This window comes from Harpia harpyja, chromosome 18 (genome assembly GCF_026419915.1).
Source record: "Harpia harpyja isolate bHarHar1 chromosome 18, bHarHar1 primary haplotype, whole genome shotgun sequence".
In the NCBI taxonomy this organism is placed as follows: domain Eukaryota; kingdom Metazoa; phylum Chordata; class Aves; order Accipitriformes; family Accipitridae; genus Harpia; species Harpia harpyja.
In genome coordinates, this window is record NC_068957.1 from 24017935 (window position 1) to 24162113 (window position 144179).

Below are 144179 nucleotides of genomic sequence, written 5' to 3' on the forward strand. Positions count from 1 at the left end.
TTCAAATTTTGGGGATACATAGCACAATACACAATAGTTTCTATTATAGCTTTTAACAACCTGCAGAATTGCTCTTTGCTTTCCCCTCCTCTGGGCAGATCGTATATCGTGCTCTGTTTAACTCCAAGTTGCACGTGAAGAAATTTCACGTGTACAGAGGCACTCAGGCCTCCCCCTGTCCTTGAGCCTTCACGGAAAGGATGTATGAGTTGGAATTTTCAACTACATATTATGGAGTTTATTGCCAGTGGAGTATGCATAGATCAATATTGAATATAGCTGTAAACATACGTCCTTCAGACATATGCTAGACGCCCTTTGTTGCATGCAGCCTGGCCGGCAGCTCACTGAAATACCAGCTTACAGCAGCCCAGCAATAATAATAACATCATCTTTCTGGTTGCCCCAGCCCAGGGTTTATTAAAGCAGATGGTCAGGGGTGAGATTTTGCACTTCTGAGCCATAAAGTTCTGCCTGCTATTTGATTTTTAGGGTGAAATATTTAGGGGAGGAGAGGGTCTTTCCCCAGCATTTCATGGAGCTTTGACATTACTGGCATTTATTAGCAGTTGGTGTTTTCTGTTTGTTGGAGGAAAAAGCCAGCTGGGGTGCTATGTGTAGATCTTTTTGCTTTGCTAATAGAGACAGCTCATGGATAACCAGCGTGTGAGGTCAGGTGGGGCCACTGGTATTGTTCTGTTAATTAGCATCTTCCAAGAAAATTATCAGAAGCCTGAACTTTCCCATTTAATAAACTACAATTAAATAATGCCAAATCTTTGGGAGAAGGGTTCTCCCGACCCAAAAAAGGTCTTTATATTGCCTCTAAGTTGAGGGTTACAAATACCTTCCATGTAAAACTGAGGGGGGGAAATTGTGGTCGGTTATTAAAATTTTTAAGGTTAAACTGCTGTGTATGGGATTTTTTTTATGTTGCTGTATGATCTCTTGTTCAGTTTAAGATTGCTTTAGATTGGACAGGGAGTGTTTGTAGGGGTCTGAGGGCTGTCAGTGCTGTGAATGTTTTTCTTGTTATGGAGAAAAGGCTTTATCCATTGCTTATCATGTGCTAGAAGGGCTGTGCATGAGAAATAATTGCCAGGGAATAAAACTGCTGGCAGTTCTCATTTAATCCACTTCCATGGCACATACTTCAAGTGCCATACAAGTCTAAACAAGACTTAAAATAAAACAGGGATTTGTTTCCTTCTGTGTGAATTTCCCAGTTTGAGATGTCTTGTCAGGCAGGCAGAAATAATTATTACTGGGAGAAGATGGGAATTCTTCCCTCAAAGATACTCATTCATTCATTCACCAGGAGAACAATTAATGACAACTCACTAATGGCTGCAACATTTTATTTTCTATTTCCAGTGGCATGTGCAGACCCAGGCTTCCGAGTGCCTGGGTACTCCCTGCCTGGCCCCAATTACTTTGGCAGGGAGGCACGGTATGCTGCAGGGACCGGCGCTTCCCCCGGCAAGCCGATTCCCAGCCAAGAATAGGTTTGAGCTTTTGGCATTGAAGTAATGCATATGAGTAGCACTGGGTAGTAGAAATCGCTGATTGTTTCCAGCAAAGGAATGGCAGTTGTCTTTTAACTATGTAATTAATTACTGCAGATTTGGGGGAGGAGGGGGGAGAGTATTTGGGTTTCAGGGCTGAGTATGGGAGACTTCCTAATCGAGCAAACTTTTCCCTGCGAGATAAAACCAAGATGAAACGTGCAAGGAAACAGAAGGATCTTAAAAACAAATCTTCAAGAAAATAAAAATAAAAAGTAAATTGCTTTCTGGCTAGCTTCCTCGTTGAGGCTTTTACCCTGAGCCTGTGGGTAGAACTTTGGTTGTTAGATGGTCAGTCTCCCAGTATTTAGCAGCGTTGACTATGCTTTTCTACCGCCTTCTGTCACTGCTTATACGGGTTTTTGGAGTCCCTTTACGCACAAGATGTTTGGTCGAGCAAAGGGCAGGGAGGCTCTCTGAGGTGGGGTGAAATGGGGGTCCGCAACTGTATGTGTCATGTATATGCAAAAAAAAAAAAAAAAAACCAACAACAAAACCCAAAACATGTGCTGTATCTAGTACTTTAATACAGGGTACCAGTCTATAACCTGTTGTGGGGAGAGACCAATGTCCCTTCGTCCGATTTACTGACCCGGTGGCCCAAAGAAGCTGCAGACCTGGGTTTGGGAACAGCCACTTGGTCAGCCTGGAGCCTTGTCTCCTGGGCATCCACCAACCCCATCCCCAGGGAAAGGGGGATTAAGGAACGTAACTCTGAGCCGGCTCCTACACCGCTGGGGTGGTGCGGCACTGAGAAACCCGGTGACTCGGTCGGCGACAGCCCCAAATGTGTCCAAACCTGCCTGATCACTGGGTTGTTGCAAAAGTGGCTAAGAATCGTGTCCAAGCTGTTTAAAATAAATCCTGTTGGATAAGTTCAGTAGCTTAATAACAAAGAGATGTCAATGGAGGCCCGGAGCTTAAGTCTTTCACATCCGTTGAAAATGTTACTTTTAATGCATTACCTCTTCAGACTTGAAAGGAGGAAAAACCCAGTGCTAGCTAATAATGAAGTGATTAACTGTAATAATATGCTGCGCATTTGGAAGTGAGCCGTATAGGTGTAGACTAAGGAGGAAAGAATTTATACATTAATACGTATAGAAAAGTGTATTTTATGATTTAATTACAGTTCTAAAAACAGCAACTCGGAGAAGGAACATAATGCCCTGATGTTTGCGTTACTCTTGCACAAGGAAACATCCGAAGTTGGCCTGTAACCTACATTAATTAATGGCTTTTTTGTAGTTTATTTGTTTCTGTGCTGCCTTTTCAGTTATGCTGCTACGGCTGATCTTGGGAAGTGGAGGAGAGAGCCTGAGTTCAGGAAGGAATCGCTCCTCATCCAAAAAGTGCTGCCGTAGCAGAAACAGCCTTTGATCCCAGAGAGATGGTTGTGAGATTTAGGACTCGCAATGTTCCCATTGCTGAATATGTAATTTAGGTCACTGAACTATGTTTTGGTGGAAGATACTTATCTATTCCACTTCTTGCTGATGTCATGTGCTGGGAAATCAGATGTCAGAGTGCAAAAATACATGAGAGGCCAAACTTAAAATGGCATAAAATATAAATGGCTGGGTGACTGACTGCTTGCAGTTTGCGACAGCGGTTGTAGGGGATGAAGGTCACATCACTTCTGTACTTCATTGTCCTGCTCTATCCAAATTCTGATAAAAATAATAAAAAAAACCCACCAGGTTAGCTCTGCCTTTGATTTCTAGTCTCTATATGTGCAGAAGGTGAGTGGAGGACCCAGAGGAAATATTGTCTCGTACTTGCTACAGAGAACTCATCTCTCTGTTGTAACACCTCTGTTCAATTTAGAGAAGCTGAGAGGGTGTTAAATTCAGGTGTTTTCCCTGTGTCTCCAACAGATGCCCACTACCAGCAAGAAAGGTTAATTCAACCCAGAATATTCCTCCTAAAGAGAAGGGACTTTCAGATGCGTGATAGTGGGACTTTGCCAAGAAAGCGATGGAAGAGCCTAATATTGCTCAGGAGCCTTTTTACATAAATCGGGTTTCTCTAACCCTCAGGCTAACTGTGGATACCTTATTCTGGAATGAGTTAGTTAAATCATGCCATCATTTAACACAGTCATTGCCTGTTGGCAAGTGCTCGGCAGTGTGGGGAGGTGGATTTGGGCTGTAAGTGAGCTCTCCTGTCCCAAGCTTTGCTGTGTACACTGGGTCAGCTACAGAGAAATTGGAGGTTGACTGACTTGCTAGAAAAGTCTGCTTGAACTATTTTTTTTTTTTTTTTCCCCTCCTCTGGAATCTGCTAAGTTTTTACTTGGGGAAAATTGTTAACAGGGAACAAACTTGTGGGAAGATATGTAAGTGCTTATCTTAGTTGCAAAAGTACTCAGAAGTTAAACTGATAACAACAATGCAAATTCAAATAAGTAATAAAAAAAAAAAAACAAACCCCAAACCTCACCTTTGGGTAACAAAAGGAAAATATGCCTCCTAGATAATTCACCAGGCAGTGATTGGAAAACAGCAAGAGAAAAATAGGTTTTTTTCCTGATTCTCTCATGATACAAAAAAAATGCAAGCAGTTTTCCTCTTCCTTCTACAGAACTTCAACAAATAGTGATCAGTGATGCAGCTGTGAGAAATAACTACTTTTGCTAGCTAGTATTAGAAAATCCCTAATTTATAGCAGCAGCCAATGCCAAGATAGCAATCTGGATTTTGCAAATCAATCTTTGGGTTTGTAGCTGCTGAGATCTGAAGTATCAGAACTACTAAGTTCACATTTTCTGCTTTTTTTTTTTTATCAGATTCCAACCTAACTGTATCTATAAAAGCAACCAGGTTTCTAACACTGTGGCTTTGGATGACATGGAGCAATATAATTCAGTATACCTACAAATCAATAATAGTTCACCTTTTCAGTAAAAATCTGGAGATCTTAAAAAGTTAGGAGCAGGATTTGCCTTTCTTGTAATCTCCTGTTCCATTCCTCAAAGATTTATATACTGTGAGAATGTTTGTATAAATAATATATATATAAGCATTGTATACAAATGCACATATTTATTATTATTTGAATGTACTTATTTGTACTTCTTAATTGTTAATTAATCTGGCAAAAGCTCACAAAGCTAATGATGTATATTGTGTTAAATTGCACACTAAATCAAAGACACCGCCCTAGAATTTACTGTGAGATGTTAATTGCTGAGGTTATTGTCAAGTAGAAGGTATATGCAGCTTGGCATAATTTGTCATTTATAACAACTCTTCTCTTACTAAAAGTTACAGGATTTACAGATGAGTTGATCCAGATCACCTTTGTACAGCAGTTAATTATTAGCTCCTGCGCTACCAGCTTTCACTTTAAAATTACCTTCTTGCTCATTCAGCCTTGCTTTTAAAAACAGTTTAAGCTTTATGGAATATATTTGCCACCGAGGCTGCTGCATTTATCTTAGGCATTGGTGACTCTTAAACTCTACGCTAAACGCTTTCAACATACCTCAGAGTGAAGCTGTCGCTCTGAATTTCTCTCTCTCAAGAATTGATTAAAGTGATAATTCTTTAGCAGTTGTGGCATAAATACTGCTGGTAATCTCCCTAATGGACAAAAGGCACAAATAACCACTGATTTCAAATAAATTTGCAGTTTCCCTTTTCTTCATTAGCTTGCCATTCTGAAATAAAAAATCATGTCCAAAATAATTAGGAACTGTCAGGAAGATTTCCCATATCTGCAAGAACGCTGCAGAATTCAAACAGCAATTCAAAATGTTCCTGTGACTCTTCAAACACACTTCTGGCTGCATACAGCCTTTCTACATAAACACCGGTACAGGGCATGGAAAATAAACATTTGAGATTATTCACCCCCCCCCCCCCCCCAAAAAAAAAATCTTTAAGCTCCTATTCAATGAGACTAGGGTATAATTTTCCTGCTGGGGTGGGAGAAGGTGGGGAGGGAGAGCAGGCACATCCAAAGATTTTCTGTTTAGCACTGCAACTATGTTTTTAAGATGAATATATATCTGGTGTCTTGCAAAGAAAATGTATTTTGGAATACCTTCTCTCTCAATGATTTTTTTGTTATTTTTCCCAGATTATAGTAACTTTTTGTTTGTCAGTGGTTAGCAACTTTAACAAGTAAGATATATTGAGACATAATTCAAAATGACAGGAAAGGAGTAACCAATATATGGTACACAAATGACTCCCTGTTAACATGTCACGTATTACATCCTTTATTAAAACCAGCCTCGGCTCCGTGTCAGCAAACAGCGCTTACAACCATCACCCCAGCTCGGCTTTGTGATGGATTGTCTTAAAGCTTACTGGTATATGGAGTAAAATACTAGCATCAATATAAAAATACAATATTGTTTATATTATTTTTTTCTTTATATAGTCTTTGCAGGGATTTACATTCAAACAGTCTTTTTAATCACAGCTCATAATTTTAAATAGGCTTCCCAAGGCAGCCTGGATTCCAAACCTTGGAGGTATTTCAGCATCCATCTTCCGCACAATCAATTAATTTGCGGGTTAGGGCATACCTGACAAACTGCTGTCTGTCTGTCTGCCTCAGGTCTGCAACTTCCTTGCGTTCCTCCATCTACCCTAAGTTTTCATACAGCTTCCCCTGTACCTGGGATAGTAACTTTTAAAATAACATTTTGTTTTTCTTTATTATGACATTTATTACCCAACTTTTCATTCTTTAAAAAAAAAAAAAAAAATTGAAGCTGTGCATAAATCCTGAATTGATATATAAAGGATTCAAAATTCCCACATGCTCTGCTCAGTTTTACCCTCTGTACCCGACTTTGTTTTCCTTTGTGCTGAAACTGGAAAATCCTGACTCTTTATTCCGGTCTCAGTGCAACAGATGTCTCTGAGTCCCGTCCTTGGCGAATTTTTCTGAAGCAGCCAGTGAGTAGACACACTGTTACTGCTCAATAAGGGAGGACCAAGAAATGCATGGTTTTTCAAACGCTGCGTATATATTTCTGGTACCTGCATGTTTACACACAGATGCCAGGCATTGTTTTAAAACTGGCTGCTAGTATAAACGAGTCTATGTGCTATTATTTATTGATTACGATAATGCCCCTTATGCATCACGAAAGCTTTCATCAGAAAATAGGTTTTGTCGGGCATAATCTTTTCAAATATCCCATGCTCGAAGAAACCCGCGAGGGGTCTGTGAGCGCAAGGAAGAGGATGGGAGGGGAAGAGCAGAGCCGGAGCCGCAGCCCGGCTGCGGGTACGGATGCTGGCAGTGCCCGCGAGGGAAGCCCACCCCTGGGTATAGCGTTGGCAGTTTTCCATCACACGGCAGTACCGGCACACTGAAAAAAATGCCACGTTCTCTTGGTGAGAAAGGTGATGGTATGTTTATCACACGGTGAAGAAATAAATGGTAACCATTACAAAGGTGTATAATTCAGCAATTACAGTTATTTGTTTTTTTCTGACACCCCCTGCAAACAGTTATTGCTTCAGTCAAACATAATTTGATTATCTTCTTTTTTTCCTTTTTCCTGGTACTGTATATTAACAGGGCAAATAAAAGGGAAAATAGTGCAGTCCCTTGTAATAAAGAAAACAGCAGCAAACTATTAATGCTCTTTGAAAAGAGTAGTTTTAACAAAGTAAGCAAGAATCATTTTCTTTGGTTGAGTGTTGATTCCCTAGTGTGCTCTCAGTAAGTAATTAGAATGGCCCAGTGAATGTCAGCATCAGCTTGTTTATTCTCATTATTTTATCATTTTAAAAACCCTCTAGGTGATGAGACATGCAGTATAGAACATAATTACCATTATTAGCATACTAATTGGACACAAAAATAGGCCAACTACAAGGTAGCCAACTGAATAATTTCACATTAATCAAACACCATAGTGAATAAGCCTATTGTTAAATTGACAGCTACAATAATTGGCAATATTTCGCTGCGAAATATAAGAAATTCCTTGTAATATCTCTGCAATGTTATATAATTTAGTAATTTCCCATATTTCCAGCCTTAACTTTGTACACCTAGTTCAAGTTCAAGAAAACATCATGATAAGATTATTAGCCTATTATCAAGTGGACGAAGTATATAAAGACCTGCTTGTTAGCATTCAGGAATAGATCTGCACGATAAGAAAACAAAAAGGCTACCAATTCAGTTACTTGTTGCTTCAACATAGAATATGTACAAAGGTTCATGATAAGATTTCTTTTTTAACTGTATATTAAAGTCCACCTAGCACCTTCAAGAAGCACAAGGAAATGGTAAAGAAATTTAAAAAAGCAGGCACTAAAATACAAAAAAACCCAGTGGGAACTGCAGCTTTCATCCTCCAGGATAATTTTCTGGCTGAGGCTGGTTGGCTTTTAGTCGTGCATTTGTCTGGTGCCGTCCCCGTCTTGTTTAACAGCGAGTTAGAAAGTTGCAAAGCCACAGCCAGAAGTGAGAATTCATGAAATGCTCAGTTAATAGCAGGCAGGAAGGGAAAACTGGCCCTAGCTGTGTTTGGCTTTGAAAACCTTGGGGGAAATAGGACAGGAAAGGAGCGAGTGGAAAGGCGAGGAGAGACAAAGGTGGGGAAGGTGTAAGTGGGGGAAACGAGGGTTGCGGCAGAGGGAAGGAGACCGATAAGGAGAACAGAACCAGATGGTGAAACAAGAGGAGCAGAGCTAGGAGAAGACGAGAAGAAAGAAAAACAGTGAGGAAGAAAGAAAATAGTCATCAAGAAAAGGGAGGAAGAGAAGGTAAGGTGAGAGTCGGGGAAGGGAGAGCAGATTTGGAAGAACAATATTCTTCTTTTAAGAATTCAAAGGCGAGGGGGAACAAGTATCTCGCTGAAAGAAACGTTTCCTTCCCACTCCCTGGGCTTTTGGAGATGTGGAGACTGGGAAGAAAGGCAGAAAGGACTCGCTTTTAAGTTTCTGTTTATTTCAATAAGGAAAATGTTTTTGAAAAATTAATGTAAAAACTATATTTCATAAGGTTGCTCACATGGGCGTTGGGTGCTCATTAAGGATGGGGCACACGGCAACAGTACCGGTGCTGAGCCCCCCAAAGATTTTTGGATGGCTTCTTCAGAAGCACGTTGATGAAAGCCAAAACCATGTGGGTAAACTTGACTGATGGCACATAACTTTAAGTGAATGAAAGGAAAGGAGGGTCAGAAAGGGAAATAAAATGTCGGCATAGCTTTTACAAAGTGCCTGTTTTCGCAGAACCAGACCCGGCACCCACCGCGGTCGCTGCGAGCCTTTGTATCGGCACCAGGTCTGGCCTTTCTTGCAGCATTTGGAGAAGGGAGCCTGCACTGAGCACAGGCCAGCCAACTGCCTGAAATACCATTATTTCAGTTAAATAACTGATTTATTTCAATTTCAGTTGAGAAAGAGGCAAGTTTGGTCACTGAGAGGTTCTGGTAAGGGTGGCTCTTGAGATTCTCTGCTGATTTAATTAAAGGCAGAAGAAGCTTTCTGTAGGAAGTGGCCTCTAAGTTTATGCTGAAATTCAGCTGCCTTATTTTGAATGAAGCTGTAGGGAAAAAAAGCACTGCCTTACAAGCAATAACAACATATTTTTTTTCCAGTTGTTCTTCGCTTATTAATCTGATAATGGCTAATGCTCTGCTAACAATTGGGGATGCCTGTTAATATATCACAATCCCAGTTTATTGATCACCTGTTTTATTTCCCTTTGTAAAGCCAGTCTCTTCAGTAGCGAGCCCACGGTAAAAAAAATACATAAGACTACTTTAGATATCTCTTGGTACAGAGAGGAACCGCCATGGGAAATGTCAGAGGGTACTAAAGTCAGCTAATATATGCAGTATGTGCTCAAACTTTTGTTTTAAGCATGAGTGTGCAAGATACGGCTTTGATTTACTCGCTGAACTTGAGAAACATATCTCTGGGTGCTCATTGCTGGGAAGTCTCTTTCCTTTAGGTAACTCCATATCTATAAATGACCGTAATACCTGGGTCAGGGGGTCTTGAAAGATCTCTTAAAAAGTGATATAATCCACCTTTTATAGAGGAAAACTTACAGCAGGAAAAAGGAAGTGTCCCGTGCCAGGTTTACAGCAGAGTTAAGGATAACAGCCAAGGCCATATTTTTGCTAATACATTAGGATGGCTCCAAAACGTGCCAACCCCGTAGCTTGGAATAAAGAAAACGACAAAACTGAAAATATCCTTGACAAGATGTCTCTCTTAACACATTACGAGGCTGTCCAAACTGCGAAAAAAATCCTCAGCAGTTCCTCTCCTTCTGTCACAGAGTCTGTGCTTTGGTAGTTGAAGTTGCAGGGCTCTGCCGAAATGCTGCACATTAGATTATATGTGAGTAACAGCTCGTGGACAGCATGTTTAACGTACATTGTGTCTCACCTGATCCTTTATATGCTAGCCACCGAGGGCACCGCAAAATCCCCCAAAACACCCTGGTTAACACACCAGCTAGGTCTGGGCAGGGTGTTTGCCATAGGCACACACATCCATCGTATGTCGTTAACTGTATCTGTTACAAAGACATTGCAAATCTGATGTTTTCTCATCCATTAAATACACCTGAATGATTAATGAAAGCAATCCCCTACCACCTACCCCCCAAAAAACCCCAAACCAAACCCATAGCTGAAAGCAAAAGGAAAGAAGGATATTGTGCACATTCAGGCACAATAAACATAAAGAAAAACACTGCGAAGGATAGTTGTTGAATACATTTGAATAACAAATACATTTGAGGAAATCCCAGTCTGCTTGGGGACAGAGAAAAGGAAAATAAATTCATCACATTATTCACTGGAAATTATTTGTTCAGCTCTGCTCCTTAATGTGTCAGCTAAAGATGATTTCTAAGAGTGAAGATTTTCTTTTCTTGCTCAAAATGACTCAAAAAGAAATGAATATTCCAGCCACCAAGTGAGGTTAATATATGAGTTTCATAGCCATTTACTCAACACTGCTGTTCCCTGCAGAGTAATGGCACTGAGATGCATTCTGGGATTGCCAGGGGTGAAACCATAGTAGATGTTCTTGAATAATTTAGCAATGTATGAAAGCTTATTTCATCATCATCAACACAGTAATACCTTGCACCAATGGAGTGCTTTACGTTTCTGGTCTCCAAAGCTGTACAAGTATTCTCATTCCCATTTTTCAGTTGGGAAAACTTGAGAACAGAGACAAAAATCATTTTCCAAAGGGGTGAAGGCTGTGGCAGACCCAGCATAAAGATTCAGGTCCCTAGGAAGAGGCATCCATAACATCTGAGTTGAAATCTGTGTGGGTGAAGACGCTGCAGTTTAGACCTGTTTATGCTTAGTGAAAGAAGAGAAATAGATCTAAACAAAAATATTTTTTCTCTTCCCTTCCTTTTCTGGTAAAGTAAGAATTACATTTCTGGAGTAAATGAAAGTTAAATACATTGCTAGTACCTGTGCACTGGTTATCCTAAAGTGGCAGAGCAGATTCGCATCCAATTCTTGCAATGACAGGAGGCTGCACCCGCGTTACAGACTGATTATTACCATTAGGCTAAAGGAGCAGAGGAGCTCTCATGCCTCTCTTTGGGCTGTTTACACATGCATGTAGTTGGTAACTTTTTTTTGTGTTTAAAGAGTCTAACAGCTCATCAATCTTATTCTTCCCTGAATGTAGATTGGTCTTTAATGAGATCAATGAATAGTGCTGGTACTTCGCTGGCCAAAATTGTAAATGTGCTGTTGCATTTCCTATTTACCCTGTAGCACAGGGATTTCGGCACGTTACTGCTAATGTGTTTTGCATTCTATCGCTCTCTTACAAAATTTATGGCCAGAGCGAGACTGCAGGAACAGTATGGGCAGTCAGAGCTAGATTGTATTCTCTGTACTACACTCAGATTTTTTTTTTTTAATATATGGTTTTGAAATACTTGAAGGAAGGGAAAGGGAAATGCAGAGCAAAGAGGGAGCTGGGAATAGGAAACAATTTCAGATTAGTTTCATAAAAACAAAACTTTGGTTGCCGAGCTATATCAGACATGGAAAAAATAAATGTGGCTTAAAACAGCTTAAGAAAAGTGATCTTAACAGTGAGATGCAATGGAAGTACCTTTAGTTAGCCCAGATAAAAGGCAGGAGGAGAGAGTAGGCTGTTGGGCAGGGAAATTAGCAGTGGAACACCGTGCATTGTTAATTATAGCTCTGGAGTAGCCTGAAATGACTAGTGCTCTTCCAGCCTGGTCCCTTCTCTTCACTGTCCTTGTTAGCACTGTGTTTGGTCCTGTTCCAGCTGTGCATTAACCTCTATAACTAAGACCCTACATACTGTAGGTTTTGTTTCTCTAATGTGGCTCCTACGGCGAGAGCCATATGTATACCCCAGAGGTCTGACCTGGCAGGTTTTTCTCTTTGTGCACGGTGATGCAGGCTGATGCTGAAGAAGATATGTATCTGGTACTTTGACTGTAAAGTGGCGAGTTCTGTATTTTATTTTCTTTTTTGGAGCTTTCAGCCATGACCTTTCATCCTGAAGAAGGTCCCAAGGAAGTTGTATGTCCCACAGAGACCGACCTAGAAACTCTCACTGTGCCAGGGAAAGGAGTCGTTACTGGGCATCCTTTACATGTAAATCTTTTTTTTGGTGCATGGTGGTTCAAAGCCAGATAAAAGCTATAGTCCAAGGCCCTGACCTGACTCTGTATTTTATGGGAAATCAGCGGAGAGAGTTGAGGTAAGCTTGATAGGCTTCTCATGGCCCATTCTGGCCAAGTTGCATGCTGAATCAAATTTCCTACTGACTGACAGTTTCACCCCTGCGTGTGTACAGGCGTGATGATCAGAAAGAGTAGAAAATGTAGCAGATTTAATTCAAACAGATGAGTTGAACTCTTCAGAGGGTATCTGAAAGGTATGAAGCAAGTGGTGGATAAGAGCCCAAAAACCCTGAAGGAAGCAGAAGTTGTATGTGTGGCAAAATCTTAGAAAGATGAGAGATGTCCAACAGATGAGCAACAGGAATTGCACATCTCCAAGACTAGGTGGAGACCTTGCATGCAGAAGAATAGGTCGGTGCTGCTTGTGTCACCATGGGATGTTCTCCTGAGCTTGCCCTCGGGGTGAGCAGTTCATCACCGTGTAGCTCTGGTATTTCCCAGCTCTGTGCCATTTCTAAACATCATTAGCCTTGCTGTTATTGTACTATTCCCAGTGACGCTGCCTGGGCAATAGTACCTGACAGGTGGTAGTAGTAAGGCTAGATAGGCTGTTTGAATAACTTGGTGAAATGATTTCTGGAGCTCCTGCCTCCCAGATGAAATGCAGCATGGCTATTCAGGAACCCTGCAAATATATGGGTGGCAAGCATGGTATTGCTAAGCCATGGCACGTTGTGTCTATTAAATCTGAAAAATGGGAGGGCTCTCTCTTTGGAAGGCAGGCAAATACTTAGGGGGTGTTGAACAATCCGTCAAATCAACCACATAAAAATTAACTTGGGAAATTTGAGAGAATGTTATTGTATGTGTTTTCTGTCAGAAAAAAGTGATAATGTTCTGAAAAGGACAAAAATGTGGAGAAAAAATGACTCTGCACCTCCTGAAACCTGGACTGATTAAAGTTAAATGCAGCCATGAAAATCGAAGAGCTCGTTGAAATCCTTCAACGCTGCTCAATGGTGCTAAGCCTATATAAAGCCAATAGAGAAGATTTTCTGAGAAATCCCTTAGTACGACGGACCCCTCAGTAGCAAAGAGCAGGCTGGTATCTGTTCATCTCTTGGCTTTGGTGAAGAGTGGGTGGCTTGGATGTAAAGGACAAAGTACAGAGCTGGGGCATAAAAAGAGCTTCTGCATCCTCCTGCTTACTAGAAGTGGTACGATGGCAAGTGGAGGTTATGTGTCGGAAGACCCCATTTACGGAAACTTCGACTTCTTCCCTTACACCAGGGCCAAAGTGTGGCCGAAGCTCAGTATTTCCTTTGCTGGATGCAAATTTGCCAGGTCAGCAAAGTCGTCCTCCAGACAATGTCATTTCATGAGTCGAGTGGAATAATGTAGATCGTGATAGCAGAGAGAAGGCAGATAAAAACATGAACAGCTTTTTTGGGGAGGTGGCCCAAATTCTGTTCTTTTTTTACTGTGACATAAATATGCAATAAATCCCTTTGGACCAAAGGTTTCCTCAGAGTTCATACTAACCTTAATCGATTGTAGTATTTAGCCTTCATGCGCTGAATAATATTGTTTTCCATGCGCTGCTTCCATGTTAGACCTATGTTATATCTTATGCTCTTAACTGAGCTCCTTCTGCAAAGAGGACATTTTCTCTCCACTGCTTTGTCCAGCATTTAAGTGTACATCTTCCCTTTAATTCTGCACACTTTTTTTTAACAGTCTGTCTTTCCATCCTTAAGTATCACTGAGTTGCCAGATAAAACAGTTATTGTTCCTATTACTAGAAGATGGTAATGGATTTATGTAAAACTCAGACAGTGCCATTGTTCTTGAAGTCCATTTTATTGTAATGAAGTTCAGCTCTTAATATTCCATGATCTTCAATGTCCTTTACAAGTAACTTTTTATAAATTAATCTATAATAATCTAATTCAAGTCAGTTAAAGTGGATAACTATACTCCAATTACGATATTGGGAAGAGTTTTTACATAATGGGGGCTTTTATATAGATGGTTAACACTAATACTGTAGTTTACAACATACTGTATGAATCACTAATTAAATGCCTAAGTAGCAATAATGGAAGTGGAACTATCAATACAGAGAAGATATCAATGATGTAAGGCATTAATAAAACTTTATGGTACCATTTAATCTTTTTTTATAGGTACTCCATTATGTCAGTGAAAAGAAAAGGCAGAAAAACAAGAAAGTGAGAAAGAGTGGAACTTAAAGGGACCAGGAAATGGAAATGAAAATGTACTTTCCCTTGTATCTTCCCCACAAAATGGGCGAGAGAGAAAAGTAACACGAAAACTGCCCAGTAGAAATAAATTTATCGCATTTCTATAAAGATGGTTGTCCACTGCAGCTGAGTGGTTTAAATGCTGCTTAAATAACCTATATTCTATGACAGAAATGAAGGGCGGCATAAATAGTATCTTCAAAAGAGGAATACGATTTTAGTAACGCACTGACCGAAAAGGAACAGCTAAACTGTTGTTTTCTTGCTATTGGCCAGCAGAGATGACTAGCAGGGTAAATATATAAACATTTGTATTGGAAGGAAAAACCATTAACGAAGGTATTTTATTTTTAAGCCAAAACACAAGCTTGGCTCTCGGTGCTGCCCAAGGACTGTTCGAGGCGGCCGGGCTGCTCTCCTGACAGGACATCTCCTCTGTGTTCCTTGGACGCCGTCCAGCATCCCCTGCAGGAAAGCAAGCTGCCCATTTGCATATCAAAGCAGAGGAATAAGCCAACCCCAGTAGACCTCTAAAGGGAAGTGAGAGTATATGGGAATTTTTAGTTTTAACAACTCTCAATAAAAAAAAAAAAATGACCACCTCCATTCCTTTCCTGCAACAGTCGCTTCAAATGCTTTTGCAACACATTTGAGCAGAAACAATTATTTAACCCTTCAAATCCCCTTGCAGAGTGTTTCGGTCCTGGCTGTGTTTTGGCAAATAAAAGGATGAGATTTCTTTTCTGAAAAATGCACTTGATATCAGTTCTACACAGTATTGTAAAAATTATTGCACTGAGACCTCCTACACACCTTGACGTGTATTAGAAGTGTGCAGTAGTCGGGCTAGTGGTTTCATCCTCGCTGTTGTTGAGATGACATGTTTATTTAGCACAAGATTTCTAGCCTCATGCCTTTCTGTGCCTTGTAGGAGGTATTTGACATCATCTGCATGGGATATTGTTGCTGAGGTTTGACTCTGAACTCCACCTTTCCTGCATGTCCATCGCTGGGCAAACCGGAGCCGACAACCTGACTCACAGCTTCTAATAAAAATAAATCTTTCTGTATTATTTTAAAACTATGACTTCAATATAGGTAGATGAAGAGGCTATGAAAATTCTTTGCCAATATCAGTGAAGATTAGATCCGAGAAATAACGTGTCTCTGTGATAAGAAATTCATTACTCCCCTTGCCCATCAAACGCGGCTGTTGGCAACCCTCTGCCTCGAGTACACGGGAACCGAGGACATCAATAATCCTGTAAATTTGTAAGTGAAACCAAACCTTTGTGCAGACTCCCCCTTCCTCCCGTGTATTGCTTCATTTCACAGCCACCACATCTGCTCTCTTCGAATACCTTTGAAGACCTGCCGGAGTTTAACTTAACTGTTAAGTTTCTGGTGTTTGAAGCTAACCCTACTTCCACTGAATGGGGTTTGATGTATTTTTGTTGAATGACATATTTAGCTGAAACGTGTGAATAAATACAGCTCTGTCTCTCCGTACCACCAGACAAATCCTAGGCGTGCCATTAATAATACGATCAAACCTAAACAGTAATTAAAAGGTAAGGTACCTACAATAGGATGTAGGGTTTCCCATAAGTACAGCTTTGCCCTGCGTCATCACGTGAGCAGAGCTCAACTGTGGTCGCCTGCTTTTCTTCTGATGTTGTTCTGATTTATGATTTATCAGCAGTTACTCTAGAGCAACCATTATCTACTGGCTGCCACTAACAATCAATCATGGAATAAACTTCTTATCAGAGAAATAAACATCATTCAAATGCTTTAGAGTGACCAGAGGTTTTCCCGGACTTAGAGGAGGCTACGATTGTCTTGCTTGTTCTGGAGTTCAGTGAAAGAAGTTCTGCCACCAAGCTTCAAGTCCTTCAACCTTCTCCAGTCTTTCAATAGCTCTTATTTTTTCAGAGGTTTCTTGGTAGAATGTAGAGGAAAAAGGAGAAAAGATCAATGAAGGTTTGCTGCAATTTAATAGTTTTAGCCATAGAGTCCTCTCACTTCTGATGTTCTTGTCCCTCATGACAGCTGAGCCCTGTATTGTGTAACGTGCCATAAACCTGGGACCCCATCGTAGCTTGTTTCAGAAATCTAGAAATAGCACTAATGGACAATAAAAAAAAAAATCAATGAGAAGCATGGAGGCTCAGCCGTGTCAGCAGGAATGGCTGGAGACCCTGAGCTGAGCGTAGGGACCGCAGCAGGACCTGGCCCCGCTTTCCTCTGCACAAATCTCTGTAAATAAAATCATGGCATGCAGCTACGCTGAGGAAAGACAACAGGCTTACACTTAAGCAAACTGAAGCTGTGACCTAACTTTTATCTACAATTTTTACATGAATCTCTTTTTTGGTATTGTGAGGGGATGGACTATCATTCTTCTTTCTGGGAAGGTCTGCAGGCTTTATACAGGGTGAAAGTTTCGGTAGGAATCGGGTTCATCTGGGTCAAACTTTTTTGCCTTTTTTTTTTTTTTTTTAAATTTTAAAGGATGTTTGGATATACGTTGAGACTTTCAATGCTGCTTGTTATGCTGCATCCCTGTTTCTTTCGAACACACCTACACCTTCAGTGTCACCTCCATTTAGTTTATTGTGCAATAAGATGTCATGTTTAATTTTATTTATGGGCTTAATATTCAAGTTTTTCACAAGTAATTTTTCCCATACGGGCCTTTAGAAATATGTTAGAAAAATCATTATGTACTGCTGTTAGGAGTAATGCATTAATAAGCAGATTAGCGTCCCGCTGATGGGCAAAAATCTGCTTTTAGCACCACGTGAAGGCACTTGGTCCAAAATGAGCCACGAACCAAAGAGTTTACAGGTTATGGATGACTGGAGCATTATAATGTTGTGTGCACTATCAAGTGCAATGCTCCCTCCTGTTTTAAAATTAAAATATCTTAAATGTGCATCATTGAGTCTCTCCCTGCCTCTGTTAATAGGCTTTTCAGCCTGGTTTCTCTCCCCAGAGAAGTTCCGTGCTCTTTGGGAGACTTGCTCGACTTGGCCAGAGCCGGGGAGGTGCCTCTGTGCTCAAAAGACTCCTTGACTTCAGCTGCTGGGTCGAAGCAGGAGCCTTCTGGGTTTGGAGTGATCCCTTTGCACAAGCATGAATGCATGAAGCTTGCCTGATACTGTATTTTTTTGTATAATTCATTAAGAAGCAAATCTGGTACTAGCACCTAATGTGATGACAAAAAATTGGTTTTCTGTGCTGGTCCCTTCGCTGGCAGCCCATGATATCTCTGTTGGCTGGTAGAGTTGGTGCTGTCCTTGAAGGGTTGCCGCTAAACTTCTCTCATTGCTTGTTTGTGGCTGTGCGTGTAGAAATCACCCCTTTTGCAGCACTTTAGGCCCTTCTTAAATGAAACCTGTTGCAAGTTTGAGACTGGGATTGACAGGGTAAGGGGAACAGCTGTGATGTTCCTCTAAAGCTAAATGTTGCCGGTTTTGCATAATCTGCAAAAATATGTTGTCAGGACGAGAGATCCAGCTGGCGCTCTGCCACCTTCCCCCTCCGCAGTGTGTGCTGCGGGAGCGGGCGTATCATCTGGAGAGCGGAAGGTTTATCTCTGACACCGAGGTGTCAACTTAATATAGAAAAAGAAAAAAAAAATATATACAGTAACTTGCAATTCTTCTTGCACCACGGCCGCTAAAAACAAAACAAAAGGAGATGCAGTTTCCAGTTCTGCGATGCTGCAGGGTTAGACGTAGCCGCGATGGGAATAGAGGGGCTGCACGCTCGCTGCGTGCTGCGGTGTTAGCATATGCACACCACAATCTTCTTAATACCCATGGTAAATCCCGCTGTCTGCTACAAGCTCTGTTTTGAATGTTAGGCTTGTTTGCCTTCTGTTTTTTAAGCTTATAAACACTTTGGGGCTGAAATTCCCACAGAAGGTAACAAGAGCTACGTTAACCCTCTGCAATGGTCTATTTAAATGAGATTATCTTGGGCAAGTGGGGCAAAAGGACCGAGCGAGCAGGCTGGCCGCTGAGGAGTGGGTCAGGTTTGGGACCGCGGTTACTCCAGATTGGCATTTCCAGCAGCACAGCTGCATTGAATTCGGTGGGGATTTATGGCAAGCATATGAGTAGAAGATAACAACAATTTTGAGTGATTGATAGGTTGATGTTGCTCATCTGCTTAGATCCAAGGGTCAAGAACTGTTGTTTACACCTGAGCTCTTATTTTAAGCATGCTGGTGCTACTACTTGTGGAGGCTGACAGAGGGTTTGATGTGAGTTTTCCAGGATTACGTTTACTAGCATCCATATATAAGGTTTTGTGATGTTATAAAATGCTGTTACGCTCTGAGAAAATAAAATTCTGATGGAGGCTGCAACTAAGCAGGTGGTTTGGTGTGGCTCTTTGTTCCTGGTGTTGTACCAGAACACTTCTGGCTTTGGTGGAATGAATAAGGAATCAAAAAAACTCACTTTGAAACCCCTGTCACAGTTTTTTAAACAGTGTATGTGAAGGTAGCAGTTGGTTATTAGTTTTAATTAGCATAAAAAGAAAGATGATGCCAATATCTGCACCTAATTTACATCTTAGACCAAAATGCTATTGGTTCCAAAAGATGTTAGGCAGAAAAAAAACTGAGAACAGGATGAGAGAGTAGATGTGCTGATCCAGCCAGCGTGTAAAGGAGGCAGGTTTGACTTTTGTGGTGAGATTCATGGAGAGTAGTGAATATAAACCCTGTAGCAAGGATTCCGAGGTGGTTAAGCTCAAGAAAAAGATTGATCTAGAACTTGTTTTACTGTTGCTAATCTCTATTAATAATGAAAATTCCTGAAATGGGGTAAGTTTGATGGGTGGTGGGTAGAAGCTGTGATTTTCTCTTACGTATGCGTGTGTGCAGATGCTAGGTCTATGGCTTGAAAAAGAGGAGGAGGACAGGTGTAACGGGCTCTTTCCTAAGACGTGGCAAAAAAATGACTTCCCCTGGTCTGTGGGCCCCTCGGCGAGGTGTTCCCGGCTCTGCGTCTTCCCGATCCACGCCGGCGGGCACGTCCCGGCAGACGAGGCTGGGCTGCGCTTCCCCACGCGCGCGCCTGCGAGAGCAGTGCTCCCGAGTCTCGCAGCGGTGCGCGGAGAAAAGGTGCTAAGTGCTAAAATACCATGAGGCTATATAAATACCAAAGGTGGGTTCCACTTTATCTTATCTAAAATAATAGCAAATCCCTTCTCTTATTTATAACCCTTTATATATAGAATGTGCACATATAAATCCTGGAGTCTAGCAAGGAGGCTGCTTAGAGATTGCTTGCCCTGTGTTGTGAGCAGACTAATAGTCAAACCTTCCCCAAATTTGTGCATTCTTCTTCTGGTGATTCTTGAAGTCTGTTTTATTTGCTACTGAAATATATACTTAATCTGATGGAAACCTGCATGGCCTTTTTTTTTTTTCATCTCACTGATTTCCCTCCTTTGGGTTGTTTATCCTTCAAATGTGTATTAAAGGGATGAGGAAAATATTTACTGAGCTGTTAAAGAATGGGCCATAATCAGGGAAAAAGTAAATTCACCATCCTTCTTTGGCAAGTACATTTCAGTATATCTCCTAATAAATCACCTATATGAAATGAAGGTGTGAATAACACCTGCTTATGTACTACAGGATGATAAGAAAGTAATACAGCCAGAAGTGGGGTTTGGAAGGACTGGGCTTTTAGTTGTGTAGGTTAGGTTTGCAGGGTGATGCTTTAACAAGGTATTTTCTCTCCAGGGGTTTTAGCTTGCAATTATTATATTGTTACACAATTATATATTCTCAATAGATTATATTATTGTAATATTATCATAATTAACTTGCAATTAGTATATTATTACACCCAGTGTAATAATGCAACCAATGATTGATTAATAGACTGTTTTTAAATCCAAGAGCAAATGAGGCTACCAGAGTTTGAGAGAGAAGCAAGTGCCTGAGTTATGTTGGAGGGCAGACACCACCCTTAGTGAAGAGAAAGAAAGTAAAAGAAATAAAGCAAGGTCTTCAGAAACACTGCAGCTCTAAATCCATGCCAATGCCATGATACAGAAAACAATTTAGAGGTCTGACTTTATGTAGCTTTCGGCCAAAATTTTAAGCTCAGGTGTCTCATGTTTCAAGCAGTAAGATTGTGTGGTTTTTTGTTTCAGTGAGAAATTTAATTACATGCCTATGCTGAGCAATTTCTGTTAGGATTAGCAATTTCTGTTCTGCCTGCTCTACAGTCTCTGAATGTGATGATGATGATTCTCATTTGCAAATAATTTCAGCATTTCTTCCTATCTGCAAGGCTGAGAAGGATGGATCAAAACAAAATGTGCTTTCAAACAGATGCATGCAAAACAATTGGCTTATAAACAAAATGACTCAGAAAATACAGTTCTTTAAAAAATTCTTATTTCTACACTTTGCTAAATCTTTATTAGAAGATGATAATGTAACATTTTAAATGTGAAATCCAATGGTATCTTAAAACACTTGTAGAATACCCCCCAATGCTTTAGTATAATGGTCTGAAACAAAAGATTTTAAAAACATCCTTCGTCATCTCCAAGTAAAATGGTACTTTTTCTTTTTTTTATTGATTCCTCTGCCCACCAACTAAATTGCCCGCAGAGTTGTTATTATTTTAAATAATGAAGGATTGAAATGTTAGAGGAAGAAAAGGCTACATCCGCTATTGTTCCTTCCAACGTACCAAGCTTGGTTAAGTAACTTGAGCTTTTTCATTTATTTAATATATCTCAGATTGGTATCTACTCAAGTCATAACAGCTTACCCCTGCCAACAGGCAAGCTCTGTAGAATTTACTACAGTAAAATGCAGGCATGCTTCACGTAGCCTTAATTTGTTTTGAGATCCCATCTTTTATCTATGGAAACCTGCTCTCTCAGCAGGATGAACTTCTCTGTGAGAAAGTAAATTGGTTGTAACGTGGCGTGGGTCCCAGCATGCAACGCTTATTACAGCTCTCCCTTCTGATGCTTCGCAGGAATGGGTGGAAGAAAGAGTTAAATCAGCCTTCAGCATCTCGCATAATTATTCCTGGCCAATTGTCTCCAACTGGAAACTCACAATTTGTTACCACTTAGTTGGTTTCAGTGAATGAAGAGGATTCATTGCTTTTTGCGGGCGTTCAGATCTTTTGTTCACAGTTTCGAGAAAATTGCAATCTCTTTTCTTGCTACTGTTCCAGCTTTAGCCATGCTTGGTTAAGTCAACGCTCAGGTTTCGCTGGATTCACATGTGCTAATCTGATAGTGTGCAGGGATTTTTTTTCTCTTCACTGATTTTTTTTCTCGAGTGTTTTAGTTCCCAAACAGACACTAGCAGAGAATTTATTTTTACAGTCTTAATATTGTTATGGTGACTCCACTTTCTAAAAGTTCCCTGTCTTTATGGGCTGGCCGTTCATCTGAATCATATGTTAATGTTTTCTGAGCTTCATAAGAGACTAAATAAATAAAAAATAAACCACTGGTATAGGCATAGGGTAATAAAATTGATGGAGCGACATTATATGAACCAGTATCCGTGTGCTTGTTTATAGGTTAGTTAACTTTTTTGAGTGGTGTCAGTAGCTCCTATGGGATAAGCACAGCTTGTGTCTTCATGGAAAAGATCCCAGAAAATTTAGTAACTGAAGGGTTATTTTTTAATAAAAAGTGAATGAGTTGTAGTATGCTGATTCTGATTAACCAACTGTGACAGATGGTAATTCTTCTCTTTAAATGTGACTTAGAGAAATTAAATTCAAGGTGATTTAAGAACTCTTTAAGAATTGCCGAAGCCAACTTAAAGAAAAAACAAAAAGCAGAGCAGAACACCTTGAAGTTTGCTTTGTTTGTGCTTGCGGAGGCATCTCTGAAGACGGGGAGCCAGCTTCGTTCCCAAGTAGTCAGAGGGACCTTTCCACTCAAGTGTAGTTTCCAGGGTCTTTTTTAGCGTGCTATAGTATCAGCCCAAGAAATTTGTCTGACGGTGCAACCTTCTTTTAACCTGAAGAATAGTAATTTATTATTATCTCAGGAAATCATGCTACTTAAGATAAATGTTTTGGAGCCAGAGGAGTGAATTATTACACATTTTCTAGGAGATTCGTTAGCTGAGTTCTGCAAAACTTGTGCCGTATGTCTTTTGAAAGCCTATTTGTGGGGCTCGGATCAATACAGGAGGGCTGAGACCTTCCCATTGTAATTCTCAAAGCATCGATTTGTATTTGAGATTTAAAGGGATCTCAATTTACCAAGGCAAAACCAGCTGTGTTCATTTGGTTTCATACTAACAATCTATGAATAGTGATAGATTCTTCTTCCTCAAATTGAATCATCATAAAGTATGAATACATTATCTCAAAACTGGACTCAATGTCACTCTAAAGATATCTGAATCTTACTGTACTGCCCAATTAGATTGCTTAAAACGGGGTGTGAAATCGCAAACTGAGCAAAGTTGGCATTTCTTTTTATGGTAGGTATATGCTTGCATGATTTATGCATGAAATCAAATCGTAAACCTTTAGGGGATTTTTGCTAATCGTGTTTCTAGAAATAGCACACAAAGACAAATAATGGGCTTCACAATCCTGATTTTTAAAGTCATAAGAAAGCAACTTGTAAGAGGTTTGGGAGTTATCTGAACCTAGTTGGTAGGACAGCATTTTGCCAATTGTCGCTAACAGATCAAATACAAGCTCGTACCTGGGCAGGAGCGCTGCTTGTGGCAATACCGAGCCTTGATATCAAGTCTTGTATGAAGGGATGCATCCTGGAAGGAGCAGAGCAGTGCTTCCCTGTGCTGGAGCAGAAAGAGTTTGAATTCTTGCATGTATTCCTATCCCAGTCATTTAGCTGATATGGACGTGAAGAAGAAAGTGAGCCAACTGCAATGGTGTGATGTTCAAAATTGTAAAGGTTTCCCAGCTTTCCAGGGTGACTCTTTTCAGCTATTACTCTTTATGTAGCTGAGCTATTCTAGTACAAACATAAATCTCTTTATTTATAAAACATAGTGTTTCAGCGATTTTGTGTTATCTTGGTGTCAGTGGTTTCAATATGATCTCTTGAAATTGCTTTTGTCAGCTGTGGAGTAACTGTGAGTTGGAAATACATATTTATTTATGTGTATACCTTTATATTTTGCGCTACACATGCGTACGCGCACATATATATTTATACCATATACTGTTTTCAATCAAGTTTTAGTCCAATTCTTGCCCTGATTCTATCTATTAAAAAATTATGCACTATGCAAAATTATCCATGGCACAGGGTAATTTTTGGCCTCATTGCTAGTTATGGAGTTTGAAGCACAGGTTGCTTCGCTTGGACACAACTGATGTGTTCGTTTTGCCTTTTCTGGTTGGATGAGTTTACTCCTCTAGAGAGGTTTCTAGCGTGCATGTTCACAGGTATTAGTTGAAAATATTAATTTTCTGCAGGCATTCTCTAATATGCACATACACTGCTGGTTGTTTAAACAATCCTGTCACTAAAGGCAGTCTTATGGGAAAGGAAGTTCTCTCTGTTTTCTGATAGTAACTTTTTTTCTTGTAAGACTCGTGCACGTGCAGTCTTCCAGAGTAATCCCAAACTGCCTTTTTTTTTGGACGTACTTGCCTACGATGCCCAAGGGTTAGACCTGAGAGCTGTGACCCTTCTGATTCTGCATTCATAAAAAAGATTTAAGAGTTTGAACAAATTGAAGCAACTTTGTTAAAAATACGAAGAAATATTCCCAGGTTGTTTGCAGGTGTTATATATAAGGCTGCTGTTTGTTAGCAGTAATGTTTTGTGGTTTGGATAGTCCATGGTACCCAGGAATCTGAGAGTCCCTGGCAGATATTGATTCAGTCTCGTTGTGTCTCAAGGTAAAAGGTAAACATTATCGTGCTTAATATTAAAATGGGCAAGTCAAGTCACGGCACACGTAGGTGTTGTGTCCAGCACTGCCTAAAGCTGAGGTGTGACATACACCCCTAGCTGGAGAACAAGCGCTGGACCACCGATGCCTCCTCTCCCTGCTGCACCCATATGAGTGGGTCTGCAGCAGCTCCTGCTCCGCAGGTGCTGATGGAGATGGGACACGGACCCCCAAGCACCCATCCTCATCCTGGTGCCCTGAGCACCGGCATGACCCATCCTGTTCCTCCAGCTTCTACCTTTTTCCTCCACCTATCTGCAAGGGTCATCCTGCAGCAAGGAAGCCCGGTCCTGGAGTTGGGAGCATCCTCTCTTTGTCCAGCCACGGGCAATCCACTTGAAGAAGCATGCTCTGATCGACTGCGTGGTTCAGGGTGGCATCCTGTAACCTAGTAACAGCAAAGCTGGGTGCCTTTCATTATTTTTAATGCTTGCAGAATGATTTATTAATATGTATTTTATAAATGTATTCTAACATCTAGTGTGCATCAGAGAAGAGTATTACAACTGTTATCAGGCAAATCAAACAGACAGTGCTGAGCGTGTTTAAAGTAGTACAGCACGATGTAATGGTTGCATTAATGGCAAGCGATAGCATTTGTAGTCTGAGACTTAAATATATGATGATTTCCATGAAATCATTGTATTCTGCATTTTGAGGGTTTTAGGAAGAAATTACAGACTTAAATTAACACTTGGTCATTATTCTTCTATCATGTGGTCTTATGACTTCATGAGGATTAGTGAGATGGTGGTTATATATCTGTATTCACGTGTGCCAATTCAACATTATGGGTATTTACTCCGATTACCCTGCGGGAGAAAATACTTTACGTTATCACAAAATGGTCTTAAGTGGGAAGACTTTGTAACAAAGCCCAGTAGTGCTAATCTGATGAGATGTTGTGATGTGTTAATATGTTCAATAATCAATATTTAATAAGAATTATGGAAATAGCTCTTCTTCATTAAGGGTATTTAGTGATTGTATTTGATTTTGATAATGGTTTGCTAAGCATGTTGGATTACTTGTTTTCTCTTCTGCACTGAATTCAGTTTCCAGGGGAGAGTGAAACCCCCTCAAATCTCGATGAAAAGTTCTTCAAATTAAATCAACAGTCTTCTCTCTGCACTGCATTAGCTCTGATAGGTTTATACAGTTTTTTAAAAATCTTTTTTTTCCATTTTTTGCACTTTTTTTATTTGCTGTAGAGAAAAGATGTTTTAAGTCATGTTTCCCACCTTTAGCGTGGCATTTATTGGTGGTGAGTGACTGAGATGGCTGTTTAACAAAGTTCAGCTTTATTTGTCTTCTACCTGCAAAGCACCTGATAAGTGCTACTGAGAGACGGAAAAGTTCATTCTCTCTAGCAAGGTTACTCTTCTTGATGAGCATTAAAAGATAGCTTTAAGCCATTCACAATTATGACCTTGACTAGGAAAATGTAAGTTAATAAGGCTTCAACAAATTATGGTCTTTTTGGTCGATTTGCCTAGTGAACTGTTAATTGTAAAACTGAAAGACATTATGTTCAGCTTTCTCTATCACATCTTTTGTGTTTTAACAGTGACACTTCATTGAGTGCAATTAACAAAGCCTAGGAGATTTATTAACACACTTCTTCATGGCCAATGATCCATTCCACTTAAGACATAACACTGTAAAATGCACATTATCTCCTTTTGGCACTTACAATAATGCTTCATGAACTAGGAAGGCATATGTTAAAGCAGATAAAATAGCATTATTAGCTGACAAATCTTACAATTTATTAGACAGTTAATTTATCAGCTTAAAAGACACTTAAAACAGCTGTGCATTTAATGTCTTTTTAATGTATCCAGTAAAACTTGCATAATTGCCTGTAGTGCAATTTATTTTTAGCTATGTTGCAAAATGTCTGCATTTACTGTTTACATCTTCTTTAATTTTTCCTGCAAGGCTCATCACATCTAGGCACAAGCCCTAACAACGAGGGCAGATAATCAGATAAAAAGACTTCTTGTACAAATGGCTGCCCATGAATGAACTATTGAAAAGTACACGCTGAGCTGGACCAAAGAGTTTTTGCATTTTATCTCCACCCCAAGGGCAAGAGGGAGAAAAAAAACCAGGGGTGCCTGGTAGGCAGCGTGGTCATGGACTGCCAAGCACGGCACATCAGAGACTGAGGATGTCTGCCTTTACTGGCATTAGCATTTGGAGCCCATTCGGAGCCACATGTCTGGGGTGTAAACTAACAAGGCTCCAAGACTGCATTAACAGAGGTGTTTCATTTTATAATTAAGGTAACTGCTCCCTGCAGATCAATTGTAGCAGACCTAAGTACTCTCTGTGAAGAAAGTGTTGGAGAGGATACACATTTAATGACTCCGATGCATAAATTGGCTGTGTTTGTTTATTGCTCTCTAATTTAATGGAACCTTTTGTTAAATCTTTCTGGCTTTTTTTTTTTAAGATACTGCTAGTAATGATTTCTGTGGGAACAAAGGGTGTTGCTTATTAAAATAAAAAGTCAAACATTGCCGTTTCCATTAATTAAAAGTCAGATTAGCTTAATCTTTTTATAAATATTGGATATAATCTATTTACAGAGTGAAATCAGATCTGCAGATGCTGGCACGTGGAGTAGAAGTGCAGTGCTCCTTGCTTTGCAGAAATCCAGTAAGGGTGGCAGAGGTTAGACCTGTGCCTGCAGCTGGGCTCCTGAAACAAAGCAGGAGGGAGGTTTACAAAATGTGAGGAGTACAGGGATATAGGTAACTTCTCTGCAGTAATAGATGACTCCTGCAAAAGGGAAAAAAAAAAAGCTTTTTCTGGAGAGTTTCCAGATTCAGGAGTCTGAAAGTAGCCAGGTCTCCAAATGCCCAGAGACTGAAAATGCATAGAATCCATCAGTGTGGGCTGTGCACAAAAGAAAAAGTAAATAAAAGGAACATAACACTGCTTTGGGAAGGGGTGAAAGAAAAGAGGTCAGATTTTCATCATGCAGGGCAGTCTTAATGGTACAAGAATCAGAGAATCTAAGGCTCAATCCTCCTAAAATCCTTTCATCATGTCAGGATGACCTTTGTTGTTCCTTCTAGATGTAGTTATCCATTCAGAATTACTGCATTCGATACGAGTTTACAGAAGTATTGAGTATCTTCAGTGGCAGCATTATAATCCTAGTTAGCCTGTAAATTACTATCAAAAACTTTTCCCATAAATGACTTGCATAGTAGCCTGGCAATATGATAAATTGTCCAAATGAGTGGATGGGAGAAAAATGGATGAATTATTGAAGTCAAGACTAACAGAGGCATGTGGATACCTATATTCATTACAAGAAAATCTTTTGTATTACATTTAATTAAACCTAAACATGTAATAGTGCATTATTCATGCAGAGATAGTCATCTAATGAGAGCTGCTTCACTGTTTGATTAGTGCAGCATTGTTGACTATTTTATTGCTGTACAGTAAATTGTTGGAGAGTGGTCTTTTTCCCAATTACAGCTGAACTCTGACTACGTCAGGTTTCTGGTGAGGAGTAACCTGGTTGGCAGCTGATAATTCTGAAGTTACAGATCTTTTTATGAGAGATTTTAAAGGCTACCACTGCAGAAATAAGGTGCTCTTAAAATTCTCCCTCATCTCTGCTTTCTAGCAGGACATCATCCTCCGGTTCATGTTCTCCCAATTTGTCATTAAAAATTTAATTTCCATTTATTTAAAGGTAAAATATATTGGGCAGGAAACTACCAGAAACATCTGTTCTTATTTAGGCTAGCACCAAAGTAGAGCAATGCTGTAGCTGAAGAACAGCTTCAGATTTAAAGTAGTATCTTCTTATGAAGAGTCAAATCTAACCTTTGAAACCTTGCTTAGGCATAATCCACCTTGTTACAGTGATAACTTCACTAGCCTGTAAAATAATTATCTCGTTTTGTGAGCAGCTTAAATATAAGCTCATCTGTAACCACAAACACTTGAGAACCTTTTCATATTCTGTGTTAGAAAGCTTTCGGACGTGGAAAGAGGACGATTCATTGCAAAATGATGGGTTGAAAGTACAGTTTTTCTCATCTGGACTGTTTTCTGTTATTTAATAAACAGTAATTTTATAAAAAGATAAAAGTTCCAAAACCGGGAATCTAAAGTAGTAATTTTTAATCACTAAAGAAGTTAATTTTTTGTCAAAACTTTGAGACCCCTTCTCTCCAAACCTGGTGGGTCCTTAGGAAGATGGTTTATAAGTAAGTCTGGCTGTGGGGTCTAACTCCCCAAGTCCCCAACACAGAGCATATGGCTTGAGGAGTAACCTCTCCTCAATGGCTTGTTTCTATCTCACGAACTATGAACATGTGTGGGAAAAGCATGTGTTGGCTCAAATTTAGACTTTTCTACAGACCTGTGCAGCCCCTGTCATTTGAGAGGTAAAACGTCAACGTAATTTGTAGAAAGCTCATCTTGACATCAGAGCACGGAAAAACTTGATATGTGCTTCTGACCAGTAGGGCAATTGAAGGAGGTGAGGAGCTGGAGGCAACGGGCCTTTCCCCTGTTCTGTAATTCCACCAGATTACTCTTTCTTGTCTTTCCTACGTGGGACCATGCAACTTGGAGAGTTTCAGGAAAAAATAATAATAATCTGGAAATAGGTTAATAGTTCCTCCCTGGGGTTATTGGTATATTTAAACGACTAAAACTTTAGTTCCTTTTTACGTGGGGCAGTTCACTGACATAAGCTAATTAAAGACCTTGTGTCAGAGCCTGAAAATAGTTGGTTTCACTGTCTTCTAATAATGTTTCATTTGAGATTACTTATTAGAAAAATATTGTTTAATTTCAAGGCTATTATGTCACACCTTCCTGTCTTATTAGGTGGGATTCGTCTCCCCTGTTGTGTGAAATACCTCTCCCTGGCAGTGTTCTCTTAGCAGTAATCTTCATAAAAGTCTATTTTTAAAAACCCACATTTGAGCAGACATTGCTAGTTTTATAAGAAACCGGTCTGGTGGTGTGGGGAGTGGTCTGAGGGAAGCAGGGGTGTGTGTGAATCCCTGTCGGTGCTGGAGTCTTTTGGGGAAAACATCACTGAGGACCGGTGATGCTCTGAGCCCACCGCGTGGGATTCTCCAGAGCGTTAGTTACTCGTACGGCTCTGCTTGCACTAAAGACCTGAGGAAAGAAAAAGAAGCAGCTCTTCCCATGGGTTTCACAGGGAGCAATTAGAAAACCATATCTAGTGAGCCTCCCTTACAAAATCACTTCAAGCATGTTATACAGAAGAGCATATATCTCGTTCCATCTTCTAAAATAGTAAATAAACTTCCATCCTTTTTTCTACTTGTTTGTGAATAACCTGCCCTCATAGAAGATGAACCTGTAGTTACAACTAGTTTTGGATCATGTTGTTTTTCCCCCCGAGCATCAGAAACCAGATGTTTTCAGTGAAAAGGAAATTAATGGCCTAAGTAATGAATATATTGAAGCACTGTAGCCAGAGTCCATCTGCTGCTTTAGGCGCTGCTATTAAGGACTCAGGATCAGACCCTCTTTTAATTTTTGGAGTGTATTTGATATATATTTTGTAAACGTGAATGAAAGAAAGATTAGCCTACTCTGTGGGTAGCTGTTAACTTCCATCTTTAACAGGAGCAAGGAATGACCTAGAGGGCATTGCACCAGCTGGGAATAGCCGGAGAAGCCGTAAGGACCCCAGCCCTCTGCAGCAGCTCCTCGGTGTCCTGACCCATCCCTCCAGCCGAGGGGGGACCCACGGCAGGTCCCTCACCAGACCACGTCTGCCAGCCCGTGTTCCAGCAGCGTCCGCCCAGGGAACGCTGCGAGCCCTCAAACTTTATTGCCAAGAATGTTCGTTTTGTTATGACCCAACAGGAAGCTGTAATGACCGTTTCAGAGCATCCCGACAATAATATTTTATATAAAAAGCTGTGTGGGCAGACACCTAGGGAGGGAGAGGCACTGTAGTAGAAAATGACCACAAAGTCTTAATATGCTTTCCTGGAAGCTTTTTCTTTTAAGATTTTATTATTATTATTATTACTACTACTACTACTATACCTGGAATTTCCCACAGAAAGGAAGGATCTTTCCAAAGTTCAAAGATGGTGATGCCTTGACAAGTAAAGGTCTTTGCACCCGGTCTTGTATTCTGGCAGCTTGAGTGCTTCACTGAAGACTGGTTCTTTCAGATGTACTACATCCATGACTTGATTCAATCACTCTGATTTCAAGTCCAGTGAAAATTCGCACTTTAAACCTTGGAATTCACCTCTTTACTGTTCCTCTTCTGTCCTTGCTTTTACAGCATGCCCAAATCCTTGCCACTGACATAGCCAGTCCAGTAGATATATTGGGAAAAGGCTTTTGTTCAGGATCATTGTAGTCTTTGGTAAGGAAGGATTTGCCCATCCTTTCTGAATCATCCACCTGCAGAATTTCTATGCCTCTTCTCCCCAGTGATTTCCTTCATTTAAGGTTCTTAATGGAGGTCTTTCTCGTTTCATCCCCTTATGCTATTTCATTGATGGCCTAATGTTTTACCATGGTAAACAGTATCAAAGCGTGGGAAAAAATACTACATTGAAGGATGAGGTTTGGACCAAGAAAAATATCCATGTGAGAAAATCTCCTAAGAAAAATACTCATTTGAAAATGCAGCCTCTGTAGCAGAATATTTTTAGCATTAGTTTTTTGTATAAATTATTTAATCTGTATATACTGAGTTGTAAAGGTACTTATATTTAGAAATATTAAGTTTGCAGCCTGTACTCTCTGGGCTCAGGACTGGATACCAATGCACACACAGTATACTGGGGATTTTGGGCCATTTAATTATGGCTATCCCCAACTTTCTTTGAGACAATGAGGAAGACTGTTTTGGGAGGTAAATAAAACCCTGTTTTTTACAATTAAAAATATTCCTGATCCAGTTATTTGCATCCAATGACTGATGGATTTGCATTTTGCATTCTTTTTCAGCACATGCATGCGACAGACAAAATAACTTGTTATATTCTATAGTGTCATTAATTTTCCCATCATAATGAAATATCACGTCAAACTTGATGTCAATGACACACAAAACTTTGGACCATCCAGCCCTATACTGCTGGAGTCCAAAATATCTACATAATGACTTAAAAGCCCTTCCAAGTTGCAGTACTGCAACTAAGTATAGGTCAGACCAGTCAGAAGTTCGACTTTCTGCCATTCTGCAACAAACCTAGAAATGGACCTTTATTTGCTGAAAGTTTGTGATATCTTCACACAGATGCAATATTAAAGGAACAGCAGGATCAAGGATAAAAATAATTTTTTGTTCATTTTAATCCTGTGAGTTAAAGATTGTTGCTTATAGAGATCGGCAAAAATAAATACTTTTAGTGGGCTGGGAGAGAAATCTGTAAAACACACGCAGGTATAAATGTAAATTGAGAATTTTAATGTATATACTGTTTATTTATATTTTGAAAACAGCAGGGGGTCTGCCTGGGTAAGGAACTGGGTGCTCTAGAGAGTGGGAAAAGATGTACAGTAATTCTTCAAAGTTTTGGTGGTTTGAAAGTCACAGGAAGGGAAGAGGTCTGCCTCCTACGGAGAGAAAATATTTTCTTGCACCAGGTCAGTGATCTTCAAATGAGAAAAAAAAAAAACAAACCACAAAAAAACCCAACCCAAAACCTTAAGTAGGTTTAGACATATTAGAGTGTAACATCTCCTAAGAAATCGCTTCAGAGAATTGGCCCAGTGGTCTGAGTCAACAATGTGCTTTTATACAGCTGCGGACATGGTGATGATGCTGGAAGAGCCTGTTTGGACTGCTGAATAAGCCTGCAGTCGTGGAAATATTAATCTATAGACTTGTAATTGTGGAAACATTCCCAATCTGCAGAATCCAGTCATGAAATCAAGGTGATACAATGACATAAGCCAGTGGGGTATTATAAAAAGTGCGAATTTAAGCTGGATAATTTAAGCTCTCATTCATGCTCTTGTACCTTTCCCCTGACCCCAGTTTTGTTCAATTGGTACTAGTGTGTCAGCCTGGATTTTCAGTCCATTTAATCATCTGCGTCTACCTTTCCCCTTGTTTGTTTCTATCTCCACGCTAAAAAGACTGCTTCTAACATGTTATTGAATAAGGCAGTGCTCTGTATGCTGCAGAGCACTTTCCCTTAGTGGTGATAAAACGGTGATAAAAACGAAAAGTGACACTTCAAACGCAAGCCTGCTTTTGAGCTGCAGTGCATATTGCTTTTTCTCTCCCAAACACAACTCCTTATTTTTTCCTCTCAACAACGGATCATCTTGAAAGGGAATAAGGATGGGCATATGGTATGGCAAGTCTTCCCAATATCTAGCTCGACAAGCTACAAAAATGATGTGACCCATCAACGTATTTGAGCCTATGGTACTGCAGAAGCTACTAATAATTAGAGTATTTTCTCTGCTAGAACGGTTGCCACCTCTGCTGTTTCTGTGGGTTGGACTCGCCAGTATCCTGCAGCTACTTTGTGGGGATGCAGAGTAATGCTAAACTTGGACTTACCTCTTTTTTGGGTTTGCAGCAGCTTTGCATCACCAGAAGAGCTTGGTTTCAGGTGCATCTGCCCCCCACCTCCCCTCCCACCCTCTCTCTGATGGCCTAAACCAGAATGAGTTGCTACATTAATTATTCTCTCCTTTTAATTAATTAAAGAGGCTCAGAACGTGGATGTGCTGAAGTCTGGCCGTGGGGATGGTTGGGAGAAAAAATACAGGCTGAGAGAAATCTCCCTTGGGAGGCTCAGGAGAGCTGCCCTGCTGTAATACCGCTGAAACCGGCACCGTGCCGGCGAGCTGGTGGCTCTTTACGCTGACTTGGCTCCGTTTTCTGTACAGAGCTTCTCCAAAGCCTGATTTTAACCTCGCTCATCTTTTTCTTTCCTTCCTTCTACTTATTAAGCTTTTTGATTGTCTAGTAGTTTGTATTTGAAAGAAGAAAATGCTGCTTTGCTTCCCATTCTCTCCCCTCCACTCCTAAACCTGGGGATCGTAAAGCGATGCTGGGAGGTGATGGAAAAAGCACTGTCCCCTGTAATTTATTTCGAAGCTAGTCCTCTCCTTAATTTCTGTTTGCTCTTAAAACATTTTTCCAAGATGCCTCTACTGCTTTTCTGAAGCCTGGGGGCAGGGCAGGCTCTTGGTGCTGCTGCGGGCTTGGCAGCATCCATTTTTAAACACTGTTCTTTAAGGATGCTGTGCAGGAATCGGAGCTCTGAAGAGGACCAAAAAATGATGAAAGATTCAGAAACAGTGGGTTGGAGACAGGGCTGAATGAGCTGGGTTTGTTGGGCAGAAAAGTCAATATCTCTTTCTCTCTGTTGGGCTTAGGAAAAGAAGAAATTAGCTTGCTTTTCAGCAAAGATTTTGGATAAAAAGGCTAGTTAAATATTAAGACAGCCCTGCTAGGAAGGTTACAGATCCTCTTTTTGGTGAGTTTTTGCGAACAGGCTTGTCAAAGTCCTGCTGGGAATAATGTAGGTGAACTCAGTCCCCCTCGGAGAGCAGGGACATTAACTCAAGTTTCCTACCACCTTTCTCTGCTTCTAATGCCTACGTAAACGCGGGAACGTAAAAATATTGCCTTTTTCCACACAGGGCTGTGAAAAAAGTATGTATGATATGGTTAATATTTTATCACTGCTCTGAGCTATAAAAAAATTGGCACTGCTTCCAAAGTTGTTGCAGAAAGGATGGATAATTTATAAGAAAAATGTGGGGACGATCCCGTCTCCTGTTTTTAAAACCTGGCAGTTTGAAATTATGACACATGGATAAAAAGTGCCTATTTTTATTTACGGGGTGGTAAAGTTGATGAGTACACATGTACAGTTGTCACAATAACCTTGCAGAAAACTTCATTAATGTGTAAATCCAATAGAAGTGTCCAAAGATTTTCTTCTTGTGTATTGGGCACTTAATGCAATGACAGCCCATGGCAAGTAAAAATGCAAATAATTTTTGAGTGCTAAATGACATTTAAGTATGGTGATTGATACCTGGCTACGTAGAGGTCTTATAATAAATGCCCAGATGTTTTTTAAAAATTTAACATTGAGAGTGCTGTATTTGCCGTGGTTTATTGCAGTTGGCCTCTGTTTCCGTTGGATACCTCGGTACATGTCCCCTCCTTGGCCCTCTACTACAACAGCCCTTTTTATGCCCACAGCTCACCCCACTGCATCTACCTGAATATCCCAGTAGCTTGAGGTGAGAAAAGAGAGTGTGATTTTTTTTTTTTAGTTCTGTCATAACCTTAATGCAGATTTTAAACTGAATTTTGCATTTCATGATTTGTTCTTCCCACACGCACACACACGCACATATTCCCACTCCCCCTCAATGAGGTAATTGCATGACAACTAGATTAATATCTTTTACATACTTATTAAACTCAATAAGTGGTCCTGCGCAAACAATTGATATTTAATTACCATATTATCATCCTACTAAATTTTAATTACTATTCATTTAAAATACCTCATATGTTATCATTCATGTTAATGTGGATTTGTTTCTCTGTAAATGTTTCTCTGTAAATCCTAACTTTAAGTTGAACTAACCTGCAAAGTAATTTGGATTTCTCAAGGTAATAGTATGTTTAATGCAGGTCCAAGGCATTGCAATACACTATAGAAAGGGAAAATGCAACCACCAGTCAGTATTGGTCGTGTTAAAGAGCATATGCTTTTGTACCAGAATTCAGAAAAGGTTGAATGACTTACCTTTCAAATCACCTTGTAATGTAATTTCAGTTTAAAAGATCTTAAGCCAGGAGAAATTAATATTTAGCAGCTGACAATAAGCTGATTGTTAAGAAGCAGAACACTTCCAAACTTGGCGAGGAACGTGAAAAAAGACTAAAATCACAATCCTATGGTAAACTTGCCTCTTCCACTGATCATTGTTTTTACCTCTGACAAGTATCAATTTTCTAGATCTCATCCATGAGTCACCTAATCACTCCTCAGAGAAAGGAAAATACATGATAATTTTTGTAGTGAAAAAACAACCACCTCTGATGGGTAAAATCATCACACCTTGTCAGTTCCTGCAGCGGGAGGCAGAGATGGGGGTCTCATGATCAGATTCGGTTAGATCTCTTTGGTTTTGGAATTTATTGATCGAGGATATTTAAAATGAAAGGGGATTATTTTCTATATTTCTATATATAAGATCTGGCGCAGTTGTTGATGACTCTACCGAGGAAGGTCATATTCTCTGAATCAGAGCACTTTGCTCAGCTCCTTCTCGCTGTTATGTTCATTGAAATTAAATCTCTTCAGATAGCTCTTCAAATCCATTGTGCTTTTCACAACCAGGCGTGTGAAACTATTAATATCTGTACTCCGGCAGTAAGATTTCCCAAATTTCTGCAGCATCTCTCTTTTTCTGCTCGTTTTTGCAGTTTCTATAGGTGGTACTTAATCCTATCTGTTTCTTTTCATTGTGGAAAAACTGAGATTCAGCTCGGTTCTTATAAAAATCATAAATTTATAAGGTCGTCTTTTCCACCGAAAACATATATTATAAGAAGGAAGTTTAGTAACAGCTTGGAAAAAGCTTCTTCCACGTGGTTTGGTAGTTTGAGGGGATTCAGTTTTGTGGGGGTATTTTTGTTGTTGTTGCTTAGTTATCTTCTAGAAAAGTTCATGTAAAGGATCGCCCTTCTTGTATCAATATGCTAAAAAGATATTTAGGGTTTTTTTTACTGCAACCAGGAGATTTTTCTTAGGCAATTAATTGTGTGACTCAGTCCCATAAGCTCCTGTAATGACTTTATAGCCTGTCAGTGATATATAACCTATTGACTTTCCTTTGGTTATAGGACTATTACTTTCCTGATTGATTTAATCATTTCATGCTACCTTTATCTATCTCCTTGCTTTTATGAAACTCTATTGACTAGCCAATCTTTTAAGGACTGATCCAAGGGCAAGTGAAATCAAGGGGAAGACATGGTAGCCCTCAGAGCTGTCTCTTGGATCTTGCTCCTGCATGAGGTGGATTTTATTCATGGATCAATTCCCAAATAAACCTCTCAGTATGATAAAATAATAATTATATATGTTTCTATTGGTATATTTATCATAATGGAGAACAGGCAATTTTCCCTGTTCACAAAACACCAAAAATTGGGTTTCTGTGGGAATTATTGCTTTACTAATTACACCAGGTTTTCTTCATATTTTATTCCAGCAAACAGCCCCATTCCCTTCAGGTGAGCTTATTTGCATGAATTGTGATGTCTCTGGACTGGCATTTCTATAAATCAGTGAGAAATACTGAGTTGTTTCTAGCTTGTGTATAATGGGCGTAATAGAGCCTTAATTTTCTTAGAAATATTTAGTATGCAAACACTTTCACGAGACCAATTTTCTTATTGGAATGAAATTTATACAATATATTAGTGGTAGGAACTATCGAACTAAAATGTTTAAACCAGTGCTGGACTTTAGAGGAAATTAATCAGGCGACAATGAAGATATCTGCTGGGTAGAGCCTCGGCGCGCTCGGGAGCCGCGGTGAAATCCAAGCCACACTGCTATTGCGTTCATTTGGCCTGAATGACAGAAAAGACAAATTTACTGACCTGGGCTCCGCTGTGCTTAGACCCCACATATTGTAATTTTTATAACACATATTCACTATAGCACTTTAACTAAGAGAGTTTGTGTATTAAATGATGTTAGATTACGATATTTAATGGCTTATAGGATATAGCTAGTACCCGGGAGGCTAATTTGTTTGCATTAGTTGGACGGGTCAACTGCTTCAAACATGCAGATTATAGAACTACTGGTAGATTGCATTACACAATTTAAATAAATAGTAGCAATTTGTCAATGTCATCTTAGCTTCAACATTTCCCTTTTAAACCCCAGGAAATAGTAGTTCCAATTAAATTGACCTTTTCTTTTCTGCATCTTCATGTTATTAGTAGATAATGCTTAGTCTTTTAGCAAGTGAAAAAAAAAAATGGAAATGAAAATACTTCCAAAGCAATGATGCACTTGTAGTAAACTTTCCAAACAAAAATTACCTTTTTTATAAACAAATGAATCAAATTTAGCCACCCAGTAAATTTTACAAGTCAGATATACATGTATATGTCAGTAATAGATTAAGACACACGAATCGCTGTATCTCAGTGATTAGGTCTTTGGCTTCAGGGGACAATTGCAGGTTCTTGTCTCTGTAAAGCTTTAAGTCGTACTATTCATTTTTGGAGACAAAGCAGCAAAAAATACATAACGGCTGAACCGTCCATACATGAACTACTCTCAGCAAATCCTAGACTTCTGGAATGCGAACTTGCTTTTGGGAGTTGGGTGTAGGTGTCTACTTAGTCTCGTAGCATTAAATGAATTGGATCTGAAAACCTGGACCCGGATGTCTTACAGTAAAATGGCAATGGTGAAATACTTACCTTGTCATGTGATGTAGAAGAGAGTGGCTACAACCGTCACCCATGCAGTAATACTGTGCAATGCATGTTTTCCTATGTCCGTGTGCATAAAAAAGCGTTTTAATTCTTTGATGTCCTCCTGACAAACATCAGCAATAAGCCTGATAGATCGGAATTTGCTCCAGTTTTGGTAATGCAGATAGTTTTGAAGACACGATAGCCCGAGGCTTTGGGGCAAAAAAGAGGAAGATACCTAAAGCTTTCTCAGTGCCTTAGGTGAGATACTGGGACAGCAACTCTAGTACAGCTGTATCCTGGTGGTCTTTAGCTGTGAAAAGGAATAGCTCTTTGTAAGCTAGAGCATCTCAAAACTTCAGGTTTTGCTGAAAGGGTTGGATTATTTTTAGTTGCTCAGGCTGAAAAGTGTTTTTGAGCTACTTTTCTTGCACGAGCAGTTTGTCACTGAAGCAAGCACAAGCAAAATGTGGAAATGCGGAAAAAAAATTATTTTTTAAGGAAGATGCCAATCATCTCTGGAGAAATCCTAAAAAAAAAAAAAAAAAAAAAAACCCAAAAAACCAAAAAAACCCACCCAAAAAACAACTTCCCGAAAAACCAGCTGCACTGTTGTTCACCCATTTTCAGTGCTGTGAACAGAACGGCAATTCTCATGAGAAAATCCAGATTCAAACTCATCTCAGTTATCAATTGCTTTACTGATCTGCTTTATTGGATAATACATCTGTTTTCTAATACTTTTGGGCACTGTGCTAGGCAGCTCTCACTTACTCTGTGGCTTTGCTTTTGCATCAGTTAGCTTTGCATAATCTTGGCATTGGGGTTGATAGGTTTCCATCCATTTCTCATTCCATGTAACAATAGATCCTAGAATCAGAAATGAGCCAATTTCTTGTGCTACCCTTTATCACACCTTCTGTTTATGTGATACTTTCTTTTCATAGTGTCAGAGGCACCCAGCAAAGTTCCTTCTTACACATCAGCAGCTTTTCGAAGGTTACAATAGCATTGACTTTATATGCTCACCTACTAATTAAAAGGACTTTTTTGTCTTCTGAACACGTAGAATTAGCACATTCCAAGGCTGAATGGTACAAGCACAGAGCACAGGATATTTAAAGTTTCACTTTATTTAGTATTCAGTGTATATCATTCAGCAACCACCATTTGAAAAGAGGCCAGAAAGTAATTTTAACAATATCACATGTGAGAAAATGATTCAAAGTTTTGGAGAGAGAGAGAATTCTGTAATCTCTGTGATCTAAAACTGAACAAAGGACGTGACCTAACATATTAAATACAAGAAAAACAGATTCCCGTTACTTTCATTTCTGACTCCTCAGAAAGCAGGCACAGCAGGCATGGATCTAAACTCACGGTATTATAACATCATTAAGCTGAGTAGCTGATCCTCAGCAATGCAAAATTGTCCAGCAAATGGGTGCAAGTAAAGGGGCTGACCTCCCCCTTCCCACTTTTGACTTGAGGGACTCCCCATTTGGCTGATCCCCAGGCACAAGATAGCGGTGTAAGGACTGTCCAGGCTTCTGACGTGTTTCTGTGGCTCTGAGATGTCCAAAGAGCAGCTAGCTTTTGCTGGGAGAAAAAAAAAAGAGAGGTGAAGGACAATCACTTCTGGATTGTTTTTTTTCTTAAATGCAAATATAGCCAATCAGAAAAATGCAAATTTGCAATTTGAGAAGACAACTGCTAACAAATATTTTAAGGTTATTTGGAGAATTTTTGCTTGCATGTTCTTAATGTACTGTTTAACATTGAAGATGATGCTGCATCTCTTCTTAGCGTCTTCACATATGCTATTTCATCAAGTACACTCCATGTATTTTAATCCAGATACTAAAATGCAGTAGTAATTTTTTGTTGTTTGTTTGCTTTTGCATTTTTTGTGGATTTCACAAATTTGTCATTTGTGATCAATCAGTGCTTTTTTAACTTTCAGAGTAGTAGCCACATAGTTCTTTTCAAAGGACAAGAAGACGGTAATAACTTTAGGGAGGCCAATCCTGACTGTTTCTGAGTATTGTCGGTCTTTGGCTGGTGAGTGCTTCATAGGAATATTCAAGGATTCCACAAACACAAGGTGGCAAAACTGTGCCTTACTGAAGAATTTATTATCCTTTTTTGTTTCTTTTTTTTTTTTTAACTAGCTGGCATGCTTCAGATGAAAAGTTTGTTCATTTCTGCTGTTATCTGAAAAATTTGAGTCGAGAGCTTGAGCGTGTAACCGACAGATAATCAATGCCACGTCCCTTTTAAGTGGCTGCCGTGGCTGGTGGGTATCAATAGCAGACTTTTAGGGCTGACACTTTCTTCATTTACACGTGCAGTGTATGGACCTCATCTATTCCTAGGTACGACATGGTTTGCGTCAGTGCGAACTGTAGACTTCAGCAGAGACAGATCTGATTTGTAGTGGAATTAGTTAGCAGAGAACCAGGTCCTTACGTATACAACAACAGTTTCATGCCACTCCACTGCTGTCAGTATTCATTGCCAAAGAACTATATCCTTTTATTATCAGCTGGCAACAAAACGAGAGAGATGCGTACTACAGAGCAAAATAAGTCAGAACCAATTAACATTTGTACCGTTTGCTGTTCTCTAAGAATCGTTTAAGGATAATTCTGGAAATTCCAGGGTTGCAGGTTATCTGCAGTGTATTCTCCCTTATTAACCATAGGCAACTGAGACTGGAGCAGAGATGTAACCAAAATGAAATAGCAAATACACAAAGGTTAGCCAGCAGATTAAATAAATATGCATTAATTACTCATTTTCCTCAAGTGACTCCATATTGTAACAACACTTGGAAAAAGAAATTCTCTTCTTTTCCCCATTTCTGTAGTTTCTGCATGTCCAGATAAAATAGCACGGCATTGGGTTAGTTACTGAGACTGAATGCTCATAAACCAGAGGTTTTGATCTCTCTGAATCTGTTTGAAAAGGAATTATTTTGGTGCCTTTCTCAGTACGCATGAATGTAATGATTATCACTTCCCTTTAAAGTTCAACCCTGCTGCCAAAGGGAAAGTTTCTCAGTGTAGGGAATGAGTAAACAGTAGCTTTTGGTGGCTACATCACTCTATATAAATGAACTGCTTTAACTGATTCTAAATGCAATTAAATAAAATTATCTATAAATTGGTAGACATAGCCATGACTGCAAATAAAAATTGAGTCTGCTTGAACAGGCTTTCTTCTTTCTGATAAACATCATGATGTCACAGCCTTCAATTTTGTGACTAATGTATGAAGCAATTCCTTCCAGATCAAGACAGATCTTCACACAGGCACACCAGAGCTTTTCCACCTTCTGTTTCAGTGAACAAAAATCACGCTGGAATATGCGTAAGGAACTTTATGAAAGCGCTATATGTGCATTCCTTAAATACTGTTGAGAAAATGTGTGTGTCCACCATAGATCTGCAAATGGACTGTGATATAACGGGCATAAAGTATGTATGGGAATGCAGGACGCATAAAAAGCGTTTGGACAAAGGATGGATCAGACCGTGCAGGGAGTTATTGCAAAAGAAGCAGATTGAGATACTGGTTTTACTCAGTACAATCTAGTCAGAGCTCAAGCGAAAATGATCCCAGGGCTCTCGCATGCCTACTGGATCGAGCTCTCCACCCCAGCACCCCCCCACGCTGTGCCTTGTCCCTGAGTCCCGGGGAAACGACCTGGAGAAGGCATGTTGGAAGACCTAGGGAAGAGGCTCCTGTTAGTAAGACGGGAGACTCTAGGAGTTTTTATACCAGGAATAAGGTTCCTCTGTTAGGTTTTGCTATGCAGAATTTTTAAATTATGCACTAAGAAATTATTCCTAGGGGATGCATATGTCTATATACTGTATGAGTGTGGTTGATGTCTCTTTGGGTGAGAAGGACCTGAAGGAAGACGGCACAGAGCAGGGAACAGCCGAGCTCAGGGAGGCCGACGTGGGTTTAGACGCTAACTCGGGGGACAAGAAGGCTGAATACAAGTTTGTTCTGCTCATAGCGCTCACTGGTACCTGGCACTGTACTCACACAATTTATACTTCTTTTCCTGTTGATAGTCATTGCCAAGGATTGATTTTGGATCTACTGGTTACGTAGGTTTTTGTTACTGTCCTTCCTCTGTATTAAGATGCACTGTAGGGATTCTTTAATGATTATTATTTAACATTTATATTGATTTTTTTTTGAAGAGTGCCTTTAAAAGAATTACTCCTCATCAGCCATGCTGATATAAAAGCATAGTTACTATAATAATGGCCTTTGAATACTGTCCATTAAACTTTGACATTTAAAGTGTTTACTGTGAATACATATTAGGTTTCTCATTAAATACAAGGTCTGGCTTTCTTGATGTGACTCTTAGATTAAATCAGTCTAATCCAAAATAAATACAAAGATGGAGAATTCATAACAAGCCGCCTTGTAGATTCTCTGTGTGTAAAACAGCAACTGTTTTTGTGGCAGAAAGATTTCATTTTAGTGTCTCCTCTTTGGCCCTCAAGAGAAAAAAGAAAAAAATCTATTCATTGTGTATAAAACCTTTTGCACTTTGACATAAGTCCTTCCAGCAGAATCCCTTTTTTTATTGAAACAAACTTAAACCATATTCCATTTCACAAAAGCGAAATGTGCTGAACATGTGCTTTTTAAAATAGAAGCATGTGCATCCACTCTCTACAAGAAGATACTTTCTGAGAGTAGTCTCCTGGGAAGGTCCATTACCCAAAATCCAGCGAGCACAGGAAAAGGGTGAAACAGTATTAGATCAAGCTTTACTAAGCTGGATGGCCCAGGCTGTGGAATAAGTGATATTTAATATGTGCGCTTTGAGGCTCCTGTTGAGTGCCCTGTTTGGTAACCCGGATCAGGATGCTTGTTTAGTGGATAAAAGTGTAACTTTAGAAATTGGCAGGAACTTTCTGTGCTTGGCCACCTGTACTCTCAGCCAGATATGGTGTAAGGAGACTCAGAAAAGCACACTTTTCAAAGTTTGTTCTGTTTCACTTCCTTACAACTGCCAGGTTCAAAGAACCATTTATTTAAAAAAAAAAAAAAAAAAAAGCCTCACTCAGTTCAAAGATGCATTTATAAAGCTCACTAGTCTTTATGATCAAGCTCATACTTTGTCTTCCCGTTACTAAAATAATACTTTTATCCTGCCCTCTTTTTCCCCCTCTCATCTGTTTTGTTATGAAAACATAACTATAATGAAGGTCTCAGGCATTGTATTTTCCAGACAGTGTGATACCATAAGTAACATAAAATGGGATTTTTTTTTTTTTGTGGAGTTTTTGCTGTCAATAATAATTGTATCAAAAATAATGTGAACTCCCACCGAAGCCTGCATAGTCAATCAGCATAAAGTATTAGCACTTCAGGGACACAAAGGCTCTGAGCCTGATAAAAGAGATTGGACTGAGAATTTTGACCTAAGAATATAATAATGTCTTCCAAGATCTCATTATGCCCGTGCCCATTCGAAACCATCTGGGGCCCAGAATAATAAAAGGAGTGGTGTGAATTTATGAACCCATAGATCTAGCCATGCCCCCTTGGATATTGTGTTGGATTAGTAGATTTACTGCTAATCCAAACACTGTGGGCAAAATTATGTCTTTACATCTGCACTGCGGATCTCCGAGAACTGCAGTAAGTTAAACGTTTGAAGGGTTGACAGCAGCTCCCCTGCTTCAGGCACAATCTTCTGGCACCCTGCCACCTTCCCAAAAGTGCAGCTCCTCAGATGCACGTCCTCCACGTCCCGCCGTGGCAGTTCTCCAAAGGGAGATGCTGCCTCGCAAATGAAAGGGGGCCAGCGAGCAAAAAGTCACCGCCACTGCCTGTAACAGGTGGGAGCGGTGTCAGCTCGGTGCAAATAAAGCACAGTTGGCATGGGGAAGATTGATCCGTTGTCTTCAAGTTGCCTCAGGTGCAGAGCCCGAAGAGAAGAGACTCTGTGTTTAATTGGGGGTGTCTTCAGCTAAATAAAATAGTCAGATGCAAATCCTTTTCCTAAGGGGCAGCCATGCGGACTTGTGACCTTTCTTTGAATGATTTGGAGCCCAGAAATCAATGATTACACTAAATCCATAATTATATTCTTTTCATCTGTGGCAGGGTACTGATAGCGTGACAGATGTGAGACCTTGAAAGCATGGAAACTTCAAAGACCGTTGAGATGTGTTAGACACCATGGACATGTGGAGCAGTAAAAAATAAAATTAAAAATAGAAAAAGACTGCTCTACCAGTGCTTTAGGTGATCTCTCTCCTTCACACATATATGTACACACATGTACATGTGCACATGTTTACGCACATGACTTGAGTCCCTGGAGTCCCCAGGGAAGAGGAGTCGGAGTAACTGCTGTAAATCAGCAAGCTTTGGCCGACTAGAAGAATTAAATATTTTAATAGTTGTCTTGTTTTGGCTCAAGAGGCTTCCCAAAGAGAGAAGGGGATAGGCTGGGTTGGGAGACATGGCTGGAGGCACTGCCTGGAATTAAGAAATGTGAATGTCTACCCATATCTCTTATGCTGCTGCCGGGCAACACAGCCAAGCTGGTTTGTTCTTTTAGGAGACGTTTCTCAAAAATATGTTTTTGCCTTTAAGGAAGCAGAACTACACATTATCGTTATTTCTGTGTTTGGTAATAAGATGTTGCAAGAAGAAATACTGGGTCAGCCTGAGGAGGGTTGTTGGCAGGGGACTGTAAGGGACCCTCAGCCTTCACACCGTGGTCCCCAGGTGGAATCTTTCACCTGGGAAAGAACACGCCTGGGGGGCCGTGACCCCAGAGATGCTCCGTGGAGATGCCTACGTGAAAGGTGTAGTTAACCACAGAGCTGTGACAGGTAGTAACTTTTAATTTTATTTCTCTTTTAGACCATGCAGGAAGTGTAAGGGTTCTGGTCTGCTTAGGTACCACGTGAGAGGGGAGGAGGGTGGTTGGTAGCATAAAAGAGACAAGGATTGCAGGGAGACAAAACAACTTGTGTTAGACCAACTACTTCAGAAAACTGGATTTTTGGGTGCATACAGGCTCTTCACTTCTTTGTAACATGTTGTGCTGTGTCTTCTGGCATGGAGAATATCACCTGGCTGTCAGCGCTGCCCTGGCACATCTTTAATTCCAGTACGCGGCACACCAGGTTCCTACAGCTGGTGTAATTTTTGCTGCAAGTATATAAAGTGAGATATGTTGGCTAGGGGGGATTGTGTTGTTTGTACAGGAAAACAAGAAAACAATGACAGAGGTCATTTCAAAAAGTGTTATACCATCTTTTCTGTTGCTGCTTATGGCTTAGGATACATATGCAGAAGAATGCATGAGCAGAAGAACTGCACACGAAGTGGTTGGGGGATTTAAGAGTGAATGAGTGACGTGTTACCTAACTGCCAATGGTGAAGTAAGTCCATGGGTCCAGGTACTCCCTAACTGAGAAGAGGTAAAAGTCACCATGGGTAAAAATCTGTAAAAAAGAAATAGTGTTTCCCATCTATTCCAAATTCGAAATTCTAAATTTTTTTTTTTTTTTTCCATTTAGTGTGGTGCCTCGAAGCCTTTGCAGGTGGAGAACAAATGCTTTAGCAGGGAAAAGGAAATGATGTTCCCAATGTTTCTCTGGTATTTGCAGCTGCGAATGTAGATGAATATCTTACTGTTCATCATACTGGAATAGTTGAGGGGCACAACATGGATATTTTTTATTTATTATAATGTCAATAAATAATAAAACTCTTTAATATTAATCCAAATTATTTATTAATAATGTTTGCTTCTTGAAAAATTCTGTGTGAATTAGAAATTTGGGGAGTACTGTTAGAAATTAATTTGCCTGAACTCTGCATGGTAATATGTCAAAAGCACATGGTAAATGAAATGATTTGTATGTTCCTGGCATTACATGTTACATCGATACTCATAACTAAATGGTGGATCAGGAAACGATGGTATGAAGTACATAGATACGATAAATTGAAGATTTGTAGAGGCTACCATCAATACAAGAAACTTCATAACCATATAATTCACTCTTGTGCAATTTCTTAACATTGAAACGTGCAAATGTAAGTTGAAAGTGACAAGGATCTTGTTTTTTCTGTAAAATTTGGAGCTTTAATATTAGGTTCCTTTTTGAATTCCAGTGTAGAAATCTCAGAAATAAAAAAAGCACATAAAAATGCAGAATCTCCCCAATAATACAAGAATTATTTCATTTCTAAGTCAAGATCAGAAGGCTTATCTCTTTAGCCTGATCCTGAGATCACAAAATACTGGACCGTCACTGATCTCGGAGTCTGAAATGCCTGAGTGATAACCTGAGCTAGTGTTCTCTCTTGGATAAAAAGCCCAGATCTGGAGGAAGCATCCCTTAAGAGGATGAATTTTTTTCATAAATGTTTGTAGTTTGAAGCTCTTTGGGCAGCTCTAAGATCAGAAGTGTCTCATCAGAGATGCATCAACAGGCAGAGTGTAGCACAAGTAGCCAAGTGCACATGGAGTTTCTCTCATACCTGTACAATTTATGGATAACTAGTGAAGCTTTTGAAAATAACCGAATTTGAACACACCAGTAACTCCAGCAGTTTCTCTTCACTCCCCCTGTGCAATCCCCACTCTGAGACAAGCCCTTCCCGTCATCTTTCCCCTTTGCCATTTTTAATATCCACTTACAATTCATTTTCCAAATGATCTTTCATTAGTTTCTCTCCTCGTTTCTTTCCTCTGGTTCTGTTTCTTTGTCGTACCACTCCAACGGCACTGCTTAGCAGGCACGCCGAGCCTTTCTTTTCCTGGTCACCAAAGGAGCATCTTCTGGAAGGCCACTCACATAAAGTCAGCCAAATACTTGCGGAGAATTTAAAGATACCTGGTCAGAGCCAGTTACTTATATCTCTTAGGTCTGTTTCTTCAAGGTAGATTAATTGTTGAAGTGCTTCACCAGTTGCATATGTATTATATAGCCATTTTATCACTTATGTAGACTCCTGTGAAAGGAGTATCATACCCATTCCTCAAAATATTCAAATCTTACCTTTTCTAACACAGGGGGCACCAAGATGAACAAACTAGTTATACATGCATGGAAAGTAGCAAGCTGAAAGTAATTGTGTATTCAGTTTTAATGGAGCTGAATCTCCTGCTGAGATTTCAATATCTGACAGCATTGCTTTCATTGCCCCAAATGCCCAACCTTTTTCTAATGTTTGACCTTGGGTATGATTATATTTCTGTATGTATCTCAAATGATGCAAAATCATTTGCCTATATCAGTCATCTCTCACTGACAGTCCTGTTCTAGCTCATGGCAGAAGAGAACAAGTCTGATGGCAGTAACAATAGCTAAAATGAGCTTTGATAGATGTTTCTCCCCTTTCAATAAATACATAAAGCATCTCTATAATGTCATTTTGTTAACTGATAAACAACAAAAGGATGAAGGCATTCACTTTTAACTCTATTGCATGTCATTATTTTCTCATTGCCTTACTTAGTGTATATAAGTAATGTGACCTGCAGAATAGAGGACAGGACTGTTGCTTTCAGTGTTGGTTATTTATTTTTTTTTATATCCAGAGGCCCACCTGCTAAATGAGAATGGTGCAGGTGTATGACAGGCTTTACCATGCCAGTTTTGCCCCAACATATTGACCCACAAAGCTGGGTCTGTTCTTGGTGCGCTCTCAATGCGATTTCACATAACCCGCAGCACCGGCTTTACGTCTCTCCGTGCCCGAGGTCAACGTGCTGCACCGGCTCCTCGCAGAAATGCAATTCTTTGTGCTCATCTCCTGTTTTTTGTTTTTTTTTTTTTCTCCAGCCCATCTAACCCTGTCCCATTATTAGCCTTGTACTACTTACTCTAGAGAAGCTCCTGTCGAAGGCACACAGAAGGGGGTGCAGGAGGCAGCCCGTTCGGGCGCAGTGCGGTGGGTGGCATTTACAGATGTGTACAGTAGTTTGGGGATGATATAACAACTAGATTACCGGTGTTAAGGAGAGAACAAGGAGTTTCATCCCACTCCTTGTAACCCTGCAACGAAGCGGTCGTCGGAGAGGAGCAGTGCTGGAAGCCTCGGCGGTCGCGGTGAAGAGGGGCTGCCAGATAGATGGGGACAAAGGGACCGTTTTTTAAGTGCAACTCCAACAGGCAGTCTCAGTGTGATTAATGTTTCTGTACTGGTAACGAGAGCGTATCCCTAAAGAGAGAAAATTTGATAGTGGCCTCTTTTTTTAGGTCTGTGTAAGCTGGGCACATTATTTTAATAGTACACCATTTAAGGTATTTATCTTAATTTAAAAAAATAATATTTCCCTTGTTGTTTGCAATTGCCCACTAGAAATGAACTCCCTTTCCTGACTGAGTATCCTTTGCAATCCTGAGCTGGTTGTTATTGCAGGTTGCCTCGGGAATACCGAGTTACTGAGTGTCAGACTTTCTTCAGAAATACTGAGGGGAGTTTAACAGCATTTGAAAACACAGATAAAGAAATACATGGACCGTGCAAACAAAAGTAAGTGGGATAAAGAGAGATGTGTTTACTAGAGTGGTGGAGAAAAAAAAAGGTCCACAAAGAAGCCCCTTGGTCTGATTACAAGACTTGTTAGGGATGCAGAGCACTGACCAAGTTCACTGGAGTTTGAAATCCCAAGGGCAGTTTTGGGTTTCTTTCTGTAGACTCCAGAAAGTGACTTAATAATTCATTTGAAACTCTGCAAAACTTTCTGTTGACTGACTTTACTCCCTCTTCAAGCAGATTTTTAGTTTTGCTCAGAGATTTTAACCCAGTATAGAGGAAGCATAAACGGATGGAGATCTAAACCCCCAGACTAAACAGTTTCACACACGTCTAGATGGACGTGGACAATCTGACAATTAATTTGTCTGAATTTGCAAAGAAAAGAGGGCACAGGTAGGCTCTGTTAAATCTGCTATTGCTGTACACCAACTTGCCTTAACACAGCCTCTCCACTTCCCGAGGACAAGGAGAAATAAAGGCAAATACAGGTGTTTGTGTGTAAAAGGGGGTAGAGATTTAGTGCCGTGAGCTACTGCTAGACAGCAAAGCATAAACTGGACTGTGCTCTTGTTTAAAAAAACAACCACCCACCAAAAACCCCACCCAGACAAAAAAAATCATCAGACGAGGTACGTAGCTGGTGTGTGCGTCTCCAGTGGGGCCGTTCAGAAACAACATTTTGGAGCATTTTCTGTTTCCCTGTTAACGTTTCCCATTCACCTGATTTCCTCTCGGAGCATTGATCCTGCTCATCCCTTGCGTCCTCCAGGATGGCTTTTGCCGAGCACCGTGCTCCATGCTGACGTCCCCCCAAAAAGACATGGCCGAGGAGGTGCGCGATGCATTGCTTTCGCTCCGGAACAAACCCGAGCCCGATGCCGAGGTGGTGCCTGTCTCCCTGTAATCCCGCCGCGGGACGCGATGCTTCTTTGCCAGCTGGGCTGAGCCACACGTCCCTGCTGCCGCAGAATTAGCGGCACAGGACCGCAGCCAAAACCAGGACCCCAAATACTACACAGCGTGGGGACTCCTTTTACCAGCTGTAGAAACAGAGGAGAGGATTGCAGCCGCTACGCTTATCTAAGGCTATAAAAAAAGAAAAAGTGGGCTGCTTGAAGTTAACTCGGCGGCACCAAGTACAAGGCGGGCTTCAGAGGTGGTGGTGTTTAATATTCTGTTTGAGGATGCTGGCCCTAACGCCGATATATATTAATAGGTGCATCGTTCCAGGAAAAAATATGTTGTTTTAAATGTAAGCGCAGTGTTAGCAGTCGAATAGATACAGTGATAAGGTGTTAACTCTGACCTCCTAATTAAATGTAAATACAGCGTAAGAGCAAAGCAGGGGACTATGTAAACAGGTAAAGGAGGAAATATGGCCTGGTTCTTTTCTTAATGTCTTTGTTTGGGCTGTAATGGTAAGAGAGGATTTATTAATCAGAATAAAAAGGCTTCCACGAAGAATTCATTAATTTATGCATTTTACACAAATGCAAGATATTGCCTTCAATGCTTTTCTGCTTTTACTTTTAATAAATGTCCCTGGCAAATTTACATTTACTTCTCACTCACAAACATTAGACTGCTTCATTAGTTACTGTTGCTTAGTTTTTTAATATTAACAGTCTCTCCTCCTGAGTGTCTTTTATTGCAGCATACAATCTTAATAATTTGTGGAAAAGATGACATTTCCAAAGAGATCAAAATGCTTATTGGCCATTTACTCCATTCTCGTGCCTGCCTCGGCAGTGGCACAGTCCCTCGCCTTGTCTCTTAAGATAATGTATTAAAACTGTCAAGCTACCAATCATTAAGGCACCAGAAGCAACCACAGCATGCAAAATTATTCTGCTTTAAGCACAGTTTTAGGCGATTTTCTTCAGGTTTTCTTCTCTCCAAGATGTGAACCTGGCTTCCAGTAGGCAATCAAGTTACACAAATTTCTGCAAAATATATCAAGAAGTGAATCCATTTATAACTACATCTTGGAATTAGCCTTTAAAATAGAAAGAAGTCTCTCCCAAAGATAAGGGGCTTTTGTTTTAGGGAGGAAAAATCTGTCTATAGGCGATATCTCAGATAAAATCATTCATATATTCAGACTACGAGTAGCTGTCCAAAAATGAAATGCAATCTGTGGTAAATTTTTTGTTGCATGCATGTGCGTTTCTTGTGAAAAATGGAAGTTTCTACTTGGAAAGTCAGAACAACATGTACAAGTGGCCCAAATTGTTTTTGATTAACAAGGTTTTCTGCCTAGAAGTCACTTTATCTTCATCCCATTAGCTGGACTCAACAAAACAAATTAATCTAATGCATTAGGCTGAAACACATTCTTGCTGTGTGGATGCAAAGAAAAATCCTCTCAAGAGCCCTGCAACCATCTTACATATGTAATGTAGTTTTTCAGCTTAATATTCCCCTTTGAGTTTATACAAAGAGAATGCAAAGTTTTCCGCCTCCTTTTGTTGTCAACTCACGTTATGTTTACGTCTGTTATTCCCAGGTATGAATCGTGTAATGTTGTGATGAGCTGGCTGGTGTGATGTAACTTTGGGCCATTTAGATACTTATTCCGTACAGGGTTTGTAGCTCTCATCCTTTTAACGAATACATTTCCTGGATTCTATTTTTGGAAAAGATCACATCAAAGTGATATTTTTGCCATGGGATCAACAAGTAGGAAACTTTGCTGGTTAAAAAAAAAAAGTCTGCGTGCTGTGAGGACTACCTCTCGCCTTGTGTGCTAATCAAAGCAAATAATTCACTTCCATGTCTTAGTCTGATTTTCCTCTTTTGCAATTGTCTGTAAGGAAGCTTATTTTTCCTTGAATATTATTTCAAGTTGTTTAGAAAGTCAGGTATAATGTAATCTTTATTGCCCACGCAAAAGCATGCATTTTGGTACTTGTTCTGTGACTGTTTAGGATTTATCCCAAATATCCAATTTCCGGGTTGATCAATTGTTGTGTTTTCATAACTATTCCAAATAATCTCTTTTCTAGACTACTTATAGATAGCTGAAATACATTTTTGCAAGGTGGAAAGAGGAGTCATGCGAGCATTACCAGAATGCTTCAAGGTATTTTGCCCGCTAATTCCACACTATCCTCAGTACCTCTACTATAAAACCAGTATTTAGATTCGAAGTTATCTTGGGAACTATTAGTATGTGCACTTGAATTCATTTGATGTTCTGCATAAGTAAATATGAATATCCAGATGGAGACTATGATCGTGTACCCTAAAGAAGATCTATTCTTGATTATATAAAACCTGAAGATGACTGAATTTTCATTTTTTTATTTTGTTTTTAATTTCTCTGAGCAACATAATACATACCTTTGTTTTATTCTTAGGAAAACAGTTATTGCTAGAAAATAGCAATTAGAAAGGACTCTTCCAAATTCTGCTGAACAAGGTGGTGATAACTCTTACCAGCAACAGAAAAATTGTGTGCTTAACCAAAGTGCAGTGTCTTAACCGGAAACCTAGTGGGAGTGCTAGTGCTATTTCTGGTTATACTTCAGTATATTATCTAAGCCAAACAGCCAAGAGAATAAATTTGCACATAATATGTGTTTCCTTAGTGTTCATTATCTTGTTACTTAAAAATTGCCTATGAAAAAGTGAAGACGTTCATAGGAACATGACTAAAATATTCTTAATAGAAAATATATGAAAACAAAACGTTATTCAAATTAAACAAAATATACAATTGCAACTGGCGCTGTTGTGTTCAGCTCCAGTAGGCACACTGAATTGTCTTTTTTCCAAATGGATAATTTATTTAATTAACCCAGATGCAATGAATTTTAAATTGTATATTAAAATAGAAAAATTAGGTAGTTAAGAAAAAATATGATGTGGTTTTCATTCTTATTCACTGTTAGGAAATTTTGTATTGCGTAATTAAAAATTGCAGTTGGCAGTTTACCCTAACATGAATTTTGTCAACAAAAAAAATGTTTTCCTTGACCATGTTGACCTAATGGATTTGAATAATTTTTGAATATTTTTAAAATTCAAATTAATACAGCTGTAAAAAATTATTCTTGCACGTGTGTAACTTTTAACACGGGATAATGAAGTTTTTCTTTTGTGGTCATTGTTTTTCATCTGGGAATACAGTGTATGCTTAGCATCAAGAAGTCTAAATGTGCTCTATGTATATCTGGTCTTTTACATTTAAAACAGAGCCAGCATGTACAAAGTCCTTTTTTTCCAGAAAAATTCATATAAACTTTATTCTGCAGTTTCTCTCAGGAATTGTACTTCATCGCATTACACTGCTTGATCCTGTTTATCTGCATAATTCAAATGCAACCCCAAAGGATGTAAACATAGTGACAGTTTTTAAACATACTTTCTGATAATCAGTACAAACTATTACTTGAACCTATTCAATAACATAACACCGACAGACGGAATTCAATGACCCTCAATAACAACAGATAAAATCTCGTTGTATAAAATTATATTATGACATGATTGTGTTGTCCTGAGTTATGACTTAGGTTGACTGCAATATGGCATGCTTTTTCTTTAGGAAAAGATGATACTTATTGACATTGAAATAATGCAGGATCTAAATTGCGCAGCCCAAGTTTCCGTAATGAAAAAAAACCCAAAGAGTAAAAACAAGGGTGTGTACAATGAGGAGACAAATAAATAGTTAAATACTAGTGTTTTGTTAGCAGGAATATAACTTTCACTTTATGCAAATTTCTTTGCTGGGGCAGATTCTTTAGTAGCTCACGTTGACATTCGGTGGCTCAGTGTAGTCTCCAGTACTGTTAGGAAAACGGATCACGGCAGAGCAGATCAGCATCGGAAATCTCTGCGAGTGGCTGTCGGCAAGAGGTCTCCTTCCATGGGATCTGGCAAACCAAGCCGATTCCTAGGCTAAGATGGTGGCATGTTGTCCAAATGGATATTTAGCGGTCAAAAAAGTCGAAGACTTAACAACATGAGGTTGCCTTAGCTGTTGGGGGAACTCGTATCGCTAAGATGACGACAGTTCCTGGCCAGGAAAGCCAACGTTTCCACCTTCTGTCCTTCGTCTCTTGGTCTGAGCTCCCAACTCCAGAGAACGTGGAACATTGCAAAGTTGGAGTACTATAGGGTGTCTGGTGGGGTAAAATTGCTGAACGGGAGAATAGCGCAAAGGATGTCTAACTTTCATGTTTACCCATCGTCATAAGTCCTTGGTGAGGCTCCAGATAATGTGCAAATGAGTAGGGTCAGGTCCAGCAGGGATTGCTGCTGGGGCTGCCGACGGTTGTTGGCCAGATCTGGCCAAGGCTGTGCTCTTGGCATCTTAGAGATTTGGGAGATTTGTGGATAGACATGTGATTCTTGTTGTTCTGCCCCGCCCCCCCCCCCCCAGCCACCCCGAAATAACCAAAATAAAACAAAATATCATTTTTTGCATCTTTAGGAAAGGTATTTCAGTATCTAGTGAGAACCTTCCCAATGTCTTCAATGAGACTGAGTGAGGTAAAATAACCATTAAAAAGTGTCCAGCAGGGTAATGTTCTTTCACTTTTAATTTGAGAGCAATAAAGATTTTTGTCAAAAAAGCCAGCGCTTCCAAACATTGAGATTCCCAGTGCATTCAGATATTGAGGGCTTTGGGTTTGTTTGCCCTCATCATGTGGTATAGCCAATGATTTTATAGACTTCATTATTACAAGCAGGTTAGAAACACAGAGCTTGTTTATGAATAAATAATTCTGTATCTATTCTGCAAGGTACGAAGGACACTTAGGACATTTAACGTCTCTAAGGATGCCGTGAGCAGAAAGTATATGTGGCAGACAAACAGATTTATGGTCAGGTAAATATAGGGAGAAAAAAAGACATGCACAATATATAACTTTACTTGGGTTTACATACAAACAGAGAAGCCATAGCCATTGCACACGTTCACAGGTTAAAATTTAGTATGGATAGAAAAGTGCAATATCTCGAGTCATTTCCATTACTGGTGAGATAAAATCAATGTCCAAATACTTCCTTACCGGCAAAACCCCCTGAAAATACTAATCTGCTGTATAATATAAAAATCTAATGCCATTAACCTGAGAGGGGACACAAAACTGCCTACTGCCTTTAAATAACCGGTTTTGTTATTTCCTGGAGGTTGGTTTCCACAAAATCATTTCTTGGAGATATGTATATTTTGGCTGCGTTTGCTCCGATGGCCTGGAAGTGCCCAGCCTGTCTGTTGTGGGCCACCGTCAATCCAGCGATGCTCGGCTCTCTGCTGCCGCTCCGTTATCAGAGAGGGATTGCTGGGAAGAGAGGCGCGGGGTGTTACATCCATAAATGCCGCGGTCTAGAACCGCCTGCCCTAAGCAATACGGGAATAACCCGATGAACTACGAGTTTTCCGGAGCGGCTGCACCCACCGAGTTTACGCGTACGTTCACGCACGTGTTTACCACGCGGGTGAAAGGCATGGATGCTATTAAAGCCCTGCCTACCCTCGGTGGTGGCTCCGTGCGGCGGGGCTGCCCGGCCGGGGGCTGCTTTGCTTTCGCATAAATAGTCTCTCTCACCTCTGAAGTTTTTCCTCCTCCTCTCCTGCAGCAGTGCTAGGGGTCAGGCACACAAAGGTGCTGTCCCCTGATTGCAGCAAACACCGCCATGTGTTGTATGTTTGATGAATTAAAAGGATGCTGCCAACTTAATTACACTGTAACCCTTCAATAAAGGAAGGGCAGAGCTGATTAACTAGTGAATAATTGGGGGCTGATTGATGGCTTTCTCCCTCACTGCTAAAGGCTGTATATATAATTATTTTGCCTGTGGGCCTAATTTTGCCACTGTTAGCTTCCACTTTTGTCATCAGCTGTAATTTATGGATGGGGCCTGAAGCCTTAAAAAAGGCTGGAAAATGAAATAGCCCCGAATCCCCAGATATGTCACCTGGAAATGGCCAGCAGGCAGCCTTTAACGTCAACATTTGCAGCCATTTAGCAGCATTAACACCTCATGCTTAGCCGGAAAATAATATTATCATTTGTCAACAACTATCATAATATAGATTTTTTTCCTGACATGTAATAATGTTGCATCACTCACACCCATGATTTAATATATGTTTTAAATGCAAGATCAATTTATTGTAACCGAATAGAAAATTCTTCTGGTAATGCACTTAAAGAAAAAAAGAGAGCAAGAGAAGGAAGGCCCATGTCCCTTCATTGCCTTGACAGGTTGGTTACGGAATTAGTATGTCAGTCTCTAAAGAACCCCCAAAATCACTGCAAACTAAGATGGTTTGTGAAACTTAGTTAAGAAAAAAAAAATCTTTTTTCTTTTCTTTGAACTTTGAAAGATGCAGTAGCAGTTTCAAAGAAAATACAGTTAATAAACTAGTAAACTTGTCTCCACTGTACTTAAAAAACATCATGGGACAATTTTCCATCTACTGTCAATCAGCAGAGCTTCATATGAGCCCGTATAGCTATGCTGGTTTGCATGAGATGTAGATCTGACCCTTTGTATTTTAAATTGAAATAAGATTTCTTATTTTTTTCAGAGAGATGAACACTAATCATTAATGCTGCAAAGTAATAGTAAAAGCCAATCTGTTTTGAAGGATTGAATTGCTTCGGTGGCAAAGAGGAGAGATGCGCCCCAAAAGAAAGCCTGTTTGGGGAAAACACAACATTCTGATTAGAGCTGCTCCAGCAGCTGCGTGCGAAGAAGTGCTGCCTATTTTATATTCCACAAGGATTTTTTTCAATAAAGTAATAACAACTTAGATTCACTTTTTTTTTTTTTTTTTTGGTAACCCATATTTAAACATTGTGGAGAGGAGGCTTCTAATTTATAAGCCAAGATATACAAATCCTCTCTCTCAAATTTCCTTTGTTGTTTTGTCCTCACGGAGCGCTCCCTTGCCTATGAATCACATAAAGATTTGAAGAACCTTTCAGTCAAAGCTCAGTAGTGTGCCAGTGGGCACTGGCCAGGAAAAAAAAAAAAGATTGATATTTGCCCTCTCTTCTTATCTGCACTTGATTTATAAGTCAGTGCGAGTATGCAAGAGAAATAAAGGCAAAGACCTTGATGCCTCCCTGTGGAGAATATGCACCATTTGGATTGAAGGCATGAAAGAGGAGAAATTAATGGTAAGCTGTTCATCTGTCACTACTGCCAGCCTGATGGTTTTGCAGAGAAGGAGAGGACTAGATGACATGCCCTCCAGTCAAGGGCATGACTGCCCGCTGTTCTCATATTATAAACACAGTGCTTTGGGTTTCTAAGGGATTTAAATTTAAATTATACTGTACTTTGGATAGGCAAATCTTTACACAAGTTTATTTTCTTGAAGTATTAACATGCAGGATTTCACTGGCTTTATGTGGAAGAAAAATAAAAATTAAGTCCCCCTATTTGATAAAAATGTGTAGCAGACTCTTAAAATGTATCCGTATTTTTAAAGCAGTGTGTTATAGTGTAATGAGATTTAAATTTATATATGCATTGAAGATTTAGGCACATGCATAAATAGATAAGCTTTAGTTATTCTACTTTCTGGCACATAGGAAAAGATTAAAAAGTTCAAAATAGGAGTTGAAATTTTTTTTCCATTAAAATGGTATAATACTGACTGCTGCTATCGATGACAATATTAGGAACGCATCTGGAGGATAAAAACTGACACAAAACTTTCATGTTGTGCTAAACGACAAGAAAAATGTACTTATTGCTAAATGACTTCTTTTCAGTGCTGAGCATTTGCGTACCCTCTTGCAGCTGTTGAAATATTTTTGTACGGTACCTAGCACAAAGGCTCGCTGGGCTGCTCGAGTCCTCGAGATGCTTCTGCAACACCGATAAACCTTATTGTGTGTTGCAAAAGGTATCGGTGCTAATAGGAGCGATTTTTGGTGCCCGGAATGGTTTAGATACGTGCCCATAGGCATGAGAAGGAGTTTGCGCTGTGCACAAGTTCAGGGTTCAGATTCTGTGACGTTTTTTGCCACGCACACCCAGCAGCTAGTTAAAGCCCTCTTTGCTGAGCCCCCACAGTGGGATGGGAATTTTTGTTCTCCGTTAAAAAAGGGAAAAGTGAGTTGCTAGTCTACTGTTTCAAATTACCTTGGGTTTTATAAACCAGAAGCCAAAAAGAAGCCTCTGTCGCTTACTTTGGTTAAAATCTCCTGAGTCTGGAGCTAATTTCATTATTTCCTGAGGCTTGAGTCGCGATTCTTGAAATCCTGGCTTAGACAACAGATTTCAATAAAATAATTGTGCTCAAGTAAACTGATGTTTACTCTTACTACGGCAAACTTCATGACTTGCATATCACTTCTGAAAGAACTGTAAATCTTCCACAAACCTGACAAACGTAAATCAGAGAAGAGGAGAAGGAGGTTGGCCAGGTGCGAGATGGTCCTCCAGGATCTTCAGGAAGGAAGGGACATCCTTCCCTCCAACGCGATTGGCATCTCCAAAGTACCATGCCTTGATTTTTTTTTTTATCTTTTCTACCTTCCACCCTGTGCTGTTGCAGGAGAGGTTACCCTGCTTCTCGCTCCGGTGTCAGGGCACCAAGGCTTTGCTCTCCTGGGCTCCTCGTCCTCCCAAGCCCATTCATGCCATGCCCGAGGAGTTCGCTTTCTCGTGCACCGTCATCAACCTTCTCCATCACCCGTCAGGAAAACCCTCAGCAGGGTGGTTTCTAACACCGAATGATGAGGATCAAGGCATTCACAGTCCTAATCAAAATTAGTCAGCCGGAGATATCATATAGTCACCGGGGCTGAGAACAATTCACCTTCAAAAATCTACAGTTGCTCTTATCTCCCCGTTCCTAAAGCATCTCCTCTGCAGCGGTTAGAGGCTTCGTGCTTGCGACGGCTGCCTGGCACTCTGTGTTTTAACTCCCTGCTTGAATCTGCCTAGAGTTTTGGCAGACTTCAAATGTTGGCAGTGATGTTTTCTGTGCCAGCTGTGCATTAAAGCATTTTTTTAGAAGTTTCTGCTAAAACGAATAGGGGTTTTTTTAAAAGAGATTGTGGGAAAGTATGTTATTTCACCAGCTTCAAAAACTATAATAACTTTTTTGAGCAGCTCCAGTTCCTCCAGGCTTCAGAGCAGGTAGTTAGTTACTTTGGCACCTTTTTTTTTTTTTTTTTTTTGGTTCGTGTCAAAAAAATCCTCCTGTGCCCTAGTTTATACGCGTGTTAAAAATCTGTTTGCACTTGCTGAGTCCATCTGCACCGAGGCTGATCCGTCTCCTCGCAGTTCCATGCCGACCGTAGTGCGGACGCGACACCCATACGGAGTGACCGGGTGCCACCACCGAGCTGCTCCGTGCCGTGCATCGGCAGTGCCGGAGGAGGTGAGGAAGGGAGACTTTTCTCTCTGCTCTCAGGTCACCCCTTGCTGATTCAGTATGAAACCCACCGAACTGAGTAATATTTTCTCCGTGCTAAAATTTTGTGCAAACGCTGGCAAATTGTACGTTTTCCGTGTCTATAGTGATGGGTGATGTACAAAAGCTTTCTACCGCCCCAGATGACGTTGTAAGCTGGGGCACAGGAGGTGGTACAACAAGTCTAGAGGTCCTAGTTTTGCTGATGAAGCGAAGGAAGGTTGTATGGTCCTGCAGGCTAAACGCTTTTAAGTCTTGACTTTTTAGTTGTTTGGGAAATTGCATATGAAAGAGAGCAAAATAATACAAAGGTTGTAAAACTAAGCACTGAAAAGTAAGAAAATACTAATACAGCCATATTTATGTATATATTTGTACGTACATGTACTACATATTGGTTTTTGTTACGTGGTATGCACTAAAATGTGTTCAAATGGCTCCTCCTCCTTCAGTAAGTGCAGTCTTCTCACGCTCCTGATCCGTTCTTTCCCAATCACCATCCAAACTTTGGGCTTCTCCTCATGGATTTTCCTCTGACGCTCTCATCGGAGCTTTTTACAATCAACTAATCTTTGATACTTGTGTGAATAGTAGCAGAGAGGTATCCTGTTATTGCAGAAGGAATGGCTTGTCTCCATTTGGCGCATCCGCAATCAGGCACCTAAATAAAGGTTATTTCCACAGCACCAATAAATTGGCAGGGTGCAGATGCCGAGATACCCCAGGTTTGCTTTTTCACGGTCATCACCCCTCAGAACTCTTCAGCGAACGGGTGCTGCTGCTGGGACGGGTTTTTTTAAGTGATTCATTGCACATCTGGAGGGGAGCAGCTGCAGTGCTGGGGTGCAGTGCTGTGCCGAAATACTGGTGTTGGTCCCCAAAGCAGTCTACGTGTGCGATCACCACTGAAGCCCCAGCAGCTCGGACGCAGCGGGGTGCCGATACAGCGATGCTGCTTTGGGGACCCAAATGGAGTGGTTCAGCGCTGGCGATGGGATTTGCATTTCGGCGCGTAGACGTAGTCTTAAATGGTGACACGGTTTTTTATCTTTCTGGCTTCTTTCAGCTCGTTTGCTGCATATCTGCCAACTACAGATAGCAGCAAAATAAAAATTCTGATTTATTTCCATGCACAGTCATTCCTATGCACTTATGAGACTGGGTTTCTCTGGAAAAAAAAAAAAGCTGTCTGTGAGCAAGTAATTAACAACTACATCATAGCGAAGACAGGCAAGGGCCAAATTAAAGTTGCAGAGGGACCTTTAATTCCAGCGTTTCCTAGCTTTTGAGTGCTTCGGTATGCGGGATTAGCAATCTTTTAACCTAGTTTTTAATATAAGAGTGTATCAACTTGAAACGAAGGCTGTGTTTTTGATGAGCAGGCGTTACGCTGCGCAGTCTGAAAGGCGGCCGGTGTTCCCAGTTTGACCGATCAGCCTCGCCGCGGCAGTGGGCGATGTCCGGGGAGTCTCGCGTGTACTGCGCTGCTTGATTGATGCCTGCGTCCAAAAGCGCAAGGACGGGGAAAGCACGGGAGGACATGGGAACTGTGGAAGGGATTCATGTGCCACGGTGGGAAACTGGTTCAAATCCAAGTTAACTGGGAGGCGGCGTGGGGCTCCGGAGCTGAGCAACGCTGCTGGCGTGAGCTGAGCTTACTGCCGGTGGACCAAGAGCAGGCTGGTTTAAGGGTGGTTTACCAGCATCCTTAAAAGCCTACGTTTTCTGATTTTTGCACTCTTTTTTTAACATCTTCATTTTAGATCTTCTTATTTTACAACCAAGTTGCTTAATGTTATCTTTTAAAAAAAAAAACCCTATCAACAGAAATGAAATATCAAGACAAAGAAAAGTAAAAACTCAATTTATTTCCTGTTCAACTTCAGGTAGAAATCCTTAAGTTTCTTTACCTAAGGTGGCCTAGCTATGAAAATGTTTTGGAATTTGGGGGCAACTGGTTTTATTCCTCTGGAATGAAAAATATGTTTCACTGGAAATCCATTTTTTTCGATGAGGAAGGAAAGAGTTTAGTAAGAAAATTTTAAACTGATTTGAATACTTTGTTGAATATTTTCAGAGAATTCTTCCAAAAAAACTAATGAAGCTTCCAAAACCGGGGGATATTCTCATATATAACTAACAGCAAACTGATACCGCTTATCCTTGCAGGGTGTGCCCTCTGTCACCATCATGGCCTTGTTGTGTATCAGAACTCGGGGATTTGCTGTTATTCTGTATGGCTACAAAACCACCCAAAACTCTTCATCAGATTTAATTATAAATCTAAATGAGAGCAAAATTATACCCAAAAATTCAGTTCTAGATTTGATAATGTAAGGGGCCACTAGTATTTTCTCTAAATGTTTTAGTGTGTCTGGACTACATTGCTTAGTGTTCAGTTGCTTATTTTAGTATAATTTTTTTTTTCTGGGGACTTGATTAAAACTTAGGAAATAAATGTATTTTTTAATTTTTATTTTATCTCTGAAATATGATTATAAATGACCTTTGATAAAAAGTTAACAGAGAATATGTCAGGAAGCAGCTCAGAAGGAAAAGATTAAAAGCAGACAGTCTAGAGAGGTGTTTAATTTCAATTTTCTTTGTGGTATAAGAAATCTGTAGATTTTAAAGCCATCGTGCCATAGTTACTTTTATCAGTAGGGCTCTTTTGTTTTGTTCTGCCACCTAATTCTTTTGATGACAATGAGTCCACAGTTTTCCAATGACTGATTTCGATTTGCATGTTATTGTCAGCCTTTTATATTTTATCATATCTCCACTTTGGTTTTTATGCAGATCCTCACATCAGAAGGCAAGGGCAGCCTGAGCTAAACAGCTGGCTGGATTTGCATGAAAATGGACTGCCCTTTTTCATTTGTTTGTTCTTTGGAAATTACAGTAGGTGAGTATCTGACTCAAATTTCCCAAACAAATAAAGATAAAACTTCACAGATATTAAACTGTGGAGCATTAAACTGTATCATTTTACATATAAAAAGAAAAGGATTAAATAGAATTAGTCTGTTGAGCTGACTGAGGAGAAACAATGTGAGTGACGGTCTGAAAACTGAAGATACAAAAGAACTGTGGTATCTTCAAGAGATTTTTCTCTCCAAATATTTTCCTTTCCCATGTTTAAAGGATAAACACTAATATAAATATTTCCCTTATGAATTTAAGATATTTTTGCTAGGGAAAAGAAAACCATAATCTGTTTTAAGTCATTATATGTTTGATAGTATTCATGTATTTTATGTACATATTTTATATACGTAGCAGGTCACAGAAGTCCCTTAGCAGTGGATATTCTTTACAACTCGGACTGGCGGTGTAAACCAGCCAAGGTGTAAACATGACTGGGACAGATGACATTAAGAAGGCCGTATTGTTTCCAAGAGGCCAAATCTGTAGGGTGAGGCAAGATCTTTTATTAGACTGGCTGATATAGATGGAAAAAATGAACAAGCTTTGGGGCGCACAAGAACTTGATAGTTGACAGATACGAGCTTTATAGATTTGAACAGTAAAGTATCAAAATAACACATGGCACGACTTGGAGTTGTCAACAGACTTATAAATTATTTAGAGCATGTGTGCCCTTGTGTGCCTGCAAGCTTGTCCGCCTCTTTCCGCTTAGGCTGCTTGAGCTTACAAAAGACACAACCACTCCCTGCAAACCTTACCGCTCCTCTGTCTTCAGACCATCTCAGAAAGAAGAGCACGACTATAACGTTTAGTTTAAACAAAGGTTTGGAAAGAGCCGATTTTATGACATCTAGCTATAGTATGGGATTTAACTGTTTTACGTGTAGACTCTCCTGCTTTCCATTTACGGTAGGAGCTTGGATTAACGGTAGTGCTATACATTTTCTAGAGTTAAACATCTGGGGCAAAGAGCTATCAACTCTGAATTTCCTGGAAAAGTGGTAACTGCAAGTCTTGCATGAGATAATAAATGTTCATTCTTTCCTCTGATATGGTTGGAATTGGGTATGTAGAGCCACAACCACGCGGTGCTGGGAGAGCAGCAGTGTCCCCAGGTCATAGCACAGGGCCAGCTAACAGCCAGGAGCGCAGGCAAAATTTGTAGGATAAAATATATTCTTGCCTTTTTTTGGTTTTTAAATTTTATTTTTCAGACTTATTCCATAATCTTTCCTGAGTACGCATGGGGAAAGTCTGGAGAACGCTTTAAATCCTTTTTCTTTCACATGCGGCAAAATCCCGCATAGCTTTAATTACACCTATGCATTGAAATTTATTAGCGAAAAGCGCTCTAAATAATTCATAAGCCTGGTGACATCTCTAGGCTTTGCTTTGTGGTGGTGTGAAACCTCGCTGCTCAAATCCACAAAGCCTGTACCTGTCAGCCAGCAGGTGTTGACACAGTTGGTGTAAAACCCTATAAGGTCAGTGGAAAAGACAGGACGTATGGATTCTCGCTGTTTTGAACATTGCGTCTTTCACACGGCCGTAGGGGATGCAGATCTGCCGTGGGCCAGGCGTATTAGTAGTGCTTTAATAGATAAAATAGACTTGCTGTTGCAGGGCAGCGTTGCTGTAGCTCAAGAGGCAGCAGCAGCAACAGAAGACAGCTAGTCCCAGGTAAGTGCAGAAGGTCCTAAATCCACCTCCTGCAAAGCTGAAATGATTGTTTTGTGGATGCTGGGACTCAGCATATGAGAGAATTACAAATAGTTAAAAGGAGACCTAGTCCTGGAAGACTAGGGATATTCAGGCGCGCGCTCCGTCAGATGGGGCAGGAGCCTTTCTGGAAGGCAACAGGCTGCTGCTGGGAACCTGATGGTCTTGGACCGCTGAGGACACGTTCAGGTTTTGGGGAGCTCTGTGTGACGGGCATCGTGCCTGGTGGACAGGGCTTGCCTTGTCTATAGTCCTTTTGTTGTTTTCAGCCATTTAAAAAACTTAGTAAATACTGTTTTGTTTTAGGAAAGCCACACAGGGAATTGCTCCCACTTTGCTCAGCTCCCAGAGGATCTGAAGGCACTGTTGTAAGATTGCACTTGCTAAGGACTCGCCAGGAGTATTTCTAATCTATAATTCAAGCCTCTATCTGAAAGGTAAGAAAATTGTGGGGTTTTGTTTTGAAAGTGGCAATAGCTTATGGTCTAGGAGCAGAGAATGGATGCTCTTGGATAAAACAGAGGAACCCTTCACTTGGCTTTTGAGCAAAGAATATCAGGGGCAAGTGTTTGCTGTCATTTGCACTTCACAAGAGTTGTATGGAGTGTCATACAGCCGTGTGCATGCTTGTGCCCACAATACCTGCTAAAGTCCTTCAGAAAGTGCCATTATAAAGTTCTGCCTGTCAAAGTCGCTGAACCTGCAGAAATGTCTTGTATGCAAAGCAGATACTACGCAGAAACTTATTATAATTCAGTATTTATAGAGGCGTCATGGAAGTACAAATAATTTTTGGCTTATTATTTATTTTCTGTTGATTTTATTTTGTTGTATTTCTGGACTTTTTCCTAAAAATGTTGCGTTTCCAATTTCTGTACTAAATGTCACAAATAGGTAGCAAAAGTTGCGTTGGCATTTTTGAAAGTTTTCCAAGGTTTTGCTACTGTTACAATTGCAGAAACCATAGCCCTCGCATAGTTGTGAATGACTTGACTCGCAGGCATCCAGCCTGACAATGACTCAAATTACTTTGATGTTACAATACATAAAAATAATGCAGAAAACAAGACATTTTGGCTTTGGAACCTGACCTGGAAATGGATTGCTGGAGGAAATGAAGTATTTGACTTGCTTTTCAGAGTAAACTCTCTCAGATTTGGCTAAATTTAGCACTTGGTTTTTTGTTTGTTTTTTTTTTTTTTTTTGGATTTTAATCTGAGTGAGATTTCCTTCAGTGCTTGGATCTGTTTGAATGAACTGTCTTACTCAGACTGGGCTGGCATGCCCATGCAAAAGTCAGCAACACAGGGAGAAAGAGGTAGTGCATTGAGGGCCAGCTCACGCTATCTAGCTATGATTTTTCTCTGGACTACTTCATTTTTACAAACTCTTGGTGGATACGTGTTATGGCTCCAATGCGATAAAGAGAAACGGTGTGTAGGTGTAAAGAGTTAGATCTTCACCTGATATCAAACGGTTGCTTGAACTATGTGAATTTACACTTGGTGAGGGTCAGGTGCAATACGTGAGTCTACATTTTGCAGAAAATATTATTCAGATTCTATTTTAAAAACCCATTTTTACATTGACTTTGTAATGTAACTTCTTACATAAATCCATGGCTATAAATAACAGTGAAGTACCACTGCCATCTTTACAGAGCCTGGTGTAATTTGGAGAATCAGCACCTTTTTCAGTACAAAAAAAGGTAAAAATCCTTGTCCTGCCACAAAACCATCCATGGCAAAGCCTGTGCATCCACAGCAGTGCCTGCAGCAGCCGCTCTTGTTGCAGGAGACAGATGGGTTTCGGCTAAAGTCCCTATTCCTGTAGGACAACCTCAATTCAAGTAACCTTTTGTCCTTTTTCTTGATGTTTTCTTGGTGCAACTAGTTGTCTCCTGCGGCTCTGTTGACCTAAGGGTAGTGCCAGGACTCCTCTGAGCTCGACACCTTCAGATTATCCATCTTTTCCCCAGACAGCCAGAATCGGGTTGTTGGTTGGGCTGACAGTGTCTTCAGCGTCACCCGTGCAGCCGGTAGAAGATGTGGATGGGAGGTCGTGCATCCCTGCCCTTGGGCGAGAAAGGGAATACCTAAAGCGTAGATTAATTTGGATTACTCTTGGGAAAAAAAGTCTATCATTAGAGTTTGTTATGACGTGGTCACTTTCAATTTCCACTCGTATTATGGGTGCACGAACACAGCTCGCGCAAGCTAGTTTTTCTTACTGTTTTCCAAAAATAATGGAAAAACGAGGGTCTCCATAACACTGGGCCTCTGAGCAGTTGGATTAATTGTATTTGTATGTGAAACAGTGTTTTGGTTTTAGAGCCTTTCACACTACTGAAAGGACACTGAGAATGTCTTCCCATGTTTCATAAATTTCAGCCAAGAAAAAACAAATGTGGCTCTTTTACATCAATATTTTATGTCTCCATAGGTTTTGTGTTAGACTCCCGTACAGAGTTACTGTGTGTTATTGATAACATGGAACTGGACTTGGTGGATTTTAATGTCTTTTTTCATGTTTATATGGAACATTTTGAAGCAGCAATTAAAATAATTAAGGAGGGCGAAGAAATCTTTAGCATGCAACAAAGATTTCTGCAAAATGTTAATTTCTGTCAAATAAGTGAATATATGCACAGATGCCTCCTGACAGAGGCTGTGATTTCTGAGTGCTTTGCATGCCAAATAACTTGTTTACCCCCTCAATGTTTGCCAAGTTTACTGTCAATTTACAAATAATTTCCATTTTGCTGTTTATTCTGCTGCCTTTTGATGGATATGTCTTCCAGACTTTTATCTTGCATGTAGACAAACTAATTAATATTTTCCCTTCAGGCAAATATTTTTTTCTTAGATCTAAATGTGGGTTAGATTCTTCTTCGTTTCCATATGCTTTGTTCTGTCAATCATTTCTCTTCTATGTTACTAAAAATGTACCTTTGTGGATGTCAATTCTCATGTTTTACAGATTTATTTCACCTACATCTATATGGGAATGTGTGTATGTAGAGAGACATATTTGTTATATATGTGTTCATATATGTTTAAGCAGAGAGAGTGAAAATACTAACTTCGTGTTGAGATTTGGTTTTCAAGACTGAATGAAAATACATTTTGTCTTGCCTGTTGCTGCCATTTCCCAGGCTTGACCTCACAGTTTGTGGTTACTGCTGCCCATATGGCACACGCAACACTGAGTACGTCTCTTCTGCAGCGTCAGCCCTGATTCCTGCACGTCTTTTTGACCTAGCCCAGCCCGACTAGTCATATATAAAATATTTGGTATATCCCATTTCCATCCTCCTGCTGTCATCCCAGCACAGACCACAGCGGGCTGACCCTTCTGAGATGAGCAGGCTGATGCAGAAGTGGTCCTGAGCCGTCGTGACCCTGCGGGAGCGATGCTTCCCCCAAACTGCTCTGGCCAAGCTCTGCCAACCTCGGTGCCAAAAACTCTTCCTAACACATCGGTGCAGCCCCAGCCCCAGGGACGCCCCCCCCGCAACGCCTTTCGTCAACGTCTAGGTACGTTTAAAGCTCTCCGATAGCTAAATATTGTCGTATTCAAGGAACGAGATTTCCACGTAGTCTCTGCAGCTTCCACAAAGCTTTTAGGAGGTACTGGAAGACACAGTGTGGGATAAAAAAAAAAATGTTATCGGAAGCCGGCATGTTAACCACGTTCCGCCGAGAAAAACACAGGTGGTAACCGAGAGCACAGATATTGCGAACAGATTCTTGCAACTTAACCAGTCGTAAAAATATCTCTGCAAAAAATACTCCCAACGACTCTGTTTACAGAATGCTTGGTATTTCCTATATCTGGAAATATTCTCGTTGTAGCTCCATATGTCGCAGCTAGTCTGACAAGCTTTCTTTTGAACTGTTTGCAGGTTGCAGTCTGTCTGGAGGGCTGGGTGCTGATGCCTTCAGGTTTTTAGGCCCTGCATTATGGGCATGATTATCTTGTTCACTTTGCAGGCATAGAAAAACGGAGCTGGGATTTAGCAGGATTTGAAGAAACTTCCTAATTATGCCAAGCAGAGAGCTGCCTGAGTAAAATCTCAGCCAGAACCCCAGGTTTTTTATTACTGGTTCTGTTTTAAGCGTATCTCTATAATTTTCTGTGTTTCTGCTTTTGTTTATATCATCATAGTCAGCGGGACTGAGAGATTAAAAACCGAAATGTATTATCTTTGCACATCCTCAAAACCTGTCGAGAAAGGAGGAGAAATTAAACAAGGACAAAAACTCGCACTGAAGTGAAGCTGTTTCCTTTGAGCTGCCTTATTAACCAGTCAAGTACTTGACTGCCACTGTCAGCGAGATTTCTTTAGAGAAAGAGTGGCATTTTGAAAAATACAAATTCACCGCCTGCACAAGTTAATGAGGCCCTTCAGCAATGTTCATTGATAGTGTAAATTCATCATAATACAGTGCTACAAACCATAAATGGGATATGCATACAGGAAATCATCCACTATTAGAAATTTGCCAGACACGAAAAGAAAAAGAAGCCATTGATAAGCAGAAAACTCATCTCAACTGCTCCGTGCTGATGGGTGTGCAGCACATTAGTAATGCCAGATAGTGCCACGATGAGAACTTATTAAGGTGAATTGAGGTAGCTCGTCAAGTGTATTTGGTCGCCTTTGTTCGCATTTTATGGACTCTCTCAGCTGCCTCCCTTGCATTTGCCAGTGTTGGGTTAGAAAAAGCTTGCTGTGCAAGGACTACCATCAACGTAAAGGGACAAATGTCTCCAAATACTTCCCTTTTCTGTGCACACACAGACGTGCTTATGCGTTTAATCGATTTTCAGTTGCATTTGCAAACGATAGCTTTACAGACACCAAATTATCTTAAGGGCTATATAGTACACCAGGAGTGGACAGTAGTAAAACTTGGCAACACCCCAGAAAAAATATATTAAGGTGACTTCTGATCTTTTAAATAATAACCGAGCAGTGCTATTTTGCTGTCCGTATCAATCAATAAATCTCTCTACAGTGCAATACATTCGGTACTCCTACCCTTCTTGAATAGTATCAGTTTAAAAATCTCTGCGACCATTAGGCCAATACTTTAGTGTGATTTGTCTGTTGGCCCATTTCCATCATCTTGCTTCAGGGAACGAATAAAAAAAGGAATACCTTGCATCGGGTCATAAAGTGGTCAGCTTCTTGATGAGAAGAAGTGTACAGACTTGTTAAAATCTCGAAGACCGTGGCCCCTGATGTGCGGGACACCACCAAATTACATGAATGAGCTCTATGAAATAAAGCAGACTGGTATGAAAAGGCTTTGAAACATCTGCATTCATCTCCCGTGGTCTTGATTCCAAATGTATGGAGATCTGAGGAAAGACTACATTGGGTTAGCCTCTGAAAAGTGTCTGGAAAAGAGAGTCACTACCCCAACTCCCTACCGCCCCGACTCCCCCCTGTTGAATGAATCTGCTTGTTGCGGAGCCGCAGATGACTGGGGATCAACAAAGGAACATCAACAGAGGAACTTGAGAAGATGCAAATTCTGGTATCCCTCTTCCCACACTGTCTTTGGTTTCACACACGAAGACAAGATCAAGGGCACGGACTCCGGTCTTCTCTCCCAGGGGATCTGCTTTCCCTGTAGCCTTCCCACAGGGGTCAGTTCAGAACTCACTCCAATCCATGGAAACGCCGAAGACCAAGTCCCCTTCTCCCAGTGTCACCTGTTTCACTCGGCTGACGTGTTTGTGTCATCAGCTGTACAAGGCATTGGGCAGAGTAGCAGAAGCCTAAGCAAACGCGTCTTTTGTTTGTAAACAGGAATAATGATGTTGACTGGAAGGTAAGTAGGAATAACTGAGCAGAAACCGCAGATGTTGATGCTTTCTCTTCCCTCTGCCTTTCAAACCACTTTGGTTGCTCCTCTGCGCTGCTCCCGTCCCCTCTCCCGATGGCAAAATCCTTACGGGCAGTTTTTGTGAGCCACTCCAGCGTATGTTTTTGTGCCTCCCATATCTTCCTCATGTTGCAAACTCTTTCAAGGCTGACAGGCCAGAGAGATGCTCCTTGGTCCTCTCTGACCTCCTGTGTTCCTCCTCCCCTCTCCTCCACTCCAACAACTCCTCTTTTCTTCCCCCCTTGCCCCATCTGACTTTCCCCTGGCCCCGGTCGCCCCACTTTTCTGAACCAGTTTTTCTCTCAGCTCCTGCCAAAGTCCATGCGATGATCTCCAAAGGGATCTCAGAGCTTGGCTCCTGAAAGGGTGGTTTTCAAATAAATCTGGAGTGCACGTTGTTTAATGCACTGTGAACTGTAAGAGATGAAACGGAGTTAGATGCTTTTGTTCCTTTTGCCCGCTACTCAAATCCCCAGCTGATAATTACGAACAATAGATGAAAATGTGTTTGGTATATATCATAAGAAGAAATCTTATGGAAACATTAGGCAGCCTATTATTGTAAGGCTCTTGTAAATACTGTTTTGTAAGAAGAACCTATCTAAGATGATGTAAAACTTAATATTCCTATTAACAAGATGTACTATACTGTTTCCAATTCATATCAGTGAAAATGCATTTTAAATTACAAAGTACTCATATTTTATCTGAGCCAGTGTTCTGATTCATACGCCTCCTCTTTAATCCTATTTTCATTCAAAGTTTCACAATTCACATCATCTTTTTCCTATTTTATGTAGTATTTTCTGTGTTTTCGAAACGTAATCAAAGCTTGTTAGCTTCTACCCAACCACGTTGGGTTGAATGGGAATATTAATAATACCAGCTATTGATGTCTTTATGTTAAAATTTGATTTATTGAGCAAGTGGCACATAATCTGTGGGGAAAATACCTAGAGATAACACCTTGAGATGATTAATTGTGTTTACAGTGCATTCCTGTAATAATTGTTTACAAGGAAATTTATGCATGAGTTGCTGCCCCAGTTCAAAAGAATAACTCATCAGATTGTCAAGCTCTCTGCTCTTGAGTATTCTAGCTAATTGCTATCTTTGCTAGTTGAGCATCATAAATCCTTCTTCCACAGAGCTGAGAGCAGGATTTTTGGATCATGCTTTTTCATGCAATGAAAACCTTTTCATCCCTGGGAACATCAGTTTCCTCATGCAGGAAGAAAAAAAAAAAGGATACGTCAGGGGATGATATCTACAGAGGATTGTGACAAGTTGCCCAGTGGCGTTGGATATAACTTCTGAAATGAGCTTATACAATCATGTGTTAAAATCTGTGTTGGGTAAATTTGCCAGTAATGTTATTGATAATGAATAACATATGAGGATGTAGACTTAGTCTCCTATGTTTAAAAAACATTACATTCCCAGTTCTGCTGCTCTCTACTTTTGTATTGCTTTCTCCTTCGCAAGTGCTGCAGGGTAGAGATGGTAGGATGGGTTGGAGAATGGTTCCTTTGCAGCCATCTGTGCTTATTACTGATCTAATAACAACCGCACAATTCTCCCTTTTGGAATTAAATCCACCCTTATAAATTCACGGAGATAAACACGCTTTTCTTTTGCACAGCTTCGTGCGTTTTGGGGTTGGTTTTTGTTCTATTTCCAACTTTGGGGTTTAATTATTTCATAACTAACTTTGCTGTAGTTACAGGAGTATTGTCTGAGCAATATGTTGCCAGGAAGTAGTTGATAATGTTTAATAATTCCTGATTACATTCCTGTTCCAGTCCATGATCATGATTATACAAATGTTTCTGGTGCTATTTTTCAGTACAAATCCTTCTTTTCAGTTTTTTTTTTCTTCCTTGTTGACAGTGTGTTGGTCAGAATACAAGAGAAACCGACCTATTTGCTAGTTTAATTAAAGATGTCAGTAAAATCCTTAAGGTTTGCCTGGGAAGGAGCAGATTTACTTGCTGCTTTTATGCACACTGTGGGATTTAAACATTTTGAGAATTGCTTTGGTGATTTTTCCCAGGAGATAAAGGAATGGATTAAGTGAAGTAGTTTCTGACTATAATTGGTCTGGTTTAAACACTTAAAAATAACTTTAAGAAATAAGAAAACACAAAACAGGTTTTCAAGTAGGGATTTAACTTTTTTTTTTTTTTTTTTCTTCTCCAGCTATGTGTTTATTTCAGCTTTGGTGTCTCATTGTGAACTATCAAAGTGTGCTGTACGTAAGGTGGGATATATGTACTTTAGCTGCTCTGAACAGCAGTCCAGGCAGAGGACAGATGTCTGGAGGAGAAGAAACAAAAGGACTAAATCTGAAGAAACAGCGGGGGAAGAGAAAAAGGAGATGGGGGTGGGGGGGAAGGAGGCTTTCAGCCTTTGGATAGGTTATTTGCTCTTTTCAAACAAAGTGGGCTGTCTGTGCTTTAAACTTTCCCAATGTTTCCAGGCAGCCCAGCAAAGCCGGCTCCATCAAAGAAGGCTCCCACCACCTGTTGCTTAGGTGTTCCTGGCACACCACCTCTGCGGCTGGCACGCTGCTGCTGCTCCTCTCGCTTGGTAAATTCAATCAGGTATACACACGGGGCATCACGGAAAAGCTGTTCTGTCTATTTTGCTAGTCAAACACATGGGTTCTTCTTTCTGCCTCCCTTTGTCTCAGGTAGGTGAGCGGCCAAGAACGAGGAATCGCTGCCAACCGATTCATGTCATAGTCGTTTAGAAAGACAGGGGTGGCTTTGGCATAAATCAAAATCTTCAGACGACTAAACCAAGCCTAACACCGTGTCACCCCCTAATACCATCAGGTCTTACGATACCAGCTGCACTGGGTGAAGGCAATAAAATGCGCTGCCGAGCAACTTGAAAATATAAATTTAACAGCTAAACTTAGGCTTGTGGTCCAAATAAATGTGGATTACTATTACACATATAGTAACCGTAGTTCATCAAAAGTTAGCGATAAGGGAATTCTTGAGAGAAGAGTAAAAAAAAAAAAAAAAAGCCAACCCCGACTTTACAAGCAGGTTTTGATCAAAAGTAGACGCAGTAACACAACACATGAAGCAGATTCTGTAGGAAATATTAGACTCTGATCTTACAAAATATTCCAACCATGCCTATCAAGAAACATTAATAACAGTGTTATTGACAGAGTATTCATTTAAAGTCTTTCTGTTGGATACAATTAACATTTAGATGAGAGACAGTTATAGATACTCAGATGATATATATGAAAGAAACAATGACTCATCTCTCCAACAGTAACGGTACCAAACCTCGCAGCAGGGAAATTGCATTTCTTCTAGCTTCAGAAAAAAAAAAAAAAAAAAATTTCCATGGACCTTACAGAAGAAATCAGCTTGTTCCTATCAGAAGGATTGCTGTGTACTATTTCCTTATTCAAAGAGGAAATTTCTACGTAGTTTGCCAAGCGCGGGGATGAATGCATTGAGGGCAAGAGTAGGTAGTGCAGCAAGAAAGGGCTGAGAGGGGCAGTTCAGCTCTGGGGTCAGGAGGAGGCTGCTGTCCTCGTCTACCAGGTTTTTCTTCCAGCTGTCTTGACGATCCTTATGTAATTGGATTAATCTTTACATCACCCACATGAATGTCAGCAAATGATGGAACCTGTGTGCATCAAGGGTGAGGGCAGTGATGGTGTCCGTATCTCCTACTCCTGTATCTGTCCTTTAAAGCTTAAACCAGAACTCTTCTTTGGCTGACACCGTGTCTCCCTAAAGACCAGACTGTTTAGACCTGGATGGGTGGCGAAGAGGATGCTGGAAGGGTACATTCAGATGATGATTTCCTGAGATTCACGATGTCTCCAACCAGAAAACAGATAAACCTTGGGGCCTGGATTCATCTCACCTGCTTTTAGTTCTTTAAAAAGGTGGTCTAGGCTTGCTCTGAGTTTGACAGAGAGAAGTGAGTTTGGTCTGAAAGCCGTTCATCCCAGCTGGCTTCAGATCCCTTATTTTTAGAAGGCTGAAGTGCTATCTGAATGCAATCTAACAAAAGCATCAATGGCAGGCACTAGTCTAAGTCTCTTTGAATGAGACCATGGTGAGCTGGCTCGGGAGCCTTTGTATTAGCGAGCTGCTACTTTCTTCTCTGCATCTGTACCTGCCTGGAGGTCTCCCCACCCGACTGGCTTTTGTGCAGTTTTAGAAGATGTCTGATCAGACAGAAACTAGCAAAAAAAAGTGAGTGCAATCGACTGAGATTCAGCAAAACTAGAATTGTGACAAAGCTTTCCACCGTAAACACTCTCCGCACCAGCGGTCACTGTTTTGGTAACTAAGAACATACTGATTGGGTTTAGAGAAAGTGGTACGATAATAATTAATTGAAAAAATTGCCTTATATGCCAAACAAAAATTTTAGATGAAGTCATGCCACAATAAGAAGACTTTTAAGTCTTAAAATGGAGTTATCTCCAACCACGCTGCTTTGAATCTGATCTATAATAGCCTGGTAGTAGTTTATTTATATTAATTCTGTACTGTATATTTTACATTTTGTAGAAATGCCTAGAGCGTGCATGTTAAGCAGTTAAGAAAATTAATCTGCTTGAGCAGTGATAACATTTGTAGAATGAAATCCTCACAATTAGAAAGACATTTGAAGAAACCATGTTAAAAGGTGCTGAAATGTTCTTGAAGAAATGCCACATGTTGCTGCGGGCAGTAATGAAACATTTCCATATAAAGTACTACATAAACACATATAAAATGTAGACATATGTTAGCAGATTATGGAGTGTGAGAGTGATACAGTAGTGATGATTATTTGCAAGTGCTAATGTTACCAAATCTTAAGGTTATCTCCTGGTCTTGGACCCTATATGTAAATAATTATATCCCAAAATATGCGTCTCCGAAGCTATCAAACGTAATATACATTCAGCACTTCTGAAACACTGTAGGGTTTAGTGATCTGCAGTATATGACAGTAAATTTTGGTAGATTTATGCTCAGATATCAGTGAACATATGGCTTAAGACATGCAAGTTTGAAATAAAGTTATTCATACATGGTTAAGTATTTGCAACTCGGAGAGCGATCAATATGCAAAAGGTGAAGTCAAATATACATTATCTACACAGAGGTAATCTTCTATGCATAGCACATAGCGGTTCTATCCATTTTATCTCTGTGTTCATCTATCAAATATTTCCTGTGAATATGTCCACCTACTACGTAAATAGATCTGGTTTTCTAAATATCTGTTTGTCTAAGTGAGAATAAGCTACGTATTTCCATAGCCTACTGGACCCAAAATAGTATCACCAAAAAAATGAATGTATAGCAATCTGAGAAACGGCAGTAATGACTTCAGCTTTGGGAATACAGTCTTAGAGGGCCTTTGATTAGGGGTTTATTCCAAACCTATTTCAAACCCTTTAAATATTCATTTTTTCATCGATGACTTCTGCATTTGTCCTTATATTAAAAATGCTGTACATTGCTCATGCTCCAGGATCTAAAAGCACAACTGTGAAATCAGGTAAGTTGGTTGAATATTTCTACTGAGATTCTCAGTGTTGTTTTCCTAATGAGCATTTTTTCACATCCTTTTTTTTTTTTTCAAAATGTTTGTTTGAATTAGAAAACAATCTCTGTACTCAAAAGTGGCAAATCACTTGAGACTCGTTTCTGAATAGTGCTGAGAAATCCCTCTTTGCATATCTTTAAAGATGTTGCTCCAAGAAAAACAGGAATTTGTAACTTTAAAACCTTCATCAGCCCTGTAACTTTGAAATAAATAGTTCTTGAAAGAACTCAATACTTGCCAGGCCTTCTAGTTGGTGTGTGTTGAAGCTATAAAAATTCAAGCAAAACAGGCTTGATGATATTTAATCTATTTAATAGAGGGTGTTTGCATCACAGAATTACATCACCATTTTCCATTCTATAAAGACCAGAAATAGAAAAATCAGAGAAGTTAACAACATCATTGTATTGCAGAAGGCCTTATATGCTTTCTGACGGCTTTTATCCATATATATATATATATATATATAAAATTTACTAAAGACTAGTGTTGCACAGTGCATTCCTGAGAAACCTGCTGTATGTTCTGTCAATACTGGTCACAAAGAACCCCCGGTTGTTTCCTTTGGTTCTGGATCAGGCCTGTCCTTGCACAAATAGGAAAAACATGTAGGCCAATGCAGGGTAGATTAATTATAAATTATAAAAGGCATGATGGTATTAATTTGCATTTCATAGCTTGGTGCTGTTTAGTTATCAATCCAATGATTCTACATTGATTTTTTTACTACTAATATATTATACTTATGCATTGTGTTGAAGGCGTATAGACCTCAAAAGCAAAGCGGTAATTCGGCCGCAGCGCTATCGAAAACCACGTCCCACAAGCTGTCTGCAGATTCCAGCTTATGTCCGCGATCTGGGAGGAAGGAATCAATGTTGACAGCATTGTTTGATCTAAATTTCAAAGGGAAAATTTAAACCGTACTTGGGGTGCAAAGAGGTTCTGTAAACAGAATAATCCACACCTTCTCATTCTTCTCCAAACCCGATTCCCGCATGAGATAAGCCCAGCTTGTACATTTGATGACTCGGTAAGCGAGTTATCTCGTGTCAGTGCTGCAGGAATTGCTGGGACGGGCTCCTGCTCCCAGGCACCCGCAGCCCCCCAAAACAGCAAGGTCAATGCCAGATCCCCCCTTGCCAGAGACAGAAGGGGTATTTCTTTTCATTTGGTACATGACTTGTCCATTAACAATGATAGCAAGTCAACAACACGTCACGCATTAAAATTTTACTAAATATGGTGACTAGAAGCTCTTTTGCGAAGTGCTGCACACAGTGCATCAACAAACATTGAAAGAGGGTGCATTAAGATTTGCAAACAAAGAATCAGGCAAGTGTGTTTTCCAGGTATGCCTATTTTCAGAAACCCATCTAGCTCCTTTCCAGAAAGCAGTTAACTTTCAGGATGAGTCTTTCCCTCCTTCATTAGGTCTTTATTAGAATTGGGCTAATCAGGTCAGGTAGAACAAAAACTCATCAGAACCTTCAGCTAAAGATCAGAGGAAGCCTTTTTTCCTTTTGAAAATTAAACTTCCTCTCTTTTCTCTCTCTCTTTTTTTTTTTTAAATTTCTGTTCCTCCTGTCGTCATACAGGAACAGATGTGAATGAATTCCCTAAAGAAAATTTGTTCTTATGGCATTCTGGTTCAATTTCTTTGTCCATACCAATCCTAAAAGATAGTAAACAGATCCTATTTATAGGAAGATTTTATGATGTTTATTTCACATTCTTTTCGTATTTAAGACTGCAGCTAGAATGCCATTTTAATTCTGAGCGTTCAGTAAATATTGCACTGCTAGCAAGAAAAAAAAGATTGAAAAATATTAAAAATCATTCTCCTAACAGCCTAATAGGGTAGATAATAGTAGTTATTGTAAAAGCTGTTTTAATGAATGTTTCTAATAACAAATATAAACCATATATTATCAGCATGACTCTTTGTCACACCGACATAGTGATCTGGAACCTATAGTGGTTTAAGACACTGATTTTGAGCGTATGGATTTGGATTCTTGTGGGTGAGTGATGGCAGACTCCATCCTTGCTCTGTGGTTTACAGTATGATCATTTGAACTTCAAAGGTAGTAGCTGCACATACCACTTCGGGCTGGATTATGAATACTCTGTCAGATGCTTCAAAAGTACGTAGGATATATTTTTGATAGGATATACATGCATTTAAAGGGTTTGCTCTGTTTTTTTGTAGGAAATGACCTACTAGAAGTAAGAAAGGGCTTGGAGCTTTCTGAGTGACAGCTACTTGCTCTTTGGCAGAACATGTCCTAGTGCTGAAGCAGTTTATCAATAGTACCTCATCGCAATTAGCAATATAGAAATAGCTAAAATGGTCAAAGTTTGGTCAGCTTAATCAGCATGCATGAGAAAACATGCGGTTGTTTTGTAACAGTTATGGAAAGGTCTGCAACCAACATCGGTGTCGAAGGGGTATGGGATGCTCCTTGTGATGCCAGAAGGGTTACGGGGCTGCCCCTTGTCATGCTGAAGGGATTTGGAGATCCATCCTAATCCATCCCAGCTGGCAGCTCCTGTCCCTCCCATCTCCCTCATTACCTTGTCCTCTTGGATTCCTGGCTCTTCACCCTGGGATCCTGCCTTCGGTTAAGATCTGTCACTTGGGCTGCAGCAAGAGCAAACCTGCTCTTACCTTGCTCTGTTAAAACTATTATCTATTACTGTCTCCTTGACTCCTGTATCCTTCTTTCCAGCCCGCTTTGGTTCTTAGCTCTTAATTTCCTTGTTCATATTTCCCCTCCTCTTGACTGTTTTTCTTACCTTTTTTTTTTATTATTATTATTTTTTTATTAGAGAGGCAGCCGTTGGTGGTTTAGTGCAATCACTTATATTTTACTCCTTGACCGGTCCTGTTGATTATTAGTTATGGTAGCAAAATATGATCTGTACCTGAGAGACTTGTTAGCTGAGTAAATCCCATATTTTATTTATATATAGTTTTACGAGTAGTTCATGAGCACTCTCCCCTCTAGCATCAGTGACATGTGGATGCCCACACGGTCCCGGGCTGTGGATGATCACCGCGAAGGAAGAGATGCTGCGGGCAGAGGCACGGGTGCTTAGGGGCTGCCCTGCGTGTCCTGTGCCACCGCTTGCAGGTGACACCACCGAGGGACTCTCCTGGAGGCCTTTCCAGCTCGGGAGCCGTCCTTCCAGGCTGCGTAACGCAAGCGCACGGCACGACGTGCTCAGCAGAGCCGGTGGGAGTGTGCGTGAGGACCCCCTGCTTCAGAACAGCAGCCAGGGCAGGCCAGTTTAGCTATATGTGAAAGTGCAGGATAATTAAAAAAAAAAAAAAACTTCAATATTAATTAAAAAAAAAAAAGTATAATTACATTCAAAAATTAGGTTGATTTTTTTCTTCTTTCTCATAGGACCTGCTGACTTCCAAGGCTGCAGACATAGTTTTTAAGAAGTTTTACTCATTAAATATTCCATTCTGAGAAGTGCCACAAGTGTACTTAAATATTCTCTTATATTCACCAACTTTTAACGCATCCTGTAGCAAAACAAAATGTACTGGCGGACCAACTCACAAGTTAAAGAAGAAAATCTCAGCGAAAGTTAACTTAAATCAACCTTCAGATATGAGTCAGAGCCTCTAAGCTCTGATTTTAAAAGCCTCAAGCATTGGCCTCATAGCATCCTTTAAACAGTCAATTTTAAGAACTATCAGTATCTGTACAACAAAAGAATTGTAAGAAACCTGAGTCAGATTTTTGAAGAAAAAGTCAGTTTTGGAAGATTCAAAGAAACTTTAACCCTTTAGAGCGGGCAGTGGGCTGCGTTTGTAAGAGAGGCTCTTAAACACAAATAGCAAGCAAAGTCAGAGAAACTCTTCACATCCTCTTTTAAACAGAAAAGGATCTTTATCATTGTTCTTTGTGGGAACTCACAGAATCTGAATATTCAAGTTAAAAAAGATACACGTGCTAGCTAACATTCAGCCCTCAGTGAGTAATGGATGTCATGGTTTTCAAAAGAGATTTGTATGTCCTCATTGGTATTTCATTGTAAAATCTTGTTATCAGATTAAAGTAGCAAAAGGGTAAAACTTCAAGGAGCTCATTATTACGAGTTCTCATCTGGTTGACTTAATAATGAACTTGGGTAGTCCTGGAGGGATTTTCCTGGTTAGGGTTGGAAGGATTGCTGGCTCACAGTCCTGTTATTAGGATTCTGGAAAAACACACATGCCATCCTTGCCACCAAAAGCAGTACCAAATGACCACTTTGTAGTTTAGGAGTGTATGCTTTTCCAGTTATATAGCTCCTCTGTTTTGTGAGATTGTTTAAAGATTGTATCATTTGTGAATGATTTAGCTTTACCTACGACAAACTTGCTTTCAAAAAAACCCCAGAAACAAAGTACATAAGTACTTCAAATGAGAGAAAAATAATATCTCCTTTAAATGATGGTAGGATGCTAGGACAGAGTTGGAGAAGTTGCACGCTCACATTGAACTCAAAGGCTCCAGGGATATACCCCGAGCCTTGTACCATTTCTATTTTTGCTCCCACAGCTGTCTAAACCACACAATGATGCTGGTAACGATGGCAGAAATCACCCAAGAACCACAAATGTTCTGTATTGCAAACAACAAACTCTCTTCTAAGTCACCTGGTGGCTTAGAAAAATCAGTTTAGCAGCAGAGTTTCTAGGAAGCCCAAAGAAATTGCAGGCCTGATCTCAGCTACTCCAAAAATTGCTGAGCCTTTGGTGGTGGAGGAGGACTGGCATTTCTTGATTTTAACGTAATAAATCTGGATCTAGCTCACTGTATTTAAAAAGTGTTGAGCCACCAGAGAATACTGTGGCTGCCCACAGGCTAGAAAATAGGACTACTGGGGTTGCTTCCAGCTTTGATGCTCAGCTTTCAACACTTCCAGAACGGTATCTTCAGGTTTCTTAAAGGACAGGTTATATTTTCGGTCTCATAGCAGTGACGTGAATTCACATTTCTTGAGGTGTGAAGCTCTTTAAGCAGTGTTCTGTGAAAAACAAATTATTGACAACGCCTGCAGTTATGCTGCTGCTACTGTCAAGGAATAAAGTTACGATGCTGTGAGCTTTCTGACCTGAGTCTGCCTTCTCTTAATCTAGAGACTGTTTCATAAGTTTGCAAATACAAGTAGAGACACCATATTTGTGCTATTATTGATCCCCTGCTGACGTTGGCTAGGCTTAACCGAACTGTATAAAACTGACTTATTCAGAGCAAAATCTGATGCATGCATAAAAAACTTGGCTGCTTCCCCTTGTGCTGCTGAGATATCTTACGCTTTTATTTTTGTGGTTTGGTTTGGAGGGGTGGTTTTGTCTTAATAATGCTACTGCATCTTAGGATGGGCTTAACACTGTCCCGAGCAATGCTTCTCTTGACCTATAGAGTAACACAAAATAGAAATTTAAGAATCTGATAGAAAAGCCACAAAAGTAAATTTGGGTCATTTCATTGACTTTTGGGGGCTTTGGAATAGGTCTGATATACTGCTGCAGCAGAATTCTGTAAGGTGTCTCATCAGACCTTCGGAAAGTTCATTATACTCCATCAAATAATCTGCAGCAGATCCTCCGTGACTGGGACAGCAGTATGCTAAAATGAACCAAAATCACCAAACAGTTCCATAAAGAACAGCCTTCAGAAAATAATAGTTTTTTATTTCTTTTGCAGCAGGCCTTGAACCGAAGCAACAGCCCTGGTCTAGGGTTTTGGCTGGTGCAATTTCATTGACTTCAGTAAAAGGACAAGCTGCTGTGAGACCTCTGCGTACTTCAGTCTCTAAGTCCTCAGCTTCCAAAACAGCAAGCAATATGATTTTTAAACCTACTTATGCCATTTTATAAACATTATTTATCTTTTTTCTCTTCCCGCTATATTAATTATACAGCGTTAGATCTCTTGAAACATAAATACCCCAAATGCCAAAATTAGAGCACCGTAGTGAGAATGTTGTAAGAGTGCTTTTCTGGAAAAGAAAGAATAGATTTTCGCAAGTGATTGTTGACCTTCTAGAAACTCTGTTCTGGTACTTTTCAGCATGCTTTGATGTGCAGCAAACGCTTTGCTATTTGACCACCTCCTGGTAGGGTTTCCATCCTCAGCGCTCGCTGGAGCAGGAGACCTGATACACCAGAGCTGCATACTCCAGTACATCACTTTAAACCAAGCCTTTACCATCTGTTTCAACCTCTAATTACAAATGCAAAATAACACAATTCACAATTGCATCATAAAAAAGTAAAATATAAGTGATTTAAATGCATGTGTGTGTTCCTTATGCAAGGCAAGATTCATCTGTTATGTTTTACCGTCTTTTAGAAACAACTCCGGGGTGAAATCCCTCTTTGTGGAGGGAAGAAAAATGATTTCATTGTAAGAAGGCGTTTTTTTAAGGTATGTTTCCAGGTTATTGTTGCACTTTATATATTTCTTTCTTTACGAGTTCTCCTTCTTCCGCCAAAATAGGAGTGTTTACGTCATGGTGGGATGGATGGTTTGTCCAGAGCAGTCTGCTGTCCTCAGATGCCCAGGCTGGGGACTCCTCCAGCTGACCATGCTCTCTCCTGGCTTCCCATAACATCAGCCATGTGCTACTGCTGCTTTCCCCCCTCTTATGGACCCGTATTTATTTTACCGTTATGTTTACACAGGCTTTTTTAACCTATAGGTGGAAATATCTATTAGTTCCAGCCAGTTCATGTACTTCACAGGGCAAAGGTATGAGCTGTTTTAAAGGCAACCTTTAGTTATCCCCCATCACGGAGCTTTTCTCAGGTTTGCCATGCTGGGAGATGGTGCTGTGAAGCTGCGGTGATATGTACCCAGCTAAAACTCAGCTTTCTAAAAAATTGCATTAATTGTGGGTTTTTTTGTTTAAGGTGGTTGTAAAATTCCATTATCACTGCAACACACGTGTGCTTAACTTTTAATTTCCATCAGAATTCACTGTTTCAATTCACCAGCCACGTTTCTTGGTGTTGAATAAGCATCTTTTGATTTCTCAAAACCTTTTTGGCACTAAGATACCCCAAACCAAAGCTTGCATGCTCTCTAGACCTCCCACTTTTCTCCATCCACACCTCTGCCTTGAATAGACATGACACCTCAATCTGGGAGAACAGCAAACTAAAAAATTAGTTTCCTGGGGAGAAACAAATTATTCACAGGAAAGCAGCTATTGGGGAGCATCAGAGTGGCTTTCAGAGCTCAGGTCTGCTGGCGAGCAATGAGTATTTTAAATGTAGCATACTGTGAACTTCTGAACGCTGCAACATTTGGAGCCTTTCTAGATAGTAAAATCCAAGCCGTGGGATGTACCAAGCCTTACCGCATGGTTTGTTCAGCAGACACACTTGCAGCCCATACACAGCCCTCTGTCCTGGGCTTCATCTTCCTCTTCCCCTCCTCGGTGTACTTAAAATAAGGGTCCAATATATCAAGGGACTGAACTTCATGGATTTAAAATGAAAGCTGAAGAATTTGTTTTCACTCTAATGTGAAAGGAACAATTAGCAAGGGCGCCCACCCCTTCCCATCAATAGGAGACTTTTCAATTACTTTGAAAGGCTTTGGATCAGGATCTAAAAGAGCAAAGACTTACTCTTAACAAAGATACTTGAATAGGGATGGAAAGCTGTTAATCAGACACTCCTGGCACACTAGGTGCTAAGACAAGATGATCAGCACACTTAGTGCCTTCGCTTAAACTATGCCATAGGCAAAGTGATGATTTTATAACTAAGGAATCCTGAAGGATAACTAGTGGTTATTGTAATTCTCACTACTTATTTCTAATGCACGTTAAAAGGTTACAAATGCAACTTGCTTATTCAATCTCATGGCAAACACCTGGGAGAGTCCTTGTTTCAGCTGTGGGAATGGGGAGAGGAAAATGTCTGCTGCTGGGGAGCAAGAGGAGCGGGATTCGGGGAGTTATGCTGAGCACAGCCTGGGTGAGTGTGGGGCCACTGGGCTGTACTGGTCCTTACCTGGGGGTTGGGAAGGGCAGGAAGGCTGTGGGTGCTCGATGCTGTCTGACAACACGCTAGCTAATAGGGATGCTCCTGCCATCCCCATTCCTCGTCTTGGAATTTTGTTTGGCAACTGAACGGGATTAAAAACTCTTATTATAGTATCAGATTATAAAAATACTTATGATGGTATTGGATTGCAACTGTGATTTGAATTCTGGTGAGGCTGTGAGATACCAAGAAGGGGGAAAGGAGTTAAGTTTTGGGAATGTTTTACACGTTTTTGTGTTGCCTGCTCTAATAATTGCCAGCATTTGGCAACCTGGCTATTCAGAAACACTTTGGAGTTGTCTATTTCTGTTTTCTTTTCCTTCCAGTCAGCTGCAGTTGTTATTTTTCTTAACAAGCCATTCTGTACTGTTATGGCTCTGTGAATTTTTTTAAAAAGCTTTGTAACTGAACTTTTTTTTCCTTTATGTAATTTGTTTTTGAAGTTGTCAGGGAACATTTTTGTTAAGAAAAACAACAAATCCACCCGTATTATCAATTAGTTTTATTTGAAGAAAATATAGTTCCAGATGCACCAAGGTTAAGCTATTTAGCAATAAGAGGTTTTGGGTCCATTCCATCTGGAATGACATAGTCCTGATGAAACAATTGCTAAAAGGAATTTATTTTAAAATAACATGACCTGTGTTTAAAAGCAATTGGCCTCAGATAGTCCAGTACATTGCTTTTTCTCAGGCTTGCTTATTGTTTTATTTAAAATCTTGTTCAGAATAGACCCATTAACTGGTCATATTCACTCATTGTGAGCTTGTCTTTTCTTTGGCTTATAAAGGCTTTGGATTGAGGTCAAAAAGAAAAGGGATGTAGTAGGCCATTTTAAATTGCTATTTTTTCTCTTTTCAATATCAGGGGTTTTTGGCTTGTTTGGATTATGCAGATGAAGCTGTGGTACCAGAGCCTAAAGCCCTGACGGTGTCCACACACCGCTTTGGGCTGCTGAGATCCCAATATCCAGCCCAGAAATTTCTCTTGCAGGCTGAGGGCAAGACCTTGAAGTTTGTTTTTCACCATTTCATTCCTTTTCCGTTACTCTGGTTTGCCCACGAAAGCATGATCTCCTGTGTGGTGGTGATGCTGCTTTTTGTGACATAGACAAATGTCATCGGTGTTTTCTTACTTGTCATGCCACATAAATGCAAATACCAAACAAGAGTAGTTTTTAGTGAGTCCCCTTCCAGACGGGTATTTTTTTAATCTTTTTTCCTTGAACCTAAATGGAACTTAAAACAAAGTTATTTTTCTAACGGAACACGTCTGGAACCTGTGAAGAGCTTTATTGCTATTGCTCTTTCAGGGCTATAGATTTTCTTGCGAGAAAACCCAACAAAATAATTGTCAGTGTCTTTCAATTACAAACATTAGTCTTGAGTCTCCGAAAGTGGTGTGTATTATAAATTAAGCTTTGGACAAAATAATTTGTCCTCTCCTTGGTTGTGTTTATCTATGAATATTTAGAGTGGCATAGTTGGACATTACAAGTGTCATTTTAATACACAATGAAAATTAAAGAGTGGTAGTTTACGAGGCAAGTTTCTATCCAAATACGCCGCACAACTTTGGCTTGGGTAAACCAGCTGAGATGGGTGGGATAACGTCTTGTATAAAAAAACAACGGGTGATTGTAGCATAATTTGAGGCAGATTTTAAACCAAGCTTTGGTGTAGTTTTGTGGTTTTTCTGAAGCAAGGCAGGCAAAACCATAGGCAGCTGCATAGAAGAAATTACCTTTACAAAAGTTTATAAAATATTTTTTTAATAGCTAGGTAGTCTGGTCTTAATTAACATCGCTAAGACACTTCTGTCATATCACTTCTAAAGGATCACCTGGGTGGCATCTGTAATGCAGAAGCAGACTTGTGGCTTACCCTCATGCCGGGGAGAAGCTATTTTTATTGTGAAATTTTAAAATTTTCTGCATATATGAAGGAGGCTTAACGGTCAGGGGTATTTTCTTGGAATACCCCAGGAAGTGTATTGAGATATTCTCACTGGTATGACTTTGTGGGACAGAAGAATAGTCTTCTAAAAGGAAGAGCATTGTGGTGAAAGCTTTAAGATGATAAACAAGATATCAGTACTCTGTCCCTGAATAGGGGACTATATATACACTATCTCTATTTTCAGTAATTCACAGCTGTGTTGTGTCAGATTCAGTGGGTTTGTCATTTTGGGGACGTCTTTAGCCGTGACATGAGGCAGGGTGGTCCCCCCGTGTACGGGGATGGGCTCTGCCTCAAGCCACAGCCCGCTCCTTGGGCTGATGCGAGCAATGCAATACAGTTTACTCAAGTCAGATTGCTCACTTTTTGAAAGGTTAAACAGTTATGTTGTAGTTGCTAATCTGATAAAACAAATTTTATATTAGCTGCAGACTTCAGCCACCATTTTCTTATTTTTGAGAAATGTACTGAATTTTTTTTTTTTTTTTTCAGAAAGCCATATATTTTTGGACCAATCGTTATGTTAAATATTTTATAGCATTACTTTTTTTTTTTTTTTTTCTAAAAGCACCATTTATGTTAGTTGGAGAATACTGCTGCCTACCAGAATATGAAAATAGGTTTCATTCAATTAATGAACTGGAAACAGGAAGACATTACATAGTAAATGAGGTTTACATATGATAATGTTGGATTTGTCATGTAAAAGATTGCTTCCTTTCAGCTCCCTGAAAGGACTAAATTTTGCTTTTGTACGGATTGTACAATGCTAATAAAAAGAGAAGGCTCTATGGAAAGTATAACAATAAACTAAATCTATAATTCTAATGAGCAGAAAAAAAGACGATGATATTTTAATACACACGTAGATCAGAGTGAGGTAGTAGCGTCAAAAGCTAAAGGCTCTATCGCAGCTTTGCGACAGACTCCGTACGTAGAGCAGCACGTCCCCTATGCCATGAATGATGCATGTTGGCTGGGATGGGTGTGGAGGAGGAGCTGACCCTTCGCCCGCTCCTTGCCCTTTTGCCCCTATTTAAATGGGAATAAATCACATCCAGTGACCAGAAACCAATGAGCCCCTACCCAGTGTTGCAGCAGGTTGGGCAAGAATGCTGCCTGGTCCAAGGCAAGAAGAGATGGAGCAGTGTGGGGTTTATTTATTAGGACTCTTTTTCTTCCATAATATGTCTTCTTTTAATCAAGCCAATTAAACTAAGATAATGAACAATAAATGTTCTCCAATTCAGTGTCACCACCTGTTATGATCCAATTTAAGTCTTGTACAATTTGTTTGTTTTTCTTAAAGTTGATATCGTAAAAAGGCATATTACAGAATCTTGGTACTTTTTAATATGGAAGCAGAAGAAATATTGAAAATGTGATTTGAGGATGAAAAACTCAGAAAATAGAAGGAAAATCAAATCTGAAAGGAAAATCTTAAAAGATGTCACGAGTTGCAGAGAAGTCTCATTGTTCTGTATGCTCTGACTCACCCTTTCTAAATGTGTGTTGGCAATATTTCTAGATTTTTTTTTAATGTGTGTTTTAGCCAGCATGGTAGCTGGATGAGTTTAGTTTACCATTCATCTTTTGCTCCAGAGGGACTATGGGGGTTTGTTTTGTCTTTATCGTTAGTAGTTCTCCTTTGGTAGTTCCCATCTCTGAATTTACTGCTCTTCCCACTGATGTGGAGCAAGAGAAGCTCTGGTAGCCCCAGCGTCGGGGCTGTGCTGATCCTGCCTTCCTTTCTCTGGAGGGAAAGAAGCTTGTGCAAGTCATCTCCTGTATGTTTTCATGACATGGAAATTGTCTTCAAATCTCAAAACAGATATGCTAAACTTCTTTCCCAAAAAAAAAAAAAAAAAGTCTCTGGGTTTTCCTCTGGAGGACATCGAAGGCAGTTCATCAGCGTGCTTGTAACAGTAGCCTTTCACCAACTGGACTGTTAATTATATCTCTCCCTAGTTTTCTCTTTATTAAACTAAAGAGCATCATCCTATTCCCATGAGTCATACTTCTTCAGCCCTGACCATTCTTGCTGTTCTCAGTTGGACTTTGTTTAGTTCTTTCCAGTTTCTTTGCACCTTTTTTAAAAATATGAGCTCAAGACAGCATTCTAGCTGAGGCCCCATCTTAACCGAGCGTAGGATAATTACCACAGTGGTCTTATGTATGATGCTCTTGTTAACAAATCCCCGAAATTGCCTTTTCTGGAGCAGTTTCATTCCTTTGTTTGATACTGAGCTCGTAGGACACCATAACTTTGAAACTCTTCTCTGTAATACAGCTCCCTTACTGGCAGTTTCCCATTTGCATTTGATTTTTCCTCTGTAAGTGTAACGCTTTACACTTGGCTTTATTGAATTTCATCTTAATTTCAGACCATCACTCCAAACTGTTAATATCTTCTTGGATTTTGATCCAGACCTCCCAAGGGTTCCCACCATCCCAGCTCCTCAACATTGCAAATTTTATAAATGTAATCTCTTTTCCCTTTAACTGAGTCATTATGAAAATATTGAACACAGCTGGAGCAAGGACAGATCCCCGAGGAATCTCACCTGAAATTTCCTCCCGGTTTGACAGTGAACCATTGATAACTACTCCTTGAGAGCAGTTTTTCAGCCAATTGTTCCCTCCACCTTATGGTAATTTTATCTAGTTCTAGACTGTATTTTCTTAGTTTTATTATAAGAACGTCATGTGAAACAGTATCAGAAAGCTTACTAATAACAAGATGTATCACACTGACTGCATCTCCCTTATCCGCAAAGCCGGTTACCCTGTCAAAGAGGGAAATCAAGTTGGAGAGCTCTGTGCATGAGACTTTTTTTTTTTTTTAATCAAGCCATTTGAATTATGACCCCTGCAATATTAGATAAATTTTTCAGAAATAATAAATATGCTGGTTTTTTCTAGGCTACCATTGTAAGACAGTTTGCTGTGGGGTTTTTTTGGTTTGTTTTTTTTTTTTTTTTTAAATAATCTGGTGATGTGAGATTAAGAATAATGGTTTGAAAGCCAAAAGCCATTATCCGACTGCTACCAAAGACAAAAATTAGGGTGGGAGCAACAAGCCTTCCTCCACAATAGTGTTTTCTCCATTTCAAGCTGATCAGTAGGAAGTGGATTTAGAAGTGCTTTAAATTATTTCACATCATTTACTGGTAATCTAACCAGCATGTACTGCATGTACCCTAAGTGCTGATTTTTTTAAAAGCATAAGAGGAAGAGCAAAAGAACTTTTTATTCTAAGTCATTCTGTAATTTACACATTTTTGTATCAACCCACTTACTAGTGCCATACATAAGTGTTTCCTCTGAACAGATTTAATTTTTAATTTTCCTGAATCAGTGTTAACCAGGAAAAAGGTAATTGTTGTCAAGAGTATTCAAACTGTCAGAATATCATTCAATCTAAAAGCTGTTAGAATCTGTGCAAAAGTAATTACTGAAACTCTATTCAACTGTAATAATAACCTGCCACTGATGACAGCAATTACTGGGGAAAGTGTAATAGAAATCAAAGGCGCATTTTTCTCTGACAAGTACATTTCTAACTAAGGTTTACATTGGTTGAATAGTGTTGACAATGATGATGTGCTGTATCACTCTTAATCACGGTTGGCATGATGTTACAGTTTGAACTGCTCACTGTTAGAGGAGGACTAATTGCGTGTTTCATTTGACACTGTCCATGCTTTCTGTACATAGGAATATATATTATAGACGAGCAGAGTTTAAGTGTTGTGCCTCATTGCCTGACTCGCATCCTTTTTAAGTGTAGGTTATAAGTACTTTTGCATTTAACATAAAGGCTCCAATTAGAATCGGGATGAACCGGTTAGGTCAACTTCCAGTATGTACAAAACAGAGGGATGGGAAGGAGCATGGTGGCAAAAGTCAGCCCACCTTCTGCTTCCCAGCTAATGAAGGTCGTGCAGAGTCCTGCTCCTGCATTTACCTCTCTGGGAGGCATAGCTGTCTGATGAAATAGGCTTGAGAAGATGGTTCTTTGGTGCTTCAAATTAGTGAGAAGTCACTGAAGCGGGGAGTCTGCCGTTACTGTTGTTGTTATTATTGTCGGATCTAACTGTCGGCGCTTCCCTTCAACTCGCACAAAAACCGAGACCTATGTTGGCACACACGAGGTGCCAGTAGGAATAACTGCCCTGGCTTTGGTGGCCTTGTGTTAGGAGAAGATTTAGTTGTATGCATTATTTGGAGAGAGAGGAAGAAAGGGCATCCTTCTTGACAGCATTTATACCTCTGTTGATGAATTTGGTCCACTTTTTCATCAATAGATGAGAAGTTTTTTCCAGAATCTTCCCCTATTGGGAGAACTCCTTAGGAACAGTTCAGCTTCAGAATAACCCATCCACAAATCTCTGTTTCAGCATCCCTCACGTGTACCTCCCATGACAATCCCTGTTTCTGGGAACAAGCTCAGGAGAACTGTCCTTTGGGAGCAATCCTGGGGCAGGTGTCCAGAGTGCCACGTGTTGGTTCTGCCCAGTTGTTCCCAAACTAATTCCCAGAACATGTTAAAGCATCACCGAGGGAGCTAATTTTAGCAGGGTTTTTTGCTGGCTTTGCGTCCATCAGAGTAACTTTAAGTATTGAACACGTGCAGGAGATGATGTGCAGGTCTGGAGCAAAGATAATGAGAGCAGTTTCAGAACACACTGATGGTCAGGTTTTCATGCAAGAAATTACGTCCATTGATTTTTATAGAGTGGAAGAAATGAAGATAACTGGGTGACATTGTGCAGTTAATCGCATTTCTCGTGAGGGCTGTTTTGTCCTTCATATATTTCCACAGACCATAAGCCCACATTCACTACAAAGGCTGAAACTCATTATTATTTCATGGCAGAGCCAGCTATCTCCACCAACGAGACTCAGTAGGAAAATGCAGTGTGGAATCCAGGTGAAGAGTAGGGAGGCACAGAAGTAAACAGTCTTTCCGAGGCCACCAAATAGGCTATATCCATTAAAGTTAATCCAAACTGCATGCAGGACTTTTTTACACTTCTAGGGAGGCTTTCTGAAATGGCTTTTAGGTGGTGCCACATCACAACGAAATCATTGACCACCCTTGCAATCCCATTTCCCCAAGATATTTCTGAGCTTTTACAAACCACTTGCACACACTTTAATGTGTGAGTAGTTCGTGTAGACTCCTAGGATGATCTTGCAGACTTAAACACAGGCCTAACTGTTCACTGAACGGGGGCCTTGCTTGGCTCCAGATAGAAGACTGCCAGGAGGAGTTCATTGTATCGTTCTACTTATTGCACTAATTGCCTGTTTATGTTTTCTGACAGCCAACACTACCCAATAATTTTTATAAACAGAGGCTCTTTCACAAAATCTACTACATGAAAGTCACAGCTCTTGAAAACCAAAATGATTTTAAAGGAAACTTGATATTTCCCCTCTGATTTTCCTATTGATGTTGAACAGTTGCATCAGATTGGGTCCCTGGTGTTCTGTTAACATGTGGCTCTCTTTTATTATAACATAACAATAATGCAATTCAACTGAAAACATGTGTTAAAACACTCTTAGATTTTGTGCACACCTTATTAATTATACTAACTGCAAAATGATGGGGTCTTTGACAATCGTTTCTATAAACTGTTTCTATAAACTCTTTGGGTTTCTAAAATGATGGACTACCTGAATGAAGGTAGTGCTTTTCTGGTTTATTGAATGGTTGCAGGCAGGCGTTTGCATAACTAGGTGATACATATATTTACGTACACCGTGCTGATGAGCAGTTGCACTTCATTCCTTAGTTGAAATAAAAGACGTGAGAGTGACTAAAAACAAAAACACGCCAGGACCTCCTCCCTGATCAGAGTTTTCTGCCTAAGAGAAGAATAACGTGAGCTACATCTGAACGACACGAAGAAAGAGCCTGTGCAAATTCTGTGCTCAGCATTGCTCTTTGCTAATTACAGATGCTGGATTTTTTCTTAGATGGCTGCAATCACAGCGAGGTGGCACAGGCATTCTGCTGTGCACAGGGTTTCCGTATGGCTCTTTCCATGGGATGAAAACACCCGGGACAGAACTCTGCCTCCACGACAGTCACTCCACCGGTGACAGCGCTGGGGTGACCATCAGTCATCCTTTTAAGAAGGTAATAGGAGACAACAGAGAGTTTGAAAACCTTATTCCTGACAGAGTTCATGCAAACTCTGTTGAGTTTTTGTGCTTGTGCAGTTTGCACTTCCATGTCCAGGTGGAGGGATTAGGCAGGTATCGGTGTGACTTGCAGGTGCAAATGTGTGATCTACGTATATAACAAATTTTACAAAAGGGTTGCAACTTCCCCCAGTACACCCCTGCAAATTTGTTTGGGAATTTAGAGACATTATTACTACCAATGGTTTTCCTTTTACCCATTTGCCTTTCCAATGTTACACTTGCTGACAGCATGTAAGAAATCCCCGTCATCACGTGCTTAGAAATGATTAGTCAGGTCTCCCCCAGATTAGGACGCTGGCTTAAAAAGTCAGCTACTTGCTTTCTCTTTTTCCATGTCCTTAAAGTTCATATTTTAAAACTTTTCTCTGAAAACCTGAGGGCCATATTTATTTTTTTTAAAAAACCAAGAGAGCTGAGATTAATGGAGATCATACAGATAACATAAATCCATTGTATCAAGAGAGCTGAGACTTTAAGAAAAATACTAACGATCACAACTTTCTGATAAAATTATCAAGTCTGACAATCCGGTATGCTTGCTAGAAAATGGTAAAGTGTAAATCATAAGGCTTTTTTGAAAACGGCAGATGCAAGAGACCACATTTTAACCCCAAATCTCTTCCACTCGTTCTTCCAGCCCTGTTATGATTTAACCCCGCTGACAACTAAGCCCCATGCAGCTGCTCACTCACCTCCCTCACAGTGGGATGGGGGAGAGAATCCGAAGGGTAAAAATGAGAAAACTCGTGGGCTGAGATAAAGATAGTTTAATAGGTAAAGCAAAAGCCGTGCACACAAGCAGAACAAACCAAGGAATTCATTCACCGCTTCCCATCGGCAGGCAAGTGTTCAGTCATCTCCAGGAAAGCAGGGCTCCATCACGTGTAATGGTTACTTGGGATGGCAACTGCCATCGCTCTGAATGTCCCCCCTTCCTCCTTCTTCCCCCAGGTTTATATGCTGAGCGTGATGTCGTATGGTCTGGGATGTCCCTTGGGTCAGTCGGGGTCAGCTGTCCCGGCTGTGTCCCCTCCCAACTCCTTGTGCCCCCCCAGCCTCCTCGCTGGTGGGGTGGGGGGAGAACCAGAACAGCCCTTGGCTCTGTGCAAGCACTGCTCAGCAGTCACCAAAACATCCCTGTGTTATCAACACTGTTTTCAGCACAAATCCAAAACACAACCCCGTACTAGCTACTAGGAAGAAAATTAACTCTATCCCAGCTAAAACCAGCACAAGCCCTTTCCCTTCTCTCTCCGGATTTGTTCTAGCTCTACCTTTTTTTGTTGCATTTCACCATTGCTTTCTCTATCTGCTTTAGCAGCGGACAAAGGAACTGGTAATTGCCAGAAAAGAGTGGGAACAAAATTTGAGAGAAGCCAGAGGAAGGTGGGCAGTAACAGCACAACTGCGGTTGTTCCTCCCGGCCAGCTACGGCCACCACGGACCAACGGTGCTGCTGGGGTGGGCTGCAGACGTGAGCCCTTGGCCGGGTGGTCTTCTCCAGTCATGCCAGCTGGGCACCAGTTCAGCGTGTCTGGATCACAACCATCCCCTGCCGGGAGCTGGTACTGCTCTTGGTTTTGTACAGTGGGTGGAAAAAAAAAAAAAAAGGAAAAGAGAGGAGCTGCTTCAGGGATCAACCCCTTTCAGTGTGATTAAATGGTTCTTCAGTTCCCATCACTTAGGACTCCAACCTTTTTCAATATTTTACACTCCATTCTCCGAGGTTTTGTTGTTTGGTTTTGTGGGGTTTTTAAAAATATTTCTTTCATCTGATGGTTAATATGGGATCTCACTCTTACGGTGAAGTGTTGCTACTTGCTGAATTCATTAACATCAGTTTGAAGAACCACAACTGACTCTTGTTCCAGGTGTGTCAAATGGAACCATATTTACTACTTGTTACTGAAATTTCTTATCCAAGCTGAGGCCCAAAGCTGCTATCAACTGCTATTTGTCCACTGATATCTAATAATGCTATGCTAGTTTATGTGAGCTGAGAATCTGCTCAAAATAAGAGAGCAGTGGTGGGGTTTTGTTATTGGAATTCATCTTGCCAGAGGCTTCTCTCACTACAGGAAAAGACTGAAGAGGAATAAAAAAGAACAAAAACAAAATGGTGAAATGGAGTGAAAGTGCTTATTGTATGACTAGGCTTCTGGAGACCTACAACAAACTATATCCAATGGAAATGAGATAAGATGTCCTTTGACTGTAGATCAGTCTAATAGCAACAGCCTGTTTTCTCCTCTTAAATGTTGCACTCGCTCTGCGGAGCTGAGATAACCCTAGAGCTTTAGTTTCTCTTTCTGCAGGGATACTCCATCACTGATATTTTTGCTTTTATACCAAGTTTACATTTAGTCAAATTGAACACCCAATCAGCAGGAGTACCTGACCTAAAGATGCATCATTGCCATCTTACCCTGGTGTGACCACCTCAAATGGACAATCACAGAGAAGATGGTATCCAGGCCAGTGATGAGACTTCAATGTGTGGCAGTAAGGACAACATCTGCCTTGCGTATTTCTACTTGCCTGCATAATCATGCATAGCTTTCTATTGTTCCAGGAGTTACTCAAGCATATAATAGAGTTTCAATGAGTTCAAACCTCCTGTTTTAGATAGTGTTTTAGTGAGTTGTTTTTCTGCCTCAGCATGGATTAGATTTTTTTGTTTGTTTTTCACTAGCCCTGTCAGATCCAGGGAAGCACACGGAGAGAGTGTGAAGGAAATCATGGGTTGTAAATGCTGAGTACACAGCTGTATCACAAATTTTAAAATGTAGGAAACAAAAATATTACCTGAAATAATATACACATGATACCTGCTCAGTAACCCTCTGTCTGTTAGTGAGAAATAACCCTCTGGCCCCAAACATCTCTGTCACGGTGCACAGATTCTGCATCTGCAGGCGGAGTTTCAACCTGGTGCAAACTCACATGGCAGAGCCAGGGCCTCATCCAGGGAATGGCAGCCCCAGCCAGGATTTGTCCCCAGGAGTTTTACCTCGGAATTTGGTTTGCAGATTCATAATGATGGTTTAAGGAATCTATTCAATTTTGCTGGGGTCGCGTAAGAAGTCACGGGCAGTGGTGCCGGATCTAAAGGATCCAGTCTCCTGAGCCCTGTGCCCTGTCCCCTGGACCTGGTGCAATTTCTATCATCATAATTTAATGAGGAAAAAATATTTAAAATTATATATTAAGTGTTTCTGGGCCTATGTTGTAGGAAATACTTTTAATTGAAGTATACAAATGGTTGACTCGTGAAACAGGAACATGGGATGCATGCCAGTGGAGGTGATACCCACTCAGGCTAGTGGATGTCATCCTCCCTGCCAGCGGTTGCCTCTGTTAGATAGCCTGCCGATCGGGTAGTGTGTGCTCATGGTCCTAATTCCTCTCAGCCAGGTTGGTTTAAACTGTTTGAATTACTAGTCTCAGCTATCCCAGCTGATCTTTTTTTTTTTTTTTTTTTTTTCTTCCCTGAAGAGAATTGAAGTGCTCATTTGAACTTCTTTGCCAACAGATCTGTTCAAAACCTCCAGCAAGTGGGTTTTAATGAGCAGCTGGGGGAGTAACTTCTTCCTGGCACAGGCTGCTCCTAAAGAGGCTATCTGTGCATATCCTTAAGACATTTTAAGAGACTGAACATTTTCATATCTTTAAATCATAGTAAAAGTGACTTCAGGTGTTGCACTGCTTTAAGTCATTTGATTCCTTAAGACTGCATGGTGCCCACATCTGCCATTAGCACATCCCTTTAATGATCAAGGCTGGACTGTTCAAACGAGCTTAAGCAAGTTAGCACTCAAATCCCTTGGGTAGCCAGCAGGACAGATTTGAGCACATCAGTCCTGCTTCTTAATTAGATCCCAAAATCTCAAAGTAAAAATCAAGTGATGTTTTAAACAATTCTTGTATAATTGCTATCTTAGTTAATTTTTCCTAAGGATTTTCAACCTTGATTTAGAAGATTACATCAGTTGTGCGCTTAACATTAAGCATGTAAATAACCTCATCTCTCCACAGCAATAATTTAAGCAGTCGTTAAGTCGTATGAACACCTTTGGAAGTTAGGTGAATGCTTAAATGTTTTGCTCAATAGATGTCTAACATTAAACAGGTATTTATGTGCTTTGCTCCACAAGGGTCTTAAAGATATAATTTAAGTAGATGGGTGTCTTCTCCTAATGACTATAATAAAAGATCAGTGAGGGAAGGTGGTAGGAAAGTGTGTCAGATGCAGTGGTGGTTCTGGAGGCTGAAGGAATGGATTAGAAAATTTTCCATCTCTCTTACTTTCATTTTTCAAGCACATAAAAAAGGAATCTCACCCTTTTCTTCAGGTGAGTAAATGAAAGGACTGCTTTCAAAACAGCTGCATGTAAATTTTCAATTTCATTCTGTGTGTTTGGTCACTTGAAGAAAAAAAACCTGTTTGGCAGGCAGATGTGCTTTGAGAGACTTCTCTGTGCTTTCTCAGAGGGAAAATGTTTAAAAATGAAAATAAACTCGCTAAGGGCCATACAATGCATGGTGCTTTATTGGCCATTGTTCTGTTATATGACCCATCATTCTGCTTTAACACATGCATAGCAGCAAGTACTAGTGTCTTAGAAATCTCAAACCTGTGCTGTTTGTCTTGTGCTTTCTCCAGTGGACAGCATGCCATTATTGTCACCCTCTCTGGTTATATTTAATGCAAGGACGATACAAGTCCTTTAAAAAAAATGTCACTTCAGTGGTACTTTATGCATTTTTATTCCTGAATATTAAGTCCCAATTTTTATAGCCTTAGCTCAATCTGTGGCTTCATAAAACATCATAAATTGGAGCTTAGCTTTACAGGCAAGCAAGATGATTTGATAAACATGGGATTGCCCCTACTACATCAAATAACGTTTCCTCTCTTAGTATCCAGAAGCACTAAGTTATGGCACTGGTTCAGTAGCCCACCAAGAGATATAAGAAGCCCTATGCAATTAACTTCTTGCATCTTGTCTTTTTTTTTTTTTTTCCCCAAGGGGAAAAATGAGAAAAGTTCTTTTAACCAGGTATTTTCTTCCAATTTTTCCTCATAGCGGAGTCAGCTAAGTGCAACCTCTTGTCAGCACAATCACTGTCTATAATTTACATGCAAGAAGCAACAGAAACTTTTAGGATGAAGTGAATGTAAAACCAGAAACCTCTGTCTGTTCCATCATCCAGCCTTGCAAGTACAGTAGCTATGTCAGTGACTGTATTAAGAGCTATTAAAATGGCTTTGATGTATTGCTGGGTTTTGGTATGATTTTCTAGGTTTTATTATTCCTCTGACTATCATTTGCTATTTTTAAATGGAATCTACTATTATGGGATACGAGCTGTCTGTCCTTCAGAGGAGACTCTGCACCAATAGCCCTTCTGCTCATCTTCAGTGGCGTGTACGGGGGGACGCTAACGATCCCCTGGTAGTTCAGTGTCCTAGCCACCATTTATACTATTTATCATCAAAGAAGATTCTGATATTCAAGGTTGTGTGCGGGCACAGCAGCTGCATACATAATGGCTCTGCTGGTTGGTGCTGCAGCCCGAGAGCTGCGCGGGTTTAACTCGGCGCGGATCTCCCTCGGTGCTTGCAAACCGCCGCTGGTCCTTTTGGCTCTGCCCCTTGTCAGCAAGCAGCTGAGTGAAGGACTCGGTGCCGGTCTCCCCAAATTCTTTTCCTTGGTCCAATCTCGCTCTTTTTAGATAAGCCACCTTTCTCCATCTGTGGTCAGGTAGCGCTCGCTCAGCCACGGCTGCTTCGTGGGTCTGCTGCGTGGGGTTTCGGCAAGGTTTTTCCACAAAGACCTGCACAGTCTTTTAAGGCTAATTCAATACCTGCGTGACGTAGTGGTGAGAAAAACAATGAGATTGTTGAGAAAAGAAGAGCATTTAAGGAACACTGAAATGTATTATTCCCTTTTTGAGAGCTGCCTAAAAACTATTGATTTCACTACCCCCATATTTCTAAGAATAAAAAATTTAGAACCTTAATATCGTTTCCCCCAAATCAGGTTATTTCCAGTGTGACTGAACTCATAAATTGACCAGTTAGAACTCTGGGACTCAGATTCTCCAAATTAACAAATACCTCTTCAAGTCTAACAAAACACGCTGTTCATCTGCACCTGCATCTTGGGAGTCGGCATTGCTTAGTGAGAAAAACAAACTAAAACTGGTTTGCCTTGTTCCATGTTTGGCTGCTCTTCTTTTTCCCTGTGGCTCAGCCATCTTAATGAACACTTCCCCATGCATACTTATTTTCGTAAGTCTATTTACAAACATTTTTATGTTCTATCTCTTTAACCAAAATTAATGATAGTAGGTTGTTTTGTCCTTGCCTGTCACTCTAGTTAACCTCCCATTAAACTTCTTAGGTCAAATCTGGAATGACAAGGCTCTAGTAGCAATATCAAGGTACCCCACCTGGCCCTTGAGCCACACTGTTGCAGTTACATCTGCATTCATTTTTACTATTCATTTGGCTTTTTTTTTTTTCTCCTTTTCACCACTGATAATGATGCCACAAAGAGACTTTTGGCCAAGCTGCTGGTTTTCCTTGCAGAGCGGTTATCCAGTGTATTGCTGGCGGTGCCTTTAGGGGGAAATACATAAGTTGGAAATCGAGCTTCCAAAAAAACAAACAGCACTTCTGATTAGTATCTCATATTGTTATCCTTCCTGCTTCATTTGTTTTCCAGATGGGCGAAATAAAGGTCAACAACCCTAGGGCAACCATCTGATTTGAAAGAAATGTGATTTCTGAAAGGGAAATTTGCAAAAATAGCCATAACCAAGAAATGAGAAACATTTTAAGAAATTGGCAGTTCAGACTAATCTTCCATGTAGTTTATCTTCATGAATTGGTGATATTTTATTGCCCATGCAAATACACTGATAATCCAGTCCTGTTCTTTTTGTGGCATTTTCAAAACGTTTTTCTTTATTCAAATGTTGATATTACTATCATCGTGAACAAAGAGATAAAGGGGACCATCACGCACTTAGTTTAAAAAAAAAAAAAAAAAAAGCGTCGTAGGCTACTATAGCCATAGTTTTCCTGGAGGGAGAAGTTGGAGCTGCCACGTCCGCAGTTTGGCCGGGCACCACTCTTCCCACCATCCGTCCCCTCCCGTTCCCACGCGTGCCTCCCCGTGCGCTTGCTCCGGTACGTTGTGGGATGCGCTACGCGTGGGCTCCTCCTGCATCCTTCGTGCCTACTCGTGGATCAGGCCAGCATCGCTCCTCCAGGAGGTCATCGAGGGCCACGCATCCATCGCACGACGAGGAGCATCCCTCCGCCGTGGCTCACCCACTCGGGCCTGGGAGCTGGGATCTCGGGAGCAGCTGCCTGGCTCCCGTGCATGCCTTCTCCTAAAATCTGGGTCATGTCTCCCTCTAGGGGCTCGCAAGGAGGATGAAACCCACCTTCCCCTGGCAGAGGAGCCTTGAAACGAGCTGCGAGGCTCCTTTCGGCAGCGAGCACGCGTCGGAGGGAAAAAAGGTGTTTCAGCTTGTAGAGGCTCTAATGTAATACAGAGCGTGTACCCGTGGAAAAGACAGGTTAAACGTTTTATGTTAATAAGGTTTTCTGGCAGAAATGAAATTCCTGTCTCCTATCTGGGCTAGGAGGAGGCCGAACTATAGGCCGACGCGGTTTTGCTGTATGGATGAAGGTCCAAGCGGTCTTGGCTTTGCTCTGTGCCATGTCCCCAGCCTGGGCAGAGGGGACACCGCTCCTGCACCCCCGGGCAGGGCAGGGGGGGTGTGCTGGCCCTACCTTGCACCCCAGACCCACACTGGGATGCCCATCACCCTCCTCTGCAGCACCCTGAGGCGTTTTGGAGGTGGATGCTGCTATCTGTTGGGGAGAGATGCTCTTCCAGAGGGTGCTGCTGGGTGCTTTGCTGATCAGTGATGCAGTCTTAGTGCAGGGACAGGGAGAGGACGAGAACACAGACATGGTCCCCCAGAGCAGAGAACGAAGAAGAAAACCGGGTGGAACGTCAGGCTTTTATTTCAATGTTTTCTTGAAACGGAAAACCAGAAGCATCTAATCGCTATGATACAGTATTTAAAGAGAATTCATCAAGCTGAATTTTGAATTTGCAGTTTAACTTGACAACTTTGTGAACTTTCTGGATAGTTTGTATTTTCTGTTTTTACAGTAACAAGAGCAGTGGGAATTTTCCCCTGTTTAGTGGCCAGCCAGCCGTGATAATTGTTCTGTGCCACCATTGACCTGATATTGATCTGAAACTCTGAGAAGAAAAAAGGTCTAATAAATAAATACAAATCAATAAATTCTATCAAAATATAAAGGACAGCCTTCCTAGAGGCACAAGTGGGAACTGCAGAAATTGAAAGGCAGCCCATGCAGTTTGAATGACTCTGCTGGTCTTGTGTGAGAAATCAAGCACAGCTCTCAAAGACCTCGCTTTAATTAGGACATACAGAGATTCATTTCACCAATGTTAATCATCTAAAATTTAGACTAAGGCTTCCTCAACAGTCAGCTGAGAGATGAGATGAGTCATCTTCTGGAGGAGTGTGTTCATTAGCTGTGGTGCATGATCGTCTGGGCAGTAGGTGCCTAATTTTTGGACGGCCAAAGTTCGGTGCAGTTCATCTCATCCCTCTTGACAATTGCTTCGTAGACCTTTACAGCCACTCCCTGAGGAGCAGCAAAGAATCCTGTTTACCACAGCAATTATTTACATTGAGATTATTTCCCATTGCCTGAAAGTAATTCATCTTTTTTAAATTATGGCTGTTCAGTCAGCAAAACTAAGGATCTCTATAAAGATGTAGTGGCAGTGTTGCTGATAAATAATCTAACAAATTTTTGAAAAAGCCAAAAACAATTTGGGTACAATTATTTTTTCATCGACTGCAGTGTAAATCAGAGACAGCTCCTGAACACCCAGCTTGCATACCAAGGACTTTGCATGCAGTTCATATAACGCTTACGAGCCTTTGCGTCTTGCAGGATAACTTCACTGGTGTTATGAAACCAGGATACGTCAGATAGATGTAACCCCTACATAATAATTACTGTTTGCTTGTTTATATAAACCCTAACTGAAGAATATAGTTAGGCTCAAAATGAAGCTGAAGGATTTTGATGATTTGGGGGCCTGAGGATATTATGTACATGTCTGTGCTGCAAAATGAAAGGCTTTGCTCCAATATGAGCTCTCGCAGCCTAATGGGAAAGACAGACAACTGACTAAAAGCCTTGTATTGGGGCTAGAATAAGGAAAAAATGCTCCACAACTACCAGGAACTCAATCCTTATTTGGTGTTTTTGCTGAAAACGTGTTACTGCTATAAAAGCAATCTCCCATTCCCATGAGCCCTGCAAGATGCTCTGGCTTTGCCCTGAAGCGCCGTGTTTAGGTAATCGGCCGCAGGAGAGCAGAGGTCTGCGGGTGGTGGGGCAGGGGTTGTGATGCAGGTGCTGGGGGAATCGTCCTCGTCCCACCCCAGGTGCCACCTTCAGCAGATCCATGCCAGGGAAGCAAAGCGTAGATGCTGGAGATGTTTTACCCGGTCGCTTGTCTCTCCTCTGCCTGTCCCAGGGAGAAGAGCTGAGGGTGAGTTTAACTCTTAAATTTTGCTTTCTTTCATTTTGACTCTTCTGCCTGTGGACGTTCTGGTTGAGGCCCCCTCTCTGGGGTGGTGGGACCAATCCTGGCTGCGAGGTCTCAACCTGGAGGTCCCCCATGGCTCCTGACTGCACCCTGACTATTGAAAGAGAAGCATTAGAATTAATTTTATTCTCCTCCTACATCAGCTAAAGAACATATTCGAAGGAGATGAAAATATCTAACGGCACAGAACGGCGGGCAGGCGGTCCGTACAGAGGGAAGGCTCGTTGGGTTAGCAGCGGTGTGCTGCAAGCAGGGCACGGGCAGACAAATGTGCCTTGAAACCAACCCTGACAAGCAGCGAGCAGCGAGAGGCAAGGCTCCGCCAGAGCATTAAGAAAAGCCTGGGCATGTCTCTAGCACTGAGCAGGAAGGAACCAGGCATTCACGTGGTCAGATTCGAGGGGGTGTAAATAAGAGGTCATAAATATAAGCCAGAGAGAACGATGCTGACGTTGCGTTAGGGATTGAAAAGCGATTTGTAAAATTTTTTTCTTTTTATTTACAGAAATTCAGGGCCAGATCTAATAAAAGGCTCAGTATCTAAACCGGGGTCAGTATCTAAACTGGGGTCGGTATTTAAACTGGGCTGTCCCGCTCAGCGGTGACATTTGCGTTCAGGCCAGGCAAGGACAACGCTGGGGCTCAGCAGGGCGAGGGGACCCTCGTGGTCCTTCTGACCCATCGGGGCCAAAATAAGCCCCTGATTTCAATGGGAACGGCGTCCCTGTGACTTCAAGAAGGTGGCTCGAGTCCAAGTGTCTCTGGCGGTGTTTTGTGGCTGCTGTGGGTGCTTTCTCAGATTTTCTGCTGATTATGCTAGAGCAATATTGCAAGGAATTTATGCATAACGGACATAAATCTCACTATACGAGCCACCTGAGAGGCAAGAAAAATGGTCTCTGTCAAGGATCTACATACAGAAATACATTAAACAACAGCTCTCTGTAGAGCAGGAGCTTCGGTTTTGAACGTAGGTTTGGGGGAATAATGAAGAATAAAATTAGCGCTTTGGTAATGCATTAAGCCTTTTGGGGGGGCTTCACTGGCAGATTTTTATAGCCTTAAAGGATAAATGGTGATGATAATAAATTTTTCTAACTTTTAAACCAGTCTTACAAAGGAAGATGCAGAGAGCTTTTCCTGCACAGTTGTAGAGCTGGAAGAGCTGTTCAGCTGGGACTTCAGACCACCGTTGTAACTTCCAATTAGCAAAACATACATTAAAAGAGGCTGCCTGCCAGGATGGGAGGGCTTCTGATGGCCATGATAAATCGCTGTGCACCCCCCGCTATCGCTCACGTTTCTGCACAGGGTCTTAACACGCTGTTTGCAAATTGTCCACGCAAACTTCGTCAAGGCCCGGTTATCCATCAGAGGGGAGATGCCTTTTAGCATGGGACTGCGTCTGTTAATGACGCTGCCTCTTCTCTTTGACAGGGACGGGTGTGATATTTTTTCAGTAACAGAGCTGCCGAACGGTGTTGATAAAGGGAGTTTAAAAACAAAATTGTAAAATGAAAGCACGCTCATTTCTTTCAGCGTGTTAGTTATTACAAAAAGAAGCGTGATGTTGTTAAAGCATGTACGAGCCTCTTCCCATCACATTTCTGTGGCTCTGGCTTTGTTATACATAGTCTCATAAATTATTTTGTTGCTATAGCAATACTTTTCTGTGGGCCTAATCCTTTCTCATTTACAGTGAAGCCCTTTACTTTGCTCTCAGCGCAATGGGGCCTTTACTTTGGCAAATTACCTTTTAAATTACATCTTGAGGTTACGTTTGCTTTTGCTTTTCAGTGCTAATCTGGATTAGGCAATTCTTAATTTGAGTTAAAATGGATTTGGAAATTCTTAGTAAAATAAGCATCAAAAGATCACATCTATAAAACTATAACGTATATCATGTGTGTGTGCGTGTGTATATCATGTGTACATATATATGTGTATATATATGTGCGTATATGTGTCTATATCTTTGCAATCAGAATGGATCTTCTCATCCTATAATGTCTCCTGTATGGAGAGGAAAGTAATGGGGAAAACAGAAACATATGATAAGAAACTCTGTATGTTCCACACTCACAGATTTCTGAATTGCATTCTCACTATAACCCTTCTCAGCACTTAAAAAATATGTCTCGGTCAAAAAAATTTTTCCCAGCCATGTGGCAGAAGGAGCAGCAGGGAGCAGTGGGATGGTACAAAGCAGAGGCAGTGAGCTCTGATGGGTCCCAGCATTGGTGGCTTTGTTCTAATCCATAATTTTTCTTCTTTTTCTTTCCTCTTTTTTGCATAATTTTCTTGTTTGTTTTGTGTGTGTGTGTGTGTGTATACATGTATGTGTATGTTTTTTACGGTGCTCATGGACCAAGTATCTGCTGTCCCTCATGCTGGGTCATTGCAACCCTCAGCAATCTTTTGCTGTTTGGTTCATGGATCAGCAACAGGGGTGACGATTGAAACGACAAAATAGATACTTATGACTGTGTGTGTGTATGAAAGTCAGGTTCAAGGCGAAAGGATTAACTTCTTTGCTTTGTATTAAGTCATACTTATTAAATAATGTTCTCTTATATTAATTTTTAAATGGACAAATTCAGGAATGAGACCAGACTCTGGATGATCTTTCCTTAATACCCTAGAAGAGTAATTATAATACCAACTATGTTGCCACAAGCATGCAAAATTAGTAATAGTGAAAGGTTAATAAATATAACTCAAGTTCTTGAGCAGCAGAAAGCTGCTACTGAAGGGCAACAACGGGCTGCATTCTGATACTATTATTTCAAATAAAAGTGTTTAAAGTCCAGCACTGAATTCATTGCAAAGGTCTGAAATTCAGCCAGAAGGTCTTGGGTTAGTGGCGAGGGGTGACTATCAACCCCAACCGCCTCATTAGGCTCACGAAGATTGACACGTGTTTGAATTCAGCCCAATTTATTCATGGTTGCTCCTATAGGCAAATCTATTCAGATGCATCAACTCTTTCAACTATTCCCATTTGGATAAAAGCTTCTAGCTCCTCCAGCCTTCCTAGCTGACAGATGCAGGTGTCTTAGCTTCTGCTGCACTGCTTTAACACCCTCATGTACTTCTTCCTTTATGAATAACGTCCCTCCTACAGCGGAATGAAACCCTGATGTCTCCCTATTTGAATGCCTATGGTGACAGTGGGGTAGGATGGAAGAGGTGGGCGCAGTACGGATGAGCAAGAGCCATAGGCATAAGGAAGAATAATGATTTTATCAGCTTAAGACAGAGAAAATGCAGAGGGGGTTCATGAGTTACAGGGTTTTTTCCCCTGAAGTCTGTTGTTTCTAACTTCCCCCGACTTTAAAGAAAAATACCAGCATTTATGGATGGAGAAACAGACTCTCGTAGTGGTTGCTGAGATGACCTCTGGAGCCACCAAGGCTTTCTCTGGAGATCTTACATTTCCTCGGCTTCAAAACTCTGTTTGTTATTCAAGTTCATAGGATGTTCCCACTATGTACACAGAATACAGTTTTAACATACTGTCTTAAGTATAATTGGAGTGAGCTATCGTTGATATCTATTGCAATAATTTCTACTAAGCGCTGCATGACTGGTGTACACTTTGACCAGTCTCTGGTTATTTGCCTTTTTCCTTCCTCCCCCACCAATGATGTCTGCTTTTAGTTCCTAAAATCCTAAAATGTGGACATTCTATATAAGATTTAAATATTGGTTTAGTTTGGGGAAAAAAAAAAAGTCTAAGCAGGTATATTAATATTCCAGAGGAATTATTTTATTTGCCTTAAATTATCTCCTTTTATCACGATGGGTTGTCTGGATTTCTCTTCTTGATGTTATATGTACACTGAGCGAGGGAGCTGCCGATATGAAATTGCTTCAGAGATTTGGAGAACAGAAGAGAGGAGGAGGAGGAGTCTGTGCTGTGTGTGTCAGATCCTGGATCTGAAGTATCATAATGACCCAAAGCCCTTTCTGAGGCGGTACAAACAGATTAAGCCAAAAAAGAAGTGTGCTGAGTTCATACCTAAAGTCCTTTTGTTGAATTTCCACTCAATGTTTGCTCAGGCTCCCGTGGTATCTGACCTCATACCCATCTCCATCGAGTACCTTAATAATATGTTAGTGAACTTGGTGCTTTCTAGAATAAGATTTCCAAATGTACATTTTTGGTAGATGTTTTAGCAGTCTTTTTTTTCATACTGAGTGTTACGTGTTTTGAATACTAATTTTTGGTGACCAATTAATTTTTATCATGGCCATATAACCAAACTAAGATAAGCATCGTTTTTTGTTGTTTATTTCCCAACGCAACAAATCAATTTTACATTTTGAGTAGGAGGAAAACTAACTGAAGCTAGGAGAAATATAGATAACTATGTATCTTTGTTAGACCACAAAAATAAAGATATCTCTCAGCTTTTTAATCATGGATTCTCAAGGTCTACATTTAATATCTGGGATTTAGCATAATTAATTTCATAGCAGAGTTTATCATCAAATTCATTAATTCTCGTCAGAATGCAAGTGATAAATTGTTCTGGATAAATAATCATCCATCTATGCCATTGTTGAGACAACAGCCCTAAGTTGGGCTTTGGGAGTCTTCCTGCATCCAGACTTGTTAGATGGAGGCATTGGTACACAGCAGCTATCCCCACTGCCACCTTACACACCTCCGGCTGCTCCAGCTCCAGGTAATGTCACACCTCACCGGACACTGGGACATCTTCCGACAGACCAGGGGAAAACCACCCAATGTAGTCGAAGTCATCGCAGAATGGCATATCTTGATCTGATCTTCTGTTACCTCCAAGCAACGAATATATATGTATGTTGCATTATTTACTATCAGCAAAATATAGGCCAGCTTTGAAATGCAAATAAGCTTCCTCATCTACCAGCCAAAGCGTGCAGTAGACCGAATCTACCAAAATGTACCATTTTCTTGTTCAAACGGTTAAGCCAAGCTCACCGAGATACGGCGTTTTGCTTTGGGACTTCCAATGGAAAACAACCCCTGCTTTTCATTTTTTCTCCTTCTTCTGAAGTTTCAGGTTTCCTCCAGGTACCCTTTGCTGGTCTCCGTTTATCATGAAATCGATATATGTTTTCACAGGGCAATCCCAGTCATGTGCTGCGTCTGCTCCCTGAAGTCTCATACGACAATGTGCTCTCAAACGCTAACAGTTTTCAGGTGGTGTGGCAATGTGTTCTGCACATGGTCTAAATTGGGGCTTTTCACACAGCCATCACATTTGCTTAGGAAGAAAGTTCCTTTCCAGAGCAGAAACACAACATCGTCCTTTCCTGTGCCATCTGGTAAGAATAAACGCTGTAGCAGAGTAAATCTATTGTCCCTATACATCCAGGCAGAAGTTCCCGTCTCATTGCACCTGAAAACGTCTCCTGTAATGGCCATCAAATAGATTTCCAACACGTGCAGACAAGCCAGCAAGTGTTATTTTGATTCCACAGTAACTTGAGCAAAGAGTAAGGGAATCCGACAAAGAGGGAAGATGATCTTGCTAACAACGTGAGTATTGGAAAAGAGGGAAAATATATCCAGCAGAGCAGATCAAGATAGATTATGAAAATACTAGACTTGAATCTGTATGCACAGCTTTCCAGCCTCCTGGCTCAGTGGTATAAGAAAAAAATCAGCTCCTCCCACAAATCTCTTTTTAGTCCCCAAATAAAATTATTTCTCAGTATTATCGCATCAGAAATAGTTGTGTCATAATCCTATCCCCAAATGCTTAACATAGCAGTCCCAAATTTTTGGCTACATGCTTTTAAATAAAGTATAGAAAGCCTTCTCAAGAAAATCAATTTGTATAGCTCTGTTTCTTTACCATCCTTCATCCTGTGTGGTGGTCTTGGCTGAAATTCCCAAGGAATTTCAAAATTTAATTGCATTTACATTTGACAGTCCTAATCTTCAATCTGCAAGAGTCCAGCTATGACGCTGGATCCCCCGCAGGTGTGTGCTGCTGGTGGCAGCAGAGAGGAGCCCATCCAGCTGGGTCTGCAGGGCAGGGTGACAAACAAAGGCTGACAAAAAAAGCTGACAAAAAAAGCTGACAAAAAAAGCATCCTTTCCTCGGCAGTGACGTGCAGCCAAAGTGGGGCACGGAGAAGCAAACTGGGTAACGTCGCACCACTATACCGCACAGCAGTTTAGTGCTAGAAACGAAAAATGCTTGGCAGTTAGAGCTAGAGAAGGAATTAAAGAATGCAGATTTATTAATCCCAGTTGTTCAAACCGAATTCCAGCTCAGATAACATCTCTTTTCCCATGAGCTAAGACTTTTATGCTAAAACTCCTCTTTTGGAAGTGTCTGGAATATTTTTCTATTACTTAGTTGTTCATGCTGAGCTATTGATTTTTTTTCTTGGCTCTAATCTGATGTTATTGCTTTCTCTTAATTTAGTTTTATAGCTGTTTAATGAATGCTGTTCCTAAATGGAAGAAAAAAATCCAGAGGATTTAAGGAGCTAGAAAAACCCTTGGAATCTTATTTGTGGTGCATTTCAGGTAGGAGGGGTAAATACTGCTAGCTCTCTGTCATCAATAAGCCTACACAGCACCACAGATGAGATCATTTAGTCAGTTAAAAATCATTCTGAAGCAAAAATAACTTCCAGATGTTTCTCTAATTTTGCAGGACGCTGAACTGTGAACAGTTGTTAAACTTTATCCCTTTTACTTCCCAAGTTTTTAGAGAGAGAAACAGATAAAAGAATGGGGGGCGGGGGGGGGAATCCAAACCATACCACTGCTAAGCAATAATTGTGTAAGAAGGGAAAACTCTGGACTAAATATGTTTATTGTGGGTATGGCCAAAGAGAAAAAGAGGCAAGGTGCAAGAGGAAGGCCTGGGAGTACAATCATTGCACTAAAGACCGCAATTAATCACGCGTCTTGCAGAAGCTCAGTGTTGGTAAAGCCAAGTGTTGGAAACGTCCCTGCAGAGAGATTTGTTTAATAGTTACCACTTTCCCTATAGCTGGCTCTGATTGAGACTGCAAGATTGAGATCTGTCAGCAAGCAGGGTTTTGCTTTTAAAATTAATTTTTACTTGCTGAAGAACAAGCTCCTGAGTTGCAGTCCTTCCTAACCCTAAGTGAGAATCAAGTGTATTTTCTCCAGAAATGCTCTTTTCAGGACTATGAATTAAATCCTCCATAAAATTTTGTTAAAGATCTTGAAGCTTCAACTTTACAAAGCGTGCACTTATTAAAATTCCTCTTACTAGATGTTTAATACAATATTGACATCCAGTAATTAGTTTATCCATGATAGCCTTCAATTCCTTTCTGCCAATTAGTGCAGCAGTATTCACTTTTGCCTGTCATAGAAATAAACAGAGAAGATACCATTAGATTTTATTCTATTACTTCTTTTTACATGATTTCCCCTTTCTTTTTCATCCATTTAATACTGGAAGCGGTACTGAGATGTGGAAATTTGCCAATCACATACACCCTGCAACACCTCTTTTTTGGGGAGGAACAATTTAGCTCTGATCTACCCAGACGGTACTGCCCGTAAATTAGCACATGCGCAGTTTGAGTGACTTGCTGTTGTTGCTGCTTTGATTTCTCACATGACTATTGAATGGAAAACCAAGTGGATTTTTAACATCCCTAATTTGTTTTTAACAATTAAGAACCAATAAGATCTGTTCATGTGGTTGCAACACTGTTTGGAAAAGACCCAGTACAGCCTTTTTCTCTATTTTCCCTGTAAATGGTGTCATTTTACATTAATATCGTCTCTGTTTTTGTTGAAGCAGCTCCTGTGGTTTTTTGTTGGTTCTTTGGATTAGACTGGCTGTTATGAATTTGACAACAGTTATCAAATCTCCCCTGCAGCGGACTGACTGTCAAGGATATGATGGTCAAATGTTTCACATATTGCAATCAAACCATTTGTGTTTGGTTTGAAGAATTCCAAAAGAAAGCTGTCAGCTAAGAAATGAAGTTGAAGTAGCCTGAAGCTTTTGGAGCATGTTGATCCAATTATGATGATCCACTCATATCCTTCAGCTTTTTTTCAAAATCAATTTTCATTTTAGCTCAGGGGACGGTTTTTTTGGTAATGCAGAGAAACATCTGTAAGGGTATTTCAGATGTGTTGTTTCAGGAAATTTCTTTTTTGTGCAAGAGAGCATTGAACTCTACATGTATTTTGCAAGTGCCTTTTGTCTCTGCTACACACACACATACATTCATACTATAACTTGTCTGCCTGTACATATATGTACACATATGCAAGCAATATATACTAATCTGAATATGAATTTTAAATTAGTTTACGTGTGTTCAATGCGGTTGCTTGAACCTGAGGGGAAAAAACTACCACAAAACTCCAAGGGGTTAAATGGCCAGCATGTAGGGATGGATGTAAAGAAACCTAAACCATGAGTGTTGTGGACCGGATTCTCAGCTGGCATTTACCAGCAAAGCTGTTTGTCACCAGCACTGCTATGCCCTGGAGAGACACTGCTGCGTGTGACATGTTGACATAACAAGTCAGTGGTCAGCTATCTCCTTCCATTCCTTTAGCTGAAAAATAACATTTGAAACAGCTTAATATTTGTTATTTTGCTGCCAGGGTGTTGTTGCTGGTGTGACTCGATCTCTTTGTACCTAGTGCAGATTGAGAGTGATGCCGCGGTGTGACTGATGTGATGATGATGGGTACCAAAGCCAGGCTCACCCGCGTTACCTACCTTCCAGGGGCTCAAGCCATGGCTATAAACATTTATGAGTTAGGACATCAGAGTTGATCTAAGATTGCTGTGCTGTTCTCATCCTAGATAACGTGTTGTCATCGTGTTGTCATCGTGTTGTTTTCACATTTTATGGCAAGTATTTAATAAATGTAATTAAATAAGGAGATATTCCAAGCCTTCGGGCACGGTGATAGGAACTAGGTCTGGGCAGTGTCTCCGCGATGACGAATATTGTCTTTGGGATGATAGACTCTCCAGTGTCCAACAGAAAAACACAAAATCCCTCCTGCTGGGAGGGGAGCGAGATGCAAAGCAGGAGCTCCATCCCTTTGGTCAGCTTCCCTGTTAGATCCAGTTCTGCTGATGGTTCCCTACAGCGTATCTAACCATCACCACCCACAAGCTGATCCTCTTCTTGGGCAGGAGCTCCGTAAATTCTTCAAACTGGCAATTATTTCACAAACAATCTATACGCCCAGCAAGCTGCGAGTCCGATGACCTTTCAGAGATCCATAAATGCTGTTCAGAAACAACCTGTATAAAATCTCGATCATTTAACCCAACAGTAAGAAATATATAAGTCCTCCAAATCTCCAGGAAGTGAAATTTGACCTTTTCTTCGTGATTCATCTTCGAGCTTCATTTAATGATGATTCTGCTATGAGAATACACTACTGTGAGATAAGAATAGGGAGCCTGTCTATAATAGCAAGAAATATTTCCAAGTTTAGCATTCATGCTCCTAGAGAGAAAACCTATCTTAGTTTTAGTAAAGACCTAATAGGACCAAAGGTTGTTTAACGGGAACAGGTGCCCAGCCACCATGAATATGCTGTTGTCAGCAAAAGCCATAAAACCCCCCCGATAGAACTGCTTCAGGGGAAAATAGTAGACATTGCAGTTCTTATCTGGCGCCTGATTCCTTGAGCCATCTCACTGCGGTGGTAGAATGTCTTTTATACTGTTTATCACCAATGCCATGGGGCATCCTTCTCATTCACTCAGCACAGTGAGCTCAGGACCCATTATATCGGCTCTTTTGGCTCGTGATTTACTGAAGACCACAGAAAGCTATTCAGTATTGTTAGATTTATTAAGGATTTTAAGATCTTAAATGAGATGTTTATAGAGAAGTTAATCTTCTTGATTTTTATGCCAACATACCTAGAGCTGAAGGGCAAATTTAACCACTCTTTCAGCAGTATATTTGGTTAAATCAAGTTATTAATATCAATTGGATTGCTTATATTTTCTGTGGTATAATGTATGTCAAGGCATAACTGATGGTACTTAAATATCTTTGCACCTTGCAATACTGGGTTTTAAGAACAGTTTTGACAAATGCTGGCTTTCAGCAGAAACCAGATTTATTTTCATTCGGTTCTGAAGTCCTGGCATTTCTTGAGGAAATGAAGAGTTTATTTGATAAACCCCAAATACCCAGGAACAGATTCCAAATGCTGACTTTAACAGAATGATGTTGACTTGCACCGGTTGAAATTTTCAGCCCTTTCTCTCCTACTTCATACACAAAATTTGCAGTAAGGCGGCACCAAATTCCCTTATGATTTTACTAGGAACTGCATCAGCCCCATAAAAGCAGTTATCTGGAAAGGAACAGACGAAGAGATACCGAATACCTTGCCAAGTATTTTTATTAACTGATGATGGAGAACTACGCTAAGATCAGAGATCACCTTTCAAACCTTTTGGTCTAAATGTACTTTATCTTGGACTTAGAGTATATCCATCATACTTTGAAGTTAAAAAATGAACCAGTTAGTTTTTTGGAGTCCTTTCACACTGTACAGTAGCACTGCTGTTCAAAAGAATTATTCAAAAATCATTTAAGGTTTTATTTAACTGTAAATATTTATTTTTCATCAAAGGAAGGAAGTCCCAGAGGTGGGCTAGGCATCCAGCTGGCTGGTTTTCAATAATATATTAATTTTTGTACGCTCTTTTCCAAGCTGTGCAGTCAGCAAGAGTTGGTAGCTGTTGAAGACAGGGTCGTCTGCAAAGGCTAGGAATAAGGGCAAGTTTCTCATACATAAACACGATGAGCCATATTCTGCTCTAGAAAGGATTTATCCTGATTTTCTTTTCCCCCAAACCGAAGGTTTGATTTCATTACAAGGCAAAGCAAAACATTTGTTTCCAGTCGAAGCAAAACGTTTTGTAGGCTCCTAAATATTCCATTATAAAATCTTTCCCTAATTTAGGCAAATTTTCAAAATATTTTATTTTTACTATATGATAGGAATGGAAGCTAGAGTTTGATGCTCCTCCAGGAGACACTAAAGCCCTGTGTTTGCAAACACGATAACAGCACTGCACAGATGTTTCAGACAAGCATGGACCTGCATAAACACAGAAAAAAACCTGTCCAATCTCTCTAGATGCTAAATTGTACAAGGGGTAAAGCATGCAAAATTAATACAGCTCATGATCCTGAAATAAGGAAAATACCAAAGTCTCCAATTGCCTATGATATGCTATGATATGAAATGTCCCAGAGACACAGGATTTAGACTGAAACCTATGTCAGCAGTTAATGACTTGCTTGCAAAACGGTATGATTAGTTATTTTTCAGTATTACCACATGTGGATACTCTAGCTATGGCCCGGGACAGATCTGTGTTAGTGATGCATGACAGCAAACTTCAATATGGGATGAAATACAGGGATGCAATTAGCATTGTACAAGAAAATACTGAGGAAAATGTTAATTGCCTCCACATCATAAATCTGACCTGTGTCAATTTTTTCCGTAGCTGTTGCAAGAAAGGAAAATTCTACAGAATGATTTAAAGAAGAATCCAGTCGCTCTTCCCACACATGTAGGGTTGTTTGGATGAATGTACGAAATTGCTTTTTTGACACTATTGGCCTGCCAGCATTGAGCTGGGTGAGGTGGAAAAATTCACAGCTTGACGGGACCAGGTCCTCAGCACCCTGCTCTGGCTGGACCTGCTGCGAGCAGAAGACTGGCCTGGGTGGCTTGGGGAGGTCCATAGGGGCCCTGTGAAGACACAAAATGCTAGTGGTTTGCTGTATGGATGAACAGAGAAGGCCATGTATTAGTCGTATCATGCAGGGAAAAAAAATCGGAGACTTAAGCATAGCCTGGAGGCTTACATACAGGAAGATTTGCAAGTGAATATAAAGTCAGTATTATATAAATACAAGCTAAAGGATCAAAAGGCAGATAGCGTGGCAGTGTTTTCCACAATGGTTAGGTACTCACACGTCTGATCAGGCTTGGGAAGAAAGATGAATAATTCCATTTAAATCACATTGAACCAGAATAGGTGGCTCAAGATCTACGCGAGGACTAGAAAGACAAGGAGAGAAGCAAGACGAGCAGAAGGATGGTGTGAGGTTCAAGCAAACCCACCCTGATCCACGCTGGCTGAAGCTCAGCCCCGAGGTACGTGCTTTGCACCGTGGCACGGAGCATCTGAGTGAACATTTTTGGGGCTATTGCATCGGTGTTATCTTCTTAAAGGGAGGAAGAAGATCCCTAGTGCCGTCTGTATCCTTGACCCTTCGTGCTTTCTGCTTTGAGCATAAGCCCCTTATCAAATTCATGCATAAATATTGTACAACTTTTAAAGTTGTGTTTAGCTGCTTAGATTTCAAACCTGAGTAAATGGAATAATTTTAATTATTTATTTTTCTCTCTGCGCTGCTGCTTGGGGCAAATACATAAAGATGATGCATTTCAAAATTGAAGCTTTTGACTCAAAGTTTAGCAGAGTCATTAGTCATGTCACACATGCCAAGTCTGGTGGAATTTGGCATAGCTTTTTAAACTTTAACAAGGGGTAAATTAAATGAACCTTTACCTAAGATATACTGCTGAGGACAGAATGCCTATGGTTACAATACGGATGCTAATTTATCAAGAACTGTTGAGTACTCAGCTTCGTATTAAAATACCAGTGTCAGCCAGGATCAATCCCTACAAATCTGCCAAGAAAGATACAACGTGGATCAAACAATAACATTTTTACTCAGGCTGCACAGACACAGTTTGGCTCTGATGTGTTTTCCTGGGTGAATTACAAAAGCAGGATTTGGAGATTCTTCCGTCTCAGGAATTAAATGCCCAGAAATATTGGCTGTCAACTTGAAAAATGTTAGATCTGCATCTCTCCACAATTGTCTTAAGTTTCTTGGAATTGAGCCCAGCTATTAGCAGGGGGTAAATAAGACAAAAATTGACAACAATGTGCATTATAGGGCGAAGCATTGAAGGATGAGTTTTAGATGTGAACGGTTAATGGATTTCTTAGAACTGCAGTATTTGATTTGAAGCTTACCATGTTTTTGAAGCAGGTTCACCTCGGTTGCTCTCTAAAAATTAAAAAAAGGTATATATTTTATTCCTTTTGAAGTATGGCAAAAATGTGGGGTAGTGTTTATTAAAAATATGTGTTAAATGTGCAGCATTGTAAGTTTGAGGTCAGCCAGATTCAGTTTGGGTGTTGGTGTAGACCAGAACAGTAAAATGGAAACTGCTTGGTGAAATGAGGGTTAAGTATCTATTATTTCCAAGTGTATTCACATTATTTCCAAACTCCTCCTTTTGTTTTCATAATATACTGTGCCCATATGAGTACAAGGTTGTAAGGTCAGACTAGGAGTAATTCTGCCTTTTCAGAGAAATGGTTTTTTGCTATATTATTTCTGCTGACTTATGTGTTTGGACAGTAAGAATCTTTCTCCTCTTCCATGTGATGAGTTAGGCTTTCTATCCTACATCATCTTTACTAGTGTTGAAAAGCCCCAAGAAATAAATGATAATTTTACCACAGAGCCAATGAGTGAATAGCACAGTTAAAATATGGCAAACTTGTAAAACATCCCACTTCAACAGGTTCATTCGGTTGTATGTGACGAGCATGAACACGAATACCTTGACGCAAGCCCCAAGCAGCATGAACAAACCTAAATATATATTAAAGCTCAGTTCAGCAAGGTGCTTCAGCCTGAGGTTATTTAAACGTGCGTGTAGTCCTATTAAAGTCAATAGGTATATTTACATCCATGCACAGTGATGTGTGTACTAAAACACTTTGCCAAGCTGAGGGCTGGCAAGCAAAGCAGAGCCTTTATTCCCTTCTCTTTATTTTACTGCTGAAGCAAATGAGTGATTTTTCTGCCTCTCTCTGGACTTCCTTTCTTAGGAAAATATTTTCAGTGGTATTTTTCTTTAGGTTCTGGACGTGGTTTTGCAACGGCACCGAGTTCCCTCCCTCCTTCCCCATGGCAGTGCTACCTGAGCCTCTCTCCAAGCAGCTGATGGAGGCTTTGGGTAGAGCCTGCCTGCATTTACACCAACTTCAATCCTTTCCCGGTGCCAACACCAAGTTTCACTTTGGAGCTTGAGATAGGTTTCTACCCAGAACTCAGATAAATCTGCAGACAATAACGATGAATTTGGCTGCACAGATTCTAAAAACATGTGTACATAATGCCTTTAAAAATTGACTTTACTCAGTTGGGAACCATCACCCCCTGCCCCGTCCTGCCTTTAGTAAACTGTTGTTATGACCCAGTAATCACATTTTATATCTGGAAGTTTGTTGGTTTTTTCCATATATAGAAACAACTCTTGATTTTCTCAAGAAGGAAAGGAGGATTTTTTAAATATTGTGTTTCCATGATTACAGGTATGCATTATGGCATTTGAAAGGAAATGACTTCCACATATATTTGGTTGATGGAGACCATCCAGGGGTCATGATGTGCAACAGAGAAACTTCCAAACAATTTGTGAAGGCACAGCTTCAGTAAGAAACATAAGCCTGAGCCTGAACATAAGCATCTGGGTTGTTCTGTTCGATGAGACCATATAGACAACAAGAGATGGACTGAACTGGAGTCACTTTGTTTTTACCAAAAATGGTAAGGGACTAAGACCCTGTAGCAATGTAAACTAATAGTTTAGATTCAGTAGTTGCACTATCATTAGGTCACTGGGTTAGAGAAAATGTTAAATGGAAACTATTCAGAGTACACCAGTAAGTCCCAGCAAAGTATGGGAGCGGAGACGTTAGGTGCAGCTTCACCAGGGTTCCCGTAAATGAGGAGTTTACAAGTTCCCATTGATCATTTCTTTGTAACATGTGTATAAAATAGCAATTTGAAGTTTCAGGAGTGTCATGTCTGGATGATGAGTCCATCAATTTTCTTTGGCTGCAGGTTTCCCTTCAGTGGCTGGAACGTAAATTATGAGAAGCTGAAGGAGAAAGCTGTAAATTATTGGGCTCTGCCAACTTCAATATTCTCAGCCTGATGGATCCTTGATTTGACAACAATCTGCTCGTCAGTCACTCTTGCAAAATATTAACATGCTCAATTATCAAATGTGTTAGCCAACTGTTAAATTTAACGGATAGAGCAGTCGAAAGTCCGGAGACACAAAGGCTCGGTCAGACCCGGCTTCCATTCCTGCTGAAAGGCATCTGCTGGAGCTCAGGAGCTGCTTGTTGGTGACCTGTGACAGCAGAGTTTCTTCAGGGTTTATAGTATTTTTTAGGAAATTCTGGCTCTTTTTATGCGAAAAATGGAAAGAAGAGCACAAATGTTGTTGCTCAATCTCCCCGGGTGCAGTCTGAGTTTCTGCTCACGGTCGATGGGAATGGAGTGTGCCCAGCGCTCCCAAAAATCAGTCTCTTGGAAGATGCAGAAAGCAGATTATGTGCCTAAACGAAGTCCCCAAGTTTGGGAGGAAAAGCCAGGTTACCGTCACCGAAGAGTATTTTATAACTAGTAAAACAGGCGTTAAGGTGTCTCCTAATAGCCAGTGCAAAAAGCTCACCTTCATCTGAAAGACCCTTTGGGAAAACCATCCCACTTCACTGTGATTTTATCTGTCCTTCTGTATTTTTTCCCGTCTGGTCTATGAGCAGCCATGGCACCGTCGTCTCTTACTGCCCACTTTTACAGCACCCAGTGCTGTGATTTGGACCTAAACCAGTCTGGGAGATGCCAGAGAGCGCGGGGAGCTGAGCGTCAGATTTCCCCAAAGGTTAGATGAGCAAACCAGAAAATTTGGCTCTCTGGGGAAAAGCAGGAGCCAACGGTGCATCCGGGAGAGCTGTGGGAGTGCAGGTTAGCAGGAGGGGACGGAGATGGGACCACCACAGGGAAGGGGCCACCAGTCACTACCTGCATCCCTCAGAGATAGGGAACAGGCATTAGAGGTCGGAGAGAAATCCGCAATGCAGTAAAGGTGGGTTGCCCCTTCCCCCCCCCCCCCCCCCCCAAATATGAATTTGAAGAATATTTTACTGGCAATAACAGAGGGAATGCCTTCTAGCGTTACAGCACAGAATGAAAAAGGTAAGTGGTAACAGCCTCCAGCACCTCTGCTCGTGGAGCTGCAGTAGCAAGGTGGCTTGGAAATACCTACTAACAGGAGTGCCTGTCCTTAATAAGCACTGTTAGTTTAATTGCCCCCATTACAGATGTTATCAGCAGCAGGAAGAAGAAAGGAATCGCCTGTCAAGCGGAGCAGGAACGCCAGGAGAGTCAGCAGAGCGGACTGCTGCGCTCTGCTGAATGTATAATGAAACTGCCAACCAGCACGAGTAAGGAATTATGCATTTAAGCTATAAGGCCTCTCTTCAAAAATTCCTGCAGCTTTTTTTTTGGTATGACTATATACGAGCCCTCCTAAAATCAGGTGCCTGCAGAGCTGGTTAAATGAACACTGACCATTGGTTTAGAAAGCTCTGAGACACCTCCCACCAATTCACGTTGGCAAGCTTTTTATAGATGAGGCATTGATCAATTACTACATTGAATTGTTTGTGTGGAATTTAAAAAGAAAGCGGTACCTTTAAGCATACTAGTCTGCCTCAGGAAATGATGATGAGCATTAGTCTGTCTCCTCATGCTGTAAATTATGATGGGCCACTGTAGATATGGGTGTTGTCCTAAACATTAAAAACAGTCACCTGGAAACAAATAAAAGTATGAGTGATAACCAAATGCAAATTTATCCCCCGTTTATAACATGCTAGTAAATGCTGACATTCAGAGAGAGGGAATGTAGCGCAGGAGGAGGATGTTGGGTTTTGCAATTACAGTCCCAATCCATTCTCAAAAGATTAAAGTTTTACACAGTGGTTGTTCTCAGGAAATTTGCTGAATCCTAATATTTAAGATGAAAGCATAATAAAGGATGATTTTTTTTTTAAAGAATTGTCTGATAGGTTTGATTTGCCAGTTCTCACTGAAGTAAAACTTTCCACTGACTTCAATTATCAGTAAATTGCGTTGACCTCAATAAGCGTTTTTGCAAACTGGACCCGTAACATGAATAGGCTGTTCTGCGCAGAAAAGTGACTGCATGAAAATGGCATCTTCTTACTCATCAGTTCTGCTTCCCGAGGGCACGCTGAGCTGCTGCATCTGACTTTAATGACAGAAACGAAGTTTTGCTGCTCTTCCTTCCTGCAAGACCTTCGGAGCTGGTGGAACTGGGCTGGGAGTCTGTGCAACAGCAGCAGAGTTTGGGTGAGAACCACCTTGCAGAGTGGTTGTGTCCCCCTGGTCCCACGTACCCAGAGGGCTGTGACCCCCAAGGTTGTCCCCAAGCCCCGCTCTCCACGTGACAATGAATCAACCGTCGTTTTCCCAGTGGGCTACTCCAGTCCGGGAGCTTTAAATGCTCTCTGTTTGACATCCTCCTGATATATTGCATTTGTAAAGGTGACCTTAAATATTTTAATGGTAATAATTCTTTCAAGAGCTTGAATCAGTAAATGTGCTATGTTCATATTTTGGCATTATATACTGTAGGCAATTTAATCCATATAAGCAGTTTCGGTGATATTAACACTGTAGGCAAACTGATACTAAAGTTTAAATGTCAGAGAGAGTTTTCATATTAGATCTAGTGCAAACAAAGCATTTTTTCTCCAAGTACTGAGGCATAAAATACCAGGAGATAGTAAAGACAGAGAGCGCCAATGAATCTCAAATAAACAGGAGGTGAAATTTATAGTATTTTCAAATATGTGCCCTATCCAAGGACTGCTGCAGCTGCACAGATCTATAAAATTAGAGATAAGAGAAAAACCTTGTAGCGCTCCACAATAAATGCACCTCCACCAGGGTATCTATCTGGATTTCTGTAACTCCTTGGAGATTTACTATTTCACCTTGGATTTATTACCCCACTGTGCATACCATGGATGGCGTTTTATATTTCATCCATCGCCCCGCTTATTATATAACGGCAGGTCCCAGTTACGATCGCCGTGCAGGGATGTGCCGCCAAACCATCGCCCACCCCTTGCAGACGGGTGCGAGCAGAGAATCGCTGGGGTGATCCCACCAGTATTTAGCCAGTGATGCTATGGGAGCTGTGGGATCAGGCAGGTTTCCATCCTGTGGCCCCAGAGCTCTGGGCCTTCTTGCACTCAATGAGCAGCCAAGACACTGTCTTATTGGGGAAAAAAGCAACGGACTGGATAAAAAGAGGTGTTGTCCGTGGTCTCCAGGTTGCGGGGAGGTGCCGGGTGCTGTCCATGCTGGGGTAAGTGATGCACATGGCTCTGCAGAGCCACTGGCCCTGGTTAGGTGCACCCCGCGGGGACGCCTGAGCCAACCGAGCGCTCAGCAGCACCAGCTCATAAAACCTGTGACAAATGGTCAAAAAGTTTATTGCCCATGTACTGCTGCTTATGACCCCATAAACCACCGAGAATAACGTGCGTGGAAACACAGGTTGTTTGTTAGGGTGTTTTCTTGTTAAATAACCTGACCTGCTCTGAAATCTCGTGCTGGCATCCCTGGGCAAAAAAGGGGTGGCTGTAGGGAGCAGCCCGCTAAAAATAAGTAGAGCAGCCCTTGTGCCTGCTCAATAGGATATATAAATAATATATCCTCAGTCCCATGGAAACACTGACTTCAACTCCCATTTTTCATAGAGGTAAATAGTAGAGGTTGAAGACAAGATAACTGCCTGTTCTGTACTTAGGACATCTTCCTGCTAACATCCTCCTCCAGCTGTGGACATCTCCCTTTCTCCGTTTCCTTGCCACGGCAGCCGTGCCTGCTGTGTCTGCCTCCTCTGCCCAGCCAGCCCTGGGCTGTTCACCATGCTTGCTTCAGCCTTGGAGGGGCACTAAACCTTAAGCTTTCCCCTTCCTTTTCCAGCAGGAGAATTGTGCATATAAGCACAAGGTAAATGGTGATGGACAGGAGAGGAAATCTGTTCCTACAAGAGTGTTAATGCCAGTATAGCCACCATTTGTTTCACTCCAATGCAAAGGAGAGGGGCTCCTCCGAACCAGATTTCCACTCAGGGAGGAGAACATGAGCACAGAAACAACTTCTATGTCTTTACTAAGCTTAATCATATTTCAGTACAATCAGTCACAGTTTCCCAAACTGTAGTAATAGGAGTCCTTGAACCTGGATGGGCGCGGGTAGCAAGACGGTGGCTGGATAATGAAGTTTGGGTGCGTGCTGTCAATGTTGCTTCATAATCAGCCTGCATTGTGCAGCACGTATTTTTCTCCTTTCTTTGAGACTTTGCCAATCACCATTATGACACTCAACACAATTGTTAATCAGATTTTTTAGAAGTGGGATGAAGCTGGCAAGCTGTCTCCCTCAGAAAGCGCACAAAATGGTGTGGAGTGAATGTCGGCTCTATGGGAGACCAACTCGAGAACTCAAAAATGACAATTTTTGAACCGTTTCTCCGAGCTACCCCAGCAAACGATGGGTATGAAATCACAGGAGGAGGAAGCACAAGTGCTGTCACGTGGGAGATGAGAGCAGGAGAGGAATGACCACTGAGAATCAAAATGTATGAGCTAATGATGCTCCTTTCCCTAAGGATATTGTCCTTTCTGTCAAACACAGAAGGTTTAAACCCTCTGAAGGTTTGGCACAGTTGTGGTGACCATGGCTCCTGGGTACGTTCATCACTGTCACTTAGATAGACGGGACCACGGTACGGGACTTGGCAGTACCCCTTTACCCCAAGGTATTTTGAAGGTGCCTCAGGCAACCTTATGCATCTGTACTTAAGGGGCCAAATCCTACCCCTGTTGGAACAGTGAAAAAGGTCCTCAGCCTCCATCCTCCCCTGGCTCCTGGGGCTCCCAAGCTAAGCCCTGCTAGACCCTGCTGAGATGTCCCAGACCAGAAACGAGAAGAGTTCAAGACCTTCAGGATCCTCAAGACCCCACAGGTGGGAAGGAAGAGAGCCTCTGCCAGGAGCAGGTTCTTTCACTTTTCAGAAAACTCAAACATAAATAAGATCTTCCCAGCAGTGTAATTGCATCAAGGTGAACTTTTTTTCGTTCCAGGCTGAAGGACTCGTCTGGAACGGCGCTTCCTTCAGGAGCCCCCGACAGCAGATGCGACCGTCGCCTTTTCTGGCCACGGCACTTGGTCGAGCAAGTGACCCGTGCACAGCTTGCAAACCGCAAACCCACTACAATCGATGAGAACATGAACGTGCTCAAAACCTGGTTACAAATTTCGGTCTCTTGCTGAAACAGAGCCAAGATCTTTAATTAATATTCAAATCTCTAATCAATATTTCAAGAAAATCAAAGCGTAGAGATCTACCTGTGCGTTCGTGTTTCTGTCTTTGTCCTGATTGCACTTCTTTTCATTGGGGTCACACTGAAGAGCTCAGGCTTGTTTAATTTTAAGCTCCAATGACAGTCAGAGGAACCCAATTTTAGTTGCCACTCTGGAAGATTCTTTTTAGTCAGAAGCAATTCTTTAGCTTTCTTCGGCCATCTTAAATTGACAAACTGTAAATAAGGTGTTATTGTGGCTTGTTTCTCCATAGAAGATGCTATCACCATACTTAAAAACATATATAGAATGACTTGTGATAACTGCTACTACATCAATTGATGATAAACCAATAAATTAAAGTAACGGTGCATAAAACGATGAATTCTGATAGACTTAAGGCAATATAAAATAATTGGAGACTTTATTGCTATTTCCATTTTTAATAGGGTACTATGGCAGTACATTCTTGCAACAGGGCTGGAAAGGTAAATTAATCTTTATGCATCATCATCAAGCAGTGTAAACATGGCCAAACTTAATTACGATATAATAGATTGTTAAGTGTCTGCCCCACAGAGGTGTGATTGCTCTCAGGCAAGTGATTACAGCAGGGATGACTATCAGACAAGGTCTTCTTTAAAAGGCTGGTAGTAGTTTTGCATGCCTCTGACAATAAATCTGACGCGAAAGCCGTGCCAGAGAGGCAGCTTTCCACGGTCTCAGCTGCAGCAGAACTGTATTCAAGGGACAAACACAAATTTATGGTGGAGCATTAATGAAACGTGGCCTGAAATTGCAGTACTTTGCCAGTAAAAACTCTTGTTTCTTTGCAACAACACGATGGGAGTCATTGAAACTGCAGCCTGGGAGCAGGATGGAGGTGCTGGGTCCCCCCGGCTCATATCCCCGCACCCACTGGCACCCCGTCCTACTGGGCCGGGGTCCCGCAGGGAGGAAAATTCATGGAGGCGGTGACTGGGCTGATGTACTTGTAAAAAAAAAAAGAAAAAATCTTACTTGACATACTGTCTTTTAGAAATTGTAGCACATTAAGGAGAGAAATGCAATACAACATGTATTTTCCACTTCTGTCTCCGATATTGTTTTCTGTCATTAGCAGCTCTGTTCCTGGCACAGATGTGTGATTTTATGAACCCATTGTACCATTACCTCTCTTTCCATGGTAGCAGTTTAATTTATACTTACATGTATAAGTATATATTTATACTTACTAGACATCCTCTGCAGTGATCTTGCTTCTTTAATGGACTAAGTTCACTAAAGGAACACAAGGTAATAATTTATTCTTTAAATGTAGCTGCAAAATGTAGTTCAGAAATCTCACATTACAGGGTTTTTGTGAGAAATTTTGGGGAACTAATTCTGAGAAGAGAATATGTTTTATTGAATAGTTTCAACCAGTCTAGATTTGATGTCTGTACAGTGTGGGCAGCAGAAAATCCAGGCCAGAGAATATCTTTTAGTCTCGGGGAAATTTTAATTATGTCTGCTTTAAAACTCGTATTGTAGTATATGTTTTATGTTTCAACGCCATGATGCTGACAGTGGTATGAACTGAACAGATATGGAGCGGCAGACCTTTTTCACACTGTCAAATACCGAAAGGTGTCTTAATAACTGGAAATCAAACAGCAGCATGATCTTGAATTCCTTGATTACTCTAAGCCACTTTTTGGAGTTCAACATACTTGCGTTTATTTCCTGATAATTGTGCTAAGAGTTTTCTGCTGCTAAATTGCCTCAGGAATTAGGATATGCTTTTGAGAGCAGTGGAAGGACTCCCCTGCTAGCACACCTCTCCAGAGCAGAAAACATCTCTCATTATGGAAATTATCATAGATGGTGTGTGAAGAGGGCAAAAAAAAGTAATTTTAGGGCTATGGCAATGGTCCACTCCAGATCACCAAGGAGGCCACTTGGCCCCATCTTTATAAGCAGAATAAAACATCAGAGATGACAGAAAATGTTAAGATCCCAACTTTATGTGGTCACTAGTGTACCTTGCAGAGGGGTTCTCTGTACTTTAATTTCTATTTTAATTCTTTAATTCTCTTTTTAATTCCCTCTTTGCTCATTTATTACCCCACTTTGCTCCTTGTTTGCACCACCTAAAACTGAACCGGTTTAATCTACGCACATCTCAAAGTCATACTGCACCCCTGCATCTTGCTTTTGCATTTCCACTCGTTGATAATAGCTTTTACTAGCAGCCCAGTTTAAATTCTTAATTTTGTCTAATTCCTCTAAATGCACAATGATTCTTCAACTGGAAAGGAAAGAGAGTAGCTCTGAATGATCCATATGTTGAAGTACTGTATTTTCATCATTTAAATGATAAACTTCCCATCAAATATCCACAAATGTACATTCATGACTCCCATCCAATGATCTATTGGCCAGAGGCACATACATTGTTTTAATTTATTTTGGAGTAAAGGTGCTTTCCTGCCGAGTTTGAATAAGCTTGCTATGTACCAAACAGATGTTCAATAAAAGAGAGACTTTACTGAATATGACATATAAACACAGGGAAAGAGGATGAAGGAAGGAAAATTACAGGATGTATGGATTCCTGGTTCATCAAACAACAGGCCACAGTTTTAATTGGGGCCCTTTTATGGATGGAGCAGTAATGAAACAGAAGGACCGGGGATGTCTCGGGAGAAGGTAACATCTATGCGTTGCTTGTGGTGGAATTAACTTTGGTGAACCCACTGCGACAGCACACAGTTTCCCCGTCCTCTGCAGCAGCGTGATGGTTTCTGTAGTTGCTAAACTGTTCCTCCCATCATGGAAAAAAAAAAACTTAAAAAAATTCAATTGCATGATCTGGGAGAATTAAAGGGTCTGGAGGTGGGCACGTGAGGGTTTCTTCCCACCGTGTAAAATACCCAGTTTTGCTCTTGCCAGGGAAAAGTGTTTCTTAAAAGGCCCGAGTCTTGCGTCTATTCGGGCTTTTCCTATTTGGAGAGAGGTGCTATTTAAGGAGGCATTGAGGAGAGCAAAGCCAGCCTGATTCATCGGGAGATCAAAGAGGGAATGCTGCCTTTGAGATAAAGAAGTCTTTGCTTTGAAAGGTTTCTCCTTTGTGCAGGACTGCTGCAGTGGGATGTCCACCCACCGGGCAACGTTTCTCTGAATGGGACACCTCCTCCTAAGAGGGACACAGGAGGAGAAAAGTACCTACTCTGCCTGCCCCCGGTGAGCTTAACCTTGGGGGCGAAGGCAAATTTTGGGATGTTTCTCTCAAAGTGAGACTTTCTGCCTGACCTTCTCCAGATGCGCTCCAGCTTCACGGCCAGATGTGAGCAGGGCAGCACGACTGTGTCTGCGAAGTGCCTTGGCCTTCTTGACAGATAATTAGACTCAAACCTGCTTCATTTAAAATTGAAAAATGTTAAAACCCCACTGAAAATGTTCTTCTTTGCAGGCACTCGCAAATGTGAATCCCAACGCCGATTTGCTAAGGAAGATTAATCGTCATTTTCAGCCTAGCAATTTGCCATGCTTGTCCAGGGGCAGTGCGCTTTGCCTCACTCTACCTTCCAGTATTGATGTGTCAAAGTGGTGAACACTTAAAGTATTTAAATATTTTTGTGGGCATTTTGGTAAAATTTGATGATACAAAAGGCGGACTGGCTCCTGCAGATGCTACCATCAGCGCTCTCCATCCGCATTACTAGGTACTTTCAAAAATCAGTCCTAATAGTAGTGATAACGTCCTGGCATGCAGTGTGAGACAACCTACATGAACATCGTTAAGCTGCTGAGGCTTCCCAGAGAAGGATAACAGAATCGGTTTATGCTGAAGACTAATAAGACTGCACATTCTGTCTTCATTTGTGTTTGCATGCAAATTTACTTCAGTTTTACGGTTGGTAAAGACTGGCATAATAATCTGGAAACCGCAGTATCCCCAGTCCCATGGGCATTGCTGAGAGCCTGGAAAGGTTCCTGCTCTGAAAGCATCCCGACTTGCAGACGCTGGCTCTCGAGGTGTCAGAGAGATTTTTCAGTGTATAATGGAGTGGAGAGAAAAGGTAAGGAGCAGCTACAGGCGAAGAGGTTTTTATCATTGAATTGTATATTCAAAATGGGGTCAGCGTTCTCCGAGACCAATGTTTTGGTCATTGTGGCAATATCGGACTGCTTCAAGCTCAGGTGATTTTCCCAGGGGCTGTGCTTTGCAGTGAGAGCTGGGTATCACAGGATGGGCTCCAAATATTTACAAACAGGAGCAAGAGCTTATTAGGGAACTGGGATCCATCAGACTACGGCTCGTCTGGCTTGAATCAGCGGGTACGGAGACTTTGGCATCTTGATTTCTATCTATCCATTTCTTTCTTTATTTATTTTAAACCACAATGGCCATGCAGGACTTCAGAACTCCTGGAGTTACCCTAACCCTATGTTTACAACATCCCTAAGCCAAAAGGAAGACTGTGATGAGGTGGGGTTTTTTAATGTAGTCTTTCAGAGAGTCTCATTAGCATGCTTGAGCTAGAGAATATATTCGGTGGTATCTTAAGTGCACAGATGAACGTAACCGCTCACTGAGTGGGAGCAGCATGTAAGTGGCAGAGGGTGTTTTGGTGGGATCTATAAGCAGCAAAGGGAATTGCATTTGAGAGCAGAAGATTCAAACAGCAAATTGTAATGATGAAGCCAATCAACTTCATTAAAGCTGTTATTTTAAATCCCTCTTACATGACTGAGTATATTTAAAACAGCCGCGGCGGAGAGACCTCTAATCTGTATGTGAATGAAGACTCTTCTGAGAAGCCTTTTAATTCTGAAAGGGAAAAAGTAACTCAGCACTTTCTGAGCTTGTCACTGATACTGTTGAAGCTTTGCTGCTGCTTCTTCTTCCCAAAGTTCAGGCTCCTGACCTGACTCAGAGTAAAAGCATTATTATCAATAGTTATTTAAGGTAAATCTCAGCGTGTGTTATTTGAGTGGGAACATGCAGGCACTCGCAATGACAAACTTTCTTTCAGAAAATTCTCAGCTTTGCTTAACTCTCCTACATTCACTTTTTTAGAATTAACTTCCTTTCTACAACCTACAAAATGTGTGTTTTTATTAGAAAAACAATGATCAAATAGTGAGTACCTGCACCTCTGAGTTTTTCAGCTGCAGGTGCAAAAAATCCAGATGCATAGTTTGCAAGGAACAATTGAGCTTAAAAAGATAAGATTTCCTTTCTGAGTGAGTCCTAAATACTTTTGCTTTTTTTCCCTCTAAATCACATGCCACTGTAGGGCCAGGAAGAAAAAGAATGATCTCAGGCAAACTGCTGCTGCACATGCAGAAATCAGTCGCACCCAGCATCACGTAGTGCTGTGGGCCGGGCGCTACAGTGCACAAACGCCTGCTGTCGTAATATATCTAGGTAAAGTAGTGGGAAATGGGTATAGTAGCTTTTGTCACCAGCAGCCAGCAGAAATTTCAAGATCAGCCATTATAAAATGTGGTCTCTTTTCCCTCCCACTCCTTTCTTTTCACTTACAAAAACTCCCGAGTAATTTATCATGATGCTCAAATAATAGTTTAGGTGTGAATTTAGGGCACAAAATAGCTCACGCTGAAAAATACTTAATGCTCTGTTTGCTGGAGAGCTCAGCTAAGCCCCAGTGCTCGGCGAGAGCTGCCCTTCCCGCTCGGGGCTGGTGCTTGGCAGTCCCCGAGCTGCAGGTGATGGGCAGGTAAGGGACCACACCGATCCTGACCAGATCAGTGGGCAGGCTGTGGTGCTCAGGGTGGTGAACAGGCAATGTCACAGCAAGGAAAACGCATGAGAGCTCTTTGAGGCCAGAGGCAACACTTATTGTCAGGTCTGCTTTGTGCTACAGATAAAATAATGTACCACAAAACTGCACAGAAACTGAAAATGGGAGGATGAACTTTTTCATCCTTCGTTGAGTATGTTGGGACAAGAAATGGGAACACTGGTAAAAAAAACCCCAAACTTTTAGAAGTCTTTAAGGGACTACGAGAGGTTAAGAGACAAGGGTTAGGGTTACTGTGAGGATCAGAGGTTTAAGGCAGGCATTAATCAGTCAAAATCTCAATAAACACCATCTCTGAAAAAAAGTCATGCCATTGTGAGCAGTAAGTGAGAATATTCAAATACCGACGAGATAATAAACACTCAGCTGAGAAAAGTGAGTAGGATATATGGTGAAAGATGGCGAAAATGAATGGCAAAAGAAGACCTGAAGAAAATAAAAGGTCTAAGTGATAACTGGCATCAGACCTGACTGTACCTTTTTTTAAAGAAGACGCTGAGATGCTAATCTGGAGATTTATAAAAGCTGTTCCTTGGCACAACATGCTAGTTACCTTCCAGTTGAGATGAGAAAGTAGCTCAGCTGTGGAACTGTGATTGCTTTCTCAGAAATACACAGCAAGATTCGTTAATTTGCAACGGGGAAGCAATATTGTCCCTTTAATAATAGATCATGTTATATCCCAGTCCTCAGCACGAGCCACCAGCCATTCAGAACCAAGCAGTGAATAAATAGGAGTTTGCAACATGAAGTATGATATCATGTAAATAAAAGCCCATGTAGACTTACTGCATTGTCACTACGTGTAAGTACCTACAACCAGGAGCACCAGGTCTCCTATGCCAGCTGATTAATTCAAGCGTGCTGCTGAAGTTTCAAAACACTCAAGCCAGGGCTATATTTTTAACAAGATGGATTGGCAGTTTTAATAATTCCCAGATCCCAAACACATATGAAACAAGCCCTTGATGAGAAAGGTCTGATTACAAATAACCTGCAGGGAGATGAAAGTTCGCTTTTAATATCTGGGTTTTTAAGTCTGCTTTAGACTTTCAAGAGGCTTCAAAGAAGGCAAAGACTAGAAAACAGTTTGATTTAATACTGTTAGATGTGTGAAATAAAATGCTGGACAATAAGAGATGTAAAACAAGCAACAAGTGCAAATGACTTAAATCAAATTAAAGAGCTAATTGAAAATAATGGAATTAAAACCTTTTTTGTTGTTTTTATTCATCTGTTTTTCATGACTGTTTGCAACAGCATTTTTTTTTAATCTTTTTTACTTTGAAGAACAAACTTTCTCCACCATAAAAGACAATTATTTTAATCAGTATCTGAAATGTCATTCTATGGGGACGTAGATGCTAAATGCCAGTCAGGAAGAGAAGCACCGTCATCATAAACCAGCAGGACAGCCAGAGAGCTATATGGCCTTTGTCTATAGAGCTCTCTGGTACAACATCTTGATACCGAGTTACTTTCTCTCCCATTATAGTGATCCTCACTAACACGTCTTTGCTTTCATTCTCTGTACTTTCTAAAGGGAACAGTCTTTTCTTCATTCTGGCATACACACTCATAGCTTCAGCTGTGCAAACCTCTGCCTCCGGTGAGTAATCACGAGGTAAAGGCAAACTGAAATCTGAAATCTGTTTGGTCTGAGAACAGTTTTTGCTCAGATCACCCAATATGGAGTTGCTTTTTTTTTTTAAAAGGGACTTCGGTGTGTGTTTAAATAACCGAAGAGAAACAGGGTTCACATTAGACTATTTATGTGGTTTTCTTTTCATGATAGCAAAGGAGTGATTCCTCTGCTGGGGAATCAGTGTGAATGCAAACCTGCCTGTGCTACAGGGACATGCTCTTCTGTGTTCCCGGTGCAATGCCACCGTCGCGTGGGAGACCAGGTGTCCCACCAGGAACGCAACTATCCTTAGGGCTCTTCATCGTCCCGCTTCTCTTGCCCCCTCCAGCACCGTTGCCCTGCCAGGTTGACATCTCCTTGGTCTCGTCTTTCCCCTCGCAAGCCCAGCACAACTCCTCCTCGGTTTTGAGCGCCAGGGCAGGAAGGGCTCAGCAAACATGCATTTGCCCAAAGGGACTGCGAAGGCCAGAAGTCTGCAGTGCTTAGAAAAATAGAGTAGCATATGATTGCAGAGTGCGTCTGCATGGGGATATTACCTACAGCCTTTGAACGAGGCTTTGCTTTGCGGAGCAAAACTCAGCCCGAGCCCACCAACCTGTTAAATGCATTTTGTACTGAAAACGCCACCACAAATCCCTGCCATCGGTGTTCAGAAAGTTTCCTCCTTTTTTTGAATGGAAGCTCGCAGAAATAACTTCCCCACGGGCATGGGAGCTGCTTGGTCGGGGCTGCCCCGGCGGGTTCAGCTGCCCCGTGGCTTTAGGGGTTATTTCTGCTTTACTCCACCCCGCGCACAAGCAAACTGTGCTGCCTTTCTCGTGAGCAGCTTCGTTTTAAATCTTCAAGAAGAATGATGGAAAAAGCAACTGAGAAAACATGAGGACAATTCCCCCCGCTTGTGGGAATGGTATTTTTTTAAATGAAATTATTTCCCCTGTGTGCTGCTACGCTGCCTCTTCATTAGAGGGAGAGGAGAAGCGTGTGTGCTTGCCCGATGCTGAGCGTTCATGGTATGCAGAGACTGCATAAAGAAATCATTTCTGGTGCTAAAAACCAAACCGTCACTGCTCCTTAAGTTTGGTGAAATATCCAATCAGTCTCAGTGGGGTTTTGCAGGAAAAGGAATTAAAAAAAAAAAAAAAAAAAAAAGGAAAGAAAAGGAAGAGAGAAAACCCACCAACCCCAGTGCGTTCCCATAATGAAGGGTCTAAAAATGCCCCACTCATTGATGCAAAATTACAGTTATTGTTTATCCTCCTTCTACTTCACACAGCTTTATACAATACGCACCACGAAAAATACAAGCAAACAACCGACACATTAGTTAAGAGACCTTCCATTTTACTTTGGCAGTTCACGATAATGGAATTTAATTGTGGAAAAAGCTGAATAATTTTAGCTGAATGTCATTTGGTTCATTCAAACTGGGAATCAGGGACATTTTTAACAAAGGTTTTCAAACTTCTTTTGAAATCAGGAAGCTGCTGTGCACAGATAAGGGGAGAGGTTTGAGGATTCTCTATCAGAAATTTCAAGGTTTTTTCCATCTGCTTTTTCACATTAACTGGTAATTATCCAGAAAGGCACATAATAGTGCAGAAATGACAGAAGCTGACAAAGGTTTTCCTAAGATATGTAAATTGTCAGTGATAGGCAAGGTGCAACAGAAAGGCTTTCTACAGCACAATTATTTATGCCAGTTTCATTTGCTTTTAGGTAGCACTGATGGCATACCGCACCGCCGCGTTTATCACAGGCGCTGCACATTCCCTTCACCACCAGCGCGCAGGAAAGATGGCAAAAACCGAGCTTCAAGGTTGGTGGTCTCCTCCGACTCCGCTATTTTATATTAAATACGTGTGCGCGTGTGCCTCTGTGTATAGATATTTCTGAGGACTCTCTTGTTTATTAGAACATTCCCCTTCATTTCTCACGCTGCATAAATAAATAAATAAGTGGCACCCTTCCCACTGAAACAGCTTCCACATATGGGTTACGGTTGGTCTACGAGTCCACCTTCCTCACAGCAGAGTTATTCAAGGGAGGCTACGTTAAAACAGACGCTCAACGGTTTGCACCTGACGTTCGTTAGCCCTTTCCGCTGATTGCATGTTTTCGGCAAATAGGTGAGCCCATTAAAGGTGCTCAGATAAACTCCCTCCAGCTGAAGAGCCCAGCTATGGCTGCGCAGGGCTCCGCCGGCGGGGGTTGAGGAGGCGGGTGGTGGGACGTCCACCCCATCTGCTTTTAAAAAGGGATGGCCGGATTCGGATACTCTTAGCTTATACTCCTTAAGGGAGAAAAGACCCTCTCTCCCTAAATTGCCCAGTCAGCCTCAGGAATTATTACACATAGGAGTGCAAAAATGTCACCCTCCGTGACATGTCCCTGCAGGTCACCAGGGTGGGCTCCAGGTCTTGACCAGGGTTTTACACGGGTATTTTGGGTCTCTGCTATATAAACAGAGGGACGGAGGGTGGAGGTTTGACAAATACCCCCTTTCAAAAGGAGCGGTTGGGCTTCTGAGTCCTTCTGGGAGGTTAATTTTATTTAAGTAAAGTGTAAGGGGCTGTGCACAGGAGAAATTCCTGCCTGACCCCTGCCGCATTCGGCTCATACCGGAATTACAGGCTTTAATTAACCTTTTCTGGGAATAGGACTTCATATGTAACTACATATGTAATGAGAGGTTATAAGATCTTTAATGGATGAAAGGACTTTACCTATCAGTCCCTGATGTAGTGGTACCAGAGGTATTATGGTGGTATAATTACTTTACATTAGCACGTGAGTGATGTTAAGTTACTCTGATGGGGGGGGGGGTGTTCCACGTTTGTGTGTGTGTGTAGGTGGAATTAATTTCCTTTATGGTAATATTAACTTAAGCTAATGGGGGCTGTGAGAAAGTAAACAAGGATGCAACACAATAGATTTATATAGAAAAAAACCCCTAAGATTGCATTTGAAAGTCAATGGGCTTAAATATTGGCTATAAGGACGTTGTCTCCTATCTCCTGTGATACATTATTAATTGCAAGGGGTCGGAATCCCCATAGGAGACCCCAACTCAACCCTGGGGGAGACCCTGGGACAAGACGAGGTAGGGGACCAGAGCCCAAGCCCAGCTGGAAATGGATTTGGGGAATATGCAGGTTAGTTAAATTAGGTGTCTGGAGCAGCAACGTACTTCTGGTATTTTTACAGAGCATTTAGGGTATTAAAAAATCTCATAACTGCATGCTAATTATTTCATTAAACATTCTGGATTTGCTTTGGTTTTACTTTTTAGTTTTTTTAAAATACAGTTTAAATTAGATCAAAACCTGTCAGGCCTGCGAAGAGGGTCTTAGGTGGTCTGTGCACAGCGGAGCTGAGGACTTTTGCTATTATCATGCACAGACTTCAGGTTAGAGCTGGCAAAAGGACTTTGAAAAGGCATGAAGGCACTTAAGGACAGAAGCCTCTTTTACCTAGTAACAGATAGAGCTGGGTGAAACCCTGAGGATGATCAATAAACAATCACGGGAACAGTGACACGAATCCAGCCTCGCTATCGTTACATGATTCTGCACTTGCTTGTAGTGACATTTTGGCCACCGTGTCACTGGCAGACGCACTCCTGAGCAGAGTGAGGATGCTGCCAGCACCCAGCCCTGGGTCCTGTCTTGAAAGCAAGTCCTAAGTGAAGTTTCTAAGCCTCAAACAACCAGAAAAAAGCCTGAAAAAAAAAACCCCAGAGGACTGTCTGCCTGAGTCTGCTGCCAGCCTGGAGCTTGGTCCCCCCATCAGCCAATGCCACACATCTGCTTAGAGAGCAGAGCAAGGAAAAAGCATCAACAGAACTCATGTGAGCCGTTATACTTACCCAGCAGAGCTTAAATTTTGACCATTAAATAATTACAGCAAAATACTCGCCATCCATCTACAGCCAGAGAATTATTTACTAAAGCTATTCAGCAAATAATTGGGAATAATGAATCCATCAAAGGCAATCGTATACTGAAAAAGAGGTGAAATTCACAAGAGGAATTATTCGCTTCAACTTATTCACTCAGCCTTGCTAGTAAAGAGGTGAAATATAGGCTTCCAGGAGACTGCACAGGCATGGCAGACTGTACGCAACGGAAGGAGAGAAGGGTAAGAAAAAACACTGAGGCTGAAAAAAGCACTGCATCAAAACGTACCCGTCGCCTTGGCTCTTGCTGTCCCCTAATGACCCTCACGATGCTCAGCAGCCGCTGTGGGAGTGCCAGCCTTCTGGCAAAGCAAGGCATGGCATTAAGCCCCAAATATATCTTCTGGTGCTTGACTTTAAGGTTGACCATAATACGGTAGAGAGGAGAGCGTATGTCAGAGTCCGAGCTCACAGCGGCATCTCCTAGCTGTGTTACGTACCCCGGGCTGAGATCTGTAATGATATAGGAGAGTTTCGCTCGCCTGCATTAATTTTCTCTGTAATGAGATGCTAGTGGTGGGTCGCTTTGGCTGTTAGGGGATTTCACTCTTGCAGACCTTCAGTTTTATATATCCGATGAGCTCCGTGTCAAAAGAGGAGGAGTTTAAAGCACACTAAAACCTTTGATTAAGTAATATGCAAGAAAAACAGCCCCTCTTTTTAAAATCAATGTCCCTGCGCCCAAGCACTGCCTCCTATAAAATATCCCACTCAGTTTTCCGTGTTCTATTTTAATCAGAAACTGAATTTCAGAAGCGCTTCTGATTTACCCAGCATGGCAGTGGAAGGTTCAGAGTCAGAAGGGATTTCTGGAGGTGATGTGTTTTGCCTAAAAGTCCCTTGCTGCAAAATTTTGGACACGCTTTGAGCAAGCAGTGCCCCTCCTGAGACGACTCTCCCAGGGATGCTGAAAATCATAAAGAAGTAAATGGTCATTGGGGATGGCAGGAGCTCTATATCTTTCTAGGTCATAAAAGGATGGGAAAAAAAGCAGTGCAGGGAAAAAAAAAAAAGAAGCTTTAAAATATTATGTTTTCATTGACCAAAACCTTCCAGCTTCTGTGATGCCAGAGCTCCCAACCTTCATGCCCAGCGTTTTGGGGGCAAAGGGGTGGGAATCAGAGCAGGCAAATGTGGGGGTCTAAACACACAGAAATGGCCTGAATGTATCATCTGGATTATCTGGATTTTTTTCTGCAGCCTTTTGTTAGACTTTGAAAGAAAAAAAGAAAAAAAAAATTAAACATATTACAGAGTAATTGAACTGTGCTCACATTAACTTACACTAAAATTATTTTTAATTAAATGAACTTCCCCTGTTTGTAGCTAGAAGGTACTTATGTGAGATAAAACCTCCATTCTAATAATGCTGAGACTCACCACCACTTAATTAGCGTCACAACTCAAGGCAGACCGAGCAGGAGGGCGAGCGGGGAGGTGGGCTTGTGCTGCTGGGTGGGATTTGGGGAGAGATGCTCCCTCCTACAGCAGCCCCTATCCCAGAGCCCACCCAGTGCTGCGAGGCACGCTGGGACTGGAAATCACACCTAGTATTTGACACAGTTTGTGGCAAAAGCAATTATAATTAACATTATATTAAATATTAAGTCAAGATCATAAAATGTTGATTGGTACTGATTAGCTGTATAATCCATAATTAGAAATCACTGCACCCTTCACCAGGTACTGTAGTGCTTCGCTTATGATTTCACCGCTAAATTAAACGAGTGATTCAGCTTTTGCCCTGAGTTTTACTTTTGCATTTAATTTAGGGCAGAACCACATTCAGGCAAAAGCACAAGCCCTGTTCCCATCGAGGCTGTTCCCAAACTCTCCATCCCGAAGGCAGCTCCTCATCACTGCTGTGCCCGTGGGAGGGCGATGGCCAAATTGCCCTTGACCAGCCCCAGCGCTGCTTCGGTTGTGTGTGTTCAAGACATAGGAAGATGAAAGCTCCTTGTATATTTACTCACCCTCAAAAGGGTGAATGCAAAAGGTAGAGCCGAGACCGTACGTGCCCTCCTGGCTGTTCTCAAGCCAAGGCAGATAAGCCAGGATTAGGCAGCTCCAAGATAATGATTTATTGCTAGCATAAACTAGGAGTACACTGATACCTCAGCAAGGAGGGAGCGAGAGAAGACTTTTTAGTCTGATTTGATTTTAGAAGACCGAACCCATCTGTGCATCACCCATTAATGGGATGGAAACACCGATCCTTTGGCAAAACAGTTTGGAGAGGACTGTGGCTCTGGGCTGGCGAGCTGCTGCAGGAGGGTGAGGTGTTCGAGGTGTTTAGGAAGGCTTGCTGCAGCAGCCCTGCCTGCCCGAACGAGGCCTCCCCCTGCCTTTATGGGTCCTTTATCATGGATAGCCATTTATAATAGATAATGTCATCATTGCACACCAGGAAGCACTCAAGTTTTGTTAAAGAAAAACCCAAAATCCACTAACTATAAGATTTTATGTCTTAGCTACTCATTTCGGTTACTGTCTTGGCTGGAGACCCATCTGTGATTTTCCATAGTATTTCTGGATAAAAATAATAAAAGTCGGCGGATAAAATCCCAAACCTGTGGCAGTCTGGCTGTACCTGCTTGAACTCCGGCAGCCTCCTCGCAGCGCTGGAGGCGAGCTGGTCCAGAGGGACTTTCACAGGCTGAGCTCGGCGCCCGCTGGCAAACCCAGGGCTAGAAAGAGAAAATACACTGTCATAAATTTTCTTTTCCGAGGGCACTCTTTGGAGTCCTAGGGAAGAAATCTTTTTATTCCTTCTGCAACTAGAGAACGCGCTGTTATCTTTTGCACCGATTAATATTGCTTGGGAGTGGAGATGAGATGCTAGGCAGAGCCCGACGCTCTCAATCAATTAAATCAATGCAGTTGTGAAGCTCCACCGATTTTCCCTAACCAAGGGTTTGGCCTAAAAGGCAGCATACACAGCGTTACGGAGGACACACGGAATCACAGATAATGTGGCTGCCGGTCAGGCTGAGAAAAACAGGAAAGCCATGCTCCGGGTCCACATTTCCCTGCGCTGGGCACCGCGGGATGCAGCCTTGGACCAGGTCAGGGAGGGGCTGCACCCCGTGATGCTCACACACTCGTTCTCACAACATTTTAAGTATTCTTATTCTTACGTTAATGGCTATTTTTTTATTTAAACGATGGCTTTAAGATTGCATAGCTCGTCTCCTTCTTTTAAGAGCTACTTTTGGCTAGTCCAGGGAAACGGCTGTGTTCTCTCCTTCGCAGGGACTGCCCTGGCTGAGCTCCTCGAGCAGCCGTGTGTCCTAGGGAGAGCTTTACCTGTCCCACTACGAAGCATCCAACACCCAAGGTCACTCACATCCTTCTCCTGGGCGTCCGGCAACCTGAAAAAACAAAAGAAAACACCAGAAAGCACTCCCAAACCCTGTGTATTCTTCGCTGAAATGTTCATAGTGTAGGGGTTACCTCTGAGTCAGCAGATGAGTAGGCAGATATTTAGGAAGATTCCCATGCCATGACTGTCAAAACAAAGGTATTTCTACTCTTTCAGCACTTTCATTAGAAAAAAAAAGGGTGTAAAAGAAAAAAAAAAAAAGGCAGAATTTCCTCCCTGCATATCACCCTTACGTGGGCAGCATGGAGTGCAGGAGGGTGCTGCATCCTAGTATAAAACTGCATTTGCATCAGCCCTCATCTCCTATCTGTGATGTACAACAAATCCATCCATCCAGCAGACAGCCTTTTGGCTTGTGTAATGCTAAAAATGTCTATTTTTTGCCTGCAGAACCAATGCATTAACTCAGAGAAGGGGCACCAGAACGAAAGCCTGAAGCCGCTGCCCGCCCTGGAGCTGAAATGCCGCTTGAGTAACAGTGCAAAAGAAAGAAAAAACTCCCCTCCAAAATGGCTGCAAAGAGTAGGTCTCTGCAGTCCCTTCTTAAACACTGAAGATATTTTCATTTAAAAATATCTACTTAAAGGCAGGTTTAATCTCAAAATGGAATTTTCCAGTTTAAAAAAAAAAAGAACGCCACACCTTCAAAAACGGCTCAAGTTAGTTCGCCTTCAATTTTTTTCCAATTAAATTAATTTAAAATGAGTGAAAAATGTTTCATGCCCTAAGATCCTGAAACCTCCGGTGTCAGCTGAAACTGGCACTTCTGCTCTCAGCTTCAGCCCTTGCTGCAGGCATCTCTGCTTTGAAGCCTTTGAAGTGTTTGTGGCACAGGCAGAGGCTCTCTGCAGAGAAAGCCAGTCATTTTATAGATATTTAATGTGTGAAGTGTGCGTGCGTGTGTTTGTGTTAGTATAACATGGATTTTCACAATGCATATGGAAGGATGTAGAAGAGTTCTTGACGTGCAGAACAAAATTGCAAGAAAAACCGCTGTCTGCCTTGCTGAGAGCATCCATAAGCTGCTTTTTGCCTGAGCCTCGGTCACTTCACCATCGTCCTGAAGATCCAATTGAAACTATATCTGCTGACCTTCAGAGAGACTGAAACAGTTCATTTAGTTGTGCCTACAGGACTCGCTCGCTCTCCCCTCTCTCAGCATCAGAATTCACTTTTTTAAAGCTTAGAGGAAATAACGCCACCGAGAAAGCACGAAAACACCAGGAGCAAAGTGGCTGTGGATGCCTGCCCTGGCTGTGAGCTGCAAAGCAGCTGACATAACTGCCCTGCATTTATTTTGGGGATGTGATGCAAGAGCAAGGCAATAAATTTGACTAATGGTTGGATTTTGGAGCTAATTATTTGACGCGTGACGTAACGACCTTGATTCTGGAAGCGAGGTGTGTCATTTGAGAGGCAGCATCTCTCCCTGCGTATGAAATGATCTGATGGGAAGGCTCCACCTCAGCAAGCAGTAGGACTAATTCAGTGGCTGATTTGTCTAAATTGGTACATTTCCCTACTTTTTTGGCAGGGACAGATTCAAAATTGATGCCTCAATTTCAGAATGAGCTGCATTTATTCACCATGCACTGCAATTATTCCAGCCTGTAACCGATAAGGTTTAACCAGTAATAAAAGCTTCAGACTTTAAAGCAGCCAGTTCAGCCTATGTTATTTGAGCAGCATTTCTGAATTGTTTGGTGAACAACTTCTCCCACGGACTGGTTTTTAAATAGAAGAAAAGTACGAAAGATTTCTTACAACATCTGAAATGGAAAAACAATTACGTTCTGTGACTCTACAAAAATATTTCTGAGGACATGTAATACATTTTGCCAGGATAATGTCCCTATTCTAGGAGTGGTTCTTTCTGCTCAGCATTTGTTCCTTTTTTTAACGTAAGCCACACAGGGAAATACTGGAAAATGGATAGGGAAAACAGAATTAACCCTGTGTTTTTCACACAATTGCCCTTTGTGCTACTTTATTTTTATTTTTTCTATCTTTTATGAAGCCATCATTAATCTAGTCAGCCAAGGTCAGGCGAGACTTTTTTTCTTCTTTGCAGACCCTGAAGCTTATAAAGCTTCAACCTACTCTTCCATAACCAAATGTTTAGTACCTACCGGTTGGGTTAATTAGAGTGCATTCTTTACAGCTCTGATAATAATCACTACTACACCGTCATAGCAGTGGCTGTAGACTATTTTTTTTTTTGTCTGTTATTTCTTTTTAACAATAAGCACTTACGTAGTCATACTGTTTAAACCACTGGGTCTTTTGGCTTCAGCCAAGGGTTCATCTGATCATACCTGGAAATATCAAGCTGCAGAAGGTAAGAGCATCACCCGCACTCATGGTGATTCCCAAACTAAATGCAGCACAGCATCTTGGATATACCTCTAAAATAGGGGAACTTTTCTTTTTTAAGAGAAGGGGAGAATATTCATAGGGGGAAAAAAAAAAAGTTGAGAAGAAAGAGAGAAGACTGCTGAATGTCCAGCACTGATTTAGAAATAGGCTTTGCTAAGCAGGGTGAAAAGGAGCCTTCCCCAATCTATTCAGTGTATGGTTATTAGTATTGATAACAGGGCTTTGGCTCCCAAGAGAAAGAGTGGGGAATGACTTAGGGAAAAAATACATTTCTGTAAATAAAGTTTTTCCAATTCAGATGTTTTTTAGGAAGTGGGGAAAAAAATTCTGCTTCTCAAATGTCAAGTACTTGAAAGACTAAAAATAGATCACCGGAATAAATAAATTAACCCAGAAGACAGGACTGATGCTCTGCAGGCATCAGGGATTAAATAAATTCACTAAATTCAAAGTGGTATTCCAGATAAGAGCTCTTTGTGCTGCAGCATGTACAGCTTATTGATTATAGGATTGAGGTGCTCTGCACTCTTGTAAAATGTACTCTGGCTGATATGACTTAATCCTGCGGTAATGTACAGCCCAGTGCACAAAGCACAGAGCTAGCTTATATTTTCTTATTTATTTTAATTTTGTTTGTGTCTTAATTTGCCGCACCGCATCTGTGCCCTCTCCCAGGCAGCGTTTGCTCAGGATGAGTGACGAAAGGCACTTCAGAAGGTGCTGACTCAGCAAGATGAGGGCTGGGCTGCCCGATGGAAGCCTGCAGGACAGGGGCCATGGGAATCTTCCTTGGTTATCTTCCATAGGGATGTAAAGCCTGAGCACGTCACTTTTCCATTGCGTTGCATGGGCTGGCTGCAAGGACGAGTGGTCCCCGAGCACCGGTGATGCCCGGTTGATGTAGGAAGCAGCTCAGATGGAGATACTTACTCTGCAGACTTCTACGTTCTGTTATACAAGCCCTCCAAGGCAGTAGAAGTGTGTCTAACCAAGGTGAAAACACTACCACTCCAGAGAAGATGGATTTTTCTGGACAAAAAGTGGAAAGTTTTGTAAGTCCTGCTGGGTCAAAGCAAGCAATCCCAGAGGGGCTGTTATACACCGAGCCAGAATGAATTTTGGTTGTTCCAGTTAACCTGTTTTCCATAACAAAGGGTGCTTTGGCCATCCTGGTCAGATGTTGGACTGCCAAGGTCACTTCACACTAATACAGAAGGACATTTCTTTCTTCCTTTGGAAGCTCTCCTGCCTCTGGTGCTCAGCCCAGCTCTCCTCTGCAGGTTGCTCTGAAGAGCCAGCAGACCTCTCCGAACATGGAATTTTACCATATAATTTACCAAGAAAGAGAAAAACCTCCAGACTCCTGGGGGTGTGAGAAAGCAGCTGGGCACGGCAGCGATGGTCTCACGGCGTGCTGGTCTCCTGGTCCATCTCTGCTTGGGGTTCTGCCCATCATCCGGCACCTTCCCAGCCTCGGGGCATCCTTGGGTGCTAGTTTTCTGAATCACCGGTAAAAAAGTTGATCCGACCAAGGGGAAGAACTTTTTAATTCGTTAACTGTTGTCTCCCTGGTATGAAGGAACAGCTGAACAAAGGAGCTGCAGGGGCTTGCCTTTTGGGTAACCTCCTCAAATCCCCGTATCTCCCACAGGTTTGGTGAGTCTCCCAATGTCTTACTTCACCAAAATTAAGCTGCTTAATCTCAAGACATATAGCCGCTACTATGTAACACTGCCTCCTGAGCATGATCCACAGGGCCTGTATTTTAACACCCAAGATTCATTAATATTTCCTGCAGAGTGTTCAGTAAGTAGCAAATAAAGCAGGAAGTGTCCCAGATGTTGGAAAGAAAAAATGGAATTATTCATTGCTTACTAACGTCAAATGCTAATGTGAGAAAAGCATCCTTGAAGAAATCCTTGACTAAAATTCATCAGAGTGATGTGAAATCACTGTTTTAATTATGCATTTTTGAATGTATTTATTAGTCCCGGTTCTGATCTGACTTACAGATGTTTAACAGTTATAAGGGTCTACTGCAGTCTTTGGAATTACTCATGATTTATAATAACAAAACCTGGATCAGAATTAGGTCCTTGTCACTACTCTATAATATCCTTTCATCAAACTTCTTCACATTCAACAGATGGAAGAGATCATGGTTTCCGCAATTTCAAACCCTACCACTGAGTCCATTAGTTTGTTTTTTTTGAAATTTCTCCTCCAGAAATGACGATTCTCACACAAAATTTTGTCTCCTTGAGTTATATTTGCCACAAGAAACTTGAGAGCAAAGGAATTAGACTCTTTAGTCCACCCAAAATGATGTGTTTGGTTACCACTTGTGCTGGCTACAAACATTGCATTTTAATAGAGGAGCTAATTACTTCAGTTATGCTCATCTATAATCTCATTCTCTGTATCCTTATTGCTGTGCCTATCAGAGTATGCTCAATACCAGATGACTATTGGAGAGAGTATGCTCAATATCAGAGACATTTTTTAAAAAAAAAAAACAAACCTCCGTTCAAGAATCATTCAAAAAGTCATGTGTTTTTCAAAAGAGTGATGGAGTTTTAAACTATTGCTTGTTCTAGAGCTGATCTAGAATGAGCAAGTCTCCAGGGATGGTTTACTCCCTAAGGCATGAATGCATGATTAAGCTAAATGTATTCCGCAAATGCCTTGATGACATTAAACTAAATTTTTTAAAGAACAGATGGAGAAAGTTAATAAATATTTCATTCTATAATATAAAACTCACTTCTATATTCACAACTTCAGGGATCCTCAGCTTCACAGATATCAATAAGTCTGATGGATTTCTTGCTGCATCCTCATTCTTCTGCCCTGGTGTCTCTTATGGGATCATCATTTCTGCATGCTTGGATTGTTTTATGGGATCAGTGAAAGGCAAGTGACTGTAAATCTTGACCTCTTCTGCTCCTGGATTATATACTTTTATTCTTTGTGACCATAAGTGTTCATCTCTACACTGAATAGATAATTAAATGACAAAAAATATTCAAAGGGAATTTATAGTGAGAAATTATCACTTGAAGAACTGATGAGGCACAGGCATAACCCAAGGAGATATTGCGGAAAAAAAAAAAAAAACAGTTTAGAATGGCCAAATAAAATACTGAAATATCTTTGTATATGTAAATGTCATGAAACATCTGTTCACTGGGAAAACCCATGATTTTTACCTGTATATACCAATTCTATTCAAACAAAATTTCCATTAAGGGAAAAGAGTGTGAATTTTGCTTAAGAACTGTAGACCAAGCCTGTTAGTCGTATGAAAGAACTAATCTTTACATGTGGGAATTACAATTTCTCACTCTATGTATGCCATGAATCTTGTAAAAGAATAATTAGAACTTGCTCCAAAAGGAAAGAAATGCCAGACTTGAATAATATTTTAGGAAGAGCATTAACAAACATTTTTATACTGCCAACAATCTTCACTGCTTTCTAGAAGAGATTTACATTACATTATTAATTAACTATACTGAGTCAATAGTATGACATAAAGCTTGGAAGATATAAGTTTAGCACAAACTATGACATTCATGAGAAAACTGTGCATTTTTAGGAAGTTTGATTGAAAAATCTATGCAAATGACTTCAGCAAGCAAGGGCCCAACAAACTACTTCAAAGCATCAATATCCAGCCCCAAAAAAACATGACAAGATCAAATCTTTGTCATTTCTCAAGTGTCTTTACGAACCTCTGCATATACGGTATAAATTACTTCACCTCCTGTACCTCGATAGTTTGGTATAAAATTAGCATGCATTACTCTTAGTGGGACCGCTGTAATCTGTCAGACAACATATACCTGAGCAATTGCAAGAATTTAAAAGTATCTAAACGGTATATAATTTGTCTTTTTGTGTGCTATGTGTATAGAATACAACAGGGTCCCATGGTCTACCATAACAAACAAAATAAAAAATAATAGTGCTTTTGTTCCCCTCCCTGTCCCCCAACTCTGACCATCTTTTAGTTTTTGGCTCAAGAATCCCCATAACACTGCGTCCAGGGAAAATATTAAATGCAGAGTAATGTGGTGCTGTAAAGAAATACTAATTAATTCAGAATTAATTTCAGCCACATGAATTGGTTTATTCACTTATTGAAAGTTAGGTTAGGTCCAGGTACATTTGCATCTTCAGAATCAGGGCTTTTAATGAAAAAAAGTTTCTCACGTTTCCCGACATCCCATTAAAGTGGTTGTCCTTTGACGTCAATTAGAGCAAGCTAAAAAAAAAAAATCATCCTTAATTGCTTTTCAGAAATAGACATTATAGCGTACACCGTCGCAGCCAGATTCGATTACCTTTTACAAGAAACAAGGATGCTGGGAACACCATAAAACTCCAGCTCTGCTGAATATGGATGTGGGGCTCCGCTGACAGCCGGGGGAGCTGCTTTTCACAGCGAAGGCTCTTCCTTGGGCTGCAGAGGAAACTCATGCAAAACCCATAAACACCTCTAAATTTCTCCGAAGTGTGGAAATGCTGAAGCTGGATGTTCAGCTGGGGCTGGGTTTGGACGCTCAGTGCTCCATCCCTGCCTCCATGTAAGAGTGAGAGTAATCATGCACCTATGCTGACAATTATAGCTACAAAAATGATCTAGTCCTCAAAACTTGTGTATGTTTCATTACAAGGAGCATCACCAATTTTCTCAAAGACCTTCTCCAAATTTGTCTTACTCCAGGGACTTCATGATGTCTCTGCCGATCAGGTAGAAGAGGAGTCCGGAAAGTAAAACCAAGGGCACCCCGGCTGCGGCGAACATGAACGACCACCCGTAATACGCATGCACGGGTACGTCGTCCAGGCACTTCTCACTTCTCTCCAGAAGGATGTACTTCTGAAAATCAGCGGCAAACTCCTTCCAGATCACGAAGAGAAATATGAGCAGGAGAAATAAGCCTCCTGGAAAGAGAGACAAAGATGAGTTATTCTCCGCACACGAAACACATCCCATCAGATTTCCAAGAAAAGATCGCAACAGATTTCCATTTATTCTTGCAGGTCCTTTGCATCGAAGCTTAGTGGTGCAGAATTATTATTCATGACATTGCAGGTTCCCCTGAAAGCCAAGCCCACTCGCCGTGGGAGAGACCCCCACCACCGCGACCAGCTCCTGCCCAGCCGCACTGACACCTCGTGCTGTGACCGCCGGCACTACCCAGGGCTCTCCTACAGCTGGATACGGCCACGGAGAAACCATCACGACCACAGCTGATGTTCACAGCAGGGATCGGCATGAGGCTAGTTCTGCATTCCTGTCTTAAAGGTGGGTTGGTTTGCCTTTTTTATTTTAAATTTGTCTGAGATGAGGGAGAAGGGAAGACTAAGACGTACTTTTTACTTTTTTCTATCTACCCTTCCAAGTAGCGTCAGATCCAATTTCCACCAGAAATGCAAAGATACAGGGATCAGTCCTGCTGATGGTAAGCGTTATCCAGCATCAAAATCTGCACAAGCAGAGCCCACGCAGACGCCGAGAGGCTGCTGCAGCTCGTGGCAGTTCCCCTTCACGTCTTGTGTTACCCTTCCTTAAACTGAGCTTTGCAACCGAGTATTAAAACACATGGCAAGGATTATAGATGATCCTATTTTGCAGAGAAATAACACATAATAGAGTGGAAAAGGCATGTAGCCATGAGATGGTAATCTCAGCTGGGCTACTAAATAACAGAATAATAAAAAGACTAATAAACAGCTTATACCACGAGGCTAGAAAGTCTTTTTATTGGCAAATGAGACCCCCTTTGCCCTCCCCCGGAGCCAGACG

The 144179-nt window shown here is 41.0% G+C and overlaps 1 protein-coding gene and 1 long non-coding RNA gene across 7 annotated transcripts in view; one reads left to right on the forward strand and one right to left on the reverse strand.

The window, feature by feature from the left end:
• The first annotated feature begins 7979 nt into the window (after positions 1-7979).
• Positions 7980-116893, forward strand: LOC128153904 (uncharacterized). 6 transcript variants are annotated; one of them, XR_008239148.1, is made up of 7 exons: positions 7980-8308; positions 45228-45329; positions 51465-51526; positions 61640-61745; positions 63794-63924; positions 115310-115544; positions 115842-116893. It is a non-coding gene; the product is annotated as an uncharacterized LOC128153904 (long non-coding RNA). The 6 variants fall into 6 exon arrangements; XR_008239144.1 differs by lacking the exon at positions 45228-45329 and having other exon boundaries at positions 51450-51526; XR_008239143.1 differs by lacking the exons at positions 45228-45329; positions 51465-51526.
• Positions 116894-142923: 26030 nt separating this feature from the next.
• The window catches only part of LOC128153927 (transmembrane protein 182-like), a 16268-nt gene continuing 15012 nt past the window's right edge, over positions 142924-144179 (reverse strand). The window contains exon 5 of the mRNA XM_052813892.1: positions 142924-143314. Within this exon, the coding sequence (XP_052669852.1) occupies positions 143085-143314 (230 nt within the window). The 3' untranslated portion in view covers positions 142924-143084. The remainder of the gene's footprint in view (positions 143315-144179) is intronic.